We start from the raw sequence: 144179 nt of genomic DNA, 5'->3' as shown, positions 1-144179 counted from the left end.
GGCCATGTGTTTTGGTGCACCAACTTAACATCATTCTGGACCAAAATCTTTAAATGCCTTTCAGATAGCCTTAGTGTCACAATCACTCCTAATCCATTAACAGCTGTGTTTGGTGTACTCCAAAATGGGCTTAAAATGAAGAAGGCAAACAAACTGTAATTGCCTTTACTACGACACACTAGCATGTAGATTTATCTTGCTCAACTGGAAGAATCTTAGCCCACCTCTTTTAAGTCAATGGGTAACTGATGTTATATACTATTTGAAATTGGAAAAAATCTAATTCTCACTAAGTGGATGTGATCACGTTTTTTTAAAGACATGGCAGCATCTAATCAATAACATTTTAGAATAACCTTTTATATTGGGAAAAGGATTCTCCTCCCTCTTTCCTACTCTTAAAGTTTTACTTTGGCTGTTGGCCTTCTTGTCTTTCTCTTGGGTTGGGGTTGGGTTGAATTTAGTTGTGTTAAGTTTGACTTGTTTGTATGGAATGTTACTTGCTTTCAACCCATTCAATAAAAAAGTAGTATACGTTTTACGCCACCCATCACAAGGTTCTTTCTTTCTGTAACTGACTACATTTTCATTTTACAGTATTTGAAGCAAGCTTTGTTCAATGCTTACATTACTTTGCTCTTTGTCTTAGACAACAAGGCTAATATAATTAAACATCACTTGCCATACTCTTTCTGAAGTGAAACATTAATACAACTATGCTAAACAATACTCATTGTTGTGCTGATTTCATGGCAGCTTTATGAGTCTATTTCTTTTAATCAGAACTCGGTTCTGGATCCAACTTTTGTATGGTAAATAATTAAAGTGTTAATAAGATTTCTTTCTATTGCTTTCACAACTAATTTGGCTAAATAAAATTTGCAAAAGATTTCCAAATTTAAAATCATACCTTTCCATACTTGAACATTCCTGTGCTCTCAAACATGACAGTAAACCGACTGCATACATTTCAACTGCCAACACTGAGCTGAATGTGCTAATAATGAAATCAGCTGAAGCATAGGGTTCATGCTCACTATTAAGTTAATGCAGCAGTGTCTAGCCAGATTGCAGATTGCAGCTGCAGATAAACAAAATATTATCAACTATATCATAGACAATAAGGAATAAGGGTTACACCACAAGAGATCACTAACAAATTAAAGGTGAATTTGCCTTCTTTTATGGCATGTTATTTGCTGCTCAGGAACATGTCTTTTATCAGTCCGTTAGTTGCTTTTATCAAAAGTCAGATTACCGAGTCTCTCTACAACAGATGTTGAACTCCTGGATGCGCTCCTCGATAACTGCTCAAGAAGTCTGTGCTCTCTGTGCTCTTAGGAAGGGCAAAGGTATTGGAACTGATAGCATGCCATTAGAGTTTATATTGTCCTTCTAGGAGTTACTGGCGGACACTCTTATAGCAATGTTGTCCTCCGCTTTCTCTAAATCACAACAGAATGTATCTCTTAAAACTGTAGTCATTTTACTGATGCTCAGGCAAGATAAAGACCCCTGATCTTGCCAGAACAATTGGCCCTTATCAGTAATCAGTACTGATGTTAAAGTTGCTAGCTAAACGTTTAGCACATAGACTAAGTCAGACTGTTGGTAAATTAATATGCCCAGATCATACTGGCTTTATCCACTTTCGACAAGCTTCAGACAATGTATACAGATTGTTTCATATATTAGATATGTCTTCTGACATAAAATTATCTGCTGAAATATTACTGTTGATGCTGAGAAAGTTTTCTTTTTTTTTTTTTTAATTCATTTTATTACAATCCATACAAAGCAATCAAGTTTTTACAAAAAGAAAAATTGAGTTAAGAACAGATCGATCCCCACCCCCGAGAGAGAGCAAGCCAAACGGTGTAAAATTTAAGGCTTGTAAACATACCTAAATTAATAAATTCTCTGTGCTTCATGAACTTTTTTTTAAAATACTACTGATTAGATCCTGCCATGTTTTGAAAAAAGTTTGTACAGATCCTCTAACTGAGTATTTGATTTTTTCCAATTTCAAATAATATAACACATCGGTTTCCCACTGACTTAAAAGAGGAGAGTTTGGGTTCTTCCAGTTTATCAGAATGAGTCTGCGTGCCAACAGTGTAGTGAATGCAATCACAATTTGTTTGTCCTTCTCCACTTTAAGCCCCTCTGGAAGAACCCCAAACACAGCTGTTAATGGGTTAGGAGGGATTGTGAGTCCAAGGCTGTCTGAGAGGTAATTAAAAATTTTTGTCCAGAATAATGTTAATTTGGTGCAGGCCCAGAACATGTGACCTAGTGAGGCTGGGACTTGGTTGCAACGTTCGCAGGTTGGATCATGCCCTGGAAACATTTTGAGAGTTTTAGTCGAGACAGATGTGCTCGATATATAATTTTGAGTTGTATAATTGTATGCTTTGCGCATATGGAGCTCGAGTGAATTCTCTGCATTGCTATTTTCCACTCCTTTTCTGATATATTAATTGAGAGATCTTTTCCCAGTGTCCTCTTGGATCTTTGAAAGGAAGGGATTGTAAAATGATTTTATATATTGTAGAGATGGAGTCTAATCCTTGAAATTGAGCAATATTTTTCCAGCATGGATGAGGGTGCAAGATGAGGAAAATCTGGAAGGTTCTGTTTAACAAAGTTCCTGATTTGAAGATAGTGAAAGAAATGTGTAGCTGGAATGTTAAATTTGGAATGTAATTGTTCATAGGATGCAAAGACGTTGTCTATATAAAGATCTCTAAGCAAGTTAATTCCAAATTTTTCCAGATATTAAAACTGCATATGTTTGTGAAGGTTGAAAGAGGTGGTTCTCTTGCAGGGTGCCACAGATAGAAGCTTCTCCGTCTTAAAATGCTTTCTACATTGGTTCCAGATTTTAAGTGAGTGGAGCACAATTGGGTTATTAGTGTATTGCCGATGGCGTGTGTTTATTGGAGCACAGAGCAAGGAATACAAAGAAGTACTGCAGGATTTTCCTTCTATTGCGGTCCAAGCCTGTGTATGTTCTTCTATTTGTGTCCAGGTTCTTATCGCCTGTATATTTGCTGCCCAGTAATAAAACTGGAAGTTAGGTAGAGCCATGCCGCTTCTGCCTTTTGTCTTTGTAGGGTCGCTCTTTTGATGCGTGGATGTTTTGAATTCCAAATAAATGAGGTTATTGTTGAATCTAATTGCTTAAAGAATGATTTATTAATGTATATTGGGATGTTTTGAAATAAAAAGGAGCTTAGGAAGAATATTCATCTTAACAGTGTTAATTCTTCCAGCTAGTGTGAGATGAAGGGTTGACCATCTATGCAAGTCTTGTTTAATTTTTTCCATGCAGACGCGAAATTTTGTTGATAAAGAGCTTTATGTTTACTTGTGATGTTTACCCAGGTATTTAAACTGTTCTGCAATGATAAAAGGTAGGGTGTCTAATCTAATATTATATGCTTGAGAATTCACTGGAAAGAGTACACTTTTATTCAGATTAATTCTGAGACCAGAGATCTTTTGAAATTCTGTGAGTGCTGCTAAGACTGCAGGCACAGAATTTTCTGGGTCCATATATACAGTACCATATCATCTGCATATAATGAGATTTTCTGTTCCAGTCCTTCTCTGCTAATCCCCTTTATCTGATCAGTATTTCGACAATGTATTGCCAGTGGTTCAATGGCAATGCAAACAGCAGCGGTGACAAGGGCATCCTTGTCTAGTGCCACGTTCTAGTTTAAAGTAGTCTGAGCAAATGTTATTGATGCAAACTGAAGCTTCTGGGTTAGTATACAGTAATTTAAATCCATGCACAAATGTTGGGCCAAACCCAAACTTCTCCAATGTAGTAAAAGGTATTTCCATTCAATCATGTCGAATGCTTTTCTGCATCCAATGATAATCATATTTCTGGGGTGTTTGATTTAGTTGGTGAGTATATTACATTAAACAGGCGTTGAAGATAAGTGTCGGCGCCTAATAAATCCAGTTTGGTCTTGTGATATTACGAGGGAGCACTTTCTCCATCCTTCTAGCTATGATTTTAGAGAGTATTTTAACGTCGTTATTCAGAAGTGAAATTGGTCTGTATGATGCACATTGTAATAAGTCCTTATTTTGTTTTGGAAAGACAGTGATTAGTGCTTGGCGAAAGGTTTGTGGAAGAGATTGGTTATCTCTGGCTTCTGTAAATGTTGCTAATAGGAGGGAGCTAGCTGAGCGGAGAATTTCTTGTAAAACTCTGCAGGGTAGCCATCAGGGCCTGCTGCTTTTCCACCTTGGAGTGACTTTATAGCATCTAGTAATTCTGATAATGCCAGAGGTTTATCAAGTTCCTCCACACTAAAAGCGTCTATTTGTGGTATCTGTAATGTATCCAGAAATGCATTAGATTGTGTATTGTCTTCTTTAAACTCAGTAGTATATAGGGATTTATAGTAGTCTCTGAAAGTGTGCATTATATTTTTGTGTTCGATGATTTTATCTCCGTTAGTGTTAGTGATTATGAGATTGCGTTGCACTTCTTGCTTGTGAATTTGTTGAGCTAAAAGCTTATTAGCTTTCTCTCCATGTTCATAGTAATGATGTCTGGATTTGTAAATTAGTTGTTCAGTTTCTTTAGTTGTCAAGAGGTTTAATTCTGAATGTAGAGCCTGCCTCCTCCTATGTAGAGTCTCGCTTGGTAGTCTGGCATGTTCTTCATCTATTTTAGTAATTTCGCTTTTTATCTCTGCTACTTTCTTGGCTTGGATTTATTTCTGTGGGAAAGATATGAGATAATCTGTCCTCTTAAGAAGGCCTTAAGAGTTTCCCAGAGTATTCCTGCAGAGATCTCAGGGGATGTATTTGTCTCTAGAAAGAATTTGATTTGTTTGGATATAAATTCAGTACAATTCTCGTCAGCTAATAGAAGCGGGTTGAGGCCATCTGCGGGTGAGTGTATGGGGCTTAGTAATTTCAGCTCCAAGATCATAGGTGCATGGTCCGAAATAACAATAGCATCGTATTTACAAGATTTAATCTTAGGCAAGAAGTTATTGTCTATAAAGAAGTAATCAATCCTTGAGTAGCAATGATGTACTGGTGAGTAGAAAGAATATGTTCTTGAATTTGGGTTTAAAAACCTCCAGGGATCTGATAAGTTGTGATCAGTTATAAACTTTGTAATTATCTTTGCGTGTTAGATGCGTCCCCCTGTGGAGGAAGTCCTATCTAAAAGTGGATTTAAAACACAATTAAAGTCCCCAGCCATTATAACTTTATGAGTGTTCAGATTGGGAATGGATGCAAATAAATTTTGTATAAATTCCTTATCATCAACATTAGGTGCATAAACATTTATCAAAATCATTTTACAGTTAGATAAGTCTCCCATGACCATTACATATCTCCCTTCAGGATCCAATACTACATCTGATGCTACAAATGGTACTGTTCTATGTATGAGAATTCCCACCCTCTAGTTTTCTTTGTAAAACTAGAATGGAACATTTGGCCAGTCCAGTCTTTTGCAGCGGAACTGATCCTTGCTTAGTAAGTGGGTTTCCTGTAAAAATACTATTTTAGCATTTAGACCTGTTAGGTGAGAAAGTACTTTCTTTCTCTTTAATTCGTGATTCAGGCCTTTAACATTCCAGCTTACGAAGTTAACTGTCCCATCATGGAGACACTGATTCTGAGTTTTTGATGTCATTTTATAGTCTTAACTGGAAGTGAGAAGTTTAGGTCTTAATTTCCTATTTCCCCAAGAGTTGTTGCCATGCAGCTTATTATTACGTTGATAGTTATAATTATAAAGATTGAGAGGATAGATTAGGTATAGATCAAGCCTGCTCTCTTTCTCTCCCCCCCTTAACCCCCCACCCTCCCTTTTTGCCTCCCCAAGTGAGGCTAAAACCCACTTCATGCAGTCCCAGTCCTCTGACATACCCAGAGACAGAGCACGTCCAAAGCACAACAAGCCCCAGTGCAGCGGCGCTTTAGGGTTAAAAGATAGAGATATCTATTATCAATATAGTCTTAAAAAAAAGAGTTTTGCACTTAAAATATATATATATAGTCTACAGCAATTTTAGTGCATTAAGATGATACACCCAGATAATAAACCCGGGATGGTGTTAAAAATGTGTCCAGAATAAGCATAACAAGTCTTAATGCAGTAATAGCAATAACAATAAACCAAGGGTATGATATTGAACAGTCTCGTTTAGGGTAGAGATGAAATAATTAGAAAAGAAAAAAGAATAATTAAGCACAATAAAACATAAACAGATAGCGCCCTGGTAATACTAAGTAATAATGAGAATATATGAGAATATATGCTGATAAAACCCGTATTTTAAAACAATAGATCAGACAGTAGATTATTAATCCTTGCTTTATCATTAACCCCATGACTCACTATTATGTATCAGAATAGTCCCGGATCAGCTTTCTTAATTCTTTTCTGCTTCTTCCTTGCTAGCGAAGACATAGAATTGACCCTGCCATTCCACTTTCAGTTTTGCCGGATACAAGAGGCTGTATTTGACGCTGGCTTGCCGTAACTGCTGTTTAATGTTATAGAAGGCTGCGCGTTTAGTAGCTGTTGCTGGAGAAAAGTCAGGGAGATACGAATGTGGTTATTTTCATATATAATATCTTCCTTGTTTCTGAGGAGTGCCATCACCTCTAGCTTAAATGATAATCGTTCAAAACGAACTATAAAAGATCTTGGTCGGGTCTACGGTGTTTGATCCGCGTCGCGTAAGCGCTGCTATCTCAGATTCTGCTTTAAAGTCCTCCCGATTATTTTAGAAAAAAGTTCAGCTGCGAAATTTCACAGGGTTTGAACTTTCTCGATTCTCAGGCAGACCTTCAATTCTGACATTATACCTTCTACTCCCATCTTCCAAAGCAGCCAGTCTGTCTCCGTTTTTCTCCGAGTTTTTGCATTCGGAGCTGGCATTTACTGCTTTTTCCTCGGCACTGGCAGCTAAATGTTCGGCCATTTCAATCCGATTCGTGAATGTCTCCTTGAGATCCTCCAACTGATCAGTAAGCATGCTCAGTTTAACCGAGTTTTCCTGAATGCGCTCTTCAATTTTACCCAGCACCTGTCGAAGCTCAAGTTGCACCTCTTGACGCAGCCTTTCATTTGCCTGTTGGAATTCCTGTCGCAGCCATTCATTGGCCTGTTTCATCTCCTGTTTCAATCTCTCATGTGCCTTTGCCGTTGCTTTCTCATTAGCCTTTTCTTTATATCTTGCATGAGCTCAGCGAGCATCACCTCCAGTTTAGACATTTCAATTGTGCTTTCTTGTACCGTAAATGGAGCAGCAGACTCTGCTGAAACCGGTGTCCCCGCTGCTCCCGGCTCGCGTAATTGAAGCCGCAGACTTCAAGGCCCTTTCCATTTTCAGTTGATCTTCTCTGATCGGCGAGCTATCCCGATCTGCACGCGCGATTGCACCTTCGCTCCCCTTTTCGCTCTCAGCCGGCGACGATGTAGCGGACTGTGGTCCTGAGGAGTCTGTACTTTCGCTCATCTGATCCAGGTCTGTCTCTGAAAGGCCGTATCTTGAACTGCGGCTTCTTGATCGTAGCTTGGGTGTAGCTTTAGTTTTCGATTCTTTCGGACCCCCCTTCTTGTTGGCCATGTTTATATATGCTTACATATACTGTAGCAGACCCTCTCTGGTTGAATAAATACAAGATATCTCAGGATAATAAGCAAATAATATGAAAAATAACACCGCTGCTAGCGGAGCTCCACTTCAGACGTCCATCTCTCGCTTCGGACGAGACCAAAATCTTCTGAGAAAGTTTTCAAAGGATTAAACTGGCCATACCTTTGAGTAGTTGCACAGCAAATGGATTTTGACAAAATAAATATATTAACATGGTCTAGACCTTATACTCATCGCCACAACAGTTGTGCTTACCAATTCTGATATGTTATCTCCTTTTACTGTGCCAAAAGGTCTCATTAGAGCTTTGGCTTGAGTCCAATTTTTTTAGCCTTTTCCTCTCAAGCCGTTGGCAACTAATATTGGCTTTTTGAGTGATATCACTCCAATTACAATACTCACTTCCCATCACTCTGTTTCCTATTATGAAGGTAATATTCATTATAGATGTTCTGATATTCCATCTTTTCTTCCAACTCATGCTGCCTCTGTCAAAATAAACATTACTCCCTGTCTGAATTTTATTTGAACTATGATTATTCTTCCTCACCTATCATCCTTCAGATCCACAGTCCAGTCCATCATTTCTAAGTTTATCTTGGGGACAGGACACCTTGCTTCAAACCTGTTACCTTATCTCATCCTAAGTCAGATGCTGGTCTTGCCATTTCTGACATTACATTTTACTATTGGAGAATTATACTCTGCTCCTTCCTCTCCTACTTCCAGTCTGTGCACAATCTAGGAACTAGTCACAGAAGTTAACATCTCTGCTTCTAAATTTTTTCCTGCAAATGTGTGCTGCGCTAAAATCAATTGGCATTACCTTTTCTCCAAGCCCTCCAGATCATCCTGCTTTCTGTTTTTTTGCTATGTTTCCTAATTCAAAAGGTTTTGTTTCCTCAGTTTATTAACACTTAATAAAATCATTAATTAAACCCCTATCAGTTTTTAACATATGGGCTATGGACCAAAATTTAACATGTTGAAGTTTGCTTATTTATGTTCCAAAAATCCAAATCATCAGTTTACCCAGCTGCAGATAATTCACCACCTTTATTCTACTCAAAGATTTGATTTTGCCTAACCGCAAGTCCACATTGTCCATTTTTGGTCCTGTCTCTTAGTTTACAAATTATGGTCCAATATCATGTTTTTTTTTCCTATGCAATTTTCTTTTTCCTGCCCATTTACACCTCAGCTTTTCTTATTTTTAGGCATGTGTAATCTTTCACTATGTATCTATGGGAAAAGTGTCCCGTTACGCACCAGTTCTAGGATGGAAACTCCTGAATCGCTTATCTTTTCAGCATTGGTGCTCATTCTTTTTCAATCTGACTTTACTTAAGGCTTCAGGAAGAAATAATAATTCAACTACCATAACTATTAACTCATGGAAAAATATAACCACAATGATCAACAATAAATTAAAGCTATTTTTTGGCCATTCTCAAAATATTTATTAGTTTTGACATTGGAGCAAGGGAGTTGGGTGTAGTGGGGTTTGCAGTGTTTTGGGTTGAGATGAGTGTATATAGTCAATTGTTTACTAAAATTATCTGTCTGTCATCAAAGAAATCCAGTCGTCATTGTGCTTTTGGTCCACAATTAATATTTCCTTTCCAGTTCGTGTTGCCAAAATGAACACTGCGCCTTATCTCATTTTCATTAGTGCTATGATTCCTCTTCCTCCTCCTTCATTTCTAATATATATATTGGCTTGTTATTTTTGCTTTAATCTTTTTAAATTGTGTTTAATTTAATGTTTTGATAATTGTTTATCTTTTCTGTCAATATGCTAACAATAAAAGATATGTTTGGAAAATATAATATACTTTTGGCAAGTTAAAGCAAACTTTAACATTGATTTCATCACTGTTAGTGAAGTCATTAATGTGGTCCGATATTTTCATACTGACATTATTGCAGTATCCAAGACCAAGAAATACTGTATGTATACTGCATTAATTGTGGCATAAAATTTTGAAATGTTAATCCATACATTCATTTCAAGTACAATTGACTATAGTATATATTTACAACCTAGTTGTTCACAATTTTTTTCCAGGTCACAGTCAATTGAATACACTGCTGCAAGATTCTTAAGAGAATTAGAAAGTATAAGAATTTAACTGCTGTCTGTAAATTCATTCATTGGTATAAATTCAAAATTCTGTTTCAAACCGATGAAGCTTTACCTGACTTTTTCACCCTTTCCCTTAGCTGTTAATGTGTCAGTTCCAGATTATACACTGTGATTACAAAATACAGATTTTCCAAAAATTATAAGGATGAATAAATATAAACATACTGGTGTCAACATTTTATTCCCGGACAAAGACTCATTAGTTTAGGCTAATAATTCCTTATAAGAGTTTCTGATTAGGCTTTTTATACTATTAAAATGTATGTTGGAACCTACTGATACTTTGACCAAGCTGTTGCTTTTGGTCATTTTAAAAATCACTAGAGGTTTTTGTCTTTAGCATCATTAATAAATCGCCACAGTGATTTATTCTGTCCAGAAATATGGTTAAATTGAGTTTTTGTCTTCCTTTCTACCATTGTCAACTTGCAGTCTATTTAGTAGAGTAAGTAATCTTTGCTCTTAAGGCCTATGCTATGTTCACTTTTAGTAGAGGAATAATCCCTATCTTTTTTGGTTACCTCTGGGGTTTACTTCCGTTAGGTTCATTTGCTCCTCCTCCTCATAATTCACAAACCTTTTATTTTCCAGGCATCACACTTCTACTTGGATAATGACATTGGCCTTTATACCCTTCACCTTATTAAACATTTACAGTGCCATATGTGTCGCACTGAATTAATTGTTTTACAGTGTCTTTTCCCAGTGATCATACCAGTCTACTCATTAATACAATTCTTGCAGATTACTGGAATTCTTATAAAAGAAAAACTCTTCAGTGTATCCATTTGTAAAGGCTGCTATTTTTATTGAGCTGTGTTTACCCAAAATTTCCAAATTTCAGCAGCTTTAGTTTGCTTCATGGGATTCTCGCAATAGCTTGACGTGTTGAAATGATTCCACAGACAAAGTATCTTTGTTTTTAGTAAAAATTCAAAATAAAACAGTTCACACAACAATAGAGAAAAAATTGATATATCAAAGAAAAGAAAAGTTCTTCTTTAAGAAAAGTTCTGTTTAAAGCATATACATCTTGCTTCATTCTTTAAGTTTGCTCATACAGTTGAACCATTTCTAAGCGGTCAGAAAACTGTATGTGTATCCAATTTACAAACTGCAAATTAGTCTTTCAGTCCATGCTAGCAAGAAAGTTCTATCTCATATTGACTATAGAGGGTAAAAGCGATACCATATTCTATAGCTATAAATGAAAATTATATTATATTCTACTTAAGCAAACACTAATATAAGTTTAACTTAAAGTTTTAACTTTCTAAGATTAGCTCTTACAGAAAAACACCCCTCTTTTTATAAAATGTGTAATGACATGTTTTTAAGGATTTTTTCATTCATTGAAACATTGCTAAGTTTGTTTTCCATACCTACACAGAAAAAAAGGAGGAATGGTGGACAGATTTGATGGTAAAAATATCATCTGAATCACAAGAAGATCCATGGATGGATAATGATTTGGCTGATACAGAATATGCAGGATCAGAGATATGTACCAGAGAGTTAAATATCTGCAAACGTGTTCTGGATTAGGTTTCCTGTGATGATGTAATAGAGATGCAGCTTAGGAAAATTGGTACAATTATGAGGTCAGTGGAAAACAAATATTGTTATTATTCTGTATGTTTGCCATTTTCTGCACACCCATTTAAAAGCCTTTTTTTCCTAATGGTTATTTCCCATTATTGGTTTTTGAGGTGCTGAATTATAGTTTTGCATTTTTTTATTTTAAATGTTGTTTTCATTTATAAAAATGTATTTTGCCATTTTTCTTCTCTGAAATGTTGCCGTTTCATAACACAACAGCAGTTGCCACGATGGAGAGTCCTAGAAGCTGCAAAATTTAGCACATCAGATTTGTCATTATCTGAGTTTGTGGATATTCTGAGAAAACAACCTTTTTGCGCGGGTGTGTTGATTGTTACTCTATAGCAGGGGTCTCCAACCTTTTTTCCTCTGAGAGCTACTATTACAAAATGAAAATGGCCGAGAGCTACTCATATTTTCTAACGTTTATTCTCATAGCTTATTTGAACCCAAACAAACTGAATAAGCTTGTTTTGCCTGAACATTTCCAAAGTGTTGGTGTCTACAACTCACATTTTGCATTAAAATTTCACAAAAAAAATATTCAGCTCACCTGCAAGTGCATTTTGTATGTCTGTATGCATTTTCACACTATTGAATTAAAACATGAATACTATCAAAACAAAACAATGTAATTACAAATACACAGATATGACTTATTCATTTGTCATTTTGTTACATGTCACTGTTTCACTTTACATGAGTATACACATGTCCAGTTGCATGCGTGATGTGTTTTTTAGTTAGTAAGATGACTGGCACTGCATGGAGTCAATAAGAGAGGTGTATGGTGGAGTGTAGCCACTTAGGTTGACTCTTATGGAATCATCTAAATGTTCATCTTTCAGACTTGTTCTGAACTTTGATTTCATGACATTCATGTGAGACTCACAGAGATATGTAGGCCCAAACAAAGCAGACATTTTAAGAGCTGCTTGGTGAAGATTCTTATAGTTATCTGGCTCTACTAAGCACCAGAAATGCTGAGAGTGCTGTTGAGACTTTAATTGCACATTATTTTGACGGTGTAATAATATATAATATATGAAATTCAATGTCTCTCTGTCTGCTTTTCATGAGAGAACTAATTATCGGATTAATTTCAGGTTTTTTTCTATAATTTGCTTGAACATTCTGGTTGATTTTGAGACTTCTCTCATTTCGCTATGTATTGTAATTCGCTTGCGGTACAGATTTATTTGCGCACATCCAAGATCCACGCAATGGGCCGAAGGGAGGGGCCTTCCTCACTCACTTGCAAGCTTCGGGGCATGTACCTTAACTCTGCTTAGCTAGCAAATGAGAGTAAAATTTAATTCAACCTTGTTTGATATTTAATTTAAAGTGTTACTTAGGTCTTGATGAGTCTGAGTCCGGATATTCTCTTTAAGTATATGCCACACTGAAAAGATAGATTGCAATTCAGATTGTGGATCGTGATTTTGTGTTAAAAAGATTGCGATATGATTGTTTGGAAAGATCGCCCACCCCTAATTTGACTAATCAAGTTTTCTAATTTATGTAGGATTTATTAACTCTTTGGCGAGCTACTTGGGAAGGGACTGTGAGCTACCGGTAGCTTGTGAGCGACATGTTGGAGACCCCTGCTCTATAGATTTCCTATTTCTGGACTTTTGCATCTGATTTTCTTATTACAATTTTTGGGTTTCAATTATGTTTACACAAACTATAAGACTCACTTTAGGGTCTGAATCTTTAAAAAATGTATATTTCTTCTCCTGGTCATTACCTTTTTACTCTGGTAGCCTTTCATTGTGCGAGGCTTAACAGATTCAAGCAACAAAGCCAGAGTGACAGTAGTTTTCAATCTTATACAGTACTTCTGTATACATCTGTCCTGTTTACTTGAATAACATCTTCATCTCCAAATCAGAGCAACATGGTGACAATTAAATTAGCCCTTCTACCTTACAGCTACAGAGTTCTACCTGTTCTCTTTTGTGGCATTGTCTGCATGGGTTTTACTTTGCTACTCTCAAGCATCAAATAACAATATTAGCTTAACTGGGAACTGAAAATTACGCTCAGTATAAGTGAATTAAAGTGTGTGTGCACTGTTTGTGCCCTGCAAGAAATTGCCCCCCTGTCTAGGGTTTATTTCCTGCCCTATATACAATATACCTTTACCGGGATAGCCACTGTCTCTCTATGAACCTTTTCTGTGATAAAATATTTATTGAAGGTTAAATAATGTTAATAAGCAATAAACATTATAAATAAAGGCTCTATTGTAGGAGTAAAGTTGGACAGTTTAACATCTGTGGCAGAGCGACGGGCATTAAGCAAACTCCTGTCAATCATGAATAATCCACTGCATCCACTGAACAGTGTCGTCTCCAAGCAGAGGAGTAGCTTCAGTGACAGACTGCTGTCCCTGTCCTGCTCCACTGACAGACTGAGGAGATCGTTCCTCCCCCACACTATGCGACTCTTCAGTTCCATCCGGGGGTGTAAATGCTAACATTACTTAAAGTTATTGTCTGCTTTTTCATTTTTTCATTTTTATTACTATTTAATTTAATATTGTTTCTTTGTATCAGTATACTGCTGCTGGATTATGTGAATTTCCCCTTGGGATTAATAAAGTATCTATCTATCTATCTATCTATCTATCTATCTATCTATCTATCTATCTATCTATCTATCTATCTATCTATCTATCTATCTAACATAATAACACCAACAGCTTTGTCAAGAAACCAAACAGTCAAAAGTGAATCACTTTGTTCTGTTTCTAAACCAGACCTAAGTAAGTGGGATAGGGAATCAGGGAATGGATGGATATGCAAAGCAACGGAGAAAGATGAAAATAAAGGACTGGTACAAAACAGAACTTACAGTGGGGTTTCCATTTACTTGTGTGTCAAAAGACCACAACTCTCTTAGGTGTGTGTATGACAGATGGTTTAGCATTCTGGAATATTGGAGATGCCTGTAACAGTATATTCAAGATGGTTTCACTTGAGTTGCAGCATTCTTAACATATTGTTACTCATTTGTACTTTGAGCAGAAGGACCAATAAAAAACACTTTTATTAGTACAATCAAGAGATAATAAAAGTATAGCAAACCATTTCTGTATTTGCTCTGATGATTCTGAGATGATCAAATGACAGCAGCGGAGACAGAGAATTTAAAGGTCTGGTTACTGTCGAGAGTGACTAAAAGGGCTGGTCAGAGAGAAAGAGGAAAGGTGTTTAAAAGAACCAAAAATGTACTCAGCTTTCTTGAAGTTTAAATTCCGATCAGTTCCAGAAGAAGCAATTCAGTTTTAATTGCATTGAGGTGGAGGAAGTTAGTGTTCATCCAGTCACCAAGGTCATTAAGGTTGACTTTTATAAGACAGATCTGGGGAAGATTTTCACATGGAGTTGGGTACTGTCAGCATAGAACTGGAAAAGTACATTTTCTTTGTAAATCAGATATCTCAGGTGGCACCATGCAGATGATAAACTGATACAATGTAGTGGAGGAAAGGCACAGAAATCTGAGGGAAGCAAAAGCAGAAATGTTGATGTATCCTTTGATGGTAAAGAAATATGACTGAATTTTTTCATGTTTTACTACTTGGGAAAATGTAATTTGTTTCCCTTTTTGTTGTTTTAATTAATGAGTTATATACAAAAACAAATCTTATTTTTACATTATACTGGTCCTGGACTATATGACTCCTCTTGTGGTAGACCACCTGGGCCCACTGCAGTTTGCCTGTCAGATAAAGATTGGAGTAGAGCATGCAATTATCTATCTTGTCCACAAGGCGTATTCTCACCTGGACAAAGCTGGCAGCACTGTGAGGGTTATGTTTTTTGATTTCTCCAGCGAAATCAATACAATCCAGCCATTCCTGTTAAGGGGTAAACTCTGATATATGCAGGTGGATGAACCTATTATGTTCTGGGTAATGGACTATCTGTTGGGGAGACTGCAGTTTGTGACACTCAAGAACTGTGTTTCTGATTGGATGTGACCAATACTGGAGCACCCCAAGTAACAGTCCTGACTACTTTTCTCTTTACTCTGTATACCTTTGTGTATAAGTAAACCACAAGGTCATGTCGCTTACATAAATTCTCAGATGATTCTGCACGTATGAGATGTATTGATAAAGGGAATAAGACAAAGTATAGGAGTCAGGCAGAGAACTTTGCTTCTTGGTGCAAAGAGAATTGTCTTACATTAACATCAGCAAAACCAAGGAACTGGTTATTGACTTTCGCTGTACCAAAGAACCTCTATGTCCAGTCACTATTCAAGGAATGAATATAAGGGTGGTGCATTCCTACAAGTTCTTGGGGGTCCACATTAATTAAAGGTTCAACTGGTCTTGTAACACAGAGGAACTATATTAGAAAGGGCAGAGCAGGCTCTTCTTTCTTAGGAGATTGTCCATCCATCCATCCATTTTCTAACCCGCTGAATCCGGATACAGGGTCACGGGGGTGACCCAACACAGGGCACAAGGCAGGAAACAATCCTGGGCAGGGTGCCAACCCACCGCAGTGCACACACAAACACACCCACAGCCCAAATTTAGAATCGCCAATCCACCTAACCTGCATGTCTTTGGATTGTGGGAGGAAACCCACGCAGACATGGAGAGAACATGCAAACTCCACGCAGGGAGGACCCGGGAAGCGAACCCGGGTCTCCTAGCTGCGAGGCAGCAGCGCTACCACTGCGCCAACGTGCCGCCCTTAGGAGATTGTGTTCCATTAATATGGGAAGTGACATCCTTCACATCTACAACTTTGTGATGGCCAGTGCAATTTTCTACACTGTGGTGTGCTTGGCTGATAACATCACTTCAAGAGAGACACATGGAATTAACAACCTAATTTGAAGGTCAAGCTCAGTTATGGGACACACTATGGACCCCCTGGAGATCGTAGCAAAGGACAGAGTTAAAACAGAACTGAGTGCCATTATGAACAATTCTGCATATCCTCTCTCTGTCACATGACAACTCAATACTTTCAGCCAACAATTTATTCATCCAAAGTGTTTTAAGAAACACATCTGGGGCTCTGCGGTGGGCTGGCACCCTGCCCAGGGTTTGTTCCTGCCTTGCACCAAGTGCTGGCTGAGATTGGCTCCAGCAGACCGCCGTGACCCTGTGTTAGGATATAGTGGGTTGGACATGACTGACTGACTGACTGACATCTGGGGCTCCTTTATACCAACAGCAGTGTACCTGTATAATGTCTAACAGTGTCTGTTACTGCCAGGCCAGAGGTTTTCTTTCTTTTTACATTTTTCATCCTTTTCAGTCATTCCAGTGTGTATTAAAACCATAGTGTATGGGTATATATATATATAGGTTTATTTGTCTGTTTATATATTTATTTATTTTAAGAGTTTCTGTAAAAAGCCAAATTTCCCTTTAGGAACAAATACGTTTCCATCTATCTATCTAATCTTACTTTTTGCAGAATTAACATGTCCTGTTTGGTCCTCTTGTACACAATTTCAGATTAGTTTTAAGCAGTAACAAGCTTCTTATCCTGTGTGAAGATAAACAAAGAATGGATAGGGCCCACTGTCTCCATGACTAGTCAATATACAATCATTTACTTTTATGGGGTTTGTAGAATTCACCTCCTGACTTAACCTAGCAATGCAATTTTCAAAATCCTATAAAATGACAAACATTACTGCACCACCTTGCCACTTAATTTAGATTCTGCAAATGAAATGTTAAACATTGAGGTCAATACTTACCAGCTACAGAATCACCCGATTTCTCTGCATTTGTTCAAGATACTCACCTTTCAAAGAACTATACCAGACAATGTCATAACATAGACCGATCATGCCTGTCGACTAGCTAGTACAATTATGATGAACCACTATCCACTCCCTTCATACCATAGCAGTGACCTTTTCTTTTTAGCAGCATAATATTATGAATTTGTTGTATCAGAATTATCACAGATATATCAACAAAGCTGACACACAGCTGAAGATCACTGCAGTCATAATTACAGGCACGTTAAGATATATCCCACTAAGAAAAAAAATTTTTTATTCCAATCTGGACATGCAAAACAATTCATAAGTTGGTCAAAAAACACTGTAATTATCATCAGCTACCGCTGCACAAGCTCTCTCCAGACCACTACAGATACACCCTTACTAAAAAAGCCAATATGGGAAGTTTGCTCTATACATATTTTCATGTGCAAGCAAAAATGGGAATACACAAACCAGGCACTAAACAGCTCATCAAGAACCTCACAACGTACAGTATTTCTGCTCAAGGTTCCACCTAACTCTTTAAATACTTTTGGAATAAACCATGCATAACATTCAAGATGCATGCCTAATATGCAAACTCAGTGGAGTACTAATTACCATCAACATGGTAGAACAAAAATCAGCTAGGTGATTTATGGATTTGGTATATGTTAGAAAAGAAGCAAGAATCTACCATATCACACTGCTATTAATTAGGTTTTATGAGGGAAACTGGCAGGAGACCAGTAAACATGACTTTCAAATAGTCTACCTTACATTTTGAGACAGTTTTGAAAAAGACATCCTATCAAAACCATGACCTTAATATACATCAGTGAAAGTAAACACCATCAATATTAATACATTTAACAAAAAGGGAATGAGGCCAACATACAGGTTTATAAGCATTCCCTATACAAAGCTATCTACCACAATTACGATTACATATCTCCTGGAATTAAGCAGATGAATATAAAAATTAGCAGACATTCAACTAAGGTGCTTTGGTTACCTGTAAGGAGTACAAAGGCACACTGAATAGCAATGTACAAATCTGAACTATTACATAACTGAACAGAACTGATACAGAACTTTTATCAATACCTATAATTCACCCCATGTTGAGCCATTAAAATGTCTTGATATGTATGTATCTTTGAAACCTGTAACTCACTCAAGCCAAAGTAGGTACATACTGTAAATTAGTAGAGACTTTTTTTTTAGGAAGTTTTTTTTTTTAAGGTTCAACAACAACTTACACAGGTCCCTATAACAGGGACAGTTAGTATAATAATCTATTGTTCATGGACTTTTGAAGAGGGAACCATAAATATATTTACTCTGTACAATAGTTTCAGGTTCTGCCTCAGAGTAAATGCATGTTACCTAAAAAAAGTACCTTGTTTTTGATTCTTTTACCCTGGATTGTTACAAATAACAAAACTGAACTGGTTAGAAAAGGCCTTTCAATCTTGTTAAAACAGTCACGCCATAGTAGAACTTTTTTTAAATCAATTTAAATAATTGGCTAACCCATCAAATCTCTGCAGTTGTTTCAATGAAAATAGTTTGACCAAGTCTATTACCACCTAAATCTTTGCCAGGTTTGTAACATGTCCTTTATTATAGATATCACACCTGAGAAAAATAATGTAATCCTTAAGAAACTTGCATTTATGGAGTTTCAGTTCTCTCAGTCTTTATAACACCTCTCTGACTCGATCAAACTGAGATTATGTCTTCAATTATAGATTGGCACAAACTGCCAAGAATATCTCTATAAAGATGTTATTTGCAAAGGGCTTATAAAATATTAGGTGTGTTAGCATAGGGAACCATTAAACAATTAGAATGCCCTTTTACCACATTAAATGCTGTTTTACATTCATCTGCCTCCTAATATGGGTGAATTTTTAACCATTCCTGAGATTAGACTTTATAAAGTTTATAAAGTTGCTGTTGTGTTTATACCAGCTGCATGTGAGCTTCAGGACAAAAAACAACTCGAAGACTCCCTAGCAGTTTTTTTTAATTTTATTAATTTTATTAAAATCACACAACATTCCATACAAATAAATACATTTTTACAAACTTAAGACCTAAAACAAATCAACAGTTTTACTACAGTATATTCGTGAACTTAGAGAAGCGTCAGCTAACTCTTAAGAATTACCCAGTGCAGATGATGTGGACCCACCTGTGCTTGCTACCCCAATGGCTTTCGTAAGACAGTGGCATATCATATCTTAGACGTATTGCCTGCATATGAGTCCTATTAATTTTTATCTTGAGAAAATACCTCCAGATAGACAATGTCTTTAATGAAAACTTCAAACCTTGTTCTCTGTTGCTGAGGTGTTTCATTTGCACATTGTTGAGTTGCGCCATTTGCTTTGTTTTGACGTTGTGTCTCTTCATCTGTGTCATTAGTACGACGTCACTGTTGTGCAGCAGCATTTGTAACACCGGTCATTCATAGTGAGAAGTGAAGAGCATGCAACCACCAAAAAAATGTAAAAGTGCATGCATGCGCCAGCTAGTGGCTGTGGATGAGCATGAGCAGAATGGACTGCTCCATACATACACAGGTCTTTCATTTATATACAGTTAGGTCCATAAATATTTGGACAGAGACAATTTTTTTCTAATTTTGGTTCTGTACATTACCACAATGAATTTTAAATGAAACAACTCAGATGCAGTTGAAGTGCAGACTTTCAGTTTTAATTCAGTGGGTTGAACAAAAAGATTGCATAAAAATGTGAGACAACTAAAGCATTTTTTTAACACAATCCCTTTATTTCAGGGGCTCAAAAGTAATTGGACAAATTAGATTACTGGAAATAAAATGTTAATTTCTAATACTTGGTTGAAAACCCTTTGCTGGCAATGATAGCCTGAAGTCTTGAACTCATGGACATCACCAGATGCTGGGTTTCCTCCTTTTTAATGCTCTGCCAGGCCTTTACTGCAGCGGCTTTCAGTTGCTGTTTGTTTGTGGACCTTTCTGTCCGAAGTTTAGTCTTCAACAAGTGAAATGCATGCTCAATTGGGTTAAGATCAGGTGACTGACTTGGCCATTCAAGAATTTTCCACTTCTTTGCTTTAATAAACTCCTGGGTTGCTTTGGCTGTATGTTTTGGGTCATTGTCCATCTGTATCATGAAACACCGCCCAATCAATTTGACTGCAATTAGCTGGATTTGAGCAGACATTATGTCTCTGAACACCACAGAATTCATTTGGCTGCTTCTGTCCTGTGTCACATCATCAATAAACACTAGTGTCCCAGGGCCACTGGCAGCCATGCACGCCCAAGCCATCACACTGCCTCCATCGTGTTTTTACAGATGATGTGGTATGCTTTGGATAATGAGCTGTTCCACGCCTTCTCCATAATTTTTTCTTGCTAACATTCTGGTAGAGGTTGATCTTGGTTTCATCTGTCCAAAGAATGGTTTTTCCAGAACTGTGCTGGCTTTTTTAGATGTTCTTTAGCAAAGTCCAGTCTAGCCTTTCTATTCTTGAGGCTTATGAGTGGCTTGCACCTTGCAGTGCACCCTCTGTATTTACCTTCATGCAGTCTTCTCTTTATAGTAGACTTGGATATCAATATGCCTGCCCCCTGGAGAGTGTTGTTCACTTGGTTGGCTGTTGTGAAGGGGTTTCTCTTCACCATGGAAATGATTCTACGATCATCCACCACTGTTGTCTTCCGTGGACGTCCAGGTCTTTTTGCGTTGCTGAGTTCACCAGTGCTTGCTTTCTTTCTCATGATGTACCAAACTGTAGATTTTGCCACTTGTAATATTGTAGCAATTTCTCAGATGGTTTTTTTCTGTTTTCGCAGCTTAAGAATGGCTTCTTTTACCTGCATGGAGAGCTCCTTTGACTGCATGTTGTCTGTTCACAGCAAAATTTTCCACATGCAAGCACCACACCTTAAATCAACTCCAGGCCTTTTATCTGCTTAATTGATAATGACATAACGACAGACTTGCCACACCTGCCCATGAAATAGCCTTTGAGTCAATTGTCCAATTACTTTTGAGCCCCTGAAATGAAAGGATTGTGTTAAAAAAATGCTTTAGTTGCCTCACATTTTTATGCAATCTTTTTGTTCAACCCACTGAATTAAAGCTGAAAGTCTGCACTTCAACTGCATCTGAGTTGTTTCATTTAAAACCCATTGTGGTAATGTACAGAACCAAAATTAGAAAAAAGTTGTCTCTCTCCAAATATTTATGGACCTAACTGTATGTCTAATGGAAGGCAGAAATTGTAAAAGTTATTATAAAGTACAGGATTTACTATTTTTACAAAAGGCTTGAAAAAAACTCTCAAACCAAGCTCTTGGTTCTCCTAGTTTTTTCGGATTATGTTTCTTCAGCAATAGGTAAGTAAACAAAAGATTCAGCAGCCAAAAATATGGTCCTGATGTAATGCCTAAACAATAAGAAATGTTGAATGGTGTTCGACAAATCCAGTGCAAGTGGACTGTTAATCATGTGATTTGTATAATGGCCTAGGTCTGTGTCATCAGAAAAATATGATCTTCCACTTGGCATTGTAATGTGTTTTTGGAATGAAATAGGTATTGTGATTAAGGCTACACATCAGCCTTAATGAACATGATGCAGTATTCGGCCCACTTATTGGAGCTTCTGTGTTCTTCAAATGCTATCCTGCAAACTTTTTTGGCATCAAACTGTATGTGTTTCTATATCCAGAATACGTGACAAGCTATACGTAGATACAGATATCTGTATGTTTGTATGACAGTTAAGTGGGATTCCTCTTGGCCACATTTCTTCTTAGACTTTTCTCATTTTTCTGAATGTTGTAAAATCTTTCTGATTTAGAATTTATTTTAAATAAATGTGGTTTGTAAAATTTTCACCAGTACTTTTGTTATTTTTGACTGACATTTCAAGCATAGTAAACCCTAATGTTGTTCTTTAAAGGCTAGTTCAGATATAGAAAAGATAGGTAAGCATGGTTCCTCACTTGCTCTTGGATACACTGCTTAATTATTATTATTATTATTTTTTTTTTAAATATTATTACACATTGTATTTATATAGATTCTTTCCCATGCTCTAGGTGCTAAAAGTACGACGTTGTATTTTATAAGATTCAAATGGACATATTTATGATTTGATCTTGTCATTTACAGCCATACTGTAAAAACCTTAGTCCAGAAAGCTGGGGAAATTGTTCCATGACCAAAGACAACTGTACCTCTCAAATGTCTCCAATAAGGCGTCCCTTATTGCTAGACAAATAAATTTAGTCGACTTTGCACAAAATCCAGGACCAGGTGGACAGCTCCTTTAATCATTCTATACTCATATAACTTTTTAATGCTTTCTTTGTGCAGATTATGTAATTAAAAGTATAAATTGTGCTAGTCTGCTTTTACATATATGATGTGTGAAACAAAAATAACCGGACTGGGCTTGGGGCTTTCCTGGAAAACCATCTGGGGGTCGGCTGGACGTGAATCATAGAACTACAGTATATCACCTCCAACACTCCCTCTCAAACCGCCGACTGGCTGGGTATATCCTGTGAATAGCCCAGTCAGTATTTGCACAGTAATTGCTACACAAGTTGCTGTGACAATGTCGGGTGAAAAAAGCAAGCAGCAAGACAAGACAAGACAAGACACTGCTCCCGCACACAATGCTTTTTCCGTAAGCAGTTTTTGACAAACAAAAACATTCCTGTCCCCAATCATCCTCCCTATTCACCCGATTTAGGTCCCTATGATTTTTACTTGTTCCCGAAAATCGAAAGTGACCTGAAGGGAACACATTTTGCTTCAATGGATAAAGTGAAGACAGAAACGGCAAGCCTGTTGAAGCGCCTCAAGCAAGAATACTTTTAGCACTGTTTTAATCATTGGAAGATACGTATGGAGCGGTGTACAGATCAGGAGGGGAGTATATAGAAGGTGACAATGTTTAGAATGCTGTAATTCATCAATAAATATTTTTTTTTTTACCAATCCAGTTATTTTTGTGTCTCACCTTGTATTACAAATAGTTTGTATGAGTGTATTTTCCCTACACTAAAAGAATGGGCCCATTGTGTCATTTAAAACAGTTTTTATACTTACACTTTTTGAGATGTTAATGATCATTAATGTAGGCTACCAGCCTACTTGCAAAGATGCAAGGTGTGTTTTTTTCAGTTGTTTGTGCTTAATTTGCATTAAATTCACTCCCCCCGAGTAAAATGTCCACAAATGTATACAACTCCTTGACAATTCTCTAAAATGAAACAAGAGCAGACACATTTATATAGATAATAAAAAGGGACAACTTCATTCTTTTGCTTCTGTGTTTGAAAAAAATATTTTAGAACATACAGTAGAAACAGTAGAAAAGTACAAATGGCCAAAACTGTCAATTGTTTTACATCTATACTCAAAGTGAATTATAATAAGAGGAAACAAAGTTTTTTTTAATAAGTCTCTTCATGCATCCTTTGTCCATGTGTGATAGAAATTATTCAGTTGTTTTTAAACACAATCCCTAATTTTAAAACATTTATTTATATAATGGCTTCCAATACAAAGCATAATTCAATATGCTTTGCACATGGTTGTAAGTGTGCTTTCCAAATGGTATTAAGTGAAAACAAAGACAAACAATAATCAAATAAACAATTATATAATAAAAGTTGGATGGTCAGTGTGTAAAGGAAGAAAAAAAAACTCCACTGGTGAAAAATGAGAGAGTTAGCGAGTTCAGACATCAACAGGGACAGGACCTCAGTATACTTCTTTTTTCTTCCAGCCTCCATGAATTTTATCAGATTGTGGTAGCACAGAGCTGCCACCACATACTGAGAAGAGAACTGAAAGAAAAACAACATGATTAGTAACAAGTTTAAAAAATCCAGACTAAGAAAGTTTAGATAACTCTACCGCTATGGCCTGACATATTGCTACAGTTAGACTATTCCATATTTTTCAGAGCATAGAACCTCAAAGCAGCCTCACCACTTCTTTTCATGTTTTACTCTCAGAATAGCAAGTAAAGCAGAACTTGAGAATATAAGATTACATTTGGGAAGGTAAGAGAACAAGTATTATGAGATATATGAAGATGCAAGATTATTCAAAGCCTTGTAAACAATAGTATTTTAAAATTGATTCTGGGAGGCACTGGCAGCCAGTGTAAAGTTGCTAATACTGGTGTAATGTGGTTGGATTTCTTCTTTTTAGTTAGGATTCCTGTAGCTGCATTCTGAACCAACAGTAACTACTTTAAATCTTTTTTAGGAGTGCTTTGCAAAGATCTAAACAGCTAAAGACAAAGGGATGTATCCGCTTTTTGCATCTTCTGAGGACACAAATGACCAAAAAAGTGCTGTATTTCTTAAATGAAAAAATGCAGTTTTGGTGGCATTATTAATATGAGACTTAAAATTCATTTTTGAATGTAAAATAACTTCAAGATTTTTTACCTTAGGTTTTCTACTTATTTCTAGTTTTTCTATTATTTTTTTTTTTAATTTCTACACTTTCTTATTGGGACCTGCAACAAACAGTTCAGTTTTCTCCTTATTTAACCTAAGAAAATTACAACTAAGCCGCTGCACATACTGTCTAGACAATCTGCCAGACAGTCTAGACCATTTGTGTCATCTGGGACTATGGATAAATAAAGCTGCATGTCATCTACAGAGCTGTGGCAATTTACTTTGTGTTTTGAGAGGATCAGGCCTAAAGGGAGCATGTAAAGCGAAAAGAGTAAAGGACCTAAAACTGATCCTTGTTGGACGGCGCCTATATTCAATGTTCTCTTTATCCAATACACAGTCATTAAGACTTACAGTGAAACTTCTCCCTGTTAGATAAGACTCAAACCTATTTAGTGCTAAATCACTAATACAGGTTGTGATGTTGGGAAAGAAGTGAGAAACACATTGATCTTCCAAATTCTACATTTTTATTGCCTTTACTCTTACATTGCAACATTAGACTAACTTTCTGGAACAGTATATGGACATAAGCCAATGCCCTCCTCGAAAGTACAAGATGTTACAGGCTAGTAATGTCTCTGACAAGAATTCAGATTTCCAAACTGGTGCACATAACATTAGTGCTTTGTCTTGTAAAATAATTAAAAATTAATTACAAATGCCCAGTAAGCTTTTCCAATGCCAGCAAGTATTAGTCTAATGCAGAACTTCATCTATTACAAGACAGATGGTAACACTGAAAAATGAATTTTATTTGTGTTGGAAGACTAGGAAACACTAGGAAATCACATTTAACATAATTTAACATAGCATTTATCAATTCTCTCAAACAGACATTTTAGATAAGTTATTATATTTAGACAAAAGATATGACTGGAGCACTATATATTTTTTCTTTTTGAAACATTGGTAATTTGCAAGACTTCTCAACCACAATAGAGCATCACTCTACCACCTAAAATTGTTGGTGTAAAGAACATAATTGCTTTTAATGGATTCCATAAATTAATTGTGTATATATATTTTTGGTATTTAGCTCCATGTCACACATAGGAACAGATGGAAACTTATTAAGAATAGAATTTACACAAACATTAAGTTTTTCTTCACATAGAGAACCACTGACGCGCAAAATATATTACTAAGTAGTGTAGCAGATAGTGGTAATTTTAAAAGGTTGGGTTGATATAATTTCGGAGAAATCAGATAAATGATCTGTCAAGCTTGTTTGCTTGAATGGCCTGCTCTTGTCAAAATGGTTCTAATATTCTGATAATGAGCATGTTTGCGTGCATCAGCATTTCTAAACAAGACAATGAAAGAGTCCCTGGGTTATCATTATGTGATTAAATGATGCCACCGTCTTAAGAAATTAATTGCTAATATCTGAAAAGATGAAATAGAACAATCAATAGGGGTTGCTTGTGTCATTCTTTGGGTAGCAACTTTACAAAGTTCAGGATGAACATTAATGATAACGTACTTGTCAATCATAGAGAACAACTCCAAAGCTTATGGAAATATCTTTGGCAACATAGACAATTACACTTTCAATGTTGTAAGAATCACTTTAGAGTGTGGTTATGGTACCTGGTTTGCACCCAGCAATCATGGTTTTGACTCTCTGCAACCATGGATTTGGATTAAGAGGGTTAGAAAGTAAATACATGCATGGCCAAATGGCTAAAGTATATTATGTTACCAAAATGATTGGGACTTTGGGGAAAGCAAGTACTCTGTTTAATTTCTGTGATGCCAAACTGGAAAAGAGTAGGCTGGAACCTGTGCTGTTTTTCAGATATATTTTTCTTTGTTACCCCCTCCAATAACAAAGACAGCACATAACATAAGGAGATTTCAAATACAAGAAGCCACACCTTATGTAATCCCAGAACATGTTTTTTTCTGCCAAACATTTGTCTGAGTGTCACTCTGAATCAGGCTATCACATCCTGAACATGTAGCTTTAGGGTAAAACACTTTGTTTTTCTTATGTAAGTACTATAATCATTCTGAGAGATGTACTCCTCTGTGGTACAGTTATAGCTTGTTCTTTTGAGATTTCAGCACAAAATGTGCATGCTCTCTAAAAATGCACATAATAAGTGCAACAAAGTCTGTTACAACATTTTGCTAGTGGGAATTCTAACAGATAATTACACGTTTATATGAATCTGCTGCATTTCATGAAATAGAGGGTGCAGTGGCCAGTACTTGTGCCTCATAGTTCTGGAGTCCTGGGTTTGAATTCTGGCCTGGCCACTCTCTGTGAGATGTTTGTACATTGTTCCTGCATTTTTCTGGGTTTTATTCTTGGTATTCTGCTTTTCTTTCCATATTTCAAATACATGAGTCTTAGCTTAATTGGTTTTGAACATGCATTAGTGTGAGTGTATGTTTGAGAATGTCCTGGGGTTGACTTGTCCCTTCACCAGGTGGCCTGACAGGTGGGGTACAAGGTTTATGGAAGGACTGAAGACTGGTTGAAAAAACGGACTTTATATTATTACGCACTCTGTGCTGTGGTGCAATGAGCTTGAAAACTGGCACAAGAGAAAAGCATATTCGGAAATACAAATGGTTAGGCTGTGCCTTATATCTGTGAGTCGAGAGCACTGTGTTATACCCTCAATAAAAGGGTGAGCTGGTGGTCTAGGTTAGTTCGTGGTGACTTTGGAATTCCTGCAATGCTTGAACTGCATATCACCAATGATGAAGCATTCAGCAGTCATACAGAGAATTACATGGGCTTGACACAGGCAGAATCATCGGTCTTCATGAGGTCAGGTGGTTATCCTGACATTTTGAACACGTTGGTTGTCCACATGTGAGAATGTGATGATAAAAATGCAAGCATGCACTTGCAGAAATCATAAAAAATGTAATATACCAAAGAATTAGTATTAGTATAGTACAAATGCTTGTAATTGTTCAGTGATTTGTTTTATAATGAGAAATGTACTGCATTAGAACAAGATTCAGTTCTGTTTATTCTTGTATAAAACCTGTCTGATGGTGTAATAATGAGATCTTATTTTCTGTCTTTGTTATTACTGATATGTCATGTTTGATTGATGTTACACATGTCATATTGTTGTAGAGTAGTGTAATAAGCTTTTCCAAATAAAGCACTTCCACAAAGCAAAAAGGTTTAGGAACCATCCCCATATATTTTCCGTTTGACAAAAGGAAAACACAAAAGACTTTGTTCTGTTCAAAAGCATGTATAGCGATTAACAATTGTGACATACAAAGATGGTGTTTATATAAAAAAGACAAAATGGAAGGCAGAAGTGAGTTGGCAAGAGATGATGTCGAAACTGTTGGATGGATATGACGTCATTAAAGGGGGACCAGAAGTGAGATAATAAAGGAATTGATATCATCAGATGGAGCTGCTAATATCGTTATTGCAAGGAGCCGGAAGTGTCGTCATTGGAAGGTGCCGGATCTTTTTCTTCTTTCTTAATACCGCACATCAACTTCTTGTCTCACGATGTTTCACTCACCTTTGGGCTTGTTGACAGCCTCCTAGGTGCACATGTGTGACAGTATGAAAAACATTTTAAGGCAACTTCATCTCTGAAATACTGGTTTACAGTCTTTATTTTTTGAGAAATAGTAGGTGTAAACGTGAATCTCAATTGAATGAATTGCTTTAAATAATACAGCATATTTCATTTAGATATTATTGGTTTGGCAGTTGTCAGTTGTTGACTTTAGGGAGTATTTTATGGGTTCTAATGAGGTAAAAACCCAAGGGAAGGGTGATGAGATGACACGATCTGTAACTGCATTTCCTGTTTTGTCTTTAGAGTAGAGGAGGATCTGGCCTATGGACACTTATACCACTTCTGCCTGATTCATGAAAGTCTTGTTCCTTTCAGCCTGGCCACTATTTAACCAATACAGCCACAGAAAGTCAGTTTTCATTGATGGATCAGCTTCCAGGGAAGACCAGCCTCTGGGAATTAAGAGCTATTTCAGAGATGACAAGCTTTGATTTTTTTTGAAGACCTCTTTAGTCCTTGGTACTTATTGTTAAATGTTTATTTTCTTTTTCAGATATCTGGCACTGAATGGGGATCCTACTCTGGGCCCCAACACATCATCTGTTCTTTGTGCATTCTGGACATTTATGGTGATTATTCACGTGAACACCATGTGAATGCAAATTCACCTCATCTCAGAATCCACAAGACTGACTAGTGTCTGTTACGCCGACTGTAAAAACATAACATAATAATCTATTTTTTCTCTGAACTCACTTTTACTATTATCAATTATTGGGTAGCCATAGCCTGACATGGAAGTATAGAACAAGAACCAATCCTTAATGGCACGGAAGGCTGACTGCAGAACACACACATATATACCTTCACTCTTTCATACCAAGCAAACACATTTTTGCCAAGTAATCTTAAATACATGCATTTGTGATATAGGAGGAATATGCAGTAACTGAAAAATATATAGGCAAAGAAAGAGACAAAATGCCAGACTCATTACAGAGAGTGCCTGGGTCAGTTGAATACAGGTCCTGAAATGATGAGACAGCGGTGTTAACAATTTCATTGACACGTTACCCATATAGCAAGCAAACACTTTTATTAGATATTCCTGGTTTTCTCATAAAACGGAATCCTTAGTCAGAGACAGCATCATACGGGCAGACAATTCTGTTTTAAAGAAGTAGGCAATGTGAGTTGGTGCAGTAATAACAGCATGGAAACTATAGAATGAAATTTTAGGACGCCAACCATTTTGTCTCATTTAATGTCTGTAGACAGTCAAACAAATCAATAAAAATTACACAAGCGTTATTCCTTCATTGGGAGCTTAAACAAACAAAAGGATAGTATTCATTTGGGTCTAGTCGAGCTCCATTTTGTGGTTACTCTGGTAAGTCAAATGAGATATATACTGTATATGACTATACTGTCAGACGCATGCAAACGGGGAACAGCTTAAAGGCTTATGTGATTTTAATTCTCTTCTAGGACATGAGGTGATGCTATGCAATAATGCTCTCTCTTCTACTCTCCTCTCCCCTCTGCAAAAAAGAAGATTCCACCTATGATGTCACTTCTGAGGTCAGCCCACCTGCACCCATCTCTTCTTCCCAAAGTGCCTCAAAACCAGAAACAACAAATTCTTGGGCAGTCCGAATAGAAATCTAAGATGACTCAACCATTTGCACTTAACACACATTTATTTGTGTCTTTTAGTGACTCTGCTCCATTGGGCCCTTGAGCATGGCCCTTAACCTGCAATTGCTCCATCCTGGGTATGACGTTAATTTGTATCCAGCCTTGCAATTGGGCCCTCCAACTTGTAGGGAACAACCTGGGAGTTGGTGGCAGAATTGGCACTCCAGTCACCATAAAAACCTCAAACTGTTTCATTCCATCTGAACTAGTGAAATGCTGAAGTGTCACCCTTTGCATGGCTGCATTTGGACCCTAATCTTCAGATGGTTTGTCATGTGGTGGGTGCGGCAACGCGCTGTATCAGTGCATGCTCCTAACCTCTCTCTCTCTATTGTGTCTTTCAATATACAGGGTGGGCCTTCAAGGTGCCCCAAAACACTTTCTTTGTACTTTGTTTCTTTACAATACATTTTGCACTAAATTTTCCAAAATGAATTAAAAATACCTCTTTAGGGAAAGGAAACCATAAATCTCTGGCCAGGAAGACAAATCTAACAAGAAATCTTTATAAATGAAAATCTATTTTAAATAAGTTAATGCAGAACAAAAAATGACAAAAAAGGCCAAAAGCTTTTTTTCCAAAAAAGCATTACAAAGCAAACAATTCCAAGACAATAATTCAGAAGTTAGAAACCAAAAATACAGAGGCCAGAACCAGAAACCAATACAATACAAAAAAAACTACTTAAAAGCCAATGAACCATTAAAGGACCTGCTTCCCATCCCTCAAATATATTGGCTGAGGGCAGTCCTTTGGGGTGGTCCACTCATAAAGCACAAGAAAATTAGGAGAATAACACAAAACACATTAACTATATAATGAATAAACACCATAATACTAGCAAAATTTTCATAATTAATGAAAACACATACAAAATGATACATCAGAAATAACAAAAAGGACAAAAGAAGTGAAAGTAAACATTAGCCATGGAGTACCCCCTGACTGAAACATAATAATTGAAAGAACAATTTCTAAATTTCTATTCTTTCTGCAACAGAGCTCTGTGATTCTTTGAAACAGGAGGCTTCATACTGCTGGTTTATTTTCTAGAGGTAAGGCTTTCTTGATGGCTTTTCACATTTATTCAGTCAGTCTCCTTCATGGTGGATCAATGCCACTTAGACCCAGTGTAATGTCTTATTCGCAAGGCATTTATGATATTGTACAGCTTTTTTTCTGAGTAACTATGGAGACCTTTAAGGGAGTAAATGGTACTTGAATATTTGTTAACCTCTTTACTGGATTTTGGTCTCATCTGTTTCGAGAGATGGACATCTGAGATGGAGGTGTTAGTTTTCCTTTTTAAAAAAAAAAAAAAAAATGAGGTGTCCTGTATTTACTCAACTTGAGGGGGTTCATTACAGTATATATAAGCATGACTGGCAGAATAAAAGCTCAGAAAGAACCGGAAAAGACAGCTAAAGCTTCACCTAAGTCTAAACAGGCCTCAAGTTTAAGTTCAAGTTCAAGATACGGCCTAGCAGAGCCTGACCTGGAACAGCTTATAGCAAAAATGGGAGCGAAAGTGTGAGTGAGTTGGGCCAGGAGACCCTGCAGATTCCAAAAGGTTCATTGAAAATGAAACTGGCCTTATTTTCAGTGCTATCAACTACCTACCATGATCCAGTGCCACCCAGAGCTTGGATAAGACTGAAATGAGTAGTTCAATCCGAAGGTAACAATTGCCTCATATGATCACAGCCATAACTACTGCAATAGCTACCACGCTCGGGGAGGACATAAATGAGATAAAGTGTAATATAAAGTAGATCACAAAGGATATAAGGAAAGATATACAGAACATAAACATGAGAAATGAGAAGCTATTTCAGGATATTAAAGACTTGGAGAAACATTTAAGTAATCATTTTGAGGCAACCTTTAAAGCTATGCTAGAAAAAATAGAGGAAAATGTGAGTAAGTCTGAAAATAAATTTAGAGCACTTGATGGTCAGCATGAAAACGTTAAGCATGCGTTCACAACATGTATTGAAATGGTCAAAAAATGGCTTCTGCTACTGACAAAAAAGAAACAGCTACTAAATCTGAATGCAAAGTGCTTGGAGACAGATTAGCTGTGCTGTAAGATGGATATAGAAGAAAAAATATTAGAATTGAAGGTCTCCCTGAAAACCATGAAAGCCCAAACCCACTGAAATTCATCGCTGAACTATTCTCTCAAATAATTGGGGAGGACTTCAAATTAGTCACCGGGATATCAGCAGCTTACTGCATACATGGATCGAACGCTTCAAAACCTAGGAGCTTCATTGTATGCTTCAATGAATTACAATCAAAGACTAATCTGATGTCACTTCTCAGTCTGAAACGAGATTATATTTGGAAATAACTGTATTTGCATTTTCCCTGATTTTTTACCTTCAACAGCTGCTAAACATGCCACATTTACAGCATTAAAACTGCATAACTGGCTCAACAGCATAGCTTTGACTTGGGAAAAGTATGAAACTAATGTTCAAATGTGTGATTAAAATGATATACAGTATATATAGTGGACCACCGGGGCATGTACAGCCACCCTAACCCCAACATAGACAGGCAGGACACGAGTTCCAATTCAGCACACACGTTTATTTTACAGCTGGGGAGCACTTTTCTCTGCTCCCCACAGCACAGTACATAAAGCACAGCACAATCCTCTTTTCCTTCCCTCTTTCTTTCATTGCTTCATGAAGTCTGTTCCTGATTGTTTGGGTAGAGACATTCACACCAGTGGCCCTCTGGAGGTCATTCTGTAGGGCACGAGCAGTGCTCAGCCTGTTCCGCCTTGAACAAAGGAGCAGGTATTGGTCCTGCTGATGGGTTGAGGACCTTCTACGGCCCTGTCCAGCTCTCCGAGAATGACAGCCAGTCTCCTGAAATCTCCTCCATGTTCTGGAGATTGTGCTGGGAGACACATTAAACCTTCTTGCTGCAGCACGTGTGGATGTGCCATCCTGGAGAAGTTGGACAACCTGTGCAACTTCTGTAGGGTTAAGGAATCGCCTCATACTGCCAGTAGAGATAATTACTCAAGCCAAAACTAGCACGAGTGGAAAACCAGCCAAAAAAGATCAAGAGGGAGAAACTTGAAATGACCTCCACATGTAAAACCAGTCCTGTTTTGAGGGTTTTCTAATTGTTGCCACTTTAGTGCACCTGTTGTTAAGTCCATGAATACTAATACAGCTGAAAGTGATTAACAATGACCTCAGCTGCTTAACCAACCAGAAAATTATCAGACAGGTTTAACTGATTTCATGCCAGGCCCAATAAAAAAAGTGTTCCTTTAATTTTTGTGAGCAGTTTATATATATACATATACATACATATACATATACATATACATATATATACACATATACACACACACACACACACATATATACATATATACATATACATATCTACATATATATTGTATATACACATATATTAATAAAGTATCTATCTATCTATCTATCTATCTATCTATATATATACAAATATACATATATATATATCTACATATATATATTAGGGGTGGGACTCGATTAAAAAATTAATCTAATTAATTAGAGGCTGTGTAATAATGAATCTTGATTAATCGTATGTAATCACACATGAAAATTTGCCCCAAATCACAAATTTATTTTTTAATTTAAAAGGGTTTTAGTGGGCGACAGAATCAAATAATAGACATGGACATGAATATTATAAACTCAAGCTCTTTTAATTTCTGAAAAAAAAAATGCTTTTTAACTGCATTTCATTTCAAAAAAGAAACAAAAATATCATCCCTGGCTAAAATTGGGCAGACTTAAAAATAAAGTGGTATTTTAAGTACTTTAAGTACATTTTCAGAATGGTATTGTCTTTAAATAATAATAACCAAAACTTCAACATAAAGTGCAGTTTTTCTTCTTAAAAAAATAAGTCAGAAACATAAAAGGTAATTTGACCAGCTTCATCTTTAAACTCTGAGTAACCTTAGCCAAAATTATTTTGTACATTAGGCTAAAACAGTGTGATCATTGAACATTTTGTAATTAGATGTAATTAGAATTACTAACGGTCACGGAAGTCCAATGATCCCCAGTAAGAGTCACAAAGTCCACTTTCTGTAATGCATCTAATTTTGCTTGCTTTTCAGTGTGCAAAAAACCATGCTTTTATCAAGGCTTCCGTCGGGTAGTCTTTTGAAATGAAATTTGCAGTCTTAGGAATGCCCTTTATTCCGACTCTAACATTTTTGTAGCTCTGATGTGTGGATCAATGTCATCGATGTACCAGGAAATCATGCATTGACAAAAGTTCCCCTTTGCTTGGAATTGAAAGTGTGATTAAATGCGTTATTTTTTTTAACGCGTTATGGAGTACATGCATCGAAGCTTCTCATCTGTGCTTGTGCTGAGAAAAGGAAACATTTTAAAAATAACGTAACATGATTCTGCGTTAACCACATATTTTTTCATACGTCTCAAACCAAGGGGATGCGAAGGTAAAATGAATCGGCAAGCGCGCGTACATACTCAGTGCATCCCCTCTCGGGAATCGAACCTCGGATGTCGGCGCTAGAGGTAAAGCCCCTACCATTGCGCCACGGCATGTGACTTGTCTATTTGAGCATATGTAGATCGTGGTATATATATATATATATATATATATATACACCCGCGTTTCGCAGCGGAGAAGTAGTGTGTTATGAAAAAGAAAAGGGAACATTTTAAAAATAACGTAACATGATTGTCAATATACAGTGATTGTTTTGTGAGTGTTGCTGTCATCAAGGATTTAATTATCATTATTTCTTTCAATCAGGTTCGTATTTGTACGATGTGTTGTGTTCAAGTTACATTCCGTGTTTGTCAATCGTTGTAAAGATAACAGGTTTCATTCATCGATTCGTTTCTTACTGCATCAATAAACAGCTCGTCTTCCTCTTTATCTGAGACGTGACACACTGCATGCACGGGTTTTTTACACTGTCTTCCTTTAGCGGGACATTGACTTTTTCCACCGTGTGCTTTGTTTCCGCAGTAGCTGCACTTATGAATATGCTTGTATGTATCAGTTGCTTCATATTTTTTTACTGCCTTCTCAATTGTGTAATTCGGTTTTTGTTCAGCACTCTTTGGAACTGTTGCTTTTTGTCTGTGCACTGCGTCAGTTCACGTGAGCCGCTCGGTGTACATGCATCGAAGTTTCCCAGCTGTGCAGGTGCCATCTCGTGCGATGTCCACGGCTGTATTTAATGTTAGCTAAGACCCGTCACTTAAAAGATTCTCTCGCAGTTTCGCTGAGTTTGTGCCAAACGCCACCCTGACCATCTCATCTTCCTCTGCGTAAGCACAGTCCTTCATCTGTGAATATTTAGCGGCAGTGTTTCTATTGGATTGCCGCTGATGGACGGCCTTATATGGGCAGGCAGTAAATTACGTGGGAGGCGTAACTCCACCTCCCACGGGCATCGAGCAGAAGTTGATTATAGTATATGGACGAAAAAATAGGTTCCAGTTATGACCATTACACGTAGAATTTCGAAATGAAACCTGCTTAACTTTTGTAAGTAAGCTGTAAGGAATGAGCCTGCCAAATTTCAGCCTTCTACCTACACGGGAAGTTGGAGAATTAGTGATGAGTCAGTGAGTCAGTCAGTCAGTCAGTGAGTGAGTGAGTCAGTGAGAGCTTTGCCTTTTATTAGTATATATACTAGCAAAATACCCTTTATTATACCTACAGGCAAATCCACAACTTCATAGAGACGCTGCCGAAAACAAAAGAAAGCAGGAAAGAAAGAAAGCAAGGTAAAGAAACAGAAAGAATTTATAAATGGCACAAATATATTCACATGTACTTAACCTATATTACAACTATATACACATACTAGCAAAATACCCATGCTTCGCAGCGGAAAAGTACTGCCTTAAAATTTTTATTAAGAAGAAAATTAAACCTTTTTAAACTGAGGGAAAATATACCAATAATTATTTGTTAAGGATCTCTTTGTATACCACATTGTGAGTTCAGCCCTCCAGTTGTAATATGACCAAGCTGTGCACTGAGCTTCTTCTTGAGCATGCAACGTACAGTTGGCCATGTGAAAAGTAATCTTGTCTCAAATCTCACAGCTTGGATTGCTGCTGTCATAATCGGTTTGAGTTTCATGGTTTGTTTCAATTGCGACAGTATTTGTAGGACTTGTGTTGAAGTGACATTCGGCATCTGTCAAGCGTTGTAAGCATACAACCGGTTTCATCAGTAACTTCACATCCAGCTTTTGAGAGTTTAAACATTCATAAACATCAAAGTGTCCACTACTGAAATCGTCACCTGTGAGTCTAAGATGTTTAAAAGGCACTGGCAGTTGTCGAAAGGTGTAAAATATTTGGCCATTTTGGTACACTTGAAAGCGACAACCGAACAATTCAGCGGCAGCCATCAACTCACATGCAGAACCATAGGTGAAGGGCTTAAGCATTTCACTCTTACAGTATAGTGCTCCTGTGTAATATAATTATCTCCTGTACCGTCCCAGTCATTCAATACATAAGACATAATGTTCCTCCGGATATCAAGAGTGAGCCTGATATGGCTGTGCAATATGTAACACAGAGAATGGAAAAGGTAGGTGCCATCTCCGTACATGGAAACCAATGGTGATCACCTCGATAGACATGTTAATGGGGGTACGGTTGGAATGGATGGGGGACCCAACACCGCCTCACACAGTGACTGAACTGCAGGCTATGGACGTATATATATGTACGTAAGTAGGATTCAGTTAGTGTTGGGAACCCGCGTACCAAATTTCTTGAAGATGGGCCCATAAGTAACAAAGACAGTTGAAAATTTCAATATGGCGGCCGACAGTGGCATCATACCACTGAAATAAGTACGTACATCGGTTTTGGTTAGTGCAGGGAAGCCACCTACCAAATTTCGTGAATATGGGGCCATAAATAAGAAAGTTCAACATGGCGAACCTTGTCTACCGCTATGACCGTTACACGTAGAATTTCGAAATGAAACCTGCTTAACTTTTGTAAGTAAGCTGTAAGGAATGAGCCTGCCAAATTTCAGCCTTCTACCTACACACATATATATATATATATAGTGAGATTAAGGAAGTACAGTCGCACACTCTTACACTCACTAACCTCAAGTGTAAAATTAGAATACTGTAGAGTGAATGAAACAAGACTCATCAACCAGAAGCACAAAGACAATTTCATACACTGCGCAACATTTTTCTAGGTAAGAAATTACATGACACCTATGATGGAAAGTTTAAAAAAATTATTTAAGAAGAAAATTTTGTGATGAATTTTTAATAATAAGTTAAATTACTGAAAGAAGGTTATTACTTATTTTGCTTAACAATTAGTATAGCTGTGGCTCACTGGAGTCAGAAAACCCACTAAATATGAGGGAATTTCATAATGTGAGATGGCAAACTAATTGATGTAGACCTAAAGAACATAAACACTTGACAGTGGTGGACTTGAAAACTACTAACTGATTTGATAAATCCAATTTTCATTGAATCACAATAAGGACAGTGCCAGAAGAAGTTACACAAAAAAATGCTTATAAATCTGTACTTCAAAGATGCAAACTGGTGATTTTGGTTTACAGGCCTGACATGTGTTTTGATGGCTCATACTAAATTGTTTACCATGAGCAGCAGATCAAATGTTGTAATGCTACAGGATGAGATGCATCCAATTCCGCCGATAGAGGACCAATTTGCATATGTGTTTTTTAGCAAAGTAAAGCTCCATGCCACTGGAAAAAGAAACTGCTGCTTCCAGGAATTTGGCAATGACTTTTGCATAAAATAAGAAATCAGCCCAATCACACATCTCTGGCATTACTTGAAATAAGCTTTTCAGAGCAGATATACCACCAATGCACTGGATACAGAGCAGTTGACTTTGGCCAAAAAATCTTTGACTCAAAGCTCCAACAGACTCAAGCAATTTTAACACCAGATTAGATCTAAAGTATAATAATAATTAGCCATTCACAATATTTGTATCTGTATTACCCACCATGTAAAGTCATATATCTGAAGCTACTGAATGCATTAGTAAAGGAACATATTATCATTGCTTAATAAACTCTTACATGGCAACTTAATTCTGCCAACATAAAATGAGCTATGAGTAAACCAAGACAAAACACTGAAAGATTGATCCAAATTTGTAAAATGCCAGTATATACATAAATATATACTACCTGCTGGCTGACTTGCTCTTCCTCACTTTTGGGTTGTTTTTGCCTTTACACAAATTCCTCAATTTAATTTCCATTCTAGATTTAACTGCTATGCCAATTTACTCAGCAGGAAAAAGGAAATGTGACTTTCTACATCTGTTGTTTTCTGCAACTGTTTCTGACTAGACACTGATGTAGCATACAAATGTATTGATTAAATCATACGTTCCACAGCATTAATGGCTTCATTAACTTAAGAATAGCACTAGCACCTTTCAAATGTCTTTCACATTTTACAAGAACTTTTTGCTCAGCAATGCCCTGCAGTACTGCATTTTGAGTTTGGGTGTCCAAAAAAAAATTAAGTAATAATAATAATAATAATAATGATGATGATGATAGTGAATGGTGAATGTGCATAGGTAGTTTAGCTGCAGTGGCACCTAAAAGATTCCCTGCACAAAACTGATTTGAATTATTGCATGTCAGAAAAGAAAGGAAACCCAATAATACAGTGAGGTCTTCCTAAGTTTATTTTAATTGGCTGTTATTGACTTACAAAAGCAGACAAAAAACAGCATAAAAAGGTAGATTCTTACTTTTCAGAATTATAAGCATAATATCAGATATTACATCAAAGTACATTTAAAACTCATCCTCTTCCTCCAACCATTTGAGTTTTTCCTCTTCTAAATTATTAACAACCAGTAACGGCGCACTGCACGATAACGTGCAGTAAATACACTTGACCTGAGCATTCCTAGTTTGCATACTCTTTCTCTGTACGGTTAGCATTCATTTGCTCAGAGGTTGATGCGCTTGCTGCTTCCTGAGTAGTTCTTCTTTTCTCCACCATAGTGGCCCTCTTCTTCTCTTCTTTCGTCGGCATCTTTTTGTGTTAAAACTTGTTAAGTCAGTGTTTGTGTTGCAATTACTTAGTATGTTTTCCTTCATTTTTACATAAGCTGGCACTTAAGTCTTCAATCTGACTCAAGAATGATTTAAGATATGAAGAAGTAGGGGAAGTGACGGTGAAGGTGGTAGGGATGAGAACGGCTCCCGTACACATGCAGCAGACGGCTGCCCTGCTGGCCGCTGGTGTGAGTTGATTCCACAATAAAATAAAAAGAGGAATAACCTTAGAAGTCAATCATCACACTGAAAGTGGATAGTAGACATCAAGTAGTATATGTGTACCTAATTTCAGGTCAATAGGTCAAACGGTTTGCAAGCTACAGATGATTTAAAATCCTGGACAGACAAACAAACAGCCACGGTAGCGTATTATATATAAAGTTAATAATGTTAACACTCTAGTTATAGACTCAGTGGTACCTGTGACTGCCTTGGTTACTTCCATGACATTTTCCAAAAGAATTTCTCGTATCAGAAATAATTTCTGGTGGCTTTGTGGCTAAGGGTCTGCTCTGTTATCTGGAAGGTTGCCAGTTCAAATCCTGTTACTGCCAGAAGGGGTCCTACTCTGCTGGGCCAATGAACAAAGCCCTTAACCTGAAAATTGCTCCAGAGGCACTGTATAATGGCAAACCCTACATTAATTAATAAAGTATATCAAAATCAATAATACTTTTTGCTACATAGATACCAAGCCGTAATTCTCTTTGCTGACTCCAGGTATTCCCACACCTCTAAACCTTAAAGTCACTATACAGTCTTAACTTTTCCATTCTTGGACTATATAATGTTTATTGTGTGACTGAGAGGTACAGAATGGTCTCCTGGTATTTAACACCTATCACAATTTGTAGCCTGGTACTATGTGCTGCTCCTTATCAGGCAGGAGGAGGCTTTTTGACATCCTACCTTTCTGACTTGACAAAGAGTCAGATATCCCTAGTACATCTTTGGTTGCCTACATATGTTTTGAGCCAGACCAATTCAGTCTCTCTCTCTCATATTAGTGTCCCTAATTCTTGCTCTTCTGGAGCACCCGGAAAACATAACGGGTCTACTACCTCTAGGGATTCTTGCAATCCTAAACTGGAATGTGTTGGACGTTTTCTATAGCTGGGATGGTTCTCTTTCTCTTTCTTCTGAAGGTCTCATATGGGACTTTTTTGCCATACCTGATCTCCCAGTGCATACTGGGAGCTGTAGTCCTGATGGGCAATCCTGTTGGGGTATTTGGGTGCCTCCAAGGGCTTTGGGCAGATTCTATTTGGCCCAGAAATGCTTCCAATGTGCAGCACTGTGACACCAGAAGTACTCCCAGGTCCACAATTAAATAAACTCCTTCACCTGCAGAGGGTCAGAGTCAGGAGGCAGTGGATAATGCCCACAGAGGTAGAGGAGAAGGAGAGGGAGGTGCTATTTTAAATATTGTATAGTGCTGGGCCTGCTTTAACCATCTGAAAGTGACTTTATAAAATAAATGCCTCTTTATTTAGCCCTGAATCTGTTTCTGGCTGAGTTGTGTCTGGTGTTTGGGGCTCAGGGTTTCCCCCTAGTGGACACAGTGGTTCCTTAAACTGTATTTCTCTTTCCTGTCTTTTTATATTCAAAATGTAATACAATGTATCTCTTTAAGTTTTTTTTGATACACAAACCAAGTGATATTCCCTATATGGGATAATAAAGTTAGAGCCGAGTTCAGCTGAGTTGAGTATAGTCAATAATTTGGTTCCACATCAAGTACTGATCAGAACAAGAAACCATTAAACAGTAACATTGAATTGGTAGAGCAGTTGCTTACCTAATGGAGTCTTCCTTCTCACAGTAAAGGAATTTTTGTGAAGTAACAGGGGTAGAAATTATTTGAGACTCTAATGGTTGGACACTGAATGTTGCCGGATGGTGGGGTGAAGCAGTTTGTTCCTCAGATATGTGAAATCTGTCACAATAAAAGAACTTTCTAAGACATCTCTTAACAGAAATGTCTGTATGCATAGGAGTATAGCTGAAAATGATGAATCAGGCCTTTTAAACTATCGACTGCACGGACTTAAGGTCTGCCATAGTGTGGTTACCCTTCTAGACAGTGATGTAGCTTTTCAGTATGTTCTCTACTCTGCACCTCAAACACAAAGAGGATTTCATGGCAGGATGTCATGCAGCGTATAAGTGCAAAACAACATGGTGTGGTGTGACCATTAACCTATACATGTCCAATTGTCGTTGCTTTACATCTACCCACTCCATTACTGCATTATCAAAGAATGTTTATTTACCATGTTATATTTCCAACGTTACAATATGAAAACTTCAAAACAGAAATAGTAAAATACTCTGTGCAGATGATCAAATTTTCCTTGTTCCCATTAACCAATGCAACACAGCACACTTTCTCTTAGTGAAACACTACCCCCATTAAAAATGAATCACTAACTTATTTTAAATACAATCTTGATCTACAAAATAAATTGAACATATCAACATAAAACTTGGCTCACAAATAGTCACACAGCCCAGGACTTACTTTGATTCCAGGGTTGGTCACCAGCATTTTGGAACTTTCATGTTCTGCCTTTGTCACTCTCTGTGCTGTAGGCTGTAATGAAGTTCAGTGATGAATCAAAAGGTTGGTATGATTTGTTGCTCTGTAATCTTTGCACCGATATACATGGCTTGCATATGAAATATTATTATTATTATTATTAATAATAATAATAATGATAAGGCATTCTAGAACACATACAATGAGCATTAGGCATAAGGCATTATTATTAATAATAATAATGACAGGAAGATATAGAAAAAGATGATTCACTGTGGCAACGCCTAATGGGAGCAGCTGAATGAAGAAGAAGTTTGTTGTTTTCCCTTTTTATTATACATTTTTACTTTTTATTATGATTAGTATGCTATATCAGTCTGTTAGAGAGTATTTCTTTTCTCTTTTCTGGGAGGAACATAGAGAAGTTGTTTCCGTAGATTCCTAGAAAATGATGCTGAAGCCTATAGTTAGTCTGATTGGTTTACCTTACCTAAAACATACTATCTTAAAGTTATAAAAAGTGTTGGAAACCTGCAACTGCTGAACTGCCCGGACACACAGGAGCACCGCTACACCTGACCTGCTCAACCTTGGCAGTTTTAAAATTGCTGCTCTCAATAAGCTTCCACCTAGTTTAGGCAATTGATTGAGATTAAGCGCACCTTAACTAACAAGATAGAGAGAGACAGCAAGTGTGTGTGTGTGTGAGTGAGAATGAAAATTAGAGTGAGACTAACTGAGTGTGAGATTGAGGGTCTGAACTGCTGCTGCTGCATTCATCCTGTCATATTCTAATGGGGTTTACCTGGCAGAGCTTGACTTGGCTTCTACTCTGTGCGATTACTCAATGCAAGCAAAGTATAATATTATCATATGAGGTATAATTGATTTTATTATGTTGCTGCTGTTGCTTTGAGTTGGCACTGTAAGCAGGACTACCTTTTCTGAAGACATTTCCGAACACTGAAATTGGTCTATTCATGGAGCTTGTTGTTCCCTGTAGGACAAACTCCAACATATCTAAATGTCTACTGTATATTATATTATTGTATATTAATTGGTAGCTGTAAAAAGACCCAGAATGACTGTATCCTGGGATGGAGTGGTGTTACCCCCATGGTTGGTTTCTGTTTTATACCAGGTGCTGCTGGGAAAGGCTGCGGCTCCTTAAGACCCTGAAACAGAAAGTGGCAGGTTCAGAAAATGACATTCAGATGGACAATAATTATACATATTCATCTCTAACATTTTCACACATGACACAAATTTTACAATAAATTGAAAAATGTGGTGAATAGCATCTCATCACTCTTATGATAACAGTATATATTTGTTGAAAGTTGTAAACTCAAACAATGTATATGCTTCACAGTTTCTCTTTATATTATTGCCACTGTTCAATCTACAGTATCTCTACAGTGCACATGACAAAATCAACAGGAAGATTAAAAATAGTGACCTTTCTTTAATCCGAAAATAACAAGAGCTCCTTTGTAGGCAAAACTCTTTTCTAGGAGGGGGGATTTGTTCGGAGCTATGTGTGCTGCCTTTGGCAGACCTGTAGAAGTAGGACAGCGTGGCTGAGAGAAACAGCGATTAGAGAGAGTAAAGGGTTTGTTGATCCATGAAACTGCTGCTGATATGAAGTGATGTGCACAGATTAAGTTTGATTTAATAGCTGCTAATGCCTTTTTGCTTCCAGAACCTTCTACTGTTGGATAGAAAAAATATGAAACAATAGAAGTAGAAAATAAGCCATGAACATGGTCGTTTTAACTATTTATATTAGCACTCCTTTTGTGATGCAGAATTTTCATACATACTGTAAATTTTATGTGGCAACAGTTAAAGAAACAGAAGACATATTCTTATTCTGCTTTGTGATCATATGTAAGTGTACAGTTATAGCATTTTCAAAAAATCTCTTCATAAACCTGCAGTGTGGATCCTGCTAAGCAGTGCACATAAGTGATGGCCTGAGCAAAAGTTGAGAAGGTCAATTTAATTACCTTTTAAATTTTAAAAGGAGTCGATTCAGGCCATTTAATTAATGCTGCAGTGAAATTGCTCTAGACATTGTTAAATAAGCCTGCACATTAAAAAAACTGTGTATAAAAATCTGAAAAAGAACCACAAATATTTCTTTTGCATTCTTTACATCAGCAGTGGAAACTAATTCCTTATTGTGCATTCATTCCCATTTCTGTGCATACGGGAAACAGCAACCTCAAAAGCAATGATGGAAAGCTAAAGGCAGCTTTATATTCATAAAAGAGCCTCATTCTCCTTCACATATGACAGCAAAATAAATGTACAATCAGTCTTTAAAAGGCAGACTTTGCCTGCAGCATATCAAAGCAGGGAGAGAGAATAATGGACCTGCCACTTTCCTGCCCAGGTTTTGCTGTACAGGTATTCAGTATGCTGTGATATTGGTATTGGAAATATTTCAAATGCATTTTTCTTAAAGCTTTACTTTCAAACTGAGCACTGTAGTTGCAATGGCTGCTTGTCTTCTTTGCTGTATTTCTTTTGAATGGCTAATACAGCTATAGAGTAATTGGTTTAAATGATTACACTTTGTTAAATGCGTGGCAGCTGGAAACATAAAATAAACTTAATGGTCATTTATTGGCTTCTTTAGTGGAATTATATCTAATAATGATTAAAAGCAAATGTGTAATTTAACCTTCATTTATTTCATTCCACATTCATTGTATTAGTGTGCCACCTAGTGAATGTGTTTCACATGTACAGTAAATAAGAGACAGCATTTTAGGATTACAGGCATGTATCAGAGACATACAGTATATACAATATGAACACTGTGACTTTATTATTTAAAAGGTGAAACCTTAACTATATTGTATGTGTTCCAGTGTTCCAGAATAAAAATCCAGTCTTAAAGATCTAACTAAAAACAGCTCATTACAATCTAACAAAGCCACTGAACATGATGAATTATTTAGTGCCAATGTCTTCGTAATATCTTATTACTGGAGTTTTTAAATATTTACATTTCCCTGTGTTGAAATCAAAGTGGTTTTATACTGCACGTCAAGGGATTATATTTGTAGTAGGCTAAGCTTTTTAGAGAAGTAAAATCAATTATGCTGTTAAAAAAATTAAAACAACACACTACAAAAGGCACTTGCATTTTGATTGCCACATAAAAGGTGCAATGAATGCTGTGGGCTCGCTGCACAGAGCACAAAATTTAAATGATTAAAATGATGACTTTACAAGATGGTGGAAAGTGGACAGAAATGTTCTTTCTGGCACCTTATTGCATTCTAATACCATTAACCGGCTGTGTGCAGTTTGTATATTTCTCATATTTCTTTGTGGGGTTTCTTCCAGGTGTTCTGACTTTACTCTCACACCCTAAAGACAGACAGCTGTAAACTGGCCTGACGTGGTTGGGTGTTTGTGTTTGAACCATGCAGTGGACCAGCATCCCTTCCTGGGTTGCTGCCAATCAGGATAGAAAAATGGATGGGATGTAGGGGACTGTCTGTGTACTTACTAGTGTCCTAGTGTATATTCAACCTTTCTTTATTAGTTCATTTGGAGAGCTCTGCAATATGATCACTGACATATTGGGGGGAAAAACCTCCGTGTATTACCACATTTTATTTGCCTATATAAGGATTTATAGTTGATCAACATTTGTATTTGACTCCATGAAACTGCCCTGCAAGTACCCTGAACTAAACAATTCATTATGTCAATTATTGTACATTTTCTTTTTAACTAGTCAGTAGGAATCCCATAAAATATATCATTATATTTTTTCATATGTCATCTCAACCCTGCTTAATCCAAATCAGGGTCATGGGTGGTCATAGCCTATACTGCCGGCACAGGACATAACGCATAAACTACCTTTCCATTACAGGCCCCACTCACTGCCACATGGGCCAGTTTGGAACAGCTTAACTAGCTTTACCTATTTGTCTGTGGGAATGTAGGATGAAAACCAAAGTTCCCAGAGGAAACTCCCCACCATAAACAAACACTAAATGAGCATTTAAAGTTGATTTGGGCAATGTCTGGGTGTGAGATTCAAAGTCTGGATACTGGATCCCTGAAGTGGTACTGTAGCACTACTCGCAGTGCCACCATGCCACCACATCATATTCCTGCCTGTGTATAATTTCATTTAGTAAGGAATACCAACAGATGTTTTGAATTTGGTGTCCTTAGGTTTTGGGTATTTGTCTATTAATTTTTATTCTGACTCCATATTTGTGCTCCTTGCTTATGTTACGGCAATCGCCAGTCATGTGATTAATTTCGTGTGGCATACCACATTATCATGCAGCTACTTTGCTACTTTGGTTTTTCTTTTTGTCCTATGCCATGTTCCTTTTGTCTATAATTTTTGTTTCATGTTTGGTTTGTTGTTTGTTAATTTTGATCTTCTGATTTCTGTCTTGTATCCAGTGATTGCAGGGATAGATTCCAGCTTCCCTTCGACCTGGCTCTGGATAATTGGGTTAGAAAGGTGGATGGATGGATGGATGAGTGGATGAATCTTCTGGCCATGACATTTTCTTTTGTACACTGGCTGCCCTTTTGCCTTGGTCATTATGTCCTAATTAGCCCATGTTTTTTATCCTTTTAAGGACAAGCCTGCTTCTTTTTCTCATGCATTGATAACAATACTAAGTTTTTCAGAAAATAAATCTTTCCAACCAAAATTGCTTCATGCTAATTAAGTATGGTTCTCTTTATTGGATTTGGTTCTTCTCCATAGCTGGTACTTGTGTTGTTGGGAGGAGCCAAAGCCAATCAAAACAGGTTCTGGCTCAGGTCCATTCTGATAAGAAATAAGTGAATATAGAGACCTGATGCATGGTTGAAGCCATCTGCTGCCCATATTAAATATTATTAAAATTGATGATAATTAATATTATACACCCTTTTCCCCAGTGTAATGAAATTGGCTTGCTTGGACAGCAGCAAAGACTTTCATAGGCTGGTGTTTAATTCTAGCCGTGCTCTTCATATTGTTTGCATACGGTGGATTGTGAAAAACTAAAAACTCACAGGGAAATATATGTGTTGTCAAGAAATAGTTACATAAACAGCTTTCTAATACAACAAAGGTTTAGTGCCAGAAATAAAATCCTGCTAAACCATAAGTAAAATCAGAAAAGGAGTTGTCCGGAGTCATTTCCAAAATTATGAGAATATCACCAGAACTAAAATGCTAAGGCTATGTACTTAATCAAGACGTAGTTATGAGACTTTAACCACAATCCCCATCCCTTTTGCTCAAAACTAATCCTGTTTTGTTTTAAATCCGTAATCCTGAACAGAGATTGCTGAAGCTTTGCACTGAGGTTCGTAGAGAAGGCTTTTCAACATGACGTGTAGTGCCTTTTAGAAGGCTTTCCTTTGTAACAGTGCAGTGTGTTTCGGAACCTCACCAACAAAATGCTGAGACTCTACAATGGTGTGATGCACATAAAATGAAATGACAAAAATATCTTTCTCAAACCAAAGAATGAACACACATGTGGTCATGTTCCCTGAAAATAAATTTTAAGAACATTAACAACAAATTAACCGAAAAAATTTGTCTAAGACAAGACAATTATTTTTAGCAGGATGTGCAAAATGTATTAATCCTTAAAACCCAACATTAACCCATTTTGGTAATTCTTTAAAACAGGAGCTAGCTAGGGATATCAATTATTAAGTTACTCTTGAGTAGCAAAATATTACCAAATGCTTTCTTTAGTTTTTTTTTTTTATTAATTTTATTACAATCCATACACAGTAATCAAGTTTTTACAAAAAAAAGAATTATGCTAAGAACAGATCGATCCCCACCCCTGAGAGAGAGAGCAAGCCAAACGGTGTAAAATTTAAGGCTTGTAAACTTACCTAAATTAATAAATTCTCTGTGCTTTATAAACTTATTTTAAAATATTACTGATTAGATCCTGCCGTTTTGAAAAAAGTCTGTACGGATCCTCTAACTGAGTATTTGATTTTTTCCAATTTCAAATAATATAACACATCGGTTTCCCACTGACTTAAAAGAGGAGAGTTTGGGTTCTTCCAGTTTATCAGAATGAGTCTGCGTGCCAAAAGTGTAGTGAATGCAATCACAATTTGTTTGTCCTTTTCCACTTTAAGCCCCTCTGGAAGAACCCCAAACACAGCTGTTAATGGGTTAGGAGGGATTGTGAGTTCAAGGCTGTCTGAGAGGTAATTAAAAATTTTTGTCCAGAATAATGTTAATTTGGTGTTTTAACATTACTTACAAAGCATGATGGGATTTCTGTTAGTCACTTACTGCTATCTAATAAGAGCTTAACAAAAGCTTTGTTTATGTTATATAACAATCAGTAACTAGATTGTGCCCTTTTGAACAGTTACCCAAATGGGAAGTTTATCTACGTTTTACCTAACTCAAAGAGGGACTACTTCTCATGGGATCATCTAGACAGTTCAAGAAGCATGACCCCTTTTTGGCAATACTCTGTTTTTGAAGAAGTATCAGATCTTCTTCTATGATCAGCCCTGAAGTCCTTCTGGATAGTGAAATTATGAGTGAATCCTTCAAATTGTGTTTTATGATAAACAACAGAACAGTGTAATTCAAACCTACCTCTCTGCTTCTTAATTACTTTGCCCTGCTTTTATAAAATATTGATTGGAATAATGAAATTCTCTTTTATGGGTCTTTTAACATTAAGCACCAACATGTCACAACAATTTTGCTGCTACAATTTCAAAATCTGACCACATTACCCTTAACGTGGCCTATTTCTGTTGGGTTCCTGCCTGATTTCAATTCATATTTTACAACAGCTTACTACAAATCAGAACTAGACTGTTGTATTTGTTATCACCAATGCTGCTTGCAATTACTGTTTAACAACTATTTGTCTCCAGAAACAGTCAGAGATAAAAGGAATCACAATGGAAGAGTTTGAGCAGAAAATGTCTCTTTTTGTTAACAGTATAGTGCTTTATATCTCAGATCTACATTCATCTATGTCATTAGTATTAAACGTGGTAGGAGAATTTTAAATTCAATTAGAATAAAGGTGGCTTTTTCCAGTGTATTTTTGGATTGTCAGACCAAGCTGAATAGTTATTCGCTATGAGTAATAAAAATCTCTTTAAACACAACTTACTTAGTACAACAGAAAACATCAGACAAGATGCTAATAGAAGGTCTTACTTTAAAATGAATATTACATCTAAAGCTCCTTTACCTCTTTCAGAATTGTCCTATATATATCAACAAATCCTTTAAGAAGTCAGATTCAAATTTAATGTCATTTATCTAGAACTAGCAAAATACCCACGCTCTGCAGCGGAGAAGCAGTGTGTTAAAGAAGTTATGAAAAAAAGGTAACATTTTAAAAATAACGTAACGTGATTGTCAATGTAATTGTCGTAGGCTTATTTTAGTATTGAAAATGAATCTGATGAATGTAAAGTGTTTAATTTATGATTGTAATTGTTGTATATGGGAAATACACATTTTTAGGATGTAAGGATCTCTTTGTAAACAACGCTTGCAGTTCTGCCCTCAGGCTGTAAAATGTCTGCTGAGCTTACTCTTGAGCATGCAACGTACAGTTGGCTATGTGAGAAGCAATCTTGTGTCAAGTCAATGCCAACCTTTTTTAGAGTCTGGCCCTGTGACTCATTTATTGTCATAGTGAAGCAGACCCTTACTGGAAATTGGAGGCGTTTGAATTGGAATGGGAGGTCAGAGGGTATGAGAGGGATGCGAGGAATAAATGCAGTGTTCTCTGAGCCTGTTTCAGTGAAGACAGTTGCCTCAATGAGGTTCTTGTGCAGAAATTTGATCTAAAGCCTGGTGCCATTACAAAGTTTTGATGGTTGTAAGTTTCGTAGTAAAGCGGTGGAGTAAACAAAAATGCAGGAGTCACTAGCAGGCAGAAGTGAAGAAAGGCGAACAATAACAGGCTTGAAGCAGTGGAGTAAAGAAGAAGGGAGCAGTGAGCACGAACAGCTAAAGACAGTAAGGAAGAGAGTGAGGAGGCACATGAGTACAGGATGTCGTTAATGTATATAGGCAGGGAGCCAACCACGTGGTAGGTGTGTGGACATCGGCCGTGTGTAAAAAAGGAAAGGGGACCGGGGGCAGCCCTTGTGTGTGAAATAAATCCTCTTTTAATGGAAATAAGGGATGAAACCGCCAAAAGGAGAGGTCAGTTTCTAAACTTCCTTATGGTGTAATGGTGAGAACCGCCAAAAAGATGTTATTTTCAAAAGTTCATTATGGGGGCACAACACGAAATGAAATATACTTAACGTTTGTAAGTACAGTGTAAAGGATGAGCATGGGAAAATTGGAAATAGCAGACATAGTAAGGAGGGGTTTCCCCTATCTATATATACAGTTTAGGGGGTACACCCATTTCCCCCCCTTGGGTGTTGTAATAGGACATGAAACATACCTAACTTTTATAAGTACACTGCAAGGAATGAGCACGCAAAATTTCAGCTTCCCACATATATGGAAAGTGGGAGAATTAGTGATGAGTCAGTGAGGGCTTTGCCTTTTATATGTGTAGATAGCAAAATACCCGCGGAGAAGTAGTGTGTTAAAGAAATTATGAAAAAGAAAAGGAAACATTTTAAAAATAATATAATTAATGGTAAAGCAAGGAAGACTCCGTAATAAGGACGGTTGGGTGCACGACAACGTCCGCCATGTTGAACTTAGAAGGCTGAAATTTGGCAGGCTCATTCCTTACAGCTTACTTACAAAAGTTAAGCAGGTTTCATTTTGAAATTCTAAGCGTAGCGGTCATAACGGTCGACAACATTAGCCATGTTGAAATTTCTTATTTATGGCCCCATCTTCACGAAATTTGGTAGGCGGCTTCCCTGAGCTAACTGAAACCGATGTACGTACTTATTTCGGTGGTATGACACCACTGTCGGCCGCCATATTGAACTTTCCATCGTCACTAATTCTCCAACTTCCCGTGTAGGTAGAAGGCTGAAATTTGGCAGGCTCATTCCTTACAGCTTACTTACAAAAGTTAAGCAGGTTTCATTTCAAAATTCTAAGCGTAGTGGTCATAACGGTCGACAATGTTCGCCATGTTGAACTTTCTTATTTATGGCCCCGTCTTCACGAAATTTGGTAGGCGGCTTTCCTGCGCTAACCGAAACCAATGTGCGTACTTATTTCGGTGGTACGACGCCACTGTCGGCCGCCATATTGATCTTTCTAATGGTCTTTGTTACTTATGGGACCATCTTCAAGAAATTTGGTATGCGGGTTCCCAACGCTAACTGAATCCTACTTACGTACATATATACGTCCATAGCTTGCAGCTCGGTCACCGTGTGAGGTGGCATTGGGTCCCCCATCCCAACGTCTCCCACGTTGTTGGCTGCCTTCCTATATAAGGTCATCCATCTCTCCGGTCTCTACATTCCCTTCCTTGCTTCGCCACGGGATTCACGTCTCCCTGTCACTTACCGAGTGGTTTCCATGCCTGGAGATGGCACCTGCCTTTTCCATTCTCTTTGTTACATATTGCACGGCCATATCAGGCTCACTCTTGATATCCGGAGGAACATTGTGTCTTATGTATTGAATGACTGGGACAGGTTCAAGGTGCGGACTGATGACGGTACAGGAGATAATTATACTGCACAGGAGCACTATAAGAGTGAAATGCTTAAACCCTTCACCTATGGTTCTGCATGTGAGTTGATGGCTGCTGCTGAATTGTTCGGTTGTCGCTTTCAAGTGTACCGAAATGGCCAAATATTTTACACCTTTTGACAACTGCCAATGCCTCTTAAACATCTTAGATTCAGAAGTGATGATTTGAGTAGTGGACACTTTGATGTTTATGAATGTTTAAACTCTCAAAAGCTGGATGTGAAGTTATCGATAAAACCGGTTGTATGCTTACAACGCTTGACAGATGCCAAATGTCACTTCAACACAAGTCCTGCAAATACTGGAATACTTGAAACAAACCATGAAACTCAAACCGATTATGACAGCAGCAATCCAAGCTGTGAGATTTGAGACAAGATTACTTTTCACATGGCCAACTGTACGTTGCATGCTCAAGAGTAAGCTCAGTGCACAGCTTGGTCATTTTACAACCGGAGGGCCGAACTGACAATGTGGTAAGTTCGAGAAAGAGATCCTTAACAAATAATTATTGGTATATTTTCCCTCAGTTTAAAAAGGTTTAATTTTCTTCTTAATAAAAATTTTAAGGCAGTACTTTGCCGCTGTGAAGCGCGGGTATTTTGCTAGTATGTGTATATAGTTGTAATATAGGTTAAGTACATGTGAATATATTTATGCCATTTATAAATAAGAGATTCTTTCTGTTTCTTTACCTTGCTTTCTTTCTTTCCTGCTTTCTTTCGTTTTCGGCAGCATCTCTATGAAGTTGTGGATTTGCCTGTAGGTATAATAAAGGGTATTTTGCTAGTATATATACTAATAAAAGGCAAAGCCCTCACTGACTCACTCACTGACTTACTGACTGACTGACTCACTGACTCATCACAAATTCTCCAACTTCCCGTGTAGGTAGAAGGCTGAAATTTGGCAGGCTCATTCCTTACAGCTTACTTACAAAAGTTAAGCAGGTTTCATTTCGAACTTCTACGTGTAATGGTCATAACTGGAACCTATTTTTTCGTCCATATACTATAATCGACTTCTGCTCGATACCCGTGGGAGGTGGAGTTACGCCTCCCACGTAATTTACTGACTGCCCATATAAGGCCGTCCGTCAGCGGCAATCCAATAGAAACACTGCCGCTAAATATTCACAGATGAAGGACTGTGCTTACGCAGAGGAAGATGAGATGGTCAGGGTGGCGTTTGGCACAAACTCAGCGAAACTGCGAGAGAAACTTTTAAGTGACGGGTCTTAGCTAACATTAAATACAGACGTGGACATCGCACGAGATGGCACCTGCACAGCTGGGAAACTTCGATGCATGTACACCGAGCGGCTCACGTGAACTGACGCAGTGTACAGACAAAAAGCAACAGTTCCAAAGAGTGCTGAACAAAAACCGAATTACACAATTGAGAAGGCAGCAAAAAAATATGAAGCAACTGATACATACAAGCATATTCATAAGTGCAGCTACTGCGGAAACAAAGCACATGGTGGAAAAAGTCAATGTCCCGCTAAAGGAAGACGTGTAAAAAAAACCCGTGCATGCAGTGTGACAGTTCTTTCTGTTTCTTTACCTTGCTTTCTTTCTTTCCTGCTTTCTTTCGTTTTCGTCTTCTCTATGAAGTTGTGGATTTGCCTGCGAGTATAATAAAGGAACTATTGCCGAGCCTGTGAGTGCTTCTTTACATATAAATTAAGTAAACGTGTCCGAGGTGCACATCAGGATTGGTTGCTGGATTCACTGCAGACTTCCCAGGCTGTGTGATTATAAACTTTTAAAAGAAAGTTCAGATAAAGGACTGGGGAACGTGTGGGGATTGTGTGTGTCTGAGTTTCTAATTTATATGTGTATATAGTTGTAATATAGGTTAAGTACATGTGAATATATTTGCTCTGTTTATAAATAAGATATTCTTTCCGTTTCTTTACCTTGCTTTCTTTCTTTCCTGCTTTCTTGCATTGTTTCATTTTCGGCAGAGTCTCTATGAAGTTGTGGATTTACCTGCGAGTATTTAGTGACAGCATGTCTATTAACTTGTGGATTTTTCTGCAAGTATTTAGCGACAGCGTGACGAAGTTGTTTCCGTCCAGCTGCGTCAGAAAATGTACCACAACGTCTGACACGCCTCCTTTTTACTGTTTCCTCACAGTTTGAAGTGCTGCTGACGGATGGCCTTATATGGGCAGGCAGTCAATTACGTGGGAGGCGTGGGGATGGAGGACGCAATATAGGCAGGCAGCCAACTACGTGGGAGGCATGGTGATGGGGGACGCAACTCCGCCTCACACGGCGACCGAGCTGCAGGCTAAGGCCGTATATATGTACGTAAGTAGGATTCAGTTATGACCGTTACGCGTAGAATTTCGAAATGAAACCTGCTTAACTTTTGTAAGTAACCTGTAAGGAATGAGCCTGCTAAATTTCAGCCTTCTACCTACACGGGAAGTTGGAGAATTAGTAATGAATGAGTCAGTGAGTGAGTGAGTGAGTGAGTCCGTCAGTGAGGGCTTTGCCTTTTATTAGTATAGATTCAAAATGGCCATACATTAATCTTATAATCATTTTTGTGTTTGTTAAAATTTTCTTTGTAAGCCACTTTGGAAAAATAAAAAAGTAAAAATAAAAAGCTGACTCTGCAGAAGGTAGCGTAGCAGTACCTAACTTTTAGTTATATTACTGAGGTGTAAATATTCATACAATAAAAACTGAAAATTGTCAGACATTCATACCTACCTACTGCACCTACTTGGTTAGCAATGTAAAAGAAATCTGTTCTAAAGTGTCTTTGTTATCTCTGCGCTGTGGTTTAATACTTATTATCAATTTACCAGCAACCTAATGGTTTGCAATTTGTCAAAGATACAGTATGTAATGTAAGAGAGTGGAGGCTAGGTGGCACTATTGCCCACCTTTTCCCCAACCGACAGATGTTCTGGACACAAGTTAAAAGCACCAAGACATGTTTCAGTTTTCTTCTTCTTCTTCACAGTGCCTTTTAAGCACTACAGCCACCATAAGCACAATAAATTAACACAATCATCTCCTCCACACCTCCCAGCAAGCTCTGTCCTACTCCTCCTGACTCCGGCTCGCTTGCTGGGTCTCTGGCAGTCCTTTATATAGTCCTTGACCTGGAAGTGCTTCTACTCTTCCGTCCATGTGACTTTCTGGCACTTCTGGGTCAGACGGAGAACTTGTTTTTTCTTCAGCCCAGAAGTATTTCTGTGCTTCCGTCCCGGTGACTTTGGAGTACTTCCGGGCTATGTATACAGTAGGGCCTCCCCAGTCTCCCTACAGTGTCTCCTAGCGATACCCACGGCATCCAGCAGGGTTGTGAAGCCGAACTCCAGATCCCATGGTGCCCTTCGGGGATCCAACTAGCGTCCTGGGGGAGACAGTGTCCCAAAGCAGCTGCCTTCCCCCATCCTTCCACTTCAGGGGTATCCCGGCTTGGTTGAGCTGCCAGCCGTCTCCTATAGTAATTAGTAAGATAGGACCAATTTTAAGGTAACCAAGCTCCCAATTTTTACTCCTTTTAAAGATATTAACCTGTTTCAACTATCATTAACTTTTAACATCAATGTTTGGTAGACTCCATGGACTGTGATATTAAGAGGTCTGTATTTGAGTATTTTCATCTGTTAAATCCAAATTTAATGATCACACCTTTTCTTCTATATTCAAATTGCAAACTTTGTTGAAAGCAACTTCGTTATTCAGTTATATCTGTCCCTGAGGTGATACTAGTGAATGGGAATGATTCAGAGGGCATCTCCAGAATATATCAAGAGCTTGCCCCTTGTAATTATGCTGAATTAAGTAAAATTGATCATAAATGTTTGGTGACCAACAGGGCACCCCATTCATTAAGTTAATCCAAAAAAAGCAAAATAAAAGAAAGCAACAACCAGGGTGTCTCATGTCTTAGCAAGTTGATGAGTCATAAAAGGGCTTTTCCGTCATGGAGTTGTTGACATTAACTGAACGTGGTTCAAATGGATAGAGTCTTCCAGTGCCTTCAGTGGCTCCTGAGGCAGAAGGGCAGGACCTGCAAGATCATACTGGAAGTGGCATTGTGGTTCATCCCAGGACTCATTCTTTTGTCTGCAGGGAAAAAGGAGAATGTGGTTAGTGATTGTTTTTGCCCAATCCTACGCTTGAAAGAATATGTAAGACACCCTCCACCCCAAGGAAACTTACATGCGACATCCTTATTAATCATAATAAAGAATCAGGCTGGGATCTCTTAAATTTCAGAAGAGGAATGTAATTAAGCCATTCATAAAATATACTACAGCTCAATATTCATCAAGCACGTCCTAATTTATTGTTCACACATCTTGTCTAAAATGTTCCAGAGCAAGATCCAATTTGTGAGCGATGTCATCAAGCACCTGTGTCACTAAGTAATTTTTTGGTAATATGTAATGCTTAAAATATTTTGGACAAAGATTTTTTATATCTCTTGAATAACCATGAATTTAAATAATTTCCTATTGCTTTTATAGCAATATTTGAAGTAATACCAGAGAGGATAAAAGTGTGCAATGAAAAATCAGTTGTGATGTCCTACACCACACTGCTTGCATGAAGGCTTACTTCAATCAGCTAGAAGAATCTCCCCCTTAAATATTACATTGGAGAACTTTATGTGAATCTGTTCAGAACTTTATTCAGAACGTGGTAATAACTCCAGTAACATGCTGGACCAGTGCTCAAATGGTTTTATTTGCTATTGCTATTTAATGAGGAGCCTCTTTAGTTGTACAGTTCTCTTTGTCAGCTGGGAGCTGAATTCTTTGATCGATTGTTTTCGGAACATGCTTTTGTAGTTGCTATGTTATTTTAATTTGTTTCATTGAGTTGTATTCTGTTTTAATGTTTTGTTGCCAAATTAAAATTAAAAAGACAAGCCACTGCCTTATAAAGCAGTTTTCCCTAACACTCCAGAATATCCCCTTGTCCTCTTCACAACATGTAAAGTTGTGCAATTGATATTTTTGAATTTTATTCTTCATAATGTTTTAAACAACGTGATACAAAACTTTCACAAAATATGTTTGCTCCTCCTTTCTGGGAAGCCATCTCACTTGATGTTCCAATCCATATATGTTCTTTCTGGATTTTTAATTGCTGTCCCTTCATTTACACATTTCCTTCTATTCAGTGTGATAATAATGACACCATCATACTTTACACTAACTCAGACAGCTAGCCGTTAATGCTTTTCCAAAATGGATTAAATTAAACCTCCTATAACTTAATCTAATTTTTGCCATATATCCTTCTTCACAGTATTAGCTTGCATCTGTATTTGACCTGTGAAGCTTATTTTGACAACACTTAATGATAGAATTTTGTAACTTAAAATCCTAGCCCCATTTAGTATGTATCAGTGCTGTATTCTAATCTACATTTTCACCTTTTGATTGTAATTGTACTGGTAAGATTATAGAATCTTACACTGGTGCAGGGCTTAGGGCTAGGGTGACTATTTGTACTCTGTTGGTGTGTAGCATGCATGTTCTTCTCATGTATGCATGGGTTTTTCTTTGGGTGCTCTAGTTTATGTCCAAAATTCCAAAGTTGTAAGTGTTAGATCAGTTTATATTGCCTCTAAAAACTCCACTGTTGTATACTTATGAAAGTGTAAGTGAGTGAGCCCTATGTTCTTAATCAGCATTTGGTGTTTCTGTGATAGGCTCCCAAATGTGATTTATTAGATTCAAAGACAAAATAATGAATTATCAGTTAATAATCTTGATTTTTCCATAAAGTGCTTTGTGGTGGTACTTGACTCTGCATAACATTAAGCCTGGCTAAATAACTGAATCTCAATTGTTCATCCTGTGCACAAGAATCCATATTTTAAGAAGCAGTTTGCATTTGTTTATCCTTCTTTTGAAAACTGCTTTGGTACTTCATGTATTTTTATCCATAAAAATCTATTTAGACTCTGTGTACTCACCTCTCCTTTCTTTTCCCTCATTCATTTCTAAATTACAAACACAATATTAATGCTTTTCACTGTCATGTTAGTGAATCAGGAAAACATTTGGTAACTGATTTCATTTATAGGCACATTTTTCATAAAAGATGCATCGTGTGATTACTTATAGTGTCTGCATGTTGAGAGCAATATTATGTTTGCTGCTCAAACATATAATAGAAAATGTAGACATTTTATTATTATCATTAACATAGCCCTACAGATAAACATTCAAAGATTTGAAGTGCAATATTTAAACAGTGCAACATGTTTTAATGATAGGTAATAGAATGTACCAATACTGACACCTACTGTTCATATTTGAAACAAACCATTTTTTATTTTTAATATGACTAAACTTTTTTATTTTTATTTTTTATTAAAATAAGAATGCATTTTTTCCTCCTGTTCCTTTATTTCTAAAGCATATTTGTTATTAAAGAATTCCAGTTTAAACAAATTCATGCAAGAGTGATTCAATTTAAACACTGCACAGTTCTGATTTTCCTTGCAACCATTAAAATACCAGTACAGTACAATATATAACCAAACATTAAGGACTTTAAACCTACTATTCAATAAGGTGTCACAATGATTGAAGGAATTAAATAACTGATGCTTAGCAGTGTGCATAGAAAAGTGGCATAATGCTAGGAAATCATTTATTAGTAATACATTATTTCCACGCTGTGAATATTGCACAAATAGTTCACTCTGCTGTCTAGGAATTGTCAAAAGAACGTCATACAGATGTTAAACAGAAGGGTATCATTAATAAGGAGCCTGATAAAATAAAACAAACATACTGTATATTTACAGTTATTGCAGACAAATCTCATAGTTTTGCAGTTATTTCAAGATTTCCATAATATTATAGAAGCAGTTAGGTAAAATTACACAACAGTGCCTGAATTTGTATGCAGAACTCTTTGTAATTGATTTACAGAGATTGTTTGCCAAGACATGATTAAAGATCAACCATGCCCTTCTGCTGTTTCAGGTCACTAAACTCTGACAAGGTTAGCATTTTGCTGGAAGAATTTCAATATGACTTGTTCTAAATTGTTGCTTTCTGCACCAAACATTAACCACACACAGTACTTTATGTTAGCTTATGAGCAATAGAAAAGCAATAGAGCATACATGGTGACGGGGAGAACTCTGTATGGTGTATGTGCCACTTATCCAGAACAAGTAGTGCCTCAAAAGTCAATGCTCTTTTAATAATAAAAAACACAAAAATGATGAAATGATTATAAAAAGAACAGTCATGATCAGTCTTTATAGAATAGAGAGCACACAGTAGCTGTCCTACTCAATCTGAACACACAGTCAAGGCTATGACTATGAAGCAGTATACAGTAGATATCTTATCTCCCCCATACAAACATGACTCCTTCTTCTTCTTCTTTCGGCTGCTCCCATTAGTGGTCGCCACAGCGGATCATCGTGATCCATATCTTCCTGTCCTCTGGTTCTCACCACATCCATAAACCTTCTCTTAGGCCTTCCTCTTTTCCTTTTTCCTGGCAGCTCTATCTTTAACATCCGTTTCCCAATATTCCCAGCGTCTCTTCTCTGCACATGTCCAAACCAATGCAATCTCACCTGTCTGACTTTGTCTCCTAACCGTCCAACGTGAGCCGACCATCTAATGTACTTCTTTCTAATCCTGTCCAATGCAAATCTTAGCATCTTTAACTCTGCCAACTCCAGCTCTGTCTCCTGCTTTTTGGTCAGTACCACTGTCTCCAACCCATATAACACAACTCCTAAATTTATGAAAACAACCTTCTATATATCTATCAGACTTTCTCTTAAATAACTTTGTCTTGGCGACATACTAACTTCCATTTATCTATAACCTCAAGGTACAAAGCCTTTTCGCTCCACTCAGGAGTTAACTCCCAGTTAATCCCTGAAAATAATTCATGTCCTCTGAAAGTCCAGGGAAGGGTCCTACAGGAGTGCACTCCAGTGGACCAAGTTAATTCTGTATTTAAAAGTCCAGACAGCCTCAGTAGTTCTCAAGCTGCTTGCCCTGCAGAAATTGTAATCGGGCTCCACTTGCCCACGTGTAACCCTTTTGCTGACAGCAGAGTCTGGGTGTTCACACGGCCTTGTGTCAGTTTCCTATGACTTCCCTGTAGGTAACCAGTGCCAGGGCCCCACATTCCTAAGTAGGGCATGCTGCCAGCCGAGCTAGCAGCTACAATATGCATATAGAGTATTTGTAGAACGTGTTAAATATAAATACATTGAATAAAAATGTTTACTGCATTCAGGTATTTCTGATTTAATCAAATTTGATTATGCTTCTAAATATGCTTGCAATTAACAGGTGCCATATATAGCATTACCTATGATTAAAGCCTGGAATACTTTATCCATAATTAAGATCATTACACAAAATGGCAGAGGTTTGCCCAAATTTGAGCAATTCAACTAATTTTGAAAGTGGTAGAATGTGTTTGAAATACAAACATACTAGAAATGTGAATTTGCAAAATAAACTAAAATATGGCTTATAATTTTAAGGCTTCATGAAAAATATGAAACTCATTTTTTGATTTTCAACATACTGCAAAACTCTAAGTAAAAGTTTGAAAAAGTACATTATCCACATTCTAACGCATAGTTTGTGTACAGTATGTTATTGTACATAACAAGAATAAAGAAGTGTTGGGGAACTATGTAAACTTGTTGGAATGTTTTATGGTCTTTTTTTAAAATATGGTCAGGTGCTACTTTCAATATTTACTGCTTTGTTACATGACCTACATTGAACTCAGACAACTGCAATGACAACACTCACATGTTCGATATTTTCCAGACACCACTGTAGGCAAGATGGTCAAAGTTCACCAGTCTAATGTAACTAGCGCAAGCTAAAGCACACGGTATAGCTTTATTATTGTAGTAATAAAAGGAAGTACCAGTATTGGACATAGTTTGTTTATTTTTAGCATATATGTCATAAAAGAGTATTTAAAGGTTAGTATTGGATTCAAGCCTTCGACATATAATAAAAATTATTCAAAAGTATAAATAGGAATTAAAATCTTTCAAATAGTAATGCTGTTTTACATTTTATTTTTCCTGGCTAAGCTTAATTCCATCATTTCATCTATTTTCTGAGCCCTCTTTTTCTACTAAGGGGTCATGAATAATATGAGATTAGCCACATTGAATACAAGGCTGAAACTAATCCAGAATGGGATGCCATTTCATTGCATTTTATGCTCACATTCAAAAGTTTATGTTCAAATCTATTACCTTGTTTACAGATTACATGCAACACGTATTCATGCTCATATTCACCCTCATAAGATCTTTTGAATGTGGGAGAATATCAGAACACCTGAAGAAAATCCATTTGACTACAGTGGAGAATATGCTAACGAACTGAGGTGGCCACTCAGCTGGTTAAGTAAAAAAAAAAAAAAAAGAAATATTTTTCTTTATAGGCTCACTGGAATGTTACTTCAGACAAAATCATAAATGAAAATAAACTATATCACTACCTTTTTTTAACAAAAAGAATGAACTTCTAAAGATGAAAACAAAACTACCTGGATCCAAAAGAGGTTGCACAGATAGTCCAACTTCTCCAGGATGGCACATCAATATGTACCATTGCCAGAAGGTTTACTGTGTCTCCCAGCACAGTCTCAAGGGCATGGAAGAGACTCCAAGAGACAGGCAGTTACTGTAGGAGAGCTGGACAGGGCCGCAGAAGGTCCTTAACCCATCAGCAGGACTGGTATCTGTTCCTTTGGGCAAGGAGGAACAGGATGAGCACTGCCAGAGCCTTACAAAATGACCTCTAGCAGGCCACTGGTGTGAATGTTTCTGATCAAACATTCAGAAAGACCTGGGGGCCTGCCATTTTCTAGTAGGCCCTGTGCTCACTGCCTGGCACCGTGGAGCTCAATTGCCATTTGCTATAGAATACCAGAATTGGCAGGTCCACCGCTGGTGCCCTGTGCTTTTCACAGATGATAGCAGGTTAACCCTGAGCACATGTGATAGATGTGAAAGGGTCTGGAGAAGCCGTGGAGAACATTATGCTGCTTGTAATATCATTCAGCATGACCAGACCAGTTTGTTGGTGGGTCAGTGATGGTCTGTGGAGGCATATCCATGGAGGGACGCACAGACCACTACAGGCTAGACAACGACACCTTGACTCCCATTAGGTATCAGGATGAAATCCTTGGACCCATTGTCAGACCCTATGCTGGTGCAGTGGGTTCTGGGTTCCTTGACATTGCACGACAATGCCCGGCCTCATGTGGAGAGAGTATGCAGGCAGTTCCTGCAGGATGAAGGAATTGATACCATTGACTTGCCCCCACGCTTGCCTGACCTAAATCCAATAGAATACCTCTGGGACATTATGTTTCTTTCCATCCGATGCTGCCTGGTTGCACCTCAGACTGTCCAGGATCTAAGTGATACTCTGGTCCAGATCTGGGAGGAGATCCCCCAGGAAACCATCTGTTGTCTCATTAGGAGCATGCCCTGACGTTGTTAGGCATGCATACAAGCACGTGGAGGCCATACAAACTACTGAGTACAATTTGGAGTTGCTGCATTGAAATTTTGGCAAAATGGACTAGCCTGTCGCATCATTTTTTCACTTTGATTTTTGGGGTGTCTCTGAATTCAGCCCTCTGTAGGTTGATAATTGTCATTTCCATCAAATGATGTGGCATCCTTTTGTTCCTAACATATTACCCAGTCCATATCAGTACAAATATCCACCATGATTTTTTTTTCCATCGAGATCTGATGTGTTTTCAAAGTGTTCCTTTAATTTTTTTGAGCAGTTTATATCCATCCATCAAATTCCAAACCCACTTATTCTAAGCAGGGTCACGGGTACACTGGAATCCTTCACAGTAAACATTGGGCGCAAGGTAGGAACAATTCCTGGACACAGTTGCAGTCCATCGTACTGTGAGCACGCAGCATTGCAGGTGGACTGCAATGGATGAACCCCCGCCCCAATAACCACTGTGAAAATTATGCTCCTCCATTGACTAAAGAGAAAAAGCATTGACAATTGCGCTTGATTCATCTAACGCTCTGGTGATCAAGCTAAATTCATGGAGGGATGCATGTGGAACAATTGTTTGTGCCGCCACAAAGGTTGGAAAAGGTAGGGCCGATTAAGTGATGTGAACTAACCTAACCTGCATTTCTTGGGTCTGTGCGAGGAAACCCACACAAACATGGGGAGAACTTAGAGGGAGCACCAAGGCTATGAACCCTGTTCTCCTTGTTGAAAAACAGCAGTGTTACCACTGTGCCACCATGAAATTAAACTAGGACATCCTCATATGTAACAGTACAAGTGTGGCTTAAAAACAGAAATTCAAAACATCTAAATAAAATTGACTGCAGGAAGATCAAAATGCTACATAGTATTCCATTTACAGAAAGAAACCAGAACAAAACAGGAACAAAATGTGAGTTTACAGTTAAAGCAGAATTAATTAGACTGATTTTTGTAAACCCCCATGTCTGCGTGGGTTTCCTCCAGGTACTCTGGTTTCCTCCCACAGTCCAAAAACATGCAGGTTAGATGCATTGCCTATTCTAAATTGTCCATAGTGTGTACTTGGTGTGTGTGTGTGTGTGCCCTGCGGTGGGCTGGCACCCTGCCCAGGGTTTGTTTCCTGCCTTGCGCCCTGTGTTGGCTGGGATTAGCTCCAGCAGACCACCGTGACCCTGTAGCTAGGATATAGCAGGTTGGATAATGGATGGATGGATGGATTTTTGTAAAAAAGCTTTGAATAAGATGGAAAAAAGATCAGTGACTGAACTCAAATTTAGACTGTCTGCCGCAAGGGGTTTAACATCTCACTTCCAAGAAGCTTTGCAATTCAGCTTTTGGGTGTTTTCTCTGAAGCAAGTCACGTGGACATAGCTAAAGATCTTAAAAAAACAGCAACATTAATAAAGACATTGTTGTTCTGACAATGATGATGCAAAAATGTGTCTACTACTTCTTATATGTGCATAGCAGTGTTGTACTGTAGAGCAGTGATCTCAAACTCCAAATCTTAAAAAGCAAGTCAATTAAAATGAATTCAAAAGAATTTAATTAGCAGCAAAAACAGGTCACTAATTAAGAAAAGGGTTAGAATGAAAACCTGCAGCTACTGTGGCCCTCTAGGACTGGAGTTTCAGATCCCTGCTGTAGAGTAAAAAAGTACGTTTAGAGAATATTTCTACTTCATCTGAGTATACAATTTTCTTTCTGCTTTCACTTTTTCTTAACTACACATTTTCAAATGTAAATGGCTACTTTAACTCTCATATATTTTGCTAGGCACATTTGCTCCTGACATATTAAATGAGAAAACAAATACTCTACACAAATGCACAACATGTTTTACTCATTCAATTATAAAAAATATAGGTTTCAACTGCATTAGGAACAAATGTTTTACAATAATGTACATATAAGAAGAATCAAATGTGTGCTGCTGGCTCTGACACTTGATCATCTACACTGTCACTCCATGCACACCTCACCACAGCCTATGCAATGAGGCCAGGTTAGATGTTTGCGAGTTGAGCTGGACACTGGGGATGCCCAATCTCAGTCTCAGTTACTTCCACAGCTGATGTTGTCACGCTCCATTTTTAGACACTATCCTCATGGTGGAAAGGCTTTGGGAGGTACACTTGTTAATTTACATGCTGTGTTTCACTCATCTTGTTGTGTGTGTTAATAACCTGTCTTCTCACATTAACCTGGGCATCATCTCTTAAAAATAGATTGTGAACCAGTTGGGAAAGTCCAAGAAAAAGGCCACTGCTTTGAATGTGAAACTATACATGATGAAGTCATGGTAAAGTACTTTATTAAATTTTCAATTATGGGCAATATCAATTTAGGATCTACTTTGATGTCTAATGTTATTATTATACAAATTCTGTCAATTTTGTATATAGTTTCATGTTACCTGTACAAAAATGTTATTTTTTTGGGATGACACTTAAATCTTAAAAATGCTTTCTATTTAAATGAATTGTAATTGCAGTAGATTAAGAAAATACATTTCACGAAAAGGCTTTTTGGAATGGAGTAACGCCCTCTTAAAGCACAGAAAGCCTACGCACCTCTTCTGTGGTGCCTGCACCACAATTAGGGGCCAGTGTTTCAAGTGGCAATTACTTGGATCATATGTTAGTGACTGTAATATGGCTTACAAAAAAAAAGAGGTAGCCTCAGTTATTTCGGATTTGTAGGCTTTTTTTAGAAGAATATATTGTCAACGACAGACATATAAAGGAGCCAAAAAAAAGGTTTGGGGCAGCCACCCGTATAATATTCCTGGCTGCAAATGGATAAATTAGTTTTACAGGTTCGAGTCCAACACAGAACTGATTTGAGATTGTCAAGATTGGGGTTTTAAAGGTAAGCAGAGGAAGTGACATCATCAATGGGGCCGGAAGTGACGTCATCAATATGCTCAGAACCAGAAGTGATGTCATCAGGGCCAGGCGTAATTTTCTATAACTGGTCTGCAGAGAAGATAAAGATTTAGTGTACTCCACTACCCCTTGGTCTGGCAAGGAATTTTTCTCATTCAGGCCCTTTAGCTGCCTCCCATGCACACGTGTGTGACAATATATAAAGTCTGGATAAGTTTTGCACTTACTTGATACCTAAGTATACTTAATAGCAGATACTTTAAAACTGATTTGAGTAGGTTTTTTTTGGCAAATTTAACTTTTTTCTTAAATCACTTTGTAAAAAGTTATTTTTGCCTGCTCTTAATCAGGTATGGGTGTTGGGCTCATTACACAACACTGATGCTTTGTTTTGCAAGCATTAAAAGTCAAACTAAGTGCTGTTTTTCTTTAATATGTTGTTCTACATTATGTGTTGATTGTAAGGCAATAAAAAAGAAACTTTTTCAGAGAAAATGTGCTTTCACCAAGAAAAAAATGGTTATATTACACCACAGCCCCCAGTTTTCCTTTTCAAGGAGGCCAGTGGACATGTCTAAGGTTTTGAACCCTTTTGACATTTTGCTGCATTTTACTATTTGATTACTGTTGCTTGTATTTTTCATTTTACATGTCTGCCATGTTGCATATTTCTCTTTGCATTGAATGTTGTTCTGTTGTTTAGCTCTGTGGTGATTTTAAATTTGTTAGATCCTAGTTTTGTAAACAGGCACTACTATCGGACGTGGAGCACTTCAGGCTCTACAATTTGTCTAGCTCATTTTCCCCAGGTTATCTTTAATGGCCTGCTAGGCATTTTAATATAACATATTATTTTCCTTTCTGTCTTCTCATCCTATCAAAATGATTCAGCAGCATATTTTGTGTGTTTTGAAAATTTAAGTAATGACATAATTTATCTTGTCATCTTGTTTTCCCTGTGCAGAGATGAGTTAAGCCAGTTAAGTGGTCTTCCACTAGCTATCTTCTCTTTGTGGTCCATACAGTTTCTTGACATCAACATGACAATAATCTTATATTTCCTGCCTGTTTGTAATGTGAGTGTTTCAGAGCATACCAAAAACTCCTTTAACTTTGTCTTGTCTTTGCTGGCTGCTAGTCTTTCATTCTACATTATGTTCCATGTTTGCATACCTTGCTAATCCTTGCATTGGATTGGCTGAAGTTTATGTTCTTTTCTGGACTGTGCAATTGGCCAAATCCTCTTCCTTTTCATTTTAATGGTGCAGCTGGCCGATCCTTTCTAGCGTCTGCTACCTGCCTGCCTACCTGCTTACTCTTACCTGGTCGTCTGTTTAGCTTGCACAGCTTATTGATAAGCAACATCTAACCTGATGCTCTTTTTTGCTGGTTTTGACTTTAATAAGTCTCTTGGTTGGTGGATTTTGTCTTAAGCTCTCCCACTTTAAAAATGATATCAGTGACTTAGAGAAAAATATTTCGATTTTTTGACCAATTTTTTAAACAATTCCCCAGACAAGACACAAAAAAGCTGATTCTTAGGTGTAGAATTGGAAGCAGCTCAGATTAGCAAAAATGAGATGTAATGAACACCTACTAAGAGCCAGTTTTCTGGGTAATTTTCTTTTATTTAAAGAGGAAAAGGACCAAAAAATCTACCAATAAAAGATAAATAAGCAGGGGTCTGCAAATGAAGAAAGCCTACCCACGCCAAAGCCAAAGTTATAGTCAAGTAAAGAAGCAGAGTTCTTTGTCTAACTTGTTTTTGTTGACCCTAACGAACACTAATGAATTTACTTGTTTAGATTATTCTGTGAAATTGATACAATGCCTGAATACCGAGTAACCACACACTACCTTCTTAAATTAATGAGACATGATAACATTATGTGTTGTAAGTATTGTGTCACATGACTGGAATACTGACTATAAACACCACTTGTGGCCAAACAACCATTCAGTATGGTATCATGTGAGGCAGCTGACACTTTGTTTGATGGTTGGCAGATCTACAAATAAACACTAACATAGTAATATCAGTGATTAGTCAACTAGACAAAAACAAGATTGCTACCTTGATGGACAAGTGATGGGTAACAGAGAAAAATGAATGATTTGACTGACAGCTGCTTAGTGAGTGCTATACATTAAAGCAAAGAAATAAAGGAATATTTGCAAATTATGGTATTATAGTAAAATATACATGCATGTGTATTAGTGCTAAACCCAAAATTTGCAGAAGGTGACAAATTAGTAATTCCATTCAAGTCTGTCATGCCTTTACATAATCTTGTTGCAGCAAGGCCTCAGGAATTTGGATGTATATTCCATTGAACATACCGTACATTGTAGATTTGAAATTTAAATGGCCATCTGCCTTTGATAAACCCGGCTTCATGAAGGAAAATAATGGAAAGGATACCCTTGGTTGATACTTTAACAGCGGTGCTAAATAGAGAAACTGGACTGAGCGTTCACATTTTAAGGTCCTATTATGAAGAAAATGTTATACATGCTTAAGAAAAGGTTTAAGGTGAGGATTTTTTCTCCTTTTCCTTACAGATAGCATCAAAATAGCTAGCTTATAACTTTATATAAAATTTTGATATGTAACCATCTGACACTGTAGCTTTTCTTATTACTTTTTTTTTCAAATATGTTGGTGATATCCAGCTAATTTTGCATATGAAACCTGATGTTGTGGTATGCATTTAATATGCAGTTTTTGAACTGAGAACGAAATGACAGGTGAATGAATGGTGTCCAAAACAAAGCACAGCATGTAACCCATATAGAGTAAAACTGACAGGAACAGAGTCCTTGAATTAAAAAATAAAAACAAATTCAAGTGAAAGTTATTCCTATACAACACAAAATCATGACATTTTTGTTGAATAAATATTGACTTCTGAAATAGTATTGATGGCTTACTTTTTTCTGTAGCTGACATACCATTTCTCCATAGTTGTAGTATGAGTGTTCAGTATATTTCTTTGGAGAAAAGGATTAAATCATATAATTGTTTCATCCTTTTGGTCTTCAGTTTCCTCTTGTGTGTAGAATAAAATATTATTTGATCAGTTAAAATGATTAAACAGGTTCCTGGAGATTTATTACTGGTTGCAATAAAGAAATCAATCTGTCAAGTTTGGCATTTGGCAAAGTCACCATCTGTTAACAATGAGTTAAGTTGTCAGTTCTTCTGTGAGTAAGAAGGACATGTTATTATAGCCTCCATGATAAATGGAACTTAATTGGAGATTAATATATCATATGTAGTTACACTGTTTCACAGATGACAGTAAATTATTATCAACGAAGAATTAGCCATTACATGACTATCTATGATGTGTATGAGATGAAAATGAATATTGGCTTGAGTGTGAATGAAGATGTACATCTTATATTTTATGATCTTTCAAAAAATCTTTATTAAAGCAGATTGTGACTGATGTTACAATTAAACGAAGAATGATCCATAGCACAATGTTTGTGCAAGAATCCATGTTTCATGTTTAAGGTGGAAATTGAGAAATACAAAAAAAACACAATACAATAATTTGTCCTCAGTAGGGATTATTATACATTTTCCATTCTGTATGTACACTGTCAATCACAAGTTGCATTCAGCCTTATCATATACAATAGGTACAGGCTTTAAATGTTCCTCTAACTTTTGCTGTAATTATTTATTTCTTTTATCTTGTCTTTTATAGCTTTTTATTAGAGTTATCATGTTGCCTTATATGGATATGGTTTCAGTCACAAAGCTAAAAATTTTGTCATTTTTATACCTGGATATATTAATGTTGGTATAAATAATTGTGCAGAACAAAATGTTACCATATAAAATATATAGCCATGATCAAATTTCTAACAAAGTATAATAGCAAGTTCAACATTCATGACACTAGCTACTATAAACCATGCCCCAAGGGAGTAAAGTGATCACATATGTTTAGAAGAATGAAATAGATGGCCAAATGTCATTAAAGTTTATTATATTTTGCTAGAATGCTGTAAATGTGCACTTTTCCAATATATGTGCTATGTGAAGACATAAACTGATACTCAGGCAACATTCTCAACTTCAAAGGGGCCTATTTGGTAAGTCTTAGGATTTTTACTTCATGTACCTGTTCATTGACATTTTAGGTCAGTGGGGAAGATACATGTTATTTCATGAAATTGAAAAATAATGCTTCAGTTAATAATACAAGATTTTGGGGTAGATTATATATGTTATATATGTGAAGGATGACTTTTATTTCAAATATATTAAACTTATATTAAACTTTCCTATCCTAGCTCTCTGTATTTAGAGAGTAGCCTGAGGGTTTATAAATGAGAAGGAAAAGTAGAGGAAAACCTATAAAGGATAGGCAAAATTTAAGGCAAGGGATGGGCATAATTGTCAGAACACAGGTGAGAAATAGGGAATGGATACGTGACAGTGAGAACACAAAATGAAAAGCTACAGTCCTAATGCAAACATCTTCTTGGAAGTGCCTTTCATATTCTTTTAATGCTAGAAAGAGAGGGAGAGGTCCTGTATAGAGAGTACTTTGATACTAAGTGAGGATGTCTTAATATATGTCCCACCATCTTAAATAGTGCCCATTTATATGACCAGAAATAGATGTTATTACTATACCCAATCATGCTGGGGCCATCAGAAACTAACAGCTGTGCCTAATGCAAACAACAATTCAAGGTGGATCTGAGCTGCAATTCAGTTTATTTTTGAGTGTTCTTCATTGAGTACAGGTACAGAGTGCTGAGAAAAGTTGAAAAGTAACTACAAATTACTAATTACATAATAAGTACCCATACAGACAGAGATTTATTTCAATAGACACAACATGAAGTCGTTCAAAACTGGTTAACATGAATGAAGGCCAGCTATATCTGTCCATTAATGAATTATTGAATTATCCCCAGCTGGCCAGTCATCAGCATCCATGAAAAAAAAAAATCTTAGGTGGGTCCACAGTCAGTTACACCAGACAAAGTGAGACACAACTAGAGTCCTACTGACCTCAGTCAACTCGCTACACACCCCTTTCTGGGCACTCTGCAGTAGTGTTGTGCTGGACTGGACCATCCAATTTGATGACAGAATCTTTCCATCTGTTGATTCCAAGGCTCCCAGGGTTTCAGATGCCCTTCCATTGGCGGGAAAACAGCTTGCAAGTAGAGTAGTGGCACCAGGATCTTGCAGAAAGACACTGAGAAGAGAAATAGAACAGTGGGAGGTTAGCAAGAGTTCTTTCTTACTGTATTACATATACAGCATTTTGTAAAAATTACTAAAAGATAGAGGTGGACTATGCACAGCTAATCAGCAGCTCCTGCTGCTGTACAAAATACTAAAATTGTGAGTCTTCAGTGTGAATTTAAAAGATAAGGTGAACATATCATGTTTTACACTGTAAAATTGCTGTTAATTTTACTGTGTAAAACTTAAATAGCAAGGGTAAAAACTATAAAATGTAAATCAGTAAAGCACTGTTTCAGTAACAATGAAGCACTGAAATTAAACATACAGACCAATATAATATGTTTTTGCATTGTTAACCTGTAAAAAAAATCTTTTTCTGTGAAAAAATGGCAACCACTGCACCAAAAATAAGGTAATTTCATCAGAAATTATAATCATGTTATATCTTCCATTTTACTGCACCAAGCAGTTTTAAGAAAATTTGCGGTTTCTTCATCCTCATGTCTACTTTGCTCTATTACACTGTCACATGATTACCAAGAATATTTATTCTTTAACTTTAAATAGCAACTGTACATTAATTTAACTCAAAATTATCAAATGTTTTTTCTTTATGTGGCTGTTCCTTCTAGTCCAAAACTATGTTAATTTGTTGTCTATCCAAAACATGTGGCTTAGTGGTGCTCGAGCTAGATGGCAACACTTGTATCTTGTCCTGAATATATTTTGGACAATTTTAAACAAGATAAGTGTTATCAATGAAAAATTATATGTTGAATTATTGAGTGCTCGGCACATACAGAGCTATAGTGTAATCTATCTACAACTGACTTCCACTCATTTTCTGAGAGGATAATTTGAATGTCCTCTTCCCATTGTCTCCTAGGATCATTGAAAGGAAAATTCTTTGAGTTGTTTTTATATATTGTTGCATGGTTGCCTGTGCCTTCAAACTGATCAGTGTGTAACATTGTTTCATGTCCTTAAAGTCAGATGCACAATGAAATACTATTCTTTCATAACCCAGACTTATATTATGTTTTTGGAAATACAGTATCTTAAACAAAGTCATGATTATGGAAATGAAATCAGTGAAACAAATAAACACTTAAAATGTCCATTCATAGGACTGATAAATCAATTGGGTGGTAAAGGTCACCTGCAGGCTTTAATGCGTGATTCTAATTGTGAAGAGTCCTGTCTTTTATACAATAATGAGGATATATGATTCTTGTAGATTCTGTGCCAAAGGACTGTTTTATCTGGTGACAAACGGAAGGCCAGTGAGGTTTCGATTTGCATGACTTTCTTTTTAATTAAATCAGTACTTCACTAATGATGCTTGAAATTAACCTCAAGTACTTTGAATATTTTGCCAAAAAAAAAAGATTTTTAAAGCTGGAAACAGTTTGGTAGTTGCAATATGTTTTGAATGCACTGGTGGAGCCGCAAGAACGGAAGGGCAGATGTTCTAAATCATATGTACTCATCCAATAGGTAGCTAATTAATACTTCCCACTACACAAGACTGCTGAATTTTACTATATGATGTTATCGGTCCTGTATATTTATGTGTCTTTGAGCATATTTAAACAGCAGGTGGGCATATCAGAATTCCTTTTTTAAATTATTATGTACCAAATCTGATGTATTGCCGAAATTAAGTCTTAAAAGAACAATAAGTTTTTAGGTGTGTTAATATTATAGATGTCTGCATGGGTTTTTCCCCAGGTAACCTGGTTTTCTGCCCAACATCCAAAAGATCAGCATGTTGAGTCTAAATTGTCCTTATGTTAGTGAATGTACAGTAAGCATGTGCATAAGTGTGTCCTGTGATAGAATACAACCTTATTGTTTTGTTGAGATACAAAATAGGCAGGCCAGTAAATGAATTGAAATACTGTAACTTGAAAGGCTTAGATTGAAAGCGCTAAAAAAAGCACTGATGGTACCAACATCAAAACATCAGACAGAAATCGTAATCAAAAAGCATGCAAAGCACTAACTCTCTAAGAAGAACTTGAACTAACTAAATTATGCCAAAGATACAAGTAAAGATATAAAGGGTAATAACTTAAGATTTTTTTAAATAAATCTGAAATGTTTTGCAAGGATCTCAAGATGACACTAAACATTTTAAGGCCTAATTCTAAAGAAAGAAAGAAAAATACTTGTCCAAGTCAAGGCGCTGCTGAATTCTTGCCAAGAATAAACAAGGCAGACATTGGCTATTCTTTGCTGGCTATTTGTGAAATGGGCAGAGATCCAGAAAGCACACATATCTGTGATCTGATTAAAATGCGCAGTTGCATTTTTATTGCAATACTGCCCTGACATAAATGGTCTTGTGTGAAATGTCTTAGACATTGACACACAGATAGCTATTTTAAATTTTCTGTTTCTGTTACTGAATTGTTTGTTTTTATCTTCCAGAAATAGACGCAGATTTAATTTTGAAAAGAATTCATGCACCTAAACAGCATTTACATTGAACTAATGTATGACTGCAATTTAAAGTATTATAAGAGGACCACTAATAATATAGTTTCAATAAAATGCGGTAAACATTTGTGTGCTTTTTCAAATGCAATATCTGCATTATATTACAAAACAAAACCTTTTATAATCCCATTCTTGATCCAATTTATAAAATCTTATCCCCTGTGGTTCCTTCAATGAGAACTTAATCATTAAAGATAAAGTTATTTGATTTTAATGAATGAAAAGTTGTCTTCTGCTGTGCTACCAGCAATGACAACTGATCAGACATTGCAATCACAAAGAGAGGTGTTAAGTTCTTTTTAAATTTAGAAATAAAAAATCAAATGGATGAACAATATAGTGAAGTAGAGCCAGAAAGTAATTTATAAAAACAACAATTTAAACTATGAGAAACATGTAATCAATTATTGCTATGTGTCTATTTTTTGTTGAGAAGTGAATACTGAAAAACAAATTCTTGGTAAACATTAACACCTATTTATTTTTCCAAGATAAATAATTCCATAAAAATAATTATGACTGGCTAATATTACCTCTTGATCAGAAATACATTTATTGCTTTGAAAGAGTTGTTTATTTGTCCCTGGCAATTTCACTTCAGGTCTAAAAAGTTTGTCTAACTTAAATTAACAATAGTGAGCTTAGAAGGAACTTGGCAACGGCTGAGACCCCATACAAACATTCTGTCAATGTCATCGTGAGTGCAGATTTTTTGGCACAAACAAAAAACAGCAAACAACAGGCTTTAAAAGTGCTGAAGAATGACCTTTCAGAATCTTGAGACAGAAAACAAATTGTTTTTAGCAATTTTCAGAAGTAATAATTTAAAATACACAAACTAAAGGATAAGTACTGTATTATTTAAGTTAACGTTATTTCTTCTCAATTATGGTATATATTACTTTGCCACATAAAATAGCGTTCTAAAGTGAAGCATATTTTCTACAGTGAATTTAAAAAATAACTAGCTCACTCTTACATTTTATAATAAAGTTAATTGGTACCAGAATTCTGATTTGAAGAGCCTTAAAACTTACCAAGTATGTCCATTTTTTAAGCCAAAAATATTATTGAGTATTGATCTGTGTCCTGAGATTACACACATATTGCAAAAACCACATATTCATGTCATTTTAAGATTCAAAAAATATAAAAAGCAAAGCACTATTATGAGTTTCAGCTATTGTAAAAGGTGACTGGTTATATGGTTTATTTCACCAGCTACCCCATTCATCTTCCTCCATGGCACCTCTCTAAGCACAATGTGAAATGCTGTCCCTGTTAAGCAGACATTTAGAATAGTAATGACTGAAAAAAGACACATGATCACTTTTATTCTTTCACTATATGGAAACTTATTTCTTTATTTTGCACTAATTGATAATGCATCTGTGTACTTCAGTGAGAGGGAATATTGAGATTGCAAATCATGTGACAAGAACTGAACAGATGTTATAGGTATTCATCCATCAGTCTTCATAAACTGTTTATGCAGGACAGGGTTGCGATACAGCTGGAGCCTATCCCAGTCAGCATCAGATGCAAGGCAGGAACAATCCCTATACAGGAAGCCATGGGTGAACAGACACACACACACACACAGCCTGGGCCCACTTTATTAATGCTAATTCACCTAGGTTAAATGAGGGTGAAGTTTAGTAAGTTCAGTACAAATGTTTTAACATAGGAAGAGTGGCAGCACAGAGCTATCATTCCACAAAGGCGCCAGATACTTTATTAAGTCTGCATGTTCTCCTCATGTACTGTATATACAGATTGATTGGTATTAGAGAGTGAGTTTTCACTCAGACATGTTGCCCTTAGTTCTTTTTAACTATATCCTCAGCAAGAGCAGCTCATTATGTATTACAAATACAGTAATTGGTTTGTGGCGCTTTAATCCATTGTATCACATCCTTTCATTTTCTAGTTTTTTTAATGTCTATCAAGAAGTGCCATAGATTGTCATAACTGCACCCACAGCGGCTGCTACAAGCAGAGAAGCAAGCAGAAAACATATCATTACTTGAAGTAAACAGCACCAACAATCTGTCATAAAATGTATTATTTCCAATTTACATTTTTTGTCACAAGCATGCCTCTGAAATATCTAAGGTATGTTTTCATAAATCAAAACTTTTGCTTCTTCAGAGTGGATGTATTTGATAAGTTTTAAGGCTTTTCTTCACATGGGGACTCTGGTACTCATTCGCTCCATTTTAAAATACAACAGTGAGCTAGAGGCCTATGGTAACACCTATGAATCCCAACAGGGCTGCACCAAACTCCAACTCCCATGAAGCCCTGCGGGTGTCCTAGGCACCACTGCAACCAAGGAGGGCTGCCATCTGGCCACGCTTGCTCTTGCCTCCTGGTCCTTCCAGCTTGGCCCTGGCCATCCATGACAATATATATATTGTGACAGATGGCCAGGACCTTGCCCCATCGAGACACCTAGATCAGGGAAGGATCAGGAAGGGGCGATATCTTCCCTAGATGCAAGAGGGCAGCCCCGATTTCCATCAAGGGCCATGGATATAAGATTAGAAGATCAACCTTGTGGAGATCCGTGGCCCAACCAAGGAGCTGCCTGGATGGTTCCTGAGCCCTGGAGGACAGCACTTCTGCCACACCAAGAAGTGCTGCTGGAAGAAGATCATTAAGCACCTGGAGCACATCCGGGGCATGATAAAAGGGGCTGCCTCACTCCCTTCAACGAGCCGGAGTCGGGAGGAGGAAGACAGAATTTGCAAGAGAGGAGTGGAGGCGGCTGAAGAGAGAAAGGACTGAGGAATAGTGTGTACAAGAGTGGAACTAAATTGTAAATAGGACTGTAAATAAACCCGTGTGTTTTTGGACATTGGTGTCATGTGTGTCTGTGGCCAGGCTATTTATTACTACAGTATATATATATATATATATATATATATATATATATATATATATATATATATATATATATATATATATACTTCACTTTTAAACTCAGTTTCATGTGCTAACTAGTATATACCATGAATTTGAAGAAATATCTGTGGTTTGAAAAATACAAAACTTATCATTTAAATCAAATTTTTAAACATATTACTTTATGATTAGTATCTTGCTAATTTTGTTATTATTTGTCAACAAGTGTAACACACTTGCTGTGATGTGACAACTAAATGTTAATTTAAGTTTGTATTCCAATTTAGGAAATTCAGGAAACAAATATTTTTTTTGTCAAATAATATGTTAATGTGATGAGACAAAACAAAAGGCATGATCACTTTGATGTTAAAGGATTAACCAATTTTGATAGAACAAAATACACAAAAAAAACCACAGCACATGATACATACTTATCATATATACTCACATATAAGTCGGGTCTTGAAACCCGAAAAATCAATCATAAATATCAGACCCTGACTTATTATACATAAGTTCAAAATGCAACACTTACATTTTTTTTTTAACATCTTCTTGCCTCCTCCAATCTCACATCAGTTTCTCAGACGCATCGGATTTTGTTGCAGTTGCACAGTTACCAATTTCTTTCGCTACTTCAATGACGTTTAATTCAAAACCAGCTTCATATTTTCTTCTGATCGAACACTCCATCGTAGCTAAAGGTGTATGAGGGTGTGAGATACAAAAAGCACAAATCAGTGCAAACGTTGCTTCAGAATAGTTTGGCTATTACTGTGTGGTCACGTAGGCACAATACATAGAAAAAAAGGCAGTGTGCCCCGTGGTTACTCTCTCAGGTGGGTGTTAGCATATCATAATCTCTTCAACCAATAGCGTGAGTTTTCTGCGTTCGACTTATACGACTGACATTATAAAATACCAGAAATTATACAGTAAAATCAAGTCCCGACTTATCTGCGGGAAAACTTATCAGTGAGTATATACGGTAATAAAAAATCAAATCACGCAAACTTTCTACTTGCGGAAATGCAGCTGCTTGGATAATTGTCAACATGTGTTGTACAAAAATATCTTAAACTTCTTCTAAAAAGAAAACAAAACATTGTTTCTTGTTAACTTTTTGTTACTGTTGTCAGAAAGCAAAGTTTTTTTTTTTTTTAAATGTGTATAATAATCATATGAACCATGACAGATTTATTCAGGAGTTGCACGGATATCAAAATTGTTGCTGTATAAAATGGCTTCAGATGTAAGCTTAAAGAAATTTTTAGGAATTCCATTACAGGTGTGGATTTAGAGTTTCCAAAAGGCATATTAATTTAGAATCACATTTAATTAAAAATATCACACTGTACACATTCAGTAAGATTAAGATTTTCGCCACTAGATATGGAAAATAATTACTCATCTTTAACAGTAGATTATTTTTTCTTGCCATCATTAATGTGATGAAAACAAATATATTTAAATTTACATTTTAGTCAAACAGCCTTAAAACAACATACTGCTCATGATCTTGAGTAATTATCTAACAACACAATTCATCTAAGAGAAATACCTGGAAAAATCCAGTGGTAGAACAGGCCAGTACAGTATTAGGATATAAAAACCAAAAACTGGAGAGGTGGATTGCCTGCATAGTTCACTACAGTCTAATGGCTTAACCAGGGGCAAATTCTTGCTTTCATCTCAGCTCTCCTCTTAAGGAGATCCCTGGCTTACCTGTTTTACAACTTACATTCAACTTAGAATTCAGTTTGGAATGCAGCAGGAATATGTGTTTCTCTTGAAGCTCTGTATTCTATTGAACAGAATTTTATTGGTAACATTTCCTTACAAAAGGCAGGGATGACTGATTCTCAGTTCAGCTGCTGGCTTTTTTAACTTTGATTGGTTCTTAGAAAAAGATGCAACTTCTTAAAAGTGATTTGATGAAAGAGAGTCCAATGAGGATTAATGTAGCTTTATAAAAGCCTTTCTTCAGTATGATTTATACTGTATATGTATTGTAATGCAGGGCATGGATGAGTTGGCATCCCAGCTGGGATATTTAGTGGTGCTTTCCCTGATTGGAAGAACCTGATTGGAAAAATAACAGTAATGGAAGGAAAGAGGAAGACTTCCTCCCATAGACATATGTTCACCCAGTATGTGAGGTGAAGCTCCCTATTGGGATCCTTCAGAGTTTCTAGAGAGGGCCACAGGATGGAGGCTTCCCTATTATCTTGGAACTCCCTCTGACCCAGAAGTGCTTCTTACTTATGTCTATGATGTACTGAAGGTACTCCTGGGTCTGACTATAGAAAGAGCCTCTCTGCTTCAGCCAAGTGAGTCAGAGTTAGGGGCAGAATAGGGAACGACTTGCTTCGCCTATGTGATTTTATGCCCAAAATTAATTTCAAAATCATGAATCCATTAGTATTTTACCAATCTGTTATCACATATTCATGACTATTTATAGAATCTATTACCAACCTTAATAAATGAAGGTTCTTTCTCAAACTTTCACATGAGTGGTTATTTTAGGGACCAAAAAGGGTTCTGCCTGTGGCATCACTCTTAAGAACCACTTTGGCACCTTTGTTTTGAAAGGTGGAGGAGAGAGAGAGAGACAGCAGAAATAATGTTATTCTTATTAAAGTCTATGAGAAGGTTTGTGCCAAATAAAGAGTAATTTGGAGTATCTGTGGTCTGGATTTGGGGTCTGAGAGCCCCCTCAGTATGACAGTATTAATGTACATGTGTATATATATATTATATATTATATATATATAGGGGCGGCACGGTGGTGCAGTTAGGAGACTGCGGTTCGCTTAGGAGACGGGTCCTCCCTGCGTGGAGTTTGCATGTTCTCCCTGTGTCTGCGTGGGTTTCCTCTGGGCGCTCTGGTTTCCTCACACGATCCAAAGACATGCAGGTTAGGTGGAATGGCGATTCTACATTGGCCCTAGTGTGTGCTTGGTGTGTGGGTGTGTTTGTGTGTATTCTGTGGTGGGTTGGCACCCTGCCCAGGATTGGTTCCTGCCTTGTGCCCTGTGTTGGCTAGGATTGGCTCCAGCAGACCCCTGTGACCCTGTATTCGGATTCAGCTGGTTAGAAAATGGATGGATATATATATATATATATATATATATATATATATATATATATATATATATATATATGGTGGATGCTCAAGAACTTTACGCACTTTTTTTAACTATAATGATAAGAATTTCAAAAACAAATTGCCTCACTTTTCTACATAGTCACCTTCCTTTGCGATGCAATTTTTCCAGCGTTGTACCAACAATTACTACTCCTCCCAACTGCACCTTATAATATTTTATATATATATATATATATATATATATAAAAAATGTATATATATATATATATATTGTCGTGGATGCCAGGATGCCTCCAAGCTGGAAGGAGCAGGAGAGCAAGCGTGGTCAGATGGCAGCCCCCCTTGGATGAAGTGGTGCCTGGGACTCCCGCAGGGCTTCATGGGAGTTGGAGTTTGGTGCAGCTCTGTTGGGATCCATAGGTGCTGCCAGGGGGTGCTACAGCTGCTCCTGAGCCCAAATGGGTGATTCTTTCATCACACCCGGAAGTGCTGCCAGAAGTAGGTCATCAAGCACCTGGAGCACTTCCGGGTAACATATAAAAGGAGCCAGCAGACACTACTCGGAGAGCCAGAGTCAGGTGGAAGGGCACGAAGCTTTCCAAGGAGGAGTGGAGGAGAAAGAGAAAAGAAGAAGAGAAAAATATTGTGCTTGACCTGTGTGAAACGGAGAAGGCATTTCCAATTAGGAGAAGAAAAATAAAAATCAATGTGCCTCCTGCATCTGTCTATGTTGGGTTGGGTGGCTGGTACCCCCCATAGACTTGTCACAATATATATATTGTTTGGTCAGATTTATCTACATAACCATTCATTTGCCAGCCTGCTTATCCAGTGCATTATGTGGTAAGCGTGGAACAACACTAGGAAAAAGCAAAGTAGGAAATTCAGTTATGGAAAAACCACTCATGCACACACCATCACTCACCTACAGTACACTAAGCCAAATTAAAATAAATCCCAATGATTAACTGAATGGCTAGTACATCCATATGTTTATATACATACATACTGTATATAGACTATGTATAGTATAGTAAAGTATATTTAAAAACATTAACAATCATCCATACTTCCATCTTCCCAAACCAATTTATCCAGAATGGAGTCAAGAGGCAGCTGGAATCTATGTAAGCAAGCATTGGGCCCAATACAGGAACAATACCTATAGAGGGTGCCCGCCCATCATTGGGTGAATCCATACATATCAGGTTGTAATGTAGCATTGCCAGTTTACCTAATCTGTATTCCTGCATTCCTTTGCACTATGAGAGAAAAACCAGAGCACCTGTGGACCTGGGAAGAATATGTAAACTCATATGTAGTTGGAGTACTAGATGTAATAATCCCTATTTCTTGCTGAAGTTGCTGTTGGTGAGAAAACTACATGAGCACACCACTGGAGGTGACTGCAGAAGTTCAGAGAAAATGTACAGCAAGCTGTTGTCACCAAGTCAAAAGGTAGAGATGTAGTGAGACTGAGACTTCTCTATCAGTGATGGACAGGTGGGCATAGCACTTAATCTGGGTTGGCAATTTCTAGACTGTGTAGGAAACAGAAAGCCTTCATGTAACCCTTTACTTTAGTCCACATAAACTCAGCCAAATAGTCACAACATATACTGAATAAAGCCTTTATTAAATACAGTTGTTTCGAAATTGATGTTATAAAATGTGACATGTCAATTACTGAATCCACTATGTTTTAATTTCCGTGCTAATTACATGGCAAAAATGGGACTGGCCCTAGCAGAGGGTACTGTTCTATATATGATACTCCCTTTTCTCCCTCCCATTCTATATATATACATATATATATAATATACATGTATAAGGCAAGGATTCAGTGCAGGAATTCTTTATGAGAGCCCTTCACTTTAGTTTGATCTGCTAATTTGGCAAGTTCAAGTACAGTATAAACACCTAAATAAATCCAGGAGAATGTATATTTCACTGTAACTGTGTTATAAATAATACAACCCATAAGAAAAAATTAAAACAGCTACTTTCAGACGACATGTAAGTGAAAGAAAGAAGGAATGAAAGAAAGAAATGTAAAGCTGAACCTCTACAAGCACAGGGTACAGTAAATGCACTTCTGGAAAAATTAGAAACGCTCGTGGAAATGTGAGAAATGATATTTTTAAAACAGATGCGCGTTATTTTATTATCGAACGGGCTAATGATACCCTTCAAGCGCCTCTGTATCTTTCCTGCTCACGTTTCTGTGGCTATTTTTGTTTGCGCCGTTTCTCCCCGTTGATTGGCTGTGCGAGGCGAGGCCGACTTACACTAAAACTATTCCTAAAGTCTTTCGCATGGGAGGCTCGCGGAAACGCCTCCAGCGCAGCGATTTGCTGACCGTGAAAACATTAGAGCGCTGCCTTACAGGTGTGAGACACTGTAATGACTGCTGTGCAATTTTCTAAGATTCCTGGACATAGGCCTACATTTGATAGAAATAAGGAGGCGTACTTGGCTAAGCGACCCGTGCAATGTCGGTATTTGTGTAGATACCAGCTGGTGCAAGTGTTCACAAAATGAAACGTGTTCAAATAGACGACTTTATAGCTGGGTGGATAGGGGGTAAGTTGATTTATGAAATTCACTATATTAAATATTGTTTAGAGAAAACGCAGCATTAACTACGTGAGGAGCTGAGAACAAACGTTAGCATGTATTTGATGCGGTTTTGTGGTGCGATTCCAAATCCAAAGGGACTGCACTAGAGTTGTGGTGGGGAGTGGATCATCATCAATAACAACGATACCTTTAAATATGCACAATACATCCTTAAGTCTCAACTAAATATATTCATTCTAGTGACTTAATGTATTGATTTAATTTAATATAACTGACGTTTGCTGTTGTGTGCATGTTATGCATTAAACTTAAATATGATTACTTGATTTTTGTCAGTAAGATATTATGACTGCATTCATGCGTTTGGTGCGCGAAGTCTGCACGTTAAATTGTTTCTCGTTTACCAAAGTTTTTATAATTTCTTTTTCAAATCTCATACCTTTAGCCTGTGGTCATAAAATGTAATTGATCTTATATATAACACATTTAGCATGCAGTAATGCACAGTCACTAAACGGTTCAAAGTACCGTTGTGCACACTTGATACTGTTTTCATTCCAGACCAACAAATAAATATAAAAGCGTTGTTGATAAAAACTCCAAAATAGAGAAAGGTAAAAAGAGTTTCTAGTTCTGAGGTGTGGAAAGAAGAACAAAAACAGACACATATGCAAAGATAATGTGTAAAGTTAAGCCTATACCACTTATTTAATACAAAACTCATGCAGTTAACAAAAAACATACCACTGTAAAGGTGTAGGAAAGGGATTTGATCCATCGCTAAATCCATTTTAAAATCTACTTATCTAGTTTGGAGCCACTGTAAGCTAGGATGCAACCAGTCTTTGCCCTGGTCAACTATAAAATCAAATTGCAACACAATGTATTATACAGTACATATAAAAAATGTAATCACACTTCATAAACAATAAACTTTCTTTACAGCCTTGTTTTATAGCTTTTTTTCTTCAAATCACTGAGTAGTAGGCTAGTTGTTCTGAAAGGTTTAATTAGTGTAGGTAAATTTTCCACTTATGCACAGGCAGCTTTTTAGAACTAATGCTATTTCTTCATTTGAATCTGCAACTATTTACCAGTCTTTACTTTTTTAGAGATTTAGAATGAACAACATCTCACTTCGAAACCCTTTTCCGTGTTGTATACTCTCTTAATTTAAAGGTTTGTGACATTTCGATATTTCAGAATTGTACATTGTAAGGAGAACTGTAATAATATGGATCCTGTTGCATCCATATTGTTGTTTAGTTCACTGTGCAATGCACCAGATGGACCTCAAGTCATACTTTTTATTCTTTTTCTTGTTAGTTTATCTGCCACATTGTGGCATCCTCATAGATCAATTAGAGTGTAGTTAATAAGTTCATTGTCTGTAAATCTCTTCTGATAAAATCTATCAGTTATGTTATATCATGTGGAAGCCTGCAAGGGCCAGTACTGTGGCATGGCTGGCAAACTTTATACAGTTTTGCCAGTCTCAAGCACCTTGTAAGCCGTTGAGTTTGTATTAATGCAATTGTAATACAGTATTTGCTTAACTGATGCCAGGGTTAGGCTGTGAAAATATCAATTAAATAATTAAATAATTAGTATAATAAGTATTATACTCTTCTCACAATGGGCATCATAAAGTGGGTATAACAATCTCATGCACTCTGCATATTATTTCAGAAGTAGAATTCATCTCAGACATTGCTCATCACATCTTTTCTAATATTCTTTTCTAATATTCAACTTTAAATTGACAAATTCATGAATATTGTAGCATGAAATCTATTAAAGGAAAATGGGTCCATACCATTATGGCCACTACAGGCATCATTATATATGCTGCTTCTGCCACTTCCATTTTAATTATTAACTTTGAGACCTCTACAATGTCATGTCATGACTGTCCTGAGGTGCAGCTGGAATTCACTCCACTAAAGTACTTGACTTTAAACTTTCTGTAAGCCACTGACTTTGTGTTACAAATCAGAAAAAAAGAATTACAAGTGATGTAATTCTTCTCTCTCTATTATATAAAAAAATCCTGGGACGAGACAAGACCTTTTAGCCTGGGACAAGATGTGACTTTTTCAGAGAGATACTTTCACATTCCATGAGACGAGACTTTGTGCCAAGAGATTTAACCACGCCTGGGGCCAGAAATAAATGACAAAAAGTAGATGACAAAGTAGAATGTCATAAAGAGGTTCCAAAACGTTGAGGCGATACACATACAGAGCAGGTTAGAGGTAATGAGGTAATGAAAGTACTAAAATTCGAAAGTCTCAAAAAAGTGATAGTAAATGGAAATTATTACTCAGTGAAATAACGGAACAGCGAAAAGATTGAATACATTGTTCAGATTTAAAGTTTGCCATCAGAAAAGTGTTTCCTCCCAACGAAGAGGCATATCCATGAGAATTAAAAGATTTGCTGTTTGGTGAAAGTGAACTCCACATACACGAGCGGCAGAGAGGCGTAGTGGCTGGCATGTAGCGCAGGATGGGGGGTTGGCAAGCAAAGTGAGCAGGGGGTGAAGCCCCCTAGTTTGCTTTAAAATAACAACAGAACAAGCCATGTTGCATTCTGGATAGCACAATATTGTGGCACCTAGCATGATTGTTTCCCAGCTCCAATGATGTGGGTTTAACTACTGACAAATCAATGCCTGTGTAGAAGCTGGGCATGTTACCTGTGTTTTCTTATCTTTCTTTTTTATTAAGAATCCTAGCTAAAAACTTCAAAATGCCCTGGGGCCTCATGCATAACACCATACTCTATAACACTATAACATGGCGTAAGCACAAAAGCGGGAATGTGCGTACGCACAGAAAAATCCAGATGCAGGAATCTGTGTGTACGCAAACTTCCACGTTCTTCCGCTATATAAATCCCGATCAGCGTGAAAAGTAACGTATGTGCACGTGCCTGCTGTCCCACCCCAACTCCTCCCAGAATTACGTCTCTTTGAATATGTAAATCAATATTAATAGCTCATAAGCTCAGCATTCTGTGAAAAGACAATGGCAAAACCACGAGGAAAAATAGAACAATTTCAGCGAATACTAAGTGGAGGCAAGGAAAAATGTACTATTTGTTGGTTTAAACAGTGGTATAAACAAGAAAAGGAAGCTGATCGAGTGACATAGCGTGTCAGAGAAACCCGAAAGCCCAAGTTCACAAAGTCGCACAGTGCCCGAAATAAAAAAGAAGTCGCATATCAAAGTTGCCGTGAAGGGTGAGTCGTAGCCCACTTCTGAGTGTCATATGAAAGCTTATTAGGGTACAGAGAAAAAAAAAAGGCACACAGTGGGGAAAAAGCACGAAATGTCAACTTTAATCTTGAAGTTTCCACTTTAATCACATAGTTAATTTTGTCATTAAAGCAGAACATCATAAACCTAATCTTAAAATAATTTAATTTACTAGTTTCTCAAATCCCATCGTAACTAAAGTAGTACTTTAAATGCTTTGTTTTGTATTTGATCTTCTATGTGTTCTATGTGTGTGAATCACAACGTGCTTCTTAAACCGGCTTTCTCTTCCTCCGACAGGACACAGAATCCATTACTTTCATGATATTACAGCTCTCTGAATAATTAAAATACTGAGATGTATATGTGATATCATTTTCATGACGATAGAAGTTAAAGCATGTTATTAAACATGGGAACACGGTGGTGCAGTGATTGTGCGCAACCTTCAATGAAATAATTTATTGCAGCAGTACTGTCTCTTTCAGACATACTAACCTCCAATTCCTGTCCTTCCTTTTCTTTCTCCAAATAACCAATCGCCAAACAATCAGCTCTGTAATAGACGTTAAGCCATCTGTAAGCTTATAACGCCGATTCTTCAAAACTTTTATGGAACATTGAAATATCTTTGTAGTACATGTTTAATTATTCTATCCTTCACGCCAGTCCCAGTGAAGCATACAGTGCGATGCAAGAACAATCCATGAACGGAGTGCCAGATCCTTGCTAGCGTAGCGACACCGTATCCTTTAATTATTAACAATATAGGTTATTTAAATTATGTTAGTCTTATCTGTATAATATAATAAACATATTTTCCTGCATTTCATCTTAAAAGTGATATTGTCATCATCTGTAAATAAGTGGTTTGTAAAGTGGCTCAGGTTGTGCAATATTATAACTGTATCGCAAGTTTACAGTGAGGTAATTGTACTTATAAGTACAAACAGTTCTACAAGGAGCAGTTGATGGACTGATTGATTGCGTTTAGAGCTCTTGGGATGAAACTCTTTCTGAACCGCGAGGTCCGTACAGTAAAGGTTTTGAAGTGATTGCCGTGTGTGAAGCAGTTCAAATAGAAAGCATGGCTGAGGCAGCTTGCGCTTGATGCTGTATACCAATAATTCTCTTTCCGATCAGCTGCTCCGTGTGGTGCAGTGAGAGTAATATGGGAAAAGATGATCCGCTGTGGCATCCCCTAACGGGAGCAGCTGAAAGAAGAAAAAGAAGGTGCAGTGAGAGTAACAATGCTAAAGCAGCTATAGTATTTAGAATAGTTTGACCATTCTGTGGACCATTATATTGTTACAGGTTAATTACAATCAGATGCATTAAACTAATAAACAATATGCGATTAATTTAAGCGCATTTATAAAGCCACGTCAGTGATGTGGATCTGAAAAAGAAAGATAAACCACACAGGAACAGTAGCATTGCCTTGACGCTGGGTGCCGCCAGTCTGCAAAACCAAGTGGAGAACTTGTGTACGACAGGGAATGAGGTACCGTGGAAATGTGCGTGGCTTTACGTCAAGTTTAGGTTTTATATATCGCAATTTGAATTTGGAAACGTTCGTACGCAACATTTCTGTGCGTGCACACCGTTTATACATGAGGCCCCTGGTGTGAGTAATAAAGCTCACATAATGGAAGGTCAGTGGCAAGTGCCAGATCAATCAAAGTTATTGCCACCTCATTTATTTTTAGGGCCGTGGATACAGGTGAGTCAGACTTCTATTGTTATTTTAAAAAGACGGACTCTTACTGTCGGTGAATAAGTGCTTAAGATGTTAGATACACCTCCTTAAAATGCTTCAGCTGTGACTCTGGCAACAATAGTGTAATTGACTTTGCCAAGCAGGGAGTGTGCCAAAGAGCATGGTCAATTGAGGGATGGCACACCTAGTGCATTTTCAGTTCAGTATGCTTCGTGGATTAGCATAATTACAAAAGACATTTATGGCACATGCAGATTTAAGGCTTTTCATTAAGACAGAGTTAATGGTTTGCCCAGAGTCACACATTTAACTCAGCCTGAAATTCTTAATTTGTCACCTAGTGCTTACAGGTTTCACTTTGTGACAGCCAAACCTTGGCAGCTGTCAATTTTTATGTGTTCTTGTGACACCAACAAATAATCATTATACAGAGGAAGGCTTCTTATTATTTCATTTTTGAGGTGTGTTCTCATAAAGCATGAAAAGTACTTACTGTCATTGTGATGTCTGCCTTTCTATCTGTCAGCATGAAACAATTTCTCTTCCAGTGGGCCAATTTTGTTGAAATTTGTCACAATTAAAAAAAAAATATCGAGAGAAATGTTCCATTAAAATGTTTTGAACAGAGAGGAATATACTGTAATTGATTTCAGTTACTGATTGAAATTTACCTTGAGAGAGATTATTTTACCTTATATATTTTCCTATTTTGCTTGTCTGATAATCACACCTAAGAGTAACAGAGACCCCCAGTACAAGTTACTCTGTCATCAGCAGTGTGACGCACTCAACTGAAAACTCATCATCATATCAGTGCAAGCAAAAGTCACGTGGAGGGAAATACAAATGAGTAGGAGGATCTCGGATTGAGTACAAAATATAACAGGGAGCCAGAGCAGATGTAACATCCTCTAAACATCTGGTGCAGTGCACTGTATATGCAGCTACCTGTTAAAATCCCAAGCAGTTTTACAGTACTTCATTGGGAATGTAACAAAGGTATGGATTCATGTCATGAAGAAGCAGAGCTTCTGTGTTTTTTTTTAAGTTATTTTTTAAGAATGTGCTCTATAGTAAATTTGTTTTGCCATCTTTGATGTTCTATTACAATGCATACAATGCATTACAATGGCCTGTGTGTGTGTGTGTGTGTGTGTATAGAGCAGTCCTCTCTGCCCACACTCAGCCACAGCCACTAGGTGGCACATGCATGAACTTTTACATTTTTTCAGCACCTGCATGCACCTCACTTCCCATTCAAGCCAAGCAGACAAACTAAGATTTGTGGTACATACATGCTGTATATTCATACAGTGAGCTACCATACATTTGCCTGAGACAGGTTCCAACCAGTCCCGCTCAATTTGTGCCACAGCTCCACTCAACTACACGTCCGTCTCAGACAAAATACTACCTGTCCTGGCCCATTCAGCTGACCCTCTGCAAGTTCACCAATATCCTAAAACTCCTAGGGAGTCTTTGAGTTGTTTTTTTGTCCCGAAGACCACACACAGCTGATATATTATAGATTGGTACACATTGTTGCAATATATTCAAATCAGATCAAACACATCATCTCCTACTATCTTCACTCTTAAAAATAAAGTTTATTTAATGGCATGTTTTGATTCTATACATGGTTGTGAACCATTGCTTGACAAAACACAATTTCATACTAGGAAAGGTTCTCTGCATATGATGTTGCTTCTTTGTGCTTTGAAAAACGGTTTTATACTGTATGTGCAAAAACTCAAATTTTGAATGTATGGTAGGCTACCTAGCAGGACACTAATAAATTAAGAAAACCTGGACTTGTCCTGTGCTATTGTGTGCAGCAAAAGGCCTTTGAAAATCATGACTTATTAGTTTTTCACAAATCTGTTACCATCAGTTCATGGTTATTTTCTGTATAAGCTTCTTATGGATCTAAGTAAATAAAGGTTCTTTCTTGAACTTTCATGTGGATGGGTTTTTTGGGGACCAAAAATCACTCCCCTATGGCATAGCTCTGAAGAACCTTTCTGGCACCTTTATTTTTAAGTGTAAAGAGAAGAGAATAAAACAACATAAAATAATATGTCAGAAATAATCAAATTTCCAGAGGTTAGCAATAGTTCAACATACTGTGAAAAGTAAATGAAAATTGATAAATGCCTGCCAGATTCTAGAAAAACATTTGAATTGTTCCCAGCAATTTTTCTATAATTTTAAGGAAAACAAGGCATTCTTCTTCCATTGTGTTCTGGTAGGTGTTGAACAAAATAAGATGGCATGCAAGTAGTGCAGTGTGATTTAACACAGTAGACTTACTATGCAGTAACATTAGTGTTACCCTCAGAGCTGTTATGAGGATTTGGGTTGCTTCTGATTCTAGGTATATTTAATAAAAAAGCAAAGATTTGAGTAGGGGCTGTTCCCATCAAGTGTGACTGGGTGAAGCAGGTGCCTGAAGACATATTTGATAAATAGGATGTTGAACCCAGATACATTTTGCAAAGTCAGATAGGTGAACAATGTTTGTAATGTATAGGTCTGAGCAGAGTTCATCAATGTCTGATAAACTGAGAAAGTGTGTTATTCTGAAGAGGAGACATCTGTTTAGAAATAATTGAAAGGCTGTGTTCCCAAAACCTCAGATTATTCAGGCATGTTTTGGTAAATGCTAATCCACCTAGGTAGTCCCTAATTGAATGTACTCTACTAAAACATAGGGTCATTATTGTCACATGTACAGAGTACAATGAAGATCTTACTTGTATAGGCTAGTCAATCTTAGCTCAAAACCTTTTCCTTACCTGAACAATCTCAGAACATATTTTAAAGATATATTTGAGTTGTTCAAATTATGTATTTTATGAGATTTAAATATCTCCACATCTACAAAGGTGAATGTGATAAAACCAGAGAAAAAAGAAAATGGGGATTGTGATTTTCTGCTTTCCCAAGGACGGGGAGAGTTATACTGATGAGTGCCTCTGTTTTTCCACCATTGAGCTTTAGAAGATTTCTCATGAATTCCATTTAGGCAACTATTCAAAGCAATGAGAGGTAATATATGGGAGGATTTGGTGTGCATGTAAATCTGCATGTTATCTGCATAACAATGGAATTTAACGCACAAAAGCAGAACCCTGAGGATAACAATTTTATAACATAAGTGACATTGAAAATTCATTTTCCATTCAAACACTGAAAAGTTTGCTTTGAAAAAAGTAGTAAATGTTGAATACATACAAAATATGTATGAAGTAAGTAGCAGGCATGGGCGAAACTTTATAATGGTTTAACCGTATTGTGTTGTAACAAATAAGGAAGTCATAATATGTCACAATAAATAAATATGGCTGTCTGTGTAGGCAGTGAAGAAAATAACATCTACCCATTTTTATCTAAGCTACTTATTCTGTTCAGGGTTACAGAAAGCTTCTGCCTATCCTAGAAGCACTACGTGAAAGAGAGAAACAAGACCTGGATTCGACACCAGTTTGCTGTGGAGCACATCAATTTATACAATCACAATGAGAAGATTTAGAGTTAGCAATCACCCCAACATGCACCTGATAGGGAACATACTGATGTAACTAGAGAAAAACCCTAAACAGATAGGAAACTGCCAAGATCTGAATGCAGGTCCCTAGGGGTATAAGGTAACAGACTTAGCCCATGAGCCACCACACCATAAGTAACATTATAACATTAGCTTTTTGCATAGGACATTCAAAAGTCAATGTTATGATACAGGGCAAAATTATTATGGGCATGTGTAAAACAGAGATTTAGTTTGAACTAAAGGTATGGGACTTCAACATGGATTGAAATGTTTGAATTGAAGATGCTTCATGGAGAGATGCTATAAGAGACATCCACAAAGCTGAATGGATGTTTGCAATAGTGTACAGAAGCAATGATGAGGAGTGTGAGAAAGCCAACTTCCGAAATTCTCACTTGTTTTTCAGGACCATGTAGCTGGGTGATGAAGCATTTAAAGGATTGGAACACAATAAGTTGGCATTTTGATACTTTCTGTAACAAACACTCATGATCCATAATGAAATTACTTTAACCCAACAAGTGTTCAAGATAAGGAGTAAATATAGACAGATTTAAAAAGGCAGTTTGTCAGATAATAAAAGACAACAACAACAAATGGCTGCCTACAATTCTTGGAATGTGCCGATAGAGCTTATTTGCCTCCTTCAAATACCACAATCTTTCATTTGCTTTTGTCTTGGACTGATCTTTCTCATATTATAAAACTGCCATTTCTATCTTCTCTTCTTAAATTGTCAGTGTGAAGTGGGAATTAGTACTTCATTTTATGAGTTAGATTTTAACTTAAATACTGTTAATACACCTTCCTTTACATGAGACTCATCCTTACTAAGTGATTGGATGCCCACACATGTGATGCTTGGTAGGGCATCATACAATAGCCACGATACTGTTTGGCACAGCTCAGCCGTGATTTAAAGTGTCTGAATTTTAAATAGCAAATAAATTAAATGAAGTTAATCAGTAGCAAAAACTAGTCACTAATTAAGAAATTGGTTAGAATGAAAACCTGTAGCCACCTTGGCTCTCCAGGATCGGAAGTGGCCACCCCTGATGATGACTTCAGATATGTTTCTCAGATGACAGGATGATGGTTTAAATGCAGCCAAGATATAACAGCAAAACACCCATCTGTGAGAAAATACTCCAAAGTTTATAGTTGGCACATTTTCTTTGCATTCTGTATCCACACCAAATGACACATTGACAGATGGCAGTGAAAAAAGATAAAAATTTGAAATTGATGGTTAAGAATTTCATTAGAAATAACGGTCTGCCTTTAGAACTACACTAGTTAAGTGTTAGCCTGATTTTAGACCAGTGTATCATTTCTTTCTTTTCTAAGGCTTACATTGTAGGTATTTTTTTTTTTTGAGAGTGATATGCTGAATTGTTTTATTTTTAATAAATTCAAAATGTGGCAACAGAAAATGTTTCCTGTAAGTGCTCAGTTATTTTGATGATGAACTGTGTTTTTTATACAACATGCTTTCAGAATTATCCTACTTCATATTGTTAATTTGTTGCAGACATTTCCTCTTAGTGCCCAGAGATGCCTTATCTTTGTCTCAAGGTTTTCTGTTTTTCATCATTTTCTTGTCCTCAAGGTACAAACAGATTTTTAATGTTGTAAGTGAACCATACAGTGTATATAGTAAGAGAGGACCAATTATTTCTTTTTTTTTTTTTTTTTATTTATTAATTTTATTACAATCAATACATAGCAATCAAGTTTTACAAAAAAAAAGAATTATGCTAAGAACAGATCGATCCCCACCCTTGAGAGAGAGAGCAAGCCAAACGGTGTAAAATTTAAGGCTTTTAAAAATACCTAAATCAACAAATTCTCTGTGCTTTATAAATCATTTCAAAATATTACTGATTAGATCCTGCCATGTTTTGAAAAAGTCTGCACAGATCCTCTAACTGAGTATTTGATTTTTTCCAATTTTAAATAATATAACACATCAGTTTCCCACTGACTTAAAGAGGAGAGTTTGGGTTCTTCCAGTTTATCAGAATAAGTCTGCGTGCCAACAGTGTAGTGAATGCAATCACAATTTGTTTGTCTTTCTCCACTTTAAGACCCTCTGGAAGAACCCCAAACACAGCTGTTAATGGGTTAGGAGGGATTGTGAGTCCAAGACTGTCTGAGAGGTAATTAAAAATTTTTGTCCAGAATAATGTTAATTTGGAGCAGGCCCAGAACATGTGACCTAGTGAGGCTGGGGCTTGGTTGCAACGCTCGCAGGTTGGATCATGCCCTGGAAACATTTTGAGAGTTTTAGTCGAGACAGATGTGCTCGATATATAATTTTGAGTTGTATAATTGTATGCTTTGCATATGGAGCTTGAGTGAATTCTCTGCATTGCTACTTTCCACTCCTTTTCTGATATATTAATTGAGATGTCATTTTCCCAGTGTCCTCTTGGATCTTTGAAAGGAAGGGATTGTAAAAGGATTTTATATATTGTAGAGATGGAGTCTAACTCCTTGAAATTGAGCAATAATTTTTCCAGCGTGGATGAGGGTGCAAGATGAGGAAAATCTGGAAGGTTCTGTTTAACAAAGTTCCTGATTTGAAGATAGTGAAAGAAATTTGTAGCTGGAATGTTAAATTTGGAATGTAATTGTTCATAGGATGCAAAGACGTTGTCTATATAAAGATCTCTAAGCAAGTTAATTCCAAATTTTTCCAGATATTAAAACTGCATATGTTTGTGAGGGTTGAAAGAGGTGGTTCTTTTGCAGGTGCCACAGAAAGAAGCTTCTCCGTCTTAAAATGCTTTCTACATTGGTTCCAGATTCTAAGTGAGTGGAGCACAATTGGGTTATTAGTGTATTGCCGATAACGTGTGTTTATTGGAGCACAAAGCAAGGAATACAAAGAAGTACTGCAGGATTTTACTTCTATTGCGGTCCATGCCTGTGTATGTTCTTCTATTTGTGTCCAGGTTCTTATCGACTGTATATTTGCCGCCCAGTAATAAAACTGGAAGTTAGGTAGAGCCATGCCGCCTTCTGCCTTTTGTCTTTGTAGGGTCGCTCTTTTGATGCGTGGATGTTTAGAATTCCAAATAAATGAGGTTATTGTTGAATCTAATTGCTTAAAGAACGATTTATTAATGTATATTGGTATGTTTTGAAATAAAAAAAGGAGCTTAGGAAGAATATTCATCTTAACAGTGTTAATTCTTCCAGCTAGTGTGAGATGAAGGGTTGACCATCTATGCAAGTCTTGTTTAATTTTTTCCATACAGACGACGAAATTTTGTTGATAAAGAGCTTTATGTTTACTTGTGATGTTTACCCGAGGTATTTAAACTGTTCTGCAATGATAAAAGGAAGGGTGTCTAATCTAATATTATATGCTTGCGAATTCACCGGAAAGAGTACACTTTTATTCAGATTAATTCTGAGACCAGAGAGCTTTTGAAATTCTGTGAGTGCTGCTAAGACTGCAGGCACAGAATTTTCTGGGTCCGATATATACAGTACCATGTCATCTGCATATAATGAGATTTTCTGTTCCAGTCCTTCTCTGCTAATCCCCTTTATCTGATCAGTATTTCGACAATGTATTGCCAGTGGTTCAATGGCAATTGCAAACAGCAGTGGTGACAAAGGGCATCCTTGTCTTGTGCCACGTTCTAGTTTAAAGTAGTCTGAGCAAATGTTATTGATGCAAACTGAAGCTTCTGGGTTAGTATACAGTAATTTAATCCATGCACAAATGTTCGGGCCAAACCCAAACTTCTCCAAAATAGTAAAAAGGTATTTCCATTCAATCATGTCGAATGCTTTTTCTGCATCCAATGATAATAATATTTCTGGGGTGTTTGATTTAGTTGGTGAGTATATTACATTAAACAGGCGTCGAAGATTTGAAGATAAGTGTCGGCCCCTAATAAATCCAGTTTGGTCTTGTGATATTATTGAGGGGAGCACTTTCTCCATCCTTCTAGCTATGATTTTAGAGAGTATTTTAACGTCGTTATTCAGAAGTGAAATTGGTCTGTATGATGCACATTGTAATAAGTCCTTATTTTGTTTTGGAAAGACAGTGATTAGTGCTTGGCGAAAGGTTTGTGGAAGAGATTGGTTATCTCTGGCTTCTGTAAATGTTGCTAATAGGAGGGAGCTAGCTGAGCGGAGAATTTCTTGTAAAACTCTGCAGGGTAGCCATCAGGGCCTGCTGCTTTTCCACCTTGGAGTGACTTTATAGCATCCAGTAATTCTGATAATGACAGAGGTTTATCGAGCTCCTCCACACTAATAGCGTCAATTTGTGGTATCTGTAATTTATCCAGAAATGCATTAGATTGTATATTGTCTTCTTTAAACTCAGTAGTATATAGGGATTTATAGTAGTCTCTAAAAGTGCACATTATATTTTTGTGTTCGATGATTTTATCTCCATTCGTGTTAGTAATTACCGAGATTGCGCTTGCACTTCTTGCTTGTGAATTTGTTGCGCTAAAAGCTTATTAGCTTTCTCCATGTTCATAATAATGATGTCTGGATTTGTAAATTAGTTGTTCAGTTTCTTTAGTTGTCAAGAGGTTTAATTCTGAATGTAGAGCCTGCCTCTCTTATGTAGAGTCTCGCTTGGTAGTCTGGCATGTTCTTCATCTATTTTAGTAATTTCGCTTTTATCTCTGCTACTTTCTTCGCTCGGATTTATTTCTGTGGGAAAGATATGAGATAATCTGTCCTCTTAAGAAGAGGACCAATTATTTCATTTGTGTGTATCCAGTTTCTCCCAGTTTGCCACAGCTGAGCTGAAAAGCCTCCCATTTTAGGACCAGTATGTCTTACAGGACAGTAAACTTGACTTCAGCATTCCTACAATCAGATGTGACTCAGCATTATATTTAATTGTAGGTAGATAGTTGTATTGTAGCATTATGTACTCTACTGTAATCAGATAAAAGAATGTTCTGAAGGTTGGATGTTTTTTTTCTTTTGTATTTATTGCTTTTAAGTAATCAGATATTCAAGTAATTATTATGTTACAAAGACAAAAATGCAGATTATCTTTTGAAGAAGTAATTATTAGGTTACAAAGAAAAATGCAGGTTCTTTTTAGAAGAAAATAACTACTTAAACTGACAAAACACGTTTTATGGAATTTCAGTCCCATTAACAGTCTGTAACTTTTCAATTCACATTAAAAACAAGTAAAAAAAAAACCTTGGAATATTATAGTTTTTATAAAAACAAATTCTCATGTTTTTTCTTGTTTTAATGTAAATAAGAGCAAGCGTTTGCTCCTAAAACAGGACTCGGCCATGGATAGCATGGTAAGCTGATCTCATGTGTAGAATTGTGCCAAGTCATTTAGAAGGCCAATAGGTATAATCGTTTTGGTTTGACTTTTCTATGGAAGAAATCGGAGCCATCATGGAAGACAGACTCAAAAAAAGTGGTGATGTCTCCAATCTAGAAATACTGTCCATGAAGTTAGCATAGCCTAAAGTCCTTTGATGAGCAAAGATACCTGATGTCTCAAAGCGTACTTTTCTGAAATATATATATTTATTAATTTCTGACCTTGTCTCTGAGTTTACTCTAAAAAGACAATAATGATCTAATTAGAGACTCTACCTTAGTTTAGAGTGAGTGTGGCCTGTGATGGACTGTCACACTGCTCGCTATTGGCTTCCTTACTTCCCAAGATTGGCGATGGCTTCCTGTGACCTTGATTTTGGATTAAGTGGTCTTGAAAACTGATGGATTGATTTGACTATGGCTTTAAGTTGTTACCTACTCAGACTCTTTTATTTATTCTCTTTGTGTTAATATGGATTTGTCTTCCATATCTCAAAAACATGCAAGTTAGGCTCGTTGGTGACTCTGAATGTCACTGAGTGACATGGATGGACTTGATGGTGGATTGGAATTCCAGACAGGCATGCTGAATTGGTTTCAGTTTTGCACCTAATTCTGTTGGAACAGTATTTTTCTAAGTCAGTGATAATGGAATATAATAGAAAATTAATAAAATACCATTTTTGGTATTCATTTTCTGATTAAATAACAGAAACAACTGGGACCATGTGTTTTATATGCTAAACCCAAGACGTTTGGCTTAGTGACAAAGGCATAAGGATTTTAAGCCTATAGGCTATGGACTCAACTTGCCTCTTGACAAAATGTAAAAAAAAAAACACATGAAAAAAATTTTACTGTAAAAAGTGATGTGCATTTGGGATGAATTCTCAAAAGAAAGGCATTATATACTAAATGCTGTTTCCTTCTCTAGTCACAGACTTATATTAGAGGTAGTGAATACTTTTTAGACTTTGCTGTTAGATGCAATTCATCATGCTACTAAGTATTGTACTGTTTCATATTTCAATATATGCTTCCCTAAGGTGGTTTACAAAGCAGACTTCAGAAGAGCTCATTCTCCACTGTGCTTAATCAAATTTAGGGTTCATGGGACTGCACCAATAGGGGTAAAGTGGGAACCATCTCTTGAGGGGGCACCAAACTACTCATGAACACACCCACATGGAGTCCATTTAAACTCCTTGATCAACCAATGTACAGTACATCTTTAGAGATTGGGATAAAAACAGAGTACCCAAAGAAAACCCAACACTGACATGAGGAGATCTTGCCAACTCATTACAGAGAGCAAATGGGATTTGAACTCAGAATGCATGAGGTATCAGTGCCAACCTCCCCACCGCTATCTTGTTTTTTAAAGAAATGTATTATTATATATGTTAAATTTGGAGTAGATCAAGCAATAAGTTATTCATCAGCAAACAAGTAAAATGCTATAATAACTCAATAATGATCTAAACTGCTAAATTCACTCTAGTCTTGAGGGTACAAAGGTGTGAACTGGCAAAGGGGTAGGGGAGCAGTTTTCTTTAGGGCACTCTAATACATACCAAGCCAGCTTTGGTGCCTCTAATTCATGGTATCTGCACAATTTCATGATGTGAGAAGATAATTTGAGTAGGTAGAGAAGAACTTACGCAATAATAAAAATAATAGTAATAAGTAGGAGATATTTTACTCCAAGTGACTTAGAAAAAGTCAAGTAAAGAAACCAGAAGAAATATATATTTACATAGGCAATGCAAGACAAAATTGTGTGTGTCTACTTCCTTTTCAGAATCACTATAAAATTATGTATTAGAAAACATTTATGGAGGAAATTAAAAAACAGAAGAATGCAATATTATGTCTGCAAGGACCTAGTGAAGGGTGCTAAAATTGAAATGCCAGCTATTGTGCCTTAAACATTTAAATAGCACCACTGTGTATCAGCAAATAAGCATTAGGAAATACAGAGCAAGCAGCGAATGTGCAATTTCACACAGCCTCAGCAATATGAGTTTGATTTGCTTTCTAGTCAGCGTCTATATGGAGTTTGCAGCTTCTCTTTTTAGTCATGTGGGTTTTCTTCAGGATACAGTTTGCTCAAAGATCTTACATCAATTTACTCAGATTTGTGTAATATGAATGGAAGGGGACTGCATATTCATGTGCATCTCTACTTTATGTTGAGATAGTGCTCTTTCGTGGGATGATTTCTATCTTGCAACAGAAAGTGCTGAGATATCTACTCCTTGTGCCCCTGTACTAAAAAAGCAGGTTCAGAACATTAGTGGGATAATTCATTTTTACACTAACTTGAAATCCAAAAGGAAAAAAAAAATTATAATAAAGTAAAAAAGCACTGATATACGGTTTTCACAGCATGTTTAAAAAAGAAACAAAAAAACCTGAGGTCCCTTAGGTAAGGATGAATTTTCTTGGTCAAACCAGTTTTACTTCATTCTTTAGGCCAGGGTGGGAACATAACAGTAAGAGTCTTTGTTATTACTGTTTTATGCTTTTTTAATTAATTTATTTGTGACACGATTCATGCTGGCGTTCTTACCTTCAAGCAATGTCAGAGGTTAGAAGATAAAGATCACTCCTCTGTATTACGTTTTAAATCTGCTAGATCTCATTATCCTCTTATATTCAAGTAGTGTTTCAAAAATCCAAACCATTCAAAAATAGTACTTTGAAATGGCCTTACCTATGGGTTTTTAATATCAGTAGTAGTTTCTGGACTTCTCTGCTTATCCTTGATTACTGAAAAATTATTTCAGTGTTTAATATACTGTAGGGATTGAAATTTTTTAATAATTCAGACCACAAGGCACAATACTGTTGTATGCAGTGATATTTTATTTCTGATATTAATTGTAGTTTTAGTTTTTATTTTATTTTATACAATTTTTTAAATTTTTATTTCATTCTAGTTTTCAGTGGAGTCAACCATTTCTATTTTTATTTAGTTCTGTGTTTAAAAATTTTGTTTTTATTTTAATTAGTTCTGGCCTTTTTACATAATATTAGTACAATTTATGTTTTTTTTTTTCTGTTGCAAGACCACAAATGCTGGCGTACACATATTTCAATGCAAGCTATGTTTCAGTCAACAAAATTCACTCACAGTTCATAATGCCATTAAACACAGCTTGACTATCGATGATCAAACAGATTAAGTGGCCTAATGAGCATAGTCAGCAAGACCAAATGTTTCAACCCAAGAAACCAGTCTGTGCAAGCACATTGCTACTCATTTTGAGAGATTTGTTCATGTCGCAATGACATCCATTGCACAGATAGCCACACAGTGAAAATATTCGCTTGACAAGCCCCTGTAATGCAGGTTCACAGACCAGGACCTCAGCCACTGGTGCCAGCAGACTTTATGTTGACAATTTCTCCTGCGAGTACTGAAACAGTGACGTGCGGTGAGGTTCATGGTTGGTGAGGCACTGACTCCTTCAGAGTCAGAGTTACAAATATGTGAACCCAAAAGAGTAGCTTATTCACTATTCATTTGGTAGCATGCACATCGACTACTGGTTATGTTTCATATCTCATCAGCATTCTTTACACACACATACGTAAGGTACACATTTGGATAAGAAAGAACGTTAAATTTATAGCGGCAAGAGAGAGAACGGAGAGATCACATTTGCTCTGTCTCCTCTATGTATTCTAAATTTGCTGTTGGAAATTCACAATTCATACTCATTCAAATGAAAGTATACAGCAGTGTATAAAAATAATGGATTTCAATTTTTACCTTAATTGAAACATTTAGTTGTTTTTAAAAGCTTTTAATTCTGATGTTTTAATCAATTTTAATACAGACCGTTCAACAAAAGGATAACAAGAAAAACAAAAGAATATTTTATTTAAGGTGAAAATTTAGTTTTTAAATATTGGATTTGTTTTTCTTGGTCTGATCCCATTTTTTATAAAATTGAAAACCGTGTATGGTCTAACCTAAATTAAGTCCATGCCCCTATCCTTCTCCACGAAAATCTCTGTCACTTTCTTGTAAAAGTCCTCCTTATTTTCCGTTAGTTTTTAAAATCTTAATCTGGTATTTTGGCAGTCAGTCGGAATAAAAAATAAAAATAAACAGTCCGCTGCAGTGCACTTGACTTTCTAATATCGATAACTTATTGGCACCAAGAGCCTCTGCGTAGAAGAACAGGAGCAACAAGCACCTGTGTGGCTCACATGTGCCCCCTTCAGGGTGGCTTGATATTGTCTGCCTAACCTTGTACCTTATCACTGCAGTTTTATGTCAGCAAGAATAGATATGTCACACATATTCATTAAAGATATTAGCCAGACTGTGGAAAGTCAGGGTGTATAATAAACATGTCTGCAAACATTATATTGGTGACATACAGAGAGACAGCAACGGCATGCGCCAACTGCACTCATCAACCCAGTGTGTGAGGGATAGTGCAGTCCGAGGCTCGGTTCGGCTCGTCTTGTTGCTGTCGCACCTCACGTTTCTCCTATATATTTGCTCAGGAAATGTGCAAATTCAGAAATTTTGATTATAAAAATTATCAAAATTATTGTAATCATCCAGAAAACAAATTTATAGCGCAGATCAGTGGAAAAATTTATTTTATGTTATCATTTTTTTTTTTTTACTTTTCATGCTGATAGGTGAGACAGCACATCACTGTATGAAATGCAGTCATGGTGCCAGAGAAGTGCTCGACTAAGTACTGATCCAGCTGGTCCAGCACTAAAACTTCGAGACTCTTTACTTTTTCTTGCACGCTACATTTGCTTTTATTAGTATTGTAATTAAAGTATTTCCACATGTTACTTTCTCACTTTCAACCCGCAAACGTCTGTGCAAAACTCGCCATCGTCAACCACAAGTGCTTACTGCTTCAACCTGATAAGCCAAATGTGCTCAACAAACAAACAACGGTCCTTTACGGAAGTTGCGTCACGTGACTATAGTAAGCCCAAGCTACAAGATCCGCGCATAGTGAACAGCACAATGTAACTGAACGCCCAGGGCAACCTACAAACAACAAAAATGGAAGAGATCATATAAAAGCAATACCGCCTTGTGATCCTCACTGAGTGGATCTTTAGCTGACATAGATTTGTTTTTAGCATGCTCTTAAAAATGTTTAAATTTTAATTAAAAGTGCTGACATAACTTTCTTCTGTTTTTAGGGTATATGCAATCAATGAGCCCTCTGTAATATAATGCGATGGTGAATTTTCTTATAGAAAGTATCCATTTTTATTATTATTATTGTTATTGGATATTTGGTTGACACATTTATCTAGGGCAACATAAAGATCAGGAAATATTTTTATGTATAATTGGAGCACTGACAGGTTATATCTCTTGTTTACTGGTGAAACTGAACCACCAACTCTGAAGTTCAAAATCCACAGCCTGAACAACCACAAGATGTTAATATTAACTTTAGCACGAGTGTATGCTACTTTACTGTATTTCACCATTTTGTCTTACTCTTCTAATATAGTATGGTCTTCATTTGTTCATTTTCATGTCTCTAGTACCCATAAGAATTAACATGTTCCACTCTGTTCTGCTACCCTTGAAGACACTATCTCTCTCCCTCTCTACCATGGTGTTTTATTTAAATTCTAGCCAGTTTTCTCTGAGGGTACAAAAGGAGTAATCACTCGATTAATCTAATGAAACGGAATGTTTTCCATCATTACCAGTCAAGACTGTAGCCATCCCAGAGAGAATAGAAAGCACAGAGAAGGGGTAAATAAAGAAATCAGCAGACTGCTTTTATCAAAATTATTGTCAAGTTCTAAGTACTCAATGTCAGAAGTACAGAGCCAAAATAGCTTTTGAAAATTACCCATTTGAAATAAGTTTTATATCTCTCTATCCATTTAACAAACCTTATTCTAATAATTAGTTATGGAGAGTGCCATTTTATAACGGTGGCACTTACAAACTTGACAAGTTAATGTCAGAAATCAACCTAACTTGCATATCTTTGGTAGATCCAAAAGAACATCTGTAAGAGTGCTGGGAGAATGTGTTACCTCCACACACTGTTTGTATTAGACAAGGGTTTGAACTCCGGGTTCTGGAGCTGTAAAGCAGTAGCACTGATGACTGTAAAGTGCCATATAGTTACCTCAGATACAGCCCAGAAGCTTATGTTCATGCTGTCTGTGACTGACTACCCTCAGTTGTCTGTTTATTCTGAAGTGTTTTTTGCTTTTTTTAACTTACCACCTCCTCACTTCATAGTCTGCATATGAATCTTTCAAAACCACAAAGAAGTGAATTACAAAACTAGTTTGGAATGTACCTGTTTCCACTTCACAACCCTTCAAAATTATGTTCTCAGTAACCTACTGTACAGGAGAAAAATCCAAGTCCCTTTATGTCATTGCCTACTCATCAAATCATGGCACAGCAGTAGAGGAGACTTGTAATGCAAAAAAGCTCCCAAGAACAATCCTCATTTATGTATTATTTTTTGTCTTTTAATGTTGAATGCAGACACTGTAAAGCATAATAACATATTTTAACATACCGAGATCATAGTTTAAACTTGTACTGCATTCTGTACAAGCACTACCAGTAACTAGAAACATTGTATATAATATTGTCTCCTTTGCTTACTTGTAGGTGCTACCAGTGTTATTGTTGGGCATCCTTTTGATACTGTAAAGGTGAGTCTTCTTCTTTATATATATAAAATCCAACGTCTTCTGTATGTCTGCCCGCTTTTCATGAGAGAACTACTTAACGGATTTAGATCGGGTTTTTTTCTAGAATTGTCTTGAACATTCTGGTTGATTTTGTGACTTCTCTCATCATGCTAAGAATCATAGTTTGCCTGCAGTAGCAATATATTTATTCATGCTAATTCGAGACAGTGGCTGCGGTCTGAGGATAGGGGGAAGTGTAACATGAGGAGTGGGGAGTCAGTCTACCTCTGTGTTTTGGAGCATAACTTGCCTCTGCTTAGCTAGCGATACCTTTTTATTTATTGATTTTTAAAGTTTGTCCTGTTTCACTACTACGCAGGCTGATCTGCGGGGAACTGCTAGTATAGAATACAAAAATGTATATACAAAATGTATATTTTGATAAAAAATGTAAATTAAACATTTTCTTAATTAGCTTAATTTGATTTAATAAGCATATCTTGTGGAATAACAGAGATTCTCTTTCCAAATTGTTGGGACACAGTCACCAGTCTAATACAGCCAGATTTAATGTATGGTTTTTACAAATGTTTAAATTAACATCTTGGCAGTTCCTTCACTATAGCACCAATGGCCTTTTATCACTTATTGTGAAACTCATCTTTCTACTCTTGGTACAAACAATATGAAACTTTATCTAGTTTCATAAACATTTTGCTAATTCTGCATATCTGTGTGGTATCAGACGGTCAAAATGGCAGACTTTGAGCACTTAACTGAATACAGTCAATAAGTTATCTGCAGATATATTTGGGAGCATTTTTGCCTGCCTTGTGTAAAGGGTGTGTTAGTCATTTCTTTTGCTGCCATGTAACTGTCAAATATTGTAGAGATTTTTTAAATTTCAGATTAATATTTAGGTTGTTTTTATTACATGTTGAAGTACAATACAGCAAGACATTTATATGATTTCACAAAGCAGATTAAAAACTGCTAAAAGTTTGGCCTCACTGATAGACAGTCATTTTAAGGTGTTAAGTTGTTTGTATTTAGCATGAATAGCCTGAATGAATTACTGTAAAGCCTTTTGAAAATGTAGTAACCTCATCGTAATAAGAATATAAAATTAATTTATTTTTATATATTTATTTTTTTGGGAAAATCTATTATGTATCTCAACATGGACTGATAGAACATTTAGAAGTTTAGATGTAGCCTGCCATAATAAAATGCATATAAATTTTAAAGTTTTAACCAGAAATTGGTGAGATCTCTATCAGGCACCAGGCTGTGGATGGTGTGACTACTTAGGATTAATTTCCATTTAGATTTCTTTTTAGAAATGAATTACATTGCTTCCATAATATTTAAAACTTGCCAGAGACTTTTGCTGTAGGGGCTGCTGCTGTTTTATAATGTTAATCTCAACATTTTAGGGAGGACACTCTAATTTCAGCAATACACTATAAGACATGTAAGATGTGTGGGATTTGAATCTATCAGCAGCATTACGAACAAGATAGGAACCTTGGGAAGGATCTCAAGTTCATGGGGCACAAACAAACACACACTTAATCACACTGGGGCCAGTTTACAGCCACCAATTAACTTTACCTGTGCATCCTTGGAAAGATGGGAGGAAAGCATGAGTACCCAGAGGAAAAGATGTGCAAATATAGAGAAACATCCAAACTCCACACAGACATCCAGATATGAGACTTAAACCAAGCATGCTATATTTGTGACACTATGCTAACCATTTTGTATATTTAGTAACAATAGTTAAAGAATAGGATGGCATAGTGGCAGTGCTGCTGCCTTTTAACAAGGAAGTTTGGGGTTCATATTCTGGGTCCTTTCTTGTGTAGAGTTTGCATGTTCTCCACATATCTGTGTGGGTTTTCTCTGGGTGGTCCAATTTCTTCTCACAGTCCATAGACATGCGAGTTAGGGGGATTGGCAATGTTAAATTGTCCCTAGTTTGTACGTCTGTGTGTTCACCCTGGACTGTTCCTGTCATGTGCCCTATGCTTGCTGGGATAGGCTCCAGGTTTCCTATGACCTTGCTTCTGGATGCACGGATTAAAAAATTATTTCTCATCAATTTGTTATCACAGGAACTGGTACACAAAAGTTTCTTTGAAGAAATAGTTGTATTAAAAAGACAATAAGATTGCAATGTTGTTAGGTTAGACTCAAAACAAGGTATCCAAAATAAAAACGATACCATGTTACAGATGACTGAACACCACTCAATCTATCAATTTCTGTCACAAAGTAGGAGACATATAAAACATACTCAAAAGAAAAAAATAGCTGGGGTTTAGGCTGAGGAAAACCTCTCACACACTTCTGCTGGATAATTTATCTTTCCAAACCTCAATTTAAAATAACACAATTTTTGAAAAGGCTTCATTTCACACCATGTAGAAAGTAATTAAGTGCACAAGTTTTGTGCCACACTTCTCTCCTCAGCTTTGAGCTTTTATTTTAGCAGCAGACTTGCAGTGACAACCAGGTTTTCCTTGTTAATCTGACTCTAATAATACTGCTACTGCATGACCCCATTAATCAGTCTCCTGTCTAGGTTCTTAAATTTATTGTAAAATCATCATGTAACATCTTTGATGTTTGTTATTGCTTCTTTCAAATGTGCTCAAGTATTCCTCTTGCTTAGAAGCTCAAAGTGATTGGGCTGACTAACTGGACAGTGCTAGGTGCCGGTTAACTGAGTGAAGGCTACTCATTGACAAAACCTTTACTCATCTATTTGACGCTGACTGTTTGTAGACAAAGAAAAAGCAAGAAATAACTTTGTGCCCATTGTGGCATGTTAAAAACATGAAAACAGCAAAATGTTAATCATTTGAATTGGGTTAAAAAAGATAGCTCCGTATGAACCCTCAAGGATTTATTGATGTAAATTAAACCCCCTTGAGTTAACTGTGCTTTTCACAGCCCATAGTTTATATACGGTAAAATGACTACTGCCTGATAAGTTTGTTTTTAAAGGTTTTAGAAGAAGTCCTACATTTATTTGCTTTCTAATGAACTGAAATCTAACCAACTGTTAAAACTGGTGTTCTAAAATAAAATTTAGCATTTTTTCTTTTTTCTATTTATCAGCATTTTTCAGTTATTCAGTAGGTAAATCATTTATTTGCCATGTTTATATACCTTAACATTTTGTTTTATGTTCTTAAAATACTGATTTATTTTAACTCTTTTATTGTTTGACTAAATGATATTCTACATTAACTTTCTTTCAGACTCGTTTGCAAGCTGGACAGGAGTACAAAAACACTCTTCAGTGTATTCTCACAGTCTACAGAAAGGAAAATGTATGTACGCCTTAATGAGACATAAATGAATTACAGAAGGACTCTGGCCAGTTGTATTGTGTTGGCTTTTTGTTGAAAGTTTTAAATTCTAAATAATTAAATGTTGTTCTCCCCGTGTTTGCGTGGGTTTCCTCCGGGTACTCCGGTTTCCACCCACAGTCCAAAGACATGCAGGTTAGGTGCATTGGCGATTATAAATTGTCCCTAGTGTGTGCTTGGTGTGTGTGTGCCATGTGGTTGGCTAGCGCCCTGCCCGGGGTTTTTTTTCATGCCTTGAGCCCTGTGTTGGCTGGGATTGGCTCCAGCAGACCCCCTTGACCCTGTAGTTAGGATATAGCGGGTTGGATAATGGATGGATGGATGGATAATTAAATGTTGATGTTAAATATCTCGGAGACTAAATAGTGGCAATCTTTTCTTTCTACAAGCATTTCCTGCTAAAATGCTTTAGATAAAAATATAATTTTGTCTGTTTCAGGTTATTATGATTTGAAATGTCTTCAATATGTGCAAATCAAGTAAACTGTCCAATATATTAACACATGTTTTCATAATAGTGGGATGCCATGGTTATTGTTGCTGCCTCATGCGTTCAGCATCTTGGGTTCAAAACCTATGCTCTTGTTGTGTCTGGGTTTGTCCTCCCACGTCCTAATGATTTGCAGAGTAGGTTGGTTGAAGTATAAGTGTAATGTGTGTTTGAGTTGGCATTGCAATGCCATGGCGAACCTGTTTAGGGCTGATTCCTGCCTTGTGCTCAGTGCCCCTGGGATAAGAACAATAAGAACCATATATATTAAAACAAGTAAAAGTTTTTATCTTCATCCTGAGCAATTGAGAAGACACACCAACAGTCACGTATGACCATGTGCACAACCCTAACCGAGAATGCCAGTGAGAGTCTTGCACGCTCTTCTCACAGGTATAAGCCTATTCTCTTCTGTGTAAGGTGTTTGAGAAACTAGGTCATAATCTTGACAAAGTGTATTGTATAATGAGACCTTATAAAGCATGTAATTCAACACTATATGTTGACATGAGAACGGTTTTGAATTTTTTCACATTCTTATGCTTGCCAGGCATTTATTAGACTTAAAGCATATGATCTATTATACTGTAAAACCACAAACACTTTTATTTTTCAAGTTTGAAAAGACACACCTTGCATTAACTATGACTGAAATCTAGCATGCTATATTAAGTAAAGACTGCTTGTTAAGGTGTGCATTTTATTAATGTCCTTAATTGCAGATAATAGAATTTGATACTGTTTCCTTTTAAAGGCTCTTTATGTTGAATTGAATCGTTTAAAATGTTTAGATGTAGCTTTGCTCAAGAGGTATGCTTAAAATCCTATTAATTATTTTGGTGGAATAGGATTTAGTTTATACTCATATGCCTATATTGTAATTAAAATGACCCTTAAAAGCAGATATCTCCTTTCAATTAATTTCAATAAACTTCAACTTCATTCATGCCAAACAATTTTTCTGTGGGATTGTGGTTTTCATGAATCCCCCACACGACACCTTCCACATCTCAAAGACATACATGTTATATATAATTTCCACTTTTATAGTGGCTCCATGTGGGTTTGTATGTATATGTGTGTGGTCATTGTGATAAAATGGCACCCCCTTCAGGGATGGCTACTGCCCCTACAGCTCTGAATTAAATGACAGTGTTGCATTTTTAATATGATGGCTGTCTATAATAGGTGATGTGGCTGAATCCTGACGTTTATTTTTCTGATGGTTTTAGTTAATATATTTTTAAAAATTCTAGTAGAACAGACACACTTCTTACCAGTAATATGTACTTATATAAAGGATTTTACTTTGAACAAACCAATTAAACTATTCTATTGATTTGGAAGTGCTCATTTTTTTACTTTACAACTGTTATATGACACTGTTTGCAGGTCACTTCTTGCTTTCAAACATTTTTTTTTTGTTGTTGTCTTGTTGCTAGGTGACAGGATTTTTCAAAGGCCTTTCTTTCCCTTTAGCCAGCATTACCCTCTACAACTCTGTAGTGTTTGGTGTCTTCAGCAATACACAGCGACTGTTAACTCAGTTGCGCTATGGGACTGAAAGACATGAATCTGATCTGCTAACTCTGGTGCTATCCAGCATGACTGCAGGCCTCCTCTCTGTTGGAATCGGTGCCCCTGTGGATTTGGTAAAGATACGACTGCAGATGCAAACACAGTCCATCGTAACCGGTAGCAGTTTTTGTTACTTTGAATCATATGTGACTCTGCATGATAAACTGTTGTTGGCTGTTTCTTATTCAGTGTGGCAGACTTACTCAGATGTTCAACCCACATTCTCAAACAAAGCATCCTGTTTAGGAAGAATCTGTGGGACTACATATTTACTCAGTGATATCATCTAGGCAGTGTACTGACTATTGAATAAATAGCTAAAGATGGTGCTTATTTACAGAGAGTAGAGAAAAATGCCATAATTGTGTATTGTAGCTAAGGACAAACAACATCAAAGGCTTCTCATTTGATAAATATTCAAAGAAAGCACTTCAGTGTGCATCAGATAAAATAGTAAATTGTAAAATAATAAACTTCCAGAGGCCCCCATCCTTCTCATATATAAATAGAATTCAAAATCCCCACTCATCTATTGATTTGTGTAAGGAAAAATTGTGTACGTCTTAGAAAGAGTGATGTGCCACGTCACTATGTATGTTGCCCAAATGTAGACTAACTTACCGCCTGGCAGGCCATAAATAACATTAATAAATGCAGGGCAATGTTGTGAATAACAACATGAAGAGAAGAACAGTGTCACAAAAACTCTACCTACATACATAACTTTTATTTATTTAATTTAATCGATTACATTAAATAGAGAAAAAAACAAAAGCAAATCTAAAACTGTAAATCAGAAAAATAATAAATCCAAAAGAAAAAAAAACATAAACAAGAAGAATAATTATAAAACAATTAAAAAAAATGTAAAAATAAAATACTAAAAGTACAATACCCAAGTCAAAGTGATGAATCCAAAAAACAAAATCCATCCATCCATCCATCATCCAATCCGTTATATCCTAATTACAGGGTCACTGGGGTCTGCTGGTGCCAATCCCAGCCAACACTGGGTGCACAGCATGAAACAAACCCCGGGCAGGGCGCAACGCACCGCAGGGCACACACACAATCACCCACACACCAAGCATACATTAGGGACAATTTAGAATCGCCAGTGTACCTAACCTGCATGTCTTTGGACTGTGGGATCCTAACACCAAGAGCAAAATTCAAAAATCCGAAATTTTAAAACAAAATGAGCAGAAATCACAAAACTAAACCAAAATCAAAAAAGCAAATGGAAGTAGAAGAATAAAACCAGGGGCCTCATTTATTAACGGTGCATACGCACAGAAATGTTGCGCAAGAACTTTTCCACATTCAAATCGTGATGTATAAAACCTACACTTGGCGTAAAGCCATGCACATCTCTACGCTACCTCATACCTTGTCGTACGCAAGTTCTCCGCTCGGTTTTGCAGACTGGCGGCACCCAGCGTCAAAGCCGTGCTACTGTCCCTGTGTGGTTACACTTTATTTTCCTGACGCGGCTTTATAAATACAATGAAACTAACCGCATATTGTTTATTAGTGTAATTCATCAGATTGTAATTAACTTGTAACAATATAATGGTCCAGAGAATAGCCATAGTATTCCAAATACCATAACTGCTTTAGCATTGTTACTCTCACTGCACCTTCTTCTTCTTCTTTCAGCTGCTCCCGTTAGGAGTTGCCACAGCGGATCATCTTTTTCCATATTACTCTCACTGCACCACTCAGAGTATTTATATCACTGTATCTGAGTGTGAATCACAGCAGCAGCTGATCGGAAAGAGAATTATCGGTATTCAGATTCAAGCACACGCTACCTCAGCCACGGCAAAATGTTTCAAAGCCTTTCCTATACGGACCTCGTGGTTCAGAAACAGTTTCATCCCAAGAACTTTAAACGCACTTAATCAATTGCTCCTTGTAGAACTGTTTGTACTTATAAGTACAATCACCCCACTGTAAACTTGACTACAGTTATAATATTACAAAACTTGAGCCACTTTATAAAGCGCGTATTTACATATGATGACGATATCATTTTTAAGATGAAATGCAGCAAAATATGCTTATTATATTATACAGATAAAACTTTAACTTCATTTAAATAATCTATATTCTTCACTGGGACTGTCGTGAAGGACAGAATAATTAAACATGTACTACGAAGATATTTCAATATTTCAATTTCAATTAAACGTTTTGAAGAATCAGCGCTCTAAGCTTATAGATGGCTTAACGTCTATTACAGAGCTGATTGTGTGACGATCTGGATTTTTCTGTGCGTAAGCACATTTCAGCTTTTGTGCTTACACCATGTTATAGTGCGAATTCTACGCACGGCGTTATACATGAGGCCCCAGGTATTGACATAATAATAATAATAATAAATAATAATTAATTACACTGTAAGCACTTTTCTAACCCACTTAAAGCTCTTTACAAAGACAGTGAGGGACCAGTTTAACTACCACCAATGTGTTGCATCTACCTGGATGATGTGACTTCTGCTATACTTGTGCCAGTACACTCACCACACATTAACGTTTAGGTGGTAAAGGGATGAGAGAGGTAGGCCAGGATGGGCAAAATTTATCCAGGACAACAGTAAACACCCTGTTCTTGATCTTTTAACCACCACAGAGAGTCAGGACCTCGGTTTTATGTCTTGCCCAAAGAATGGCACCAATATTTGTAGCATGGTGTCCCCACCACTGCACTGGGTCATTGAAATCTACACATAGACCACAGTGTAAGTGTCCTCCTGATGGCCTTAGTGAAACGTCTTCCAGCAGCAACCTAAGCTTTTTCTAGATGTTCTCCCATGTGAGCACTGACTGAGCCCACACACGCTTAGCTTCAGGTAGTTTTATTCTGAAGTGCAGGTGGTAGGGTTGCTGGTATAGGACTAGAACTGCTCCTAGCATATGAGTGTCACAATTCCTGGATATGTTTTAAGTAAAGAACTGGTGTGATTGGTAAATAACCACAGTTCACCACAGTACCTAGAAAAGTACTGTATACAACAATTCACACATCATGTTTGCATGAATTACTGCACTGAGATATTAGTCACATGTAATGTATTTAGCAGATTTGTAGAGTCAGGGTATTGTACTTGGAGCTAACGCACAAGACTTTCCAGAGAAATGCAAGGCACCTGGATACCCTAATCAGAATATATTCCTGCATATGTCAGTAGTTTTGCCCCAAATACATATTTTAATACTTCTTTGGAAAAAAGGCCCTCGCTGCTGTTCTTTAAGTGATATTTATTTCTATAAATTTTCATGGCAGCTGTCTAAAGATAGCTTTGATTCATTCACCTTAATTGCTGGATTACAGCCAAAACATTTAGGGTCCTGCACCTCGTCTATTTGCTCTAAAATACTGCTGATTTTCTTTTGGTTCCACAAATCTCAGGGCAAAATAGCCGCTCCTCATCTTAAGTGTACTTTTTGCAGTGCAAGCATGCACCTACTGAATCAAAATTATCTCCGAACTCTCTTACTGTACCTGTCAGGCAAATCATGAATCATTTAGACAAAAATGATACTTTCCAAAGTTAGAACTGACAACTTGTAAAATTACTTAAATTCCTTATTTCTATTTCATCAGACAATCACCAAGTTCTCTGACTAAAACAAGTCTTTTCGTATTGGGTAAAATACTTATTTTGACATGCAGGCAATAACCAATTCCATACCTTTATAGCTCCCAGGCTGCTTTACTGCTGGCTGATTTCAAATAAAAGACAATATGACACTGACAGTTGTCATCAATCTTGCTGTAGGAAATTGTGTTTTGTAGATCTATCAAGGGGGATTCTGATTTTGTACATTATTTTTAGGGTGAACAAAGTGACAGCTGTTTTAAAAGTGATGCATGACCAATCCTATTTTGCTAATATTTCTTGAAGGCATATAAAATATGATATATTACCATTGCAAATAAATTATAACTCTCTGAGGCTGCACCTTTCTGGAAGAGTGCCCTTTGTTTATAATATACAACCTGAATGGGAATTTTTAGACAAAATTTTACAACTATTGTATGTTTACTTGATGTAAGAATAAAAGTCAAATGTACATTATTATAGTATTGGTTACTTACTAGAACGCAGGGACTTTGAATACAGCATGATAATATGTGGCAGGCATGGCAGACAGAATGTATAAAGAAATGTTTTTTTTCAGTTTGTGCGTTGTTAAGGCTGTATCGATCAGTTACTCTTGTTTGTTGATTTCTTGTTATATAGCCTCTACAAAAATTAATTAAACAAAAATGATAACCAATGTTTTACTTTTTTTTCTTCAGAAAATTTCAACCTGGCAGGCAATGTTTCCTTGCGTACAGTCAGTCTCCATGAACCTTCATACTACAGAGGGCCTGTTCACTGTATCAGCACTATTGTTCAGAATGAGGGGATCAGTGGTCTTTACCGTGGAGCTGGGGCCATGGTTCTCAGGGATATCCCAGGATATACAGCTTATTTTGTTCCTTACACATTCCTTTGTGGGTGGCTTACTCCAGAAGGAGATGTAGCACCTAACTGTATTACAATTTGGCTTGCTGGGGGTTTAGCGGGTAAGAACTCTTTATGTATTTTCACCTGACAGTTTGATTTATGCCATGTTAAAATACATAATAAATATCTTATCTGCTTTTTAGTATATTGTAAAATTACTCTGAAAGTAAAAATATTGTATATAAGTGAAGTTAATTAGGAGCCAAAGAAACAGTTCACATTAAATGAAAAAAACATTACCTATCAAAGGATGGTTGACGCAGTAGAGTGCTGTCTCTTTAGTTTAAAACACTTAACATGAAACACTGCTAATGTCTTTGTGACTGTTATAAAATGGACCACCTGACTTAATAGCGTGCAACATCCCACATTTTGATTAATTTTGGATTTAGCTGCCTGTTGATTGGAATACTACAAGCAACCTGTGATAATATGGTGTTGATGAATTGTAGGCCTTTTATTTTTTTTCTAAAATTTTGAAAATCAGACACATACAACATATTGGAGCTTATGTAGTGCATCCAAACTTAATAAATATCCTTAGTATGTACACATACACAGCATGTAAAAATTACCAGGTCAACAGATCCACTATGTTTTGTACAATTAAATGTGACTGCTTGTCACCTCTGAAGTTTTGTATGGTGTTTGCTTTCTGTAACTATGAGGGTGTTCTCTCCGGATACTCTAATTTCCTTTCAGATCCCAAAGAAATACGTGTTAATTTAATTGATGATTCTAACTTTACCTGCAATAAATTAGATCAGAGGTGTGTGTGATTGTACCCTGTGATCGACTGGCTCCCCATTCATTACTGGTTCAAGCCTTGTGCCTTAGTCAAGTCCTTGTGTCTTAGTCTTAGTTTAACCGTGATGTGTCTGTGAACTGGGGTATTGTAACTTCAGCTACAACAAAACACAAAAATGGTAACAGGACTAAAAAAAAAATGATACAAAAGACAGATCTGCTCTTACTTCATATCTGGGCACAACAGAATTGTCTTCATTCCAGGTAGCTTAGCCCCAAAGTCAAATGGCAGGGTTGTAGCCTTCACAAGCCCAAAAGATCTAAGCATTTTTATTTAACTAAAGTTCAAACTGTCTAGGTAAAGGAGAGGAAAAATGTGAATGTCAACTTTCAAGGACAAAAAAATTCTTTTCATTTCCAAATTTATTTACAAAAAAACAAAGAACGAAAAAGGGCAAAAACAGGTTTTCCTAAAAAGGCAGCAAACAAACCCAAATCAGAAACAAATAGAGAATATCTTATAGTGAATGCCACTTTCAAGAACCAGAGAATTCAAATATGAAGTTGTTATGAGGCAGGCAAATACAAAAAAATTCTGCTTTAAATAAAATGTTCCCAATGACTTTACTATTAAAATTGTCCATCATGGATTTTAGGCATAATTATTTTTATTTTAAGGGTCTGGAATTTTGCAGGAAATATTGTTAATTTTGCTCAGTTTCATTATTTTTTCATTTTTCTGCAGCACCATTTTGTTTTTTATGTGGGCGTTACCATTTTCTGCAATGGTCGCTAGGATGCACCGCTCAGTCTCTAGGCATGTGGTTGTAGAAACTGAGCATTGTGATGTCATCACCATGATACTTTAAATAGCTGAAATTACTGATGCATCTGAGATTATAAACAGTGAAATTATGAGCATGTGTGTGTTTTTTGAGAGAAGTATCCTTCAAGAATACTTTGTAAATCCTTTTACAACTTTAAATTCGGTTTGTGTTCTGGTTTTGGCATATAATTCTAGGCTCTCTCTCGTTTCGACTCTAGTTATGTCTTCAATTACAATTCATCTCCTGATCTTTTTATGACCGTTCTTTTTATAGCATGGATGTTTTAGTTTTTTACCTACACTGTGACTGTCCTTTTTCTGACAATTAAATAGTATCATTTTTGCCTTGTTTACTTCTGCTTTGACACTGACACTGGCAGAACAGAAGCACAAAATCGAAATAGGATTCAAAAATAAAGATGCAATGCCACCAGCCGTATTTTCAGATAATCCCATTTCCTTAGGCTCCGCATACAAGAGGCATGGCAGATAACACAGAAAGCTAATGCATATATTCTTAAAATAATACAGAATTTTTAAATAATTAATAAACAACATGTTAACCAAATAAACTACAAACACAATAAGACAAAAACATATTTAACAATATATTCAAAATAATATTTGAAAATGTATGTAATTATTCAATACTAGCAAAATACCCACACTTCGCAGCGGTGAAGTACTGCCTTAAAATTTTTATTAAGAAGAAAATTAAACCTTTTTACACTGAGGGAAAATATACCAACAATTATTTGTTAAGGATGTCTTTGTATACCACATTGTCATTTCTGCCCTCCGGTTGTAATATAACTAAGCTGTGCGCTGAGCATACTCTTGAGCATGCAACGTACAGTTGGCCATGTGAAAAGTAATCTTGTTTCAAATCTCACAGCTTGGATTGCTGCTGTCATAATCGGTTTGAGTTTCATGGTTTGTTTAATTACGACAGTATTTGCAGGACTTGTGTTGAAGTGACATTCGGCATCTGTCAAGCGTTGTAAGCATACAACCGGTTTCATCAATAACTTCACATCCAGCTTTTGAGAGTTTAAATATTCATAAACATCAAAGTGTCCACTACTGAAATCGTCACCTGTTAATCTAAGATGTTTAAGAGGCATTGGCGGTTGTCCAAAGGTGTAAAATATTTGGCTATTTCGGTACACTTGAAAGCAACAACCGAACAATTCAGCGGCAGCCATCAACTCATATGCAGAACCATAGGTGAATGGCTTAAGCATTTCACTCTTATATTGCTCCTGTGTAGTATAATTATCTCCTGTACCGTCATCAGTCCACACCTTGAACCTGTCCCAGTCATTCAATACATAAGACACAATGTTCCTCCGGATATCAAGAGTGAGCCTGATATGGCCGTGCAATATGTAACAAACAGAATGAAAGAGGCAGGTGCCATCTCCGGGCATGGAAACTACTCGGTAAGTGACAGTTCTTTGATCGATGGTGATCACCTCGATAGACATGTTAATAGGGGTACGGTTGGAACAATAAAGGAAATGGGTACCTGAACAATGTAAAGGAAGTCTAAAATACCTACACAATAACTATAATCGTAATAGACGAAGAATAAAACAGCGGAGAAGATGTGGATTAAATAAAAAGGCTGTAGTTATCAGCAGGGAGATGCGAATCTCGTGGCGAAGCAACAACAACAACAACATTTATTTATATAGCACATTTTCATACAAAAAAAATTTAGCTCAAAGTGCTTTACATAATGAAGAATAGAAAAATAAGAGACACAGTAAGAAAATAAAATAAGTCAACATTAATTAACATAGAATAAGAGTAAGGTCCAATGGCCAGGGGGGACAGAAAAAAAAAAAAAAAACTCCAGACGGCCGAGAAATAAAATAAAATCTGCAGGGATTCCAGGCCATGAGACCGCCCAGTCTCCTCTGGAAGCAAGGAAGGGAATGTAGAGACCTGAGAAACAGACGGCCTTATATAGGTAGGCAGCCAACAACGTGGGAGACGTTGGGATGGGGGACCCAACGCCGCCACATACGGTGACCGAGCTGCAGGCTATGGACGTATATATGTACGTAAGTAGGATTTAGTTAGCGTTGGGAACCCGCATACCAAATTTCTTGAAGATGGGCCCATAAGTAACAAAGACCGTTGGAAACTTCAATATGGCAGCCGACACTGGCGTCATACCACCGAAATAAGTACATACATTGGTTTTGGTTAGCGCAGGGAAGCCACCTACCAAATTTCGTGAAGATGGGGCCATAAATAAGAAAGTTCAACATGGCGGACGATGTTGACCATTATGACCGTTACGTGTAGAATTTTGAAATGAAACCTGCTTAACTTTTGTAAGTAAGCTGTAAGGAATTAGCCCGCCAAATTTCAGCCTTCTACCTACACGGGAAGTTGGAGAATTAGTGATGTTGGAAAGTTCAATATGGCGGCCGACAGTGGCGTCATACCACCGAAATAAGTACGTATATCGATTTTGGTTAGTGCAGGGAAGCCGCCTACCAAATGTCGTGAAGATGTGGTCAGCCTTCTACCTACACAGGAAGTTGGAGAATTAGTGACGTTGAAAAGTTCAATACGGCGGCTGACAGTGGCGTCATACCACTGAAATAAGTACGTACATCAGTTTTGGTTAGCGCAGGGAAGCCGCCTACCAAATTTCGTGAAGATGGGACCATAAATAAGAAAGTTCAACATGGCGGCCGTTATGACCGTTACGTGTAGAATTTTGAAATGAAACCTCCTTAACTTTTGTAAGTAAGCTGTAAGGAATAAGCCTGCCAAATTTCAGCCTTCTACCTGCATGGGAAGTTGGAGAATTAGTGATGAGTGAGTGAGTGAGTGAGTGAGTCAGTCAGTCAGTCAGTCAGTCAGTCAGTCAGTCAGTCAGTCAGTGAGGGCTTTGCCTTTTATTAGTATAGAAATAAAGAACTTACCCTGAGCCAGGAATGAAACCCTGGCTGAAGCATAAAATGTGTAAGCAAGTTATTAAACAGATTGATGAGTGAATCTTAGTGAAAATAAATTAAAATATAACAGAATGACATTTGTGCCACATTAGTGTTAACAACTGACTTAATATGTGCATCTGTTTGGCATGTGGGAGTAAAACCTGTAAAAACACAGTTAGACATGGAAAATCTCCAAACTCCATGTGGACAGTGACCTAAACCCCACTCTGTTTCCATTATCCATGTAATCGTTATCAAACCTAGTTAATCCAGTTAATTTACTCAATTTCATAATAAAAAATCTATTACTATTATAATAATGGGAATTATTCTTTTGTTTCACTTATGATTTAGTCCTTGATGTGCAGTGGGCTTTCTTTACTTTGCTCCACTTCTGAAACACTTTTTGTACAAATCTAACCAATCAATGAAGGAGAGAGTAAAGTAATTGTTTTAGTAAAGAATCATTACTATTTTAGCAATTTAAATACAATATGTTCATTATATTTCGTATGGTATTTTCACATTATAAAGAATTTGATGGTATTTTTAACTTTGTTATATTTTAATAACGATAATATTTATTTTAGAAAGGCTAAAGTGATAATGATACCAATTTATTCTTATCTAAAAATTCAGCTCATAAATATTCATCAGGGGCATGATGTTTTTGTAGGGTCAATTTCCTGGGGGACAGCCACTCCAGCAGATGTTATAAAAAGCCGCTTGCAAGCAGACAAAAGTCGACAAAGGAAATACAAAGGAATTACACATTGCATTTTGGAAAGTTACAGAGCAGAAGGCCTGCAGGTAAATCAAATACTCAGTTTTACCAGTCTCTGAAGTACCTGTTTAATATTTACTGTACTTTTTTACCTATTTCTTTTGTCTTTTCATATCCCATTTGCTACCTTCTATTAGAGCTAACAAATCTTAACACCCACATTTATCCCAGGTCCTGCAACATACCATCAGGTAGTGCAACAATGCCAAATCTCCACACTACCTCACCCAAATAAGGGAAACACTGCTTCATATATTTCTGCTAATAAAAAAATGTACAACGGAAATATCATAATCCCAGTTTTAAGTGGAATCACTATGTGCCCAATAAATCCATGATACAGGCAGCTTTAGATAGATCACAATAAAGAAAGAATACAGTCTGGTCTTCAAATAATTAGTTCAGGAATCCTCCATCTGGAAGCAGGGAGAGATTTAAATGCCACTGTGCCCTATCAGATATAACTATGCTGGTACAAAGAGAGAAACCAAGTCCTGAAAGGTCTATAAAAATAATGTCGTAAAGGAGTATTTTCAACAAACCTTAAAGAAAATTTAAAGAAAATGAGTAATAAATTACAGAACAGAAAGCTACAACTGTAGGGCAAACCCTATATACAGTATATGGATAAACATGCTGAGAACACTAAGGTTGTAAAAAAAGATGTGAGAAAACAGATAAAGGGCAGGGTTTCCCACAGGAAAGAAAACACAATGAACAAAAAATAAGGCTTTTAAATGTTGTCTATTTTTTAAGTGTTATGGTTTTCTTAGCTCTTTCTTTGACAGTCCCCATATTTTTGAAGCTTGCCCCAAAATGAATACCAACTTCAGGTGGTGACGTTTCATATATAGTGAGTTGGTTGGAGAAGGCTCGGCAGATATGATGTCATACAGGTTATAGACTGTGCATTACCTAAATACTTTCCTCTTCTTATTACCCAGAGTCCATTACACACTCCCTATGCTTCCTATGTTTGATAATGCAAAGGGGATGAAGGCAAAGAGCCCCTCGATCGTTCACCTCAGCAAACCAAATACCTACAAGAAAGACTGTACGGGCTGGAGCATTCTCTCCAGCTCATGCACAGCCAACATCAGGTTATGTACATTTTTTGGCCTGTGGTGGACTCAGGCTTTCTCTTTGGAATGAAAATCAGAGTACCCTGAGTACGCCACACAAACATGAGGACCTTTGGAGTGACAGAGTTGAGAGATGCTACAGGGAAAATGACAATGCATGGAACACTTATCCTCTTTAGGTTTGAAAATGGACACTTAAAGCTAATGACACTTTCAAGTAGCTCTCTTGATGCAAATTGTGCAAGTTATTAAGATAACAACCCTTAACCAAGGTAACCAAAAACATCCCAGATGAGACTGTGCAGTATTTTGGATAATTAGACTATTTTAGATGAACAATATGAGTGTGCTACACACATTATATTTGCTGATTAGTACTATTTGTACAGTAAGTCTACAGTCTTATAAACACAGTGGCTTAAGTTCTCTGTTACAATTCTGTTATTATTGGAAAGTTAAAGTGAAGACCATGATAAAGTGTACCTGTGTGTACAGAGTAATATTTTCAAATGCCATTCCTAATACAGTCAGCTAACTATGACTTTCAATGTAGGTTTTCTTTCGTGGAGCAGCTGTAAACACCATCCGGGGCTTTCCCATGAGTGCCACAATGTTTCTAAGCTATGAACTTTCCCTGAAGTTGTTCCGTGGATTATGAAAAGGCAAAATTGAGTTTTGGACATTTCCTCTGTTTGTATCTCAAAAAGGTTGGATCGATACTTCTTGCATGCAAGAAGCATCAGATATTTCAGTTAACAATAGAACATGTTTGTGCCATACAATTGTATTTAAAAAAGTAATATCAACTATATTACTCACAAATGTGTTTTTATTGTGTCTTCATGATGCTGGTAGTGTGAAGTGAGAAAATTAAAAGAATATATTGTATATACCATAAAGAACCATAGAAGAAAACCAATATTGTGTATTGTATGAATCAAATAACTGAAAGTATTTTGGAAAGAATAACATGTATTGTAATAAAGAAACTTTGAGAAGAGACTTTGTCCAGTCTACAGTAGTCCACGGCCGGTATTTCAAGAGTCTTATTTTGTTCTGTAAGGAACGGCCTTCCTACTGCTGCTGGCTCTGTCAAACCTACAGCACAAACTGTCCTCCTCACAATAGAAACTGTGACTTGCTTTTTTCAACCACTGTTAAGCTGTTTTGCTGTGAAGAGCCTGTCATGGAAGCTGGTGACCCTCAGAAACTTGTCTTCTGATTGTGTTGTGACTTTTGGGTTTGCAAGATCCCTTCTTAAAAGAGTTTCTTCCAGTCCAATCCAATTACTTTTGGATTGTGTAGGAAACCATACTACACTTTGATTTTTTTTTTTTTTTTTTGCAATTTCTGTAAATGAAAGGCCAATGCTTCTAAGGGTAATAATCCTCTGTCTGATTTCATTTGTTAAGCGCTGTTTATCACTAGAATATTTGTCCAAGAAGTATTTCAGAGGGTGTAGTAACACAGTCTGTTCCAACTCTGCTTTCAGACAGACAGAGGGCTTTTAATTAATCAGCAGAAGCTGGGACACCTATGCAAATTGTATCTTGCAAGGCTTAAATTAACTTTAATTGCTGCAAGAACATCTGAAGGTTGTAACCTACTAGTTGTTCCCTGAAGAAGGCCTATTTGTAATATTCTTATATTTTCTTTTATTGATTTTTGCTAACCTAAACTTTAAATTTAAACCTCTGGCAGTTTGATTCTTACATTTTCACTATTTTAGGTCATTCGTTTAATTTCAACTGATTAAATTTGAAGAAAAACTGGAAAAACTGAGGTGTTCTAAAAGTTTTGACCAGCAGTGAGTATATGCCTGGAAAGTTCTATTACAAGGCATGATTAACAGAATATTTGAATTTTTAGGACCACTGCTGCAAGAAAAATCATTGACCATGAGCTTCATGGCTTACTAAAATGATATTTTTGAAAACTGTGACAAAAAAATGTCTAACAACTAAAAAGTACACTTTCATTTCAGAATGTGATAAACACCACTTTCCTTTTAGTACAAACTGCTATAAATTTTAACTATAAGTACTGTACAATCAGATAATAAAAGACTCTGTGACTTTTCACTGTTGATTGTATTAGGTGAGTACTTTTAGTGTGTTATTTAGTTATTTATTATAATATTTTGTGGATTTGTTTTTGGAAATTAAATGTTTCAATACAGACTTCATACACCTGTAAAACATCAACATTTTCATAGCATTTGGATGCAACAAAAATGGTAATTTGTCAAAAATGTATATATTGTATTTTGTGATGAAACCATTTATATAAATAATTTACATGTATAGGAAAAGTAAATGAACTTGGGTAATTGTAAAGCATATAAAGTATAACTAATGTCATGGAACATTTTAGTTAAGATTTATATTTATAAACAGATTTGTATTTCTTTTTTGTGATTTTGAGGGTGAAAACAAATAGACCCACCATCTAGAGCAACATGTGCTGTGAACCTCTCTCTGTAGGATTCCTTTCTTAACCTTGATACAGTGAACTCTTCATTTTAATACAAATCCTGTTTTTCGACACCATATTGCCGTGATATTCAATCAGACTACTTTCATATCTGTGACCATATTTATTCCAATTTACAAAATGATTGTGTTTTGCTTACTGAAGTGTTTGGCAGCAAGATAATGGGTACAACAAATGTGATGTGGCTGTTTACTGAAAATAAGCATAAGTTCGGAATAAAAAAAAAATATATATATATATATATATATATATATATATATATATATATATATACAGTAAATGTTAAGTAATCATATTCAATTTGCTAATAACATGATCAACCTTAAAGCCAGCACTTTAGTGATTTATTTGGCTGAGCACATAAACTGTCAAAAGTGCCAGCCATACATGATGAGGACATGCACTTTGAAAATGCCTTACATTTCTCACCAAAGATCCAGTCACATAAGTTCAAAACATAGCCCATATTTCCAAAATAATAATCAACAAAGACTTAAAGGAAATTGTCAATAATGGATATAACCAAATGATTGACAATGCAATAAACCCAATCAGGGTTCTCATACAATACATTGCATTAGTGTTTATGACAGCTGTCACATTTATAACTGCGCAAAAATGCATAGACAATTATGTGATACCATGCACACTATCACTTTATTTTAGTAGGAGCAGGAATGTCTTTAATCAATGTTTTATAAGATGTAAACTAGTCAATATTCTTTACTTTAAACAATCTGTGCAATTTCCAAAGTTGTAGTATTAGTGGTATTGTCATGTGTACAGTGTAAAGTTAAATTCATACTTGCCTGTCTATTCAACATATCACACATCACCAATTTCCAGTGACAAGATAAATAAGAATGTTTTGAAATAGATGGCAAATAGCTGTATGTGGATATTAATCAGCTGAAGACATAAATACATAAGTGCTCAAGACCCATAAAGGTACTGTATAATGCTTTTCTCTTAATGTGAACCGATATTTACTGATAGTAATTAATAAGGTAATTTTGATAATTTACACACTCAGAAGTGCTCAATTTCAAAATTGTTTTGAGTTAGTTTTGGAAATTTTCATAATTTAGCATAATGTTAATATATTCTATGGATTACTGATTCTGGTTCTGTTTATATTTTTCATGATCAGTATTATTAACTCAGATTAGACAGTTTTTGAAATGTACTTTTCAATCCTGTTTAAAGTTGCTAGCAGATATAAACAGATTATGTCACGTATGTCTTGTATACAGTATACTGGTGTGAGGGGTGTAAACATGAATATTTTTGTCTTTTACCAATTGACTTCAAGAATGTGTGCCATAAAATGCAGCTGGCATCTCCCTACTTTTATTTCTTTTGCATTATTTGTATGCATGTCTTCACCTAGATAGCACTGAAGATGCAATATTAACAGTTCTTCCTTCACAAAGTATGAATCAGAAATGAAAAGTGGTTGAATATATTTAGTGAAACAAAAGTTCTTTATGGATGAGAAAGTAGAAAGAAACATTGGCTCAGATAATGTTGCATTCAGAGTTTCCAAGAGTAGCATTTGCCTCTTGTTTTAGGTGCTGAATTGTTCTTTTGTGTTGTTGCAACCCACACAGTATGCCAGCCAGCTGTTAAAATAAATTGTTTATTTCAGTAATATGCATAGTTTAGCATGCAATGAATTCCATTAAGAAAAAGAAACGTTTTGTAGATGTACTATCTCTTGAGTGCAAATGAACTCCTTTTTGCATTGCTTAATATGTTTCTGTATTGTATGTCTTCAATGGTGAAGAAAAACAACTTAAAATAGTTAAAAATATCTGAAATAGAAAATGTATATTCCTCTATGCAACAATTTGTGTCTGTAAAGAGCGTTAAAGAAACATTGTTCATTTTTTACATCTCAACCTTTCCAATTTCCTAAACTACCCATTCAATGTATCTCACTAAGTGCCTTTTAATGGAAAAAAAAATTGCAGGGCAGAACTTCACTTTGAATTTGGTGCAAATCTATGTCAGTAGTATAAACACACAGCATGTTTTATGACTGTGGAAGCTAACTTGTAAAACGAAGGATAAAATGCATTCTCCATAAGGGTAACAACTAATCTACAGTTAAATTCAAGTCAGACAATGATACCATTGTGCTTCCCACATGAAATATAAGACACCATTTAATTGTGAAGGAACAGCAAAACTGCATCTATTTCTCTGCTGCAGGACACATTACCTTAAGATTTATCAACATTAAATAACAAAACATATTATGCAAGTACATTTTGATTGCAATTAGACTCTTCAGGACACCCATCCACGCAATTTTTGACCTATTTATTTTCGTTAGAGAGTTGTTGGCAGCAGTTAGCGCAAGGCAGATAGATGCCAACTGTTCTTGGAAGAATAGTCCATCAGAGGGCATGGTAACTGTCACACATACAAAACAAATCTAGTGCCACCAGTTAACTCATCATGCACAAATCTGGAGTGCTGGAGGAAACCTTAGTACTCCTATAAAGGCCATTTGGAGCAGGATGAAATTTAATATACTGTAGCTAGTGACTGGGCTTAGAAGGCAATAGTGCTGACTGCTGTGCCGATATCCTGCCTAGAGCTCCAATAACAGATACCTGAATAATGTAACTGATTATTTTTTAATTTTATAGACTCCTTTAATGTGTTCTTTAGTATTAAACGTTATAGTGCATCTGCTTATCTATCATCCAACACCTAGCACTTCACTTATCTGGACTTATCTGGACTTCACTTATCTTTCTCTTACACTTTCCTGCCTTTTCTAATAGTATTACACAAACAAAATTGTAAATGTGGTAAGTTCCATATTTAGGTTGAGGAGGTATATATTATATGTTCTCTGCCCAGATTGTAATTAACACCACACAGCTAGAATGCAAGCATTTCTTTTTCTTTCTGATAGTACACTGAACCTCAGTTTTGTGGTATTTCCACTTTGTCTTTTCAGCTAAAAGGTTGTGTCCTTATTTAAGTCCTTTCGAATATAGGCCTACTTCAAGGCTGGATCTTCCCTAATATTTTTCAATATTCATGTCCTGGATATCTATACAAATAATGTCTGAGGAGCTTACCAGTAATATTGCACTTCTGATATTTACTGATGATTGCATAGTTAAAGCCCTATCTGATTATGATCTTCTGCACCCATAGAACATAAGGGGATACACGTCAGGCTCTTCCATATCTAAGTTTTAAATGCTAATAGATTATTATCTTTCTGGGAACAAATGACTTCCTGTAATAAGCAGTTTCAGAGGTGAAGGTGTATTGGATCGAGAGATAAATTAACATATTGTTGCAGTGGTGACCACACTGCAGGCATTTAACTGAACAACGGTGGTGAAATAGGAGCTAAATCCTCAGGCAAATCTCTCTATTTATCAATCCCAATCTCCACCAAGGCTGAATGACTGAAGTGAAAAGTGATTGAAGGGGAAAGTGATTACTAGAAGCAAGAATGGGCACAATTTTTGAGAGACGTCAGTCTAAATAGGATGAGTGAAAAAAAAGGTGAACTTTGCAGAAGAGCAAAAACTATTGTAGATCAGGACGGGCCAGTTGAAGTGGGGTATGCAATAATAAGAAACCCCCTTGGGACTGGGCACAGCTAACTGTGAGATGACTCATTGGCAGACCAATAAAGAGTTTACATTTCTCATTTGGTCTATAAGAACCTGGCAATTCCAACAAAGACCTGGAGGCTGTTGCCAGTGTCATCAATGTTAGATATAGTCTGTTCAGGCATGACTTTCATCAGAATTAGCAGATGTAGAAGTAAATAGAATGAGTGAGTGTTCTAATACTTGTGTCAAATCTGCCTGTACTTGGTCTTTGGTCATACTCTTATTAACAAAGTGAAACATACTGTATGTTTGTAATAACAGCCAGCATATTCATCCATTTATACTTTTCAGTTTTACATATCACATCTCAATTTTGTCATTGTTTATAAAGTATTAAAAATAAGTCATTTATTAACTCTTGGAAAATGGGATTTAGACAAAAAAGTGGACTCTGGTTGCAACAGGTAATACATGTCTACCTTGAAGAAGTAAATAATGATTTGAGTGCCCAATAGGTTTTCAGAAATCATCCATCCATCCATTTTCCAACCCGCTGAATCCGAATACAGGGTCACGGGGGTCTGCTGGAGCCAATCCCAGCCAACACAGGGCGCAAGGCAGGAACCAATCCTGGGCAGGGTGCCAACCTACCGCAGGACACACACAAACAAACACCCACACACCAAGCACACACTAGGGCCAATTTAGAATTGCCAATCCACCTAATCTGCATGTCTTTGGATTGTGGGAGGAAACCGGAGCGCCTGGAGGAAACCCACGCAGACACGGGGAGAACATGCAAACTCCACGCAGGGAGGACCCGGGAAGCGAACCCGGTCTCCTAACTACTAGGCAGCAGCGCTACCACTGCGCCACCGTGCCGCCCTTCAGAAATCATTTTTTGCTTAATACTTTGTTGAATGGATTTAAATTGTGTGATTGAACTTTGCTCTTACAAAATGTCCATTTTCTCTGCTACTTTTCAGTTAGTATGAAGTACCTGCATGTAAGTTAAGGTCAGACTCCACTTAGAGAGTACTGCACAAAGGCTTCATGGCCCACATGTCTGTCTTCATAAGTGGTATCTAAAGGCTGTAAGCTTTTTCCAAACTTATGCCAAAGAAGTACAATGACATGCAAAAATATATTAAATTGGCACAGAGAATCTAATTAATGACTCAGTATCAATTTTAAGTGGCATCTTCTCCACAAAGAGATATAGCAAGTAATGTACCAGAGGTATCATATAAAACTGGAGAGTATATTTGTGTGCATAATAAATTAATAAAACAGTGAATGATCAGCAAGCCAACAGAGAATAACTGATCCCATCCCACACTTCTGGAGTCTGTTCAGTGCTATTTGTGCTAAACTGTTAGATGATAAGATCTTGATGTCCAACAATAATATTTTGCATTATACAATAATATTGACAGTGAGGAATGCTAATTATTTTGAATGAAATGTCTGTGTTTTTCATAATGAAAAATCTTTAATATTTTAGAAGGAATGACTTGTCTAGCTGTTGGTGGAAAACAATATGTGTTGCTGTACAAGAAAATTATCATTTCCGTTTATATCAGTTGTAATATGTACACAGAAATCTTTGCTGCTTTAAAAATCAATTGTATCAAATACTGTGAAATAAAGTAATTTTTTATAATACAGTGTGAGTCAATATTATGTTAACATTTGAATGATGGAAACAATTTATTCATAAAACATACGTCATATGTGCAAGATGATTTACAGGAATGTCTCAACCTGTTCGCCATTATGTTCAACACACGTACCATAAATTGTCCACAAAAATTGTATATAAGTACATACATAGCAGTACCATTAGTGTTAACATAATTTTGACTCACCCTGTACTTTCCAAATATACTACAACTGGATATTTTTTAAAGTGTTGTATTTTTATTATTATTGTAAGCAATCTAACTATTTTTGGGTACATTTTGTGACAAAAAGATTTATTAAATGTATGTCAGATAAATATCTTGAACTAATAAAAAATAATATAAACAAATAATTGTACAATTACAATTACTTAATTATCTTTACATAATGAGAAGATCAATCGCACTATTGTCTGTCACATGGAACCAAGGCAACTATAATAAATCTTTAGATTTAGTTTGCTTGATTTAGTAAAGATGCAGTGGAATCAGTAATTTTCCAGACCTTCTCATTCCCAGTAAAGAGACATATTGGCACATGCACGTGTGGTAAATGGTGAAGTGTGTCTATATTTGACTGTCATGTTTAAAACAACTGAGGTGACACTCAGTCACTAAATGTTATCTTTTGAGATTTAGATTAATCAAAATAAATTTGAAATAAGAGTGGTGTAGGATTTTTCTAGTTGAGGAAAATTACGCACTCTGGTTTTCAATTTCCTAATTCATGACAACAAAAACAATTTTATGTGGGTGTGCCTTTACTAAGAAATTAAAAGCAGGCAAGAAAGGATTACAAATGTTTGTCATACACAAAACAGAGACATATGTCTGTGGGAGTCTGGCACCTGCTCACATCTCAATAATTTGTGCCTGTTTTAGAGTCTGAGTTTTGAAAGATGAATTTGGTACTTAGCTTTTGTTGTATATTAAGGTTTTTTTTTACATTTAATTGGATCAAAGGTGCATGTGGAAAGGATTTGAGAGACTTTATAAATGATAAAAACAGCAGAGGACAAAAAAGCCAACTCCCCATAAGTCCTGGCGTCCTATCTTAACAAACAAGTGAAAAAAAGAAAAAGAACTCCTCGTACTTTTTCTGTTGATGTAACAGACTCATGACACAGGTCAAACAGAGGCAGAAACTTTAAATCAATATAAAAAACCCATACTTATCTACCCTTTTATACCTGACTAAAACATATAATGTATTCTCTCCTTGGCTGTAATGCTGAGTGACTTGAGCAACACTGTGTTTTTCTTTCCCTTTTAATAAATATTTAAGATTTCTAATTCTCCTGACAAATAAGAATTTTGCAAGTAAATAGTAACCATATTTGTCTCATGGAAATTCTCCCCATAACATACCACCATATTGGACACACATCACTCTCCTTAAAAAAGAAGCATTCTATGAGAAACGTGTAATCAATGGCCACAACATAAAGACTGCAGCTACCATATTGTTCTGCTCCTACTGTCTGAACATCACACCCTAAAAGTACTACAGTCATGCTATACTGGGAAGTCTACCTTCAGCACTAACAGGTAGAATTTCCCATGGGACCTTTTGGTAAAGTAGCCTGGAATTAATAAATTAGTACAAACCTCAGTCCTAATAGGTCACATTAGCTGCAGGTTTTCACAGTTTTTACATATAAGCATTGCAAGTTAACTAAATTTGGAATGCTGTTATGGAGAAAAAAAGATGTTTTGGTGTAAAAATAAATTCAAAAAATTATTAAAACATAAGAACATATGATTGACCAACTAGAACAGGGGTGTCCAAACTACAGCCTGCAGGCCAACTGTGGCCCGTGGTCCATTTTTAATTGGCCCACAGCAAATTCTAAAAATATAATGAAATATGGCCCACACACGAAACTTGCTCTTAACCGTATTGTACTTCTTAGGTTTAACATAAAGTGGAGCTACTGTCTTGATCAAGGCAGCATCTTCACAAACAAGCGCAACCAAAGAAAAATGTTGCTATGGGTGACCAAAAATGGCAGAACCAAAGAAACGCACAATAGCAAGTGAGTGCAGAAACTTTCAGACACGGTGGAAAAAAGTCAAGGGCAAATGTGACTCTTTGATTTGCAATGAAACTATCACAGTGATGAAAAAGTATAATGTGTGTCAACACTACGAAACCAAACATCCAACCTTCACGTCTTACACTGGTGCCGAGCGAGAACAGAAAGCTAAGCAAATGGCAACTAGTCTGCTAGCTCAACAACAGCATTTTTTTCATGCTAACAAAACACAAGAAAATGCCACATTAGCTAGTTACGATGTAGTGCAACTCACTGCCCATCACGGGAAACCTTTCTTAGATGGTGACTTCATAAACAGTGCCTCACTAAAGTCACAGGAATAATGTGCCTGGAGAAAATGCAGGAATTCAACAACATTCACTTGTCCAGAAACGCATTTGTGCGGCGAATTAAAGATTTGTCAGCTAACTTAAAACATCAAATGTCAGATAAAGCTTGCGCTTTTGATTTTTACTCAATTACATGTGATGAGAGCACTTTGTAATACAATAAATGAAAACCCATTAATGGAGAGGTGTAATGCTGTTTTTTCTTTAAGCATATTCAATTATGAAGCATAATTTACCAATATTTAATTGATTTTGCTATCTTAATACACAGGAGGTGAGGCAATATACCTCACCTATAGTGGGTGGCCCAGCCCTTTCTCTGTATGTAGCACCTGATGAAAAAAATTTGGACACCCCTGAACTAGAAGAAATCAATCAGTTCATCAAGTTTAGCTAATTGCTGAGTTGTCTCAAACCCTTATCAGGATACTGGTCTAAAGCTTCCAAAGATTCCTGGATAATCTGGAAAAATGTTGCTAAAGTCTGACTGGATAGGGTTTTAAGAGTCAAACCACACTCAGAGCCATATTTTCTGAAAGCATACTGTGACTTGAGCCCTTGTGATGCAATTGATCAGTCTCAAAACTAAATGAATCCAAACAGGACAAATTATATAAAAGAAAAAGTATATCATTGAAAAGAAAACAAAACATAAAGATTAGGTACTTGAATTAATAACAAAAGACAGGGAACAGCAATAACTCTACACAACTGTCTGAGTCAAACTAAACAAGAGGTTATCCAATCTCCCTGATGACTGGTCCTCTTCTCCCTGATGACAGATGCTCTTCCTCCTAGCTCCTTCTGCCCTTACTCCTTCTTCTGATCTCTCTTATTTATACCAAGTAAACATGAGTTCTCTTGACTCCAAGCTCTCTTGGCTTGTGTTTTCAAGGGGCTATTAGAGCCTTTGGAAAGAATGACACACAAAAGAAGCTCCTTGTTCCTGTCTGGAACTCATCCTAGCAGCCCCAGATGTCTCTGCAACTCCGATCTTCAGTTCCTTCTTAAAAGGCCCTGGTGATCTGTCCAACATGCAGAGGGTGGCAGGATGCTGTGTATAAAGCAAACTGCCTAACCAATGCTATCTCCACTGTTTTCTCCATATATTTGTACCCAAGGAGTACTTATTGTCTGATCTCCTAATTTTACATCAATGGATTGAACTGAGCAGTCTGTGCTTCAAAACTGAAAAATACAATGAAGTTTAAAAGCTCAGCATGGGGGAGTAAGTTGAATTTCTTTTGCAGTTCTATGAGGGGCTGATCAATGACTACAGGTAATGACTGAATTCAGTTTTAGAGTGGCTGAGGATCATATCAGTTATTGATGGAGGATGGGGAAGTGGAGGCAACAGTGCAAACTACTTTACATGTAGCTTTGAGAACTGTAACATTTAATGATTAATTTAAATAAATATGTTGTACTATCATGTTTACTCATTGCACTACTATTACTGTAGGTTTTGATTAAAGATCTGATAAAAATCACCATGCACAATTTGAAATAATTACGAAAATGAGACAGCAGATGAATAGATTTTACTCACTAGTATTTCAGAAAAATATTTAAATAGTTTATTGCATAGCACAAATATGTCTTAATTCAAATTATCTGCTTAATCCCTCATTAATCAAACAGACAACATAATGGCAAATTAAATAAATATTAACTGTGTAATAATATACAGTATAATGAAAGTAACCGAGAAGGAGAAAGATAAATAGTATTAAATTTAGTTAGACGTTTTTGCCAGTAGAGGGCAGAAGCACCCTGTTTTTCAAAAAGAAACCCAAGACTCATCTATAAAGCATCCACTAACAGAAGAGCGCAATCCTTCTAATGGAAACAATGCAAGTGTTAGATGTCAGCAGTTTTTAAACTATGCAAACACTTGATTGGTAAATGAACAATTGCTGCTGTACTAAAATGATTTAACTTAATTTTTAATTTAATATTACCTGAATTTTTAAACATTTCTTTTAATACTAAAAGGGCTAACAGTTAAATGAGTACATTTATCTTTATCAAACCTGTAAGTAATAACTAAAATAATACTGCATAATTACTGCTAGTGGCTTGACACACCCACATACTGTATGAGCTCCAGTCTCACTAATAACTATGTCTGTTAGTTTATAAATATTCAATGACTAGTTATATTACTGACTAATCTGCTAATGTTTTTGCCATTTTTTCTCATTTTTATGGAAATATGTAATGTTTCTGTTAAAATATTGAATTAAGCCAGAAAGCCTTCTGTAAAAATGATAAATGTTCCAATCCCAGCATAGGCAAAATGCAAATAAACCAAGGACACCAGACCTTTAAAACTTGCAACTGTTTAAATTGTGAATGTGTTAATATATTTTCTTTTCTTAACAGTAACATTGCACAAAGATTGTCTGTTTGTAGAGAAGCAGTTGACATGCAAGAGTTTCTTTCAATTTATATTGTCAGTCAAGCCCTGTACTTCACACTTATTGGCATTTACAGGATTCTTCATAATGACAGAATTAGCATTAACAATTAAATTGCTATGATGGACAGCATTGGGAAATCTACTACAAAAGAAGACTTAAACTGCTTAAGTACTTATTTGAATATCAGTTTAGCTAAGAACTTGGAATTTTAGTTTGATCAAATGGATATAGCTAATGAGATTACTCTGAGATTTACAGTAGCAGTTGTAATGTGGATCCAAAGAAACAAAGATAAACAATTCGACTTTGGATATCTTCTTTCAGAATTTGCACTTTGCATTTACCTTGATAAAACTGTAAGGATCTTGAAATAAAATGTTAATTTTATTTTACAAACAGAACAGATTGGGCCAAATAAGTCTGGAGGTGGAAAACTGGAGGTGCAAATCAGAACAAGCTGGATCAGTAATATTCAGACTACGATTACACTGTACTAGAGAAAAAGCACTGAAGAAGACTTAAAAATAAATTAAAAACCAAAGCCATATTAATATGATTTTAACATATACTGTAAACTATGATTGGTACAACAGAAAAAGCATATGCAAGGAAAAATTATTTCAAAGAAGATTTAATTTGAAATGTAATATCTATCAGGAGCAAAATATAATATGAAAGATGGTTAATTGGTGTTCATAATATTTGCTTCCCGGGTCCTCCCTGCATGGGGTTTGCATGTTCTCCCCGTGTCTGTGTGGGTTTCCTTCGGGTGCTCTGGTTTCCTTTCACAGTCCAAAGACATGCAGGTTAGGTACATTGGCGATTCTAAGTTATCCCTAGTGTGTACTTGGTGTGTGAGTGTGTGTGTGTGTGTGTGTGCGCCCTGCCCAGGGTTTGTTTCCTGCCTTGCGCCCTGTGTTGGCTGGGATTGGCTTCAACAGACCCCTGTGACCCTGTAATTAGGATATTTACGAGTTGGATAATGGATGGATGGAATGGAATATCAGAATCATGCTTGTTCTGGCTGGTTGTGCTTTCGAAGTGTGTCATGTATACAACCCAGTCCTGAAGGCAAGGAGCAAGCGTACAATACAAAGGAGCTGTTGGGCTACAAACTGCAGTAGGAGCCATAAATGAAACAGATGCTCAGAGCCAGAAAAGAAAGCATGAAAAATGCTTTTAATAGATCTTATACAGAGGCAGGAAGCACTAAATGGCTGGCCCAAAGCCTGAAAGTCATTGCTTTAACACTCACTTCTAAGCATGCTCCATTTTTTTCCATAACTCTCAAAAAGAATACAGTTTTAACAAACAACAGGAGACCATTAAGTCCGTTAAGCTTTTTTGGTTACCTAATAAATAAGTCATCCTAATACCTCACCCAGATATTTTTTAAAGGTTATTAAGTTTCTAGTTCAAATACTTTTCCAGGGCCGCACATCTCTTTGTGTGATAAAGTCATTCCTGGCTTGAATCTTAAATGCACTTCTCTTTAACTGTTGTCCTGAAGTATGTGATTAACCACAGTATTTATTCAGAAGAACTCTATTGGATCAACTTTGTTGCTGTCTTTTTTGAAAAAAAATTGAAAACCTGTGCCAGTATTTATCATGAGTCTCAGAATAGGAAAATGGTTCAAACTGGCTCAAAAATTTCAGTGTTGCAAATTTGCTTCTGTTCTTAGGAGTAGGAGCAATAGCTTTTTAGCAATTTTCCTAATTTTCAATACTACTGTTAAGTTCAGCAGGATTTTGGAGAGCTCATGAGCTGTCCTAACTCGCTAGGAGCTACCAAATGGTGGCGTTCAGGCAGAGATTGGCACGAACATTTCAGGAAAGATGGAATGTTTTTGGAAGTGCTGGACTACAATGAACTCGTAAAAAGATATTTACAGAGTCGGAATAATATGCATAACAAATCTTGTATGTCACATGGTTGCCTCATCTACATGCAGTAAAGGTGTGCTGTCTAATAGAAATGAAAGTATTAGTAATGTTACATTTTTGGCCACGGAGAAAATGTGGCATTGCAATAGTGATGACATGGATATGTCACAACCAACAATTTCTTGAATTCTTTGAATGCCCTTATAATACGTGAGGTAGTATGCAGAATTATACACTTCCCCAATACTCCATGTGAGGTCATGTAAAAGCAAGCTGTATTCATTCAAATCACTGGTTTTCCTGAAGTCATTGGTGTGATTGATGACATGAACATCAAGATCATTGCCACAAGTGTAATTGAGCACAAATACTGTATGTGAGTCACAAGTGATACCCAAATATCAGCACACATGTGTTCATAAATGAGAACTGTATTGTAGTATTACCCTGAAGATAGGTGGAGCTGGATGGGAGATTGGCAGTGAAATGTCACATAGGTACTCTGAGTTTGGCTCTCTACGAACCGCTAAATGAGTTAAACAAGCCTGGGAAGGGTTAAGAAAGCAGGTGTAGACTCCCAAGATATTGGATAAATAGAGCCTTACACAAGATAAAGGAGGGTCACTAGAGAGACATGGAACACAACTCTGGAAGACAATGGAGAATACTGGAAAAGTAAACATGACTTAAGAAATGGCACAGGAATAGCAGTGGCTAGTTTCACTAACTGTTATATTACAAAGTGTTTCCCGTGGCCATAACAGCGGGAAGGCGATTCGTCTTCTGGAAGTATGGCTATGGATCATTCATTGTTAAATGAACATGCCTGTTATCGTGTTTTACTCTCCTTCGGTATGCATGTCTTGGCTTCCTATCTCAGTGCTCAGTACCGTATTGTTCTTGATGTTGTTGCAAAGTGGCCCGATTCAATGCATAACTCTAGAGTACTTCATAAGAGTGCATAAACCATTTATTTAAATGTAATCATGTTACTTTGAATATTATTTTTATTATTATTTTTGTTGTGAAGCCTTAGTGTTGATATCAGAAAATTACATAGTATCATTGTGATTTCTGGAATAGGAAAAAATCTTACCCTAGTCAGTCAAATTGCCCAGTTAAAATCCAGTTTTGGAACTTATTCAGCATTTACTTAAAAAGAAATACAATTTGTAATATGACTGTAAAAAAAAGACAAACTGGGCTGACATACAAAAGATATTTTGGGCTCAATAACTAGTTATCATGAAACTTTTTCTAATATATGGCTGAAATAGTCATCACTATAGCTCAAAAACGTTGTGGTATCTTCTGTCACCTGTTCTTTCTGTCCTGAAGTCTCCTGTTGTCAAAAACATCCTGCATTGTTCTGGTTTCAGAGAAGGCAGGTGCCTTTTAATCATAGACCAGTGGTACTTACCTCTCATATTATGAAGACTTTTGAAAGACTGGTCCTGGAGTATTTGAGTTCTTTTGTGGTAGACCACCTGGACCCACTGCAGTTTGCCTATCAGACAAAGATTGGAGTGCAGGATGCAATTATCCATCTGCTCCAAAAGGCTTATTTTCACCTGGGCAAAGCTGGCAGCACTACGAGGATTATGTTTTTTGATTTTTGTAGTCCCTTCAGTACCATCCAGCCATTCCTCTTAAGGGTTAAGCTCAGAGGTATGCAGGTGAAATAGCCAATGGTATCCTGGATAATGGACTATTTGTCCAGCAGACCACAGTTTGTTAGATTCAATGACTGTGTTTCTGATATGGATGTGAGCAACACTGAAGCATCATAAGGAAAAGTCTTCTCTCCATTTCTCTTCACTCAGTACACTTTAGGCAATAAATAAAACACCTGGTGCTGAAAGAATTGTTTGCAACTCAACAACAGCAGAATCAAGAAACTGCTTATTGACTTTTGTCACACCAGGGAGTGGATGTGAGAGTGATGTACTTCTACAAGTGCTTGAGGGTCCACATTAATGACAGACATGGACTGGTTTCATAACACAGAGGACCTTTATAAGAAAGCACACAGCAGGCTTGTTTTCCTTAAGAGACCATGTTCCCTTAATGTGGGAAGTGACATCCTTCATATCTGCTACAACTCTTTGATGACCAGTGCAGTTTTCTACAAGGTGGTGTGCTGGGCAGGTAACATCACTTGAAGATACCCCCACCAAATCAATAAATCAATTTAAAGGGCAGGTTCAGTTATAGGATGCACTCTGGACCCCCTGGAGGTAGTAGCAAAATAGAGAATAACAAAACAAAACTGAATGCCTTATGAACAATGCTGCACATCCTCTCTCTCACACTAACACTGAGTATTTTCAGCCAATGATTTATTTAGCTCAAGTATGTCAAGAAACACTACTGGGGCTTTTTTATACCAACAATAAATGCCTGCATTATGCCTCACTGCAACTGTGACAGCCTAGTCAGAAGTATCTATCTATTGTAAAGGTTAATGCTGCTGCCTCAGAGATCCTGGCACTATTTGTGTTTCTTTTTCTTGTATCTGCATTTGTCTACAATCTTCATCCCACATTTCACATATGCTCCTATGAGGATATTTGGCAACTCTAAATTGTGAGTAATATCTAGAAAGCCAATCAATAAAAATTAGTAACAAGTAAATCATTATGGTCTGCAAGTCCTAATCAAATGTCATTATATGCATGCAAATATTCAATTGTGTGTATATATATATATATATATATACATATACATATATACTGTATGTGTATTTGTTGTTGATCTTGATGAATATAAGTCCTAATTAAATGTTGGGGTGCCTCCCAGGCCACTGTGCTTACTTGAAACACTAATGTGAGGCAATAAAACAGCTGCACAATGGCACAATAAGGAAAAAAAAAGGTATGCTTAGCTGTTGGCTGCAGTTGATAAGGCTTCGGAGCTTCGTTGGGTGGGTAACACAACTCCCAAATGAGATGCCTCCTTCCAGGAGTGCCCTGCTTTTATGCTCATGGACCAGAGTCAGTTGCCCTCAATAGGCGTCTTCTCTGAACTATGGGTGGAAAAAGAGGGGAAAGAGTCAGTGACTGCACTCCATGGTGTCCCGGGGTGGTAGTGCTTACCTCTGATGAGTCTGGAAAGTGACCCTCTGGTGTGCATGCATGACTATATGTATAATATATAAAGAGCCATCTGGTGGAGTTGTTCCTTAATAGACCAATATATCAAAAAAACATGCTGTGGTTTTCACACACAACCATCTCTAGAATTTACAGAGAATGGTCCAAAAAAAGGGAAAATATCCAGTGAGCGGCAGTTCTCTGGGCAAAAATGCTTGCTGATGCCATAGGTCATACGAGAATGGCAAGACTTGTTTGAACTTATAAAAAGGAAGAGTAACTCAAATAACCAGGCAACTGAGGCTATAATTTGTATGGGCTCATCAAAATTGGAAAATTGAAGACTGGAAAAATGTTGTCTGGTCTGATGAGTCTAGATTTCTGCTGTGAATATTGAGATGGTAAGGTCAGAATTTGCCGTCAACAGTGTGAAAGCGTGGATCCATCCTGCCTTGTATCAACAATTCAGGCTGGTGGTGGTGGTGCTGTAATGGTGAGGAGGGTATTTTCTTGGCACACTTTGGGCCCCTTGGTACCAACTGAGCATTGTTTAAATGCCACAGCATACCTGAGTGTTGCTGACCATGTCCATCCGTTTATGACAGCAGTGTGCCCATCTTCTGGTGGCTTCTTCCAGCGGGAAACACGCCATGTTACAAAGTTCAAATCATCTCAAACTGGTTTCTTGAACATGACAATGAATTCACTCTACTCAAATGGCCTCCACAGTCACCAGCTCTCAATTCAATAGAACACTTTTGGCATATGTTGGAAAGGGAGATATGTATCATGGCTATGCAGCCAACAAATCTGCAGCAACTGCGTGATTCAATCATGTCAATATGGACAAAAATCCTTGAAGAATATTTCCAGCACCTTTCTAAATCTATACCAAGAAAAATTATAGCAGTTCTGAAGGAAAAAGTGGGTCCAACCTGGTATTAGTAAGGTGTACCTAATAAAGTGAATGTGTGTATATATATATATATATATATATATATATATATATATATATATATATATATACTGTATATATATATATGAACTTTTATAATAGTTACAATAGTGAAATACAGAAATGATGGGGGTTCATTTTGATATTAGAATTTTACAGATTCTCAATTTTAATTATATTGACCTTAGATCAAATATTTATCTTTTTTACAATAATTAAAAAAAGTGTATAGATGACATTTTAAATATAGTGATATTTAATTTACTTTTCTTTAATTAACTGCTGCACTTACAATAAAATCTTTATGTTATGGAGCACGCCAGCTAATAAAGAAATGTGGCTCCAACTTTAAAGATTTTCACTTTAAATGTGTTTTTTCTTGTCACTGACCCTTTTTTCACCTTAAAGTTCCCTATTCCTGAAAGTTCTCAGTACATTGCTACAAGTACACAGCATTTCTACAGTACCTTTTTAATTAGTGTATTTACTTACATTTATTTATCTTTTTGTTCTTGTTAATTCTTCGTATAGATAAGTCACAGCTAAAAATTCTAATATGCTCAAAAATGTGTACTTGAACGTGAATAGAATAATGCACCCCTAAACAAGCTGTAATAGCAGTACACAACCTAAGCTGTCAATACAAAGGAGCCAGCCTTTCATTAGAGAACTTGTTCATTTTGTGATGCTCCTGGTGGCACTGTTGGCATGGCAGAAGTTCTTCTGACTTAGCTTTTCAGGGTTTAGAAACAGGAGGCATAATCTAGGGAAGGGTGCAGTAGCTTTTTGTCACTTTTTTACAGGATGTAAATGCCAATATAAATAATTCAACACTTCAGTGAGGAAAAGAAAATGACAAGTAAAAGTAATTCTTCAAAATGACTGCTTATCTTCTCAGTAAAGGCCAGGTTATGGAGCGTGAAGGCATTGCATAAGGAATCTGGGCAGCATGAAGCCCATAATAAAAAATGTGGTAATCATCACACAAAACCAATGTAGGCTTGCTGTGATTCCATTTACAGTTGTGGTAAACAATCTTATTCCTTCTTTCAGTGCTGTCATTGCTCAATTGTTGTCATGCAATTCAACTGCTACATTAAGAGATCCAGTGATTTCCAAACCCAACTTTAAACTATTGTTTTAGCTCATAAGTATCTAACAGCATAGTAAAAACACCCATGACCTTAATCATGACATGAACAAAGTGAATCATGATGGCATAGGGGACATAGCAATGTCAATGGTATTCTAGAACAGTAAATTCTAGTAAGAACATTTGTCTTTCTAGACAGTTTCATAAAGCATGTAGTAACTAGCTTGAAATTATTTTTTGCATACTTACATTGCTTTATAATTGATTCAATTAAAGGACATAACATGTAGGCAAACATTTTTGACACTGAGCCCATTCCACTGTAAAGTACAAACATTCATTAGTAAACAATCCTGGATTAAAATATTGAATCAGAGCTGAAATAATTTAGTTAAGCTCAACATTTATATAATATCACCACTATCCTTCTGATTAGAAAATAAATTGGACATAAAACTTACAACCATGGGTACAGTATATCTACTGTAAGTACCAAAGTTATTTGGTTTTGTTATAAAGCATATTAATTAATTATATTAAATAGTAAATTGTACCTTATGTTTTCTGTAGAAGATACAAACCATTTGCCCATTCACTGAATCTAATATTATGTAAGAAGTGACCAGGTGCAGACAGATGAGACTGTGAAGCCAAGACATTTTGGGGCACCACCCTGGTAGCCCCATTTAATAATAACTCAAAGGTCAGCCACAAATGGCTCAAACTCAAAAACATTGCTGTGAGTTTCTCTGGCAGCAGACTGAGATTGGAGCTCTGTCCTCTAAGAAAGTAATTTTTACTTCTGACACCACCTGCTGGGAGAAGGCCAGCTTTGTATTCTGGGGACCGGAAGGGATGGAGTTTCTTGGGCAGTGGAAAGGATCAAATTGTCTCTCTTGGGAGCTTTTTCCTAGCTGTGGAGGATGAAGGAAATTTTAAAGTTAGTGTGAGCACCCCCTCTCGTTCTGGATTGGTATTGCTTACCTCATCTGACACCAACTTAGGCAGAACCACTTACAAGGTAACAGTAAAACAATAATACCACAACAGACAAAATTGTGGCAATTTATATTCACCAGCTAACGTAAATGGTATGGCTTTGAGATTGAGAGGAAGAGAACTGGAGAAAACCCAGTCTAGTTATGGGGAAAATGTGCAAATTACACTTTGACAATGGTTGGAATTTGATTCTAGATCTACTGGAGCAATGAGACTCTAGTATCATAATGCCCACTTAAAAATTCTAAATATTTTAAATAACACCCTTCACAGTGAAAACAATCCACAAACACAGAGTACATTTACTATTAGTTTTTTTAAGCATCCTTTTTGCACATCATTCGCAGCCAAAGCTTGTCCCAGAAATATTGTGCACAGCTAATAAACTAGACTTGGACAAGGTGATACCCAGCATGAGTTCTTGCTCACTCATTCATTTAAAATTGTGCAGCAAAAACTCATTACAATAACATATACTGGAAGGATTTTGTTTACAATCAATGGGCCTTTAAAAGCTTGCAGTGCCAATTTTCAGTCATATTGAGTGATTGCTTTTGAGTTATTGTGCCTACAGACTAACACCCTAACACATAAACACATATACACAGAAAGAGATAACTTTACAAGACTTCTGATGTTGAAAATGTGTAGATCTCAAAAAAGTTCAATGTTTTTTACTCCAACACAATTATTTCCCTATGAATATATATATCCTTATATATAATTTGATACTATACTGTATGGTGATCGCGTCAATACCTTGACTCAATACAAGTTAGAACCATGCAATGCCTCTGTAGTTAGAACATAACGTGGCACACGCGGACGCAGTATTGCATGATTGGCTAAGAATGTTTGAATGTTTCAGTGATGCTGCTGGATGGCCGAGTATAGTAAGTCGATGTTGGTTCGAGCAGATAACAGTAAGTTCGGTTGGTTTTTAGAAAGTTGGTTTGGTGGGGTGTACTTTCCAGGACTAACATCATCGACTGACTTAAACCCCTCGACAGCTCCGGAACCATAAGTAATTTAGAAAGAAACACCATTTGCTTTGTATGTCGAAATCTATCTTTGGGCAGTTCAGTTTTGGCATCCATCCTTCTGACATCTATTGGCAAACTGAGTAATGACGGCTGGGTATTAACAACGGTCATTGTTTAAATTTTAGCCGATCTCAGATCTAAAATGACTACGGCAACATAATTATTACTCCGACTCTGATTAGAGTCGTAAAATATGGTTTGTTTTGAAAATTTGTTTGCCGGAAAAAATCAAATGAGGTGCGCCGAAGAGGTGAGTTCACGTCTCGCAGCCCCGTTTAAACAGGAAGCCCTTCATTACATCGGCCAAAAAGGTCTATTTTAAGCACAAATCAGTGTCATGATAACAAAATCATTTCAAGGACTTAAAAAAACAAATAATTCTTTGCAGAGAAAGTATGGATTTCACAAACGTACAATTTGTAGCCCGATTCAATCGGGCTCCCAGTTGCTAGTATATATAAAATCCTATGGTATAAAGTGTTAAGAAACTGAGGAATTATCTGCCTGCTTAAATAAAAGATACCTCTCAGTTTCAGCTTTTAAGTCCAGGATGAAGAACTTTAGTCTAGCATACCTTGATTACAACATAAATTACAGCTTTGTTTTTTAATCATTTGTACAAAAATAAAAATAATACAGTACAATATTTATAAACCATTGCAAACCCTCCTCTATTTTGTTTCTCTTCTTGGTATCTTGATGTGGCCTTTGGTGCCACTGCTGTACTGTCAAGTTGTTCTATTACCCATGGAAAAGATATCCAAGATACCCGGAATATTGGAACAATTGGACGGAAAGATTCTGTCATCAGATCGGCATGGTCGGCAATTGGACAGACTCTACTATAGATTGCACAGGAAGTGGTGGACGATGAGCTGTCCAAGATCTCCTGGATCCAAACTGTGTCTGACTTTATCTTTTTTTTTTTTTACATTTTATTGTATTTATGAAAAGCAAGTAGCATTCCATACAAGCAGGTCAAAATTGGCAAAACTAGGTAAATCAACCCCCACCCATGAGAGCTTAACAGACAGAGTAAAAAAAGGAGTTGAAAATCCTTTTCCCCTAAGTTAAATAGTTATTCTAAAATTTTATTTATTAGCTTTATTGACACTGGACCCTCTAGAAGTTTATTTTCTCCAGGGATGTTGCTGGCTGGAGTTTTTGTTTTCCTCTCCTCTGTTGTTAACTATTCATAGCTCAACAATGAATTAATGGACAGATATTGTTGATTTTCATTAATGTTAATCAGTTTCTTCTTTGTTTCCTATATATTATAAGAGACTTGTATCTTTATGTGTATCAATTCTTTATTGTGTTCGTAAGAATTACTTATGAATGCTTTGAAATCACTTCAGGTTTCTTTTTTGTCTGGTGCCTCATGACTTACCAGTACAAAAAAATCTACATATGATGTACCATTTGAATCAACTTGATATCTAATTATGCACGTCATTGAGGTTTTTAGGGTATCCCACTGTTTATGACGCTCTAGACCTGAAAATGTCTCATTTTTGGACTATATTTTGTCCAGAAAATTATACCCTTATGATAAAGAGTAAATCAATAGATATCTTCAGCAAAACTGGTCAGAAGAACTTGAATACCTCATCAACTGATCACTGGATTCACCCTCTAATGGGATATGAGGGGTCAAAATAACTCCTTTTTACAAAACTTTGAAAAACTGTATTATAGGCACATGAAGTGACATTTTTATGCTATTTCAAAATTTTCTGATCACGAATAAGATATTTTTTTGATACTTCATTTTTTACTGGTGGTCCTAGCCTTCTAAGTGAAACTTTCAGAATAATAAAAATGACAATCACGCAGGGCAATGATTACAAATAGGATGTTAATCTTGATTTTTGATCCTTGACTAGGAATCTAGTCATCTATATAAATCTATCAGAGAGTGGAAAATAGCAAACTAAATTAAAATTGGGAATTATTTGACTTTAAATATTTAAATTTAAGCACACATTTTAATTTTCAAATATTTGATGTAACTTCTTGTTTATTATGTACTTCTACCTTATGAAGTCAATTATTACTTTTCTTATGAACTCACTAAATTAGGGCATATTACAATTATTCAGACTTTTTCAGTCATTTGTAAAATTTAAACTTGCATTTTGTACTTGCATTTTACCTGAGAGCATATAACAGCACTCTGTGCCTGAACTGAGTGAAGAGCATTACACAAAAATAAACTGAATTAAATTAAGTCTGTAGAGAAAATCTGCCATAGTGATTTTGAATAAAATCAACATATTTCTGACATTTTGTAAGGCTTAAAACTGTCATGAGTTTCACTCAAATTGAGCAACTATTTTTTGATTTATTGTGCCAACCCTCTGAAATTGTGGCACACAAAAAACATTTCTCCTTAGTATGGTGGACATTTTAGGACATCCCCCTCACTCATCAGAGCTAAGGATGGGTAAGATACCACTTCACAAATACTCACATCATATTCAAAGACCCCTAAAATGTGAAAATCAGATCAAAATTCAAAGTCAAAATGGGGTCATTGTCCATAATTTACTGGTATATATCTATGGCATATATCGTGTATAAGACTAGGGGGCTCTGCCCCCTTCTAGCTTCGCTTGCCAACCCCTGGTGCATCCCATAACTAAGCCTATCTTTTTAATGAGCTTATTGATATGGTGGACCTCTCTTGAAGTGATGCTACCAGCCCAGCACACTATAGTGTAGACAATGACACTGGCCAACACAAAGATGTAGGACATAAAATGATGTCACTACCCACATTAAAGGAACACTGTGCCCTTTCAAGTTCCTCTGTGTTATGGTACTAGCCCAGTCCGCCATTAATGTGAACTTCATCAATAAATCATATTCCACCCTCTACACCCTAATGTGAATACTATCACTACACCCTATTAGTAAAAAATCATCTAAAAAATATCTGCAAGAGACGTGAACTGGTTTTACATTTATAGTCCAAAGTTTACAGTATGAAGAAAAAAGAAGACAGGACTTATACTTGAGGATCTCCACAGCTGTTCACTTCTATTAAAAACCCAGTCCAACTGCAGCTCATTATCCAGGACACCATAGACTTATCCACGTGACTACCTCAGTGTTTCTGTGTGGATAGCAGGATGGTATTGAAGGCACTGGACAAATTAAAAAACACAGTCCTCACAGTGCTGCAAACCTTGTGTAGATGAGAATAAGCCTTGTGGAGCAGATAGATAATTGCATCTTAAAAACTCCAATTATTTGTCTGATAGGCAAACTGCAGTGTGTCCAAGAGGTCTTTAACAAGATGACTCATATAGTCCAGTGCCAGCCTCTAAAAGGTCTTCATGTTGTAGGATGTTAATGCCACTGGTGTGTAGCCATTAGATAAAGAGGAGCTTGCCTTCTTTGGAATTCATTTTATTTGACTTGCTCTTGAAGACTCAGACTCCTTAATTATTTCTTTTTCCTTAATTAGCAACCAAACAATAATGAAATACAAAATGAACCAAAACATGACCAGCAAACTGTGTCCATCATACAATATCTGAAAATAAAAGAAGATGAAGGTCTTGGGAAAGTTGATCTGCTCAGGTCCCCAAAACATTTTAACACTGCTCTTAGAAAAGTGAAAATCAACAACAACAACATTTATTTATATAGCACATTTTCATACAAAAAGTAGCTCAAAGTGCTTTACATAATGAAGAATAGAAAAATAAAAGACACAGTAAGAAAATAAAATATGTCAACATTAATTAACATAGAATAAGAGTAAGGTCCAATGGACAGGGTGGACAGAAAAAACAAAAAAAAAACTCCAGACGGCTGGAGAAAAAATTAATGAAAAAAATAAATCAACAATTTCAGAAATGTCTGCTATTGCATAATGACAGCAACAACAAGCCATGCAATTAAAGAACGGGTTTAATTAAGCACAAGAATCAACACCTAATTGAGCAACTGGTTGGAGTGAAATTTGTTGGAGTTTCAGACCCTGACTTAGTTGGTCTTCTGTTGGCTCCCTCACTTCATCTTTCGATTCTGTTTGAATGCCATTTAAAGACCAAAATAAAGCTATTCAGAGGAACAATGAAGTAATTCAGGGGAACAAATCTTAAACAACAAGTCAATTAAAATTAATCCAAAAGAAGTAACTTAGCAGCAAAAACAGCTCACTAATTATGTAAAGGATTACAATGAAAACCTGCAGCCACTGGCGCCCTCCAGGACCGGAGTTGGGGACCCTGATCTAGTGTTTATACTCCAAAACATCTTTATATATAAAATTACAAAATGACTGGCCTCCAGCTTCTGTGCCTGGGTATATTGATGTTCAGTGTTCAAAAGAGGGTTGTGATGTCTGACAGACAAAGGCAACAAAAAGCACAAAAAAATAGGGACATAGGGGCTAGAATGTCCAATGAACAGAGATTTGTAAATGCACAGCGTGATCAAAACAGATGGACTTATCATCATGCCGTTGTACCCATTTTAGTAAACTTAAAGTTTCGCTGTACTGGTATACTAGTATATTATAAATTGTGCTCTTCACCCAAAAAGGCTATCTGTTGGACTTACTGATGTGTGGCCTGGCATATGAGTGATTTCTAAAGGTACACATTTCAAGTAATATACTTGATTCCAGCAGTGTGTCAAAAAGTGCAATATAAGTTGTG

General features: G+C 36.7%; 1 protein-coding gene across 1 annotated transcript; it reads left to right on the top strand.

Annotated features, from left to right (window-relative positions):
- The first annotated feature begins 80693 nt into the window (after positions 1–80693).
- On the top strand, positions 80694–119929 carry slc25a48 (solute carrier family 25 member 48). The gene is made up of 7 exons (XM_039775910.1): positions 80694–80962; positions 101473–101516; positions 104765–104836; positions 106808–107060; positions 111255–111524; positions 116675–116808; positions 118418–119929. Exons 1-7 carry the CDS (start codon positions 80917–80919, stop codon positions 118520–118522), a joined length of 924 nt encoding a protein of 307 aa, XP_039631844.1. The 5' UTR covers positions 80694–80916; the 3' UTR covers positions 118523–119929.
- The last annotated feature ends 24250 nt before the right edge of the window (positions 119930–144179 follow it).

This window comes from Polypterus senegalus, chromosome 13 (genome assembly GCF_016835505.1).
Source record: "Polypterus senegalus isolate Bchr_013 chromosome 13, ASM1683550v1, whole genome shotgun sequence".
Taxonomy (NCBI): domain Eukaryota; kingdom Metazoa; phylum Chordata; class Cladistia; order Polypteriformes; family Polypteridae; genus Polypterus; species Polypterus senegalus.
The sequence above is the reverse complement of the archived record's forward strand: the minus strand, read 5'-3'. Positions and strand labels throughout refer to the sequence as shown.

Excerpts from the sequence above, each read along its gene's own strand:
- slc25a48 (XM_039775910.1), top strand. The coding sequence starts at position 80,917 with ATGAAACGTGTTCAAATAGACGACTTTATAGCTGGGTGGATAGGGG. Across the intron at positions 104,837-106,807 it reads CAGTCTACAGAAAGGAAAAT|GTGACAGGATTTTTCAAAGG; the intron begins GTATGTACGCCT and ends TCTTGTTGCTAG. Across the intron at positions 111,525-116,674 it reads GCTTGCTGGGGGTTTAGCGG|GGTCAATTTCCTGGGGGACA; the intron begins GTAAGAACTCTT and ends ATGTTTTTGTAG.